This window comes from Chiloscyllium plagiosum, unplaced genomic scaffold, assembly GCF_037043375.1.
Source record: "Chiloscyllium plagiosum isolate Xiang-an unplaced genomic scaffold, Cpla_swu_hap1 HiC_scaffold_30, whole genome shotgun sequence".
NCBI lineage: Eukaryota > Metazoa > Chordata > Chondrichthyes > Orectolobiformes > Hemiscylliidae > Chiloscyllium > Chiloscyllium plagiosum.
In genome coordinates, this window is record NW_028270168.1 from 34,148,331 (window position 1) to 34,292,509 (window position 144,179).

The following is a 144,179-nucleotide window of genomic DNA, read 5'->3' on the forward strand; positions in this document are numbered from 1 at the left end:
CTTACTTTGACTGCGGGCCTAGTTGATGGATTGTATAGATGGGAGGTTTGCTTTTGTGATTGTCTGGGCCGAGTTCACCAGTCTCTGTAACCATCTCCAATCTTGAATGGTACAGTTGCCATACCAGGTAGTGGTACATCCAGACAGAATGCTCTTGATGGTGCACCTATAAAAATTGGCAAGGGCATTCACCATCATGCCAAATTTTCTCAGTTGCCTGAGGAAGAAGAGATGTTGTTGGGCTTTTATAACCAGTGCGTCCATGTGAAGAGTCCAGGAAAGTTTGTTTTGATGACCACTCCAAGGAGCTTGACACTCTTCACTCATTCCACCACTGTGCTGTTAATGTGGGCGGGGCATGCGTTACATCCCACCGAAAGTCAATAATGAGTTCCTTGGTCTTGCTGGCATTGAGAGCTAGGTAGTTCTCAGTGCACCATTTTTCCAGGTTTTCCACCTCTCATCGCCATCTGAGATTCAACCGACTACAGTGGTGTCATCAGCGAACTTGTAAATGGCAATATTCTGGTATTTGGTGATGCAATCATGGGTATACAGTGAGTACAGTAGGGGGCTGAGTACCCACCCCTGGCAGGTTCCAGTATTGAGTGTTAGTGAGGATGAAATATTGTCCCCACGTTTCACTGATTGTTGGATTCTCTGTCACCAGATAGGCTGATGCCTGTCCTCCAAAAATTCACAACCAATTAATATAAGGTGCACAATTTGAGTAAAAGAGACATAAAAGCGTTCTGTTTGTCAAAAAGAGTAAAATGGTCATCTAACATCCTTGGGAGAGAAAAAAAGAAAGAAAACAATTAAATAAAAAGGAGTTAAGGGACTCTTCTCAGTCTAGGAGCTGGCTTTGAGCTAGTTGGGCCAGTGTCATGTACTATGCACATGTAAATAATGAAGGGCTTATGCCCGAAATGTCGATTCTGCTGTTCCTTGGATGCTGCCTGACCTGCTGCGCTTTTCCAGCAACACAGGAGGGTCTTGACTCATGGAGCCAATCATTAGGAGTGGGATGAGATCTACATGTGCTAAGAAGGAAACATAGTACATATGAATAGTTGGGATACAATGAGGATGGATGGTGAGATGGATTCAGGAGCAGGTTTGGAGATCCAATGCACGCAAGTACTCGGGGTCACAGAACGCTGAAAAAAAGTATTAATGGAGCTGTGGTCAGATTGAGTGTGGGCAGTGAGATGAAAGTTCTTTAATAGGTAAAAAGACTCTATGTGCATCAAGGAAAGGCCTGAGGGCTTAGAGTGTAAGCCATCAAACTCGGAAGAGTGCAAATTAGAAAAACTAGTGAATGTCAAGATCTCAGAGTGGAATGAGTACACTTAGGAAACACAATGGGTGGCAGTGCCTGGACAAACCAAGAAATGTTTCGGAAAGTGGGTCAGAGAAGTACTTACTGGGGTGGAATACAGTCAGGATAGGCAGATAGTAAATGAGAGCTCGGAGTAGGCAAGTTGACAATTCACATGATTGTGCAACTTTTGGATGTATTTTTCAGTTTCAGGAAGCAGCTTAGAAATATTAAGTATTTAAGATTGCTTTGATTTGTAGCAACATGTGATGCCTGATGTGGGATTCATGGCTTGTGACAGAATTTCGAGCATATTGACCTATGAATTCAACTATATGATATCCATTTTCCAAGCTGTAACTAGCTTACTCAATCCCTAATTTGGCAGCTGGAAATGTGTGCACATTTCTGTTCCAGGCAGATTGGTGAAGGAAATGTGCCCATGGCTTATGCTTGAAGCAGACAATTGATTTCAAAGCAAGGTGGGTGGGTGATAATATCTGTTGGAAGTTTCCAGTACAGGATGCTTTGCCTCGTTCTGCCTATATGCAATACAATCAGCTCCAGGGACTGCGCAGAACCAAATTTATTTCTTCAAATTTATTTGCTCAAACATAGAGTCTACTTTTCCTTCTCCCCTAACCACTTCCCACCCGTCCCCTATTGAACAAAGACTTACACCTTTTCAGCTCTGCCTCTGAATGCCACCACTCTGAACACTGACCTCCAATACTAACCTCCTTGCCTCTAATCTTTGGCACTCTCCACCAATATGAAATCTAATCTCTTAGCAACTACTCGCTTCCCTCAAAACACATGTACTGGTCACAGAACCTGGCATTTCTTTCCCTCACTAATTCTGCCATCTTTTGCCTGAGGGTCACTGCAATTTTGGAGCACTGGCTTGATTTCATCTTCACTGGCTCCCTTAGACTGACGCCCAGGTTTTAAGTTGACACCATTCAGGCATGGGCCAATGCACCAAATATTGAATTCGCTGAATTTCTGTACCGCTATTTTAAATTAATGCAGTGGGGCTTGTTTTGGTTTGGAGTCCTTTTTTTTTGTCAGTTTCATCTCTGCATTTACGTTGCTTCATGAAAAGTATTTCAAATGTTAGTCAGCATCTGAAGAAATCGGATATGCTCGTGACAGATCAGGCAGGGGGTCCACACTGGATCTTGGTGGCGTGCACCCAGATGTTAGCATTGTTCAATCTTCCTGACCAACTTGGACATTTCTAACCATTCTCTATTTTAATCTCAGATTTCGCTCATCTTACTGTCTGAGTTTTGAAGCACGTTTACCTTTGGGAGTTAAGATAGTGTAAGTTAATGGTACCATTAGGGCTTAATTCATATTGAAATGGGCTATATGTGCCCTAAAATTCAGAGCTTCTGCATTTTGTGTTGAACAGGAATAAAGCAGCAGGGTTTCAGGGGATAAGACACATATTTTAATTCCCAGGAAGGTTGGCACGGGACCTTTCCAGCTGTGATTCTCTTCAGGAGGAAGTAGCATTCACTTTTTTTCGTTTATCTTGAACCAGCCTGCAGCGGTTGCTTCTTTGATCTGATCACATTGTTAAAGGGCGGACGGGGTAGGTGTTGATGGTGTTATCAGTGTGTCGTGATCAATAGCTCCAAGATTCCATTCGGTCACACCTCCCGGCGTTAGTCGGTAGAAGGAGCCCCCCTAGTCAGACTTGGTTAGTTGCTTGCTAATTACCTTTGGCTTGGATACAAGGGTATTCAGGGCGGGATCCCGTGAGTCACTTCCTGTGCTTGTTGGGCCCCTATTCTTCCCTCTGTTCTGCCAGAGCCGTCAGACTCAAGCCTGCCTCTCCTGCAGAGTGTATGTCAGAAGAACTCCAACCACTTCCCAAGCAGGGAAAAGCAAGATAAAGCTTTTCAGCACAGTGTGCCTTTGAAGTATTTATGTTAAAGCAGCGCTTTGATCAGTGACCTGAGTTCATTGAAAATACAGTTGGTAAGTGTCCATTTTTTAAAAACTCTCTTGATATCTGACAATCTACTGTTACTAGTGCCGCTGGTGCAGCCTGTGACAAGCTGTCTGGACACCATCTGGAGTTATGTGCTTCTGATCGTGTTTCTAAAGCTCTCTGAGTGTGCTTTGCCCTGCAGCTTATATCCTGGTACAGTGTGGCTCCTCTAGCTGTGCAAAGTCATTGAGGCCGTCGTTATGTGTAGATTAAAACGGGGAAGAAACTGTAGGTTTTACTGGCAGCTTCTCTTCAACTTTATGTGGAATGTACAGTTTGCAACTTCAATCAAAGGGCAGTCTGTCTCCTTGCTGTTCCTGACCACTGCAATTACCCTTTGGCGCTTCAGGGCAATTGGTAGTATTTTAAGCAAAATGCCATGAAACGTCTCAGGTTATCTGCACTACAGAACTGAACTGCTGCAGTTTAAGAGAAAAGCTGCAGTTTAACTCTTGATCAATGCACATGCTTGCACTGAGTGACCCATAGGGTGACAGTTAAAGGGAAAATGTGGACTGTGGGACTCTTGAGACAATTTCTAAAGGGAGGGGGGGGGGGGTCACGTTGGAAATTGCAGTCTTTCTTTGAAGCTCTCACATTGAAAGTGAAGCAACAAACATCGACTTTCAACAGCCTGACGATTCCTGAAATGCTTCCCTCCCTTACTCCCGTTATCTCACCACCCGTATTGCCTTACCAGCCCAGCATTCACGCTGGACATTGCCTAGTGTTCAGCGGTTTGGCAAGAGTTTGATAGAAAGCCATTGTCAGAAGCTGATCGCTCGAGCTCCAAAAGGAACTCTGCAATTTAGACATTTTGTAAATTTGTGGATTTTAATGAATGGTCAAGCCCTGCCCTGATGCAATCTAGAATTATCCATGCAATCTGAAACGTTTGCAACACAAAGGAGAAATTTCTCAATTTCGCTTGACATTTCAAGGTTTCAAATTGGAACGCAATTACTTCCAGTTTTAAGTGGAAACAGATCTGTTGAGTGGGTCGGGATGGCGAGAAGATGTGGGAGTTGAAGGAGTCATAATAAAAGCAAGACTGTAGTTTGAAAATAATTAACTCCTTAAAGCAGAGCTCCCTCTGAGCGTAGAACACACTTTAATCACCTTTCCACGGGAAAACTAGAGAGTACAAGCGAACTGTAACTACTTACAGAAGAGTGTGGAAAAATGGGGCAAATCTGGTAGAGCCTGGTTTAAATACAATTTCCACTAGCGCCAAGTTAACACATGTACTTATAATGAATGGGTGAAAAGATGCATTGAAAGATTGGCTTTTGATAGCATTCAATCGATATTCCACCAGAGAAAGAGACCCAACCCCTAAGTTTGTATTAAACTGCGTGAACGCCACTGTATTACAATTCGGGAATAAAAAATCCTAATCTCTAGATAATGATATTCACTGAACTTCCAAACAGGAGTTCATTATGTAAAATAGTTGGAGACGTTCGACACAGTCGGCATTATATAGATTTCAGTATACATTTAGAGTCTTCGAAAAGGAACACTTGGTAATTATTTTTGATAATCCCAGATTCTGATTGGAAATAGATACTTCGCTGTGTCACTTTTCAAACAAAAAGTGTCAGCTTCTCCTGCTTTTCCACAGAATACAGTTCACCTTTCTGCATTTCACCCAAGTGCCAATTACTATTGGTGCACGGCTAGAGAATGGTCACCCGGTATTTGATCATGGAGTGAATGGATATTAGAACCAAACTAGGACACGACCTTTGCTGATTATTTTTTCCTTTGACTACCGAGGTGAGCTACATTACTCTGCATTGCCACTCTTCCTTCGATGAATAATTCAGTATAGATTAGCTTTAGCTTGTTTTGCCCCTGAGTGATGAGGGAAAACTCAGGTGATCTACTGTTTTGCTAACCTGAATTCCAAACCCTACACCCAATAATTTGTTGACAACGGTTACGCCCGAAGTTACAGAAAACCCAATTAACTAAATCTGACACCTGTTAAACAGCTTTACAACTCAAGTACACGATGTGTTAAATGAGAAGCCACATATTTATATAGCGCCTTTTACTATCCCAGGGCATCCCAAAGTATTTTACAGACAGAAATACATAACAACTACACTTCAAATGTATTTACAAAACAGCCAATTTTCACTTGAAAGCACCACATTAACAGCAATATAATAAGACTCGATGATGTTTCTCTTGGGACGTGCCAAGGTTTGTGCCATAGAATCTTTTATGCCCACCTTAGAAAAGAAGCAGAGCCTTATTGTAACCCATGTTCTGTGAGATGACAGTGTGGCCTTCCTTAGTGTTATTCTCAACTGGTAACCAGGATTTCATACCCGAATCATTGGAGTAGCCCTTCACAAACTCTCCAAAGTGTCACTGCGCAGGAGGGCAGCCATTAAGCCCGTCATGGCTGTTCTGGCTATTCAAATGAGCATTATTGCCTCCTGCCAATTTTCTGCTTTTTTTACCCCCATACCCTTGCACATTATTTCTATCCAAATAATCATCCAAATACCCTTTAGATCTGCAACTTCTGTTTCTGTTTCAAATCATCCAATACTCTTTTGATTACTTCAATTGAACCTGTCTCCACTACTCTTCCAGAGGGTATATTCGATGCTAACTACTCACTGTGGGGAAAAGTGTTTTTTCTCATATGACAAAGTTACATAGCTAAAGATCACACAACACCAGGTTATAGTCCAACATGCTTATTTGGAAGCACTAGCTTTCAAAGCGCTGCTCCTTCATCAGGTGGTAAGAAGCAGCGCTCTGAAAGCTAGTGCTTCCGAATAAACCTGTTGGACTATAACCTGGTGTTGTGATTTTTAACATTATACATCCCAGTCCAACACTGGCACCCCCAAATCACTCTTTTTGCAATTCATTTTAAACCTGAGACCCGTGTTCTTCTTCCTTTTACAAGTAGAAACAGTTTCTTCCTATGTACTGTATCCAGTCCACTCATGATTTTGAAAACTTCAATTAGTGGCTGCTGCCTCACAGCGCCAGAGACCCAGGTTCAATTCCTGCCTCAGGTGACTGACTATGGAGTTTGCACATTCTCCCCGTGTCTGCGTGGGTTTCCTCCGGGTGCTCCGGTTTCCTCCCACAGTCCAAAAATGTGCAGGTCAGGTGAATTGGCCTTGCTAAATTGCCTGCTAGTGTTAGGTGCAGGGGTAAACGTAGGGGAATGGGTCTGGGTGGGTGCGCTTTGGCAGGTCGGTGTGGACTTGATGGGCCGAAGGGCCTGTTTCCACACTGTAAGTAATCTAAATCTAAATCTAGATCTCTTATCTATCTTCTCCCAAGGAGATCAGTCCCAACCGCTTCAACCTATACTCATAGTGAAAGTTTGTCAATCCTGAAACCATTCTTGTAAATCAGTTCTGCACTCTCCATTGCATTCACATCCTTTGTACAGTGTGATGCCCAGAACTATACCCAATACTGCAGCTGAGGTCGAACAAATGTCTTGTACAAGTTCAACATCACCTCCTTGCTTTTGTACTCTATATGCCACAACATTGTAATTCACAGATGAGAGTGTTTCCAATTGCACTACATTTCACATACACATAAGCGAATTATTCTTTGAAATTAAAACACTTTTTACCTTTTTACCAGTGCTATAAAATGCAAAATGCACAAAGTGGTTCCTGCCATTTTTCCTGGCCCTTTTTAATTATCTGGAAAAAAAAGCAAAGCCTGGCTCATGAAGGGTCAGTATTACAATGCAGAATAGAAGCTGCTCAGGGCCAAATTGGGGTGAACCCAAGGTAACAACAGCAAGGGGCCTACTGTAAGCTTTATAACAAGTTTGTGAACAGCAAGTTGTTGAACACCCTTGAATTGGCCCTGTGCAGTTTCTGTGCTGGAAGCCAATAACCTCTTAACTTCAAAATATTTAAGCTGATCTGGATAATCCTTTTTGTTTCAAGCTGCCTTGATGAAAGAATAAAAATTCTCAAGACAACACAACTCTTTCCAAAAAATATAAAATACTTGTCAATTTCAGAATATGTACTCTGTAATCTATTATGATTTTAATGGAGCTTAATTATTTAAAGGGTTTGTCAGAACATTTTGAAATGATCCTGGGCTGTTCATTTTAAGTTACTGTTTGTGCTGCCCCCTTAATAGGATGCTGTTCTCCTGGTGCAGTTGTGCTAGATTTGTCCATAATGACTGCCACAATAACACCCTTGCACAGTCAACAGTGTGTCACACTGAAAATATTCAACTTCACACACAATAGTTATGCAATGTTAATGGAAGCAAAGATTGTGTTGTAATCATTTGTTCTACTTTTGCATGAAACCTGGTGAGTAACAGTCCGCTTTGAAATGTTGTTTGAGAGCTAGCTATTTCAAATTCATTCAATGTTTCTTTAGTTCTTAAGAGGTTGTAGAGTGAAAATATTAATGTGTTTACTTGATTCTAGGATCTCTCACACTGTCGCTTCTGAAATGAGTTTTTTTTTAAATAAACATCAACATGGAAACAGGGTTAAGCCATTTAGCTTCCTCCAGCCTTTTCTGGTGGTCAATGAAATCATGTTGTGACTTAACTCCATATACTTGCATTTTCCAATCTTTCTTAGTTGTGTAATCTCCCTTTGTCATATAACCTTTGGGGACCAGGTGTCATTGTTTCAAACCGATGCGTCAGCACGACCACCTTCCAATTCATTCATTCCAGGATCTGGGATTTCCCACAGCACTGAAAACTGCCTGGACTGATGGGTGAAGACTATGTGGTGATTGTGATTGAACATCTAGGTTTTGAATTTCATCTTTAATATTTAGCCTGATGGTACTAACATTGGAAAATTTCAGTGCCAGTTTCTAGTATGTGAATGGGAGATGTAGCATTCCATAATCCCAAGAAGTTCAAGGGCCCCATTCACTGTCGTGAGTTGTTTACACATTCTGAGAAGGTAGAAAGTAAAATTTCATTGTTGGGAAGTGGCAGAAGGTGAACAAAGGCAATAGGTCAGTTTGAAAATGAGAGCAGGACCCTGGGAAAAGTGGACAATGAAAGCCTCGGGAGAAGCTCCAAGTTAACTCCATTCCAAGGCATAAATTCAAATTGAGTTCAGGGGCTTTCATTACAGAACAGGTGGAAGCTTATGGTGATGGTTACGTGTAAATCTTACTTTCTGCCTCTAGCCTTTAATGTACAAAGGAAAGCAGAGACTGATTTATTTTGTCAGAGGTGGAAGGTTGAGGAATGCTCCTGTTGAAACCTGACACACATACAGTAGATGTCTGTTTTGGCTGGCCTTGTGGACACTAATCCCTTCTCCCTCATTTACATTGAAATTCTAAAATGCGTTGGGGATAAAGTGTGCTGGGTAAGAACTCCAAATGCTGGCACAAATGACTGCTCCCCAGAGGTGGGCTTTGTGCCAAACTAACTTCAAAGTTTCTGCAGCATAATCTGCCACACAAGGTCATTGAATGTGGGATTTCTAAACGTTGGCACTTGTAGATGTCGGTGTGAGTTAATCGCTGCTTTTGTGACCTTGCCTGTAATGCCTTAATGCTGGATAGATGAGCTTTTTTGAATATCTCGTGAATTAAAGAATTTGAGTCAAACAGACGGAAATAACTCAGATTCAACTGTGTTAGCTCACAGATAGTATAATATTAGGGAGTTATGATTATTCTGACTACTTCTTTCTTAATGAATGGAAAAGCTGCCAAGGGTTCCCACTCCTTAGGAAGGGATATATGGTTTCCATCATGGTCATGTGGATCCACCTTCCACCTAGCCCACTTTGGAGAGATCCATTAAAAATGTGGCAATTGTTTAGTGATCCTCGTGGCAAGTTTGCGTGTATGACTGTGTGATTGAATGTGGTTGAGACGCAATGCCTGAGAGTCACACACGGGGTGGCATGGTGGCTCAGTGGTTAGCACTGCTGCCTCACAGCACCAGGGTCCCAGGTTCAATTCCAGCCTTGGGTGTCTGTGTGAAGTTTGCACGTTCTCCCCGTGTCTGCATGTGTTTCCTCTGTGTGCTTTGGCTTCCTCCCACAGACACAAAGATGTGCAGGTCAGGTGAATTGGCCATGCTAAATTGCGCATAATGTTAGATGCATTAGTCAAAGGGAAATGGGTCTGGGTGGGTTACTCTTTGGGGGTTTGGTGTGGACTTGTTGGGCCAAAGGGCTTATTTACACACTGTAGGGAATCTAATCTAATCTAACCTTGGTGTCTGGACTCACTTGTGAAGCAGACACTTGGAAAGATAAGTTATGTTCATTCTCTCTTGCTGTGTGGTATCGATTAGACAGGAAAGGAGAGAACATACAGGAGAAATCATCTACATGGGGACTTAAGTGCGATATATTAAAATAGGATTGTGCTTTGAGGGTCAAATTGTGAGGGTTGGGGACTGCATGTGGTCACTTGACGTTTCTTTGGACTGTTGTGTTCAGAAATATTCGTAACTGCACACCTTGAAATTATAGGACTATCACAGGTGACATGCTTTCAACATGTTGGTCATCACAGAGCTATCCTGATGTTGCCTTTGGGTTTTCTATAATAATCAATGTTTCCCTCACACTTTTTAAAAAATTCAACAGTAGAATATCTATTACAGATAGTGTCTGTCTTGCTTTCAAATGAACGTTCCTCGAGTTCTGATGAGGACATAAATATGTGCCCTGAGAGGCTGGTTTGAAGAAAGATACTTGGCAGGCTATCAACTGTTATTTGAGCGTTTGTTTATAATGGACACATTTTCTCTGGTAGCAGCTTGCGTAGAACAGTTAAATGTGGCTGTTAAGAAGCTCAAGTGGTAAGGCACTTGAGTCTCAACAGAAAGGTTGCACAAGGTCACTTGTTCAAACTTCCTCACTTTCAGCCAAGCAGATCGGTCAAGTGTGATTCTAGGGTGGAGACCTTCTGTGGAAGAATGACAAGGTGAAGTCAGTGGGGCAGCAGGGGGATGGTAGACCTGTGCGATGGAAGAGAGGAGGAGTGGACATGACGCTGGCAAAAATCAGACTTACTAATTCAACTTGCAAATCCTGTGAGTTGATCAGAGAATTGTTAATAGATGGTTCTCCTACATTCATAGCTTGTCATCTTGATTTAGCTGCTGGGTAGCAATATTGATGGGGACAGATTCTCAAAAATGGCTGTTATTGCCACATTCATTTTCATCACTCTTACTGCCAGATGAGGTACCTGGGTGCTGAGCGAATGTACAGCCAAAGATGCCCAAAGTAATCATACAAGGGAAAGCCCAGGTTCAAGTGCAGAGTGGTACAATGGCTACTCAGTTATTTGTGGTCTAGGTTTGGATATACCTCCCCATATTATAGCTGTTCTCGGCTATCCACTTTCATGGCATGAGGGAGGGAGGAGAACACTGTCATGGGTTGATCAGTGTCAGGGTTGTGGGAGAGGTGATTGTTATCAGGGTGGGGTGGGTGCTGACACTGAACATTGGACAGTAGTGGAATCATATATAAATTGTGTGCGCACACAGCCTTGTGGCATTTGAACTTCATAGAAAACAATCCACAGTCATGAAAATGGGGCTGTGGTTTGACTTCCTCTGACTATCCTGCACCACAAGAGCACTGCATTTCTGAAGGAGTCGGCTTTGGAATTGCTGGCGAGAAAAGTGGAGTTCATTCTTAAGGCAAAATAGTAGGATAGATTGGCACAAACTCTATTTTAAGAACGACTCGTATCGGACTCAAAACATTAACTCTTTTTTTCTCCAGAGATGGTTAGCAGGTCTGGCAGGATCTCCAGTACTCTCTGGGTTTGTTTCAAATATCAAGCATCTGCAGCATTTTGCTTCCATCAGGTTAGATTGGCAATCTGATTGCAATTGCCAACCCCCCCTGGAATATCCGAGTCGATATATTTTGTTGTTGCAAATGAAAATTTCTTGATGGGCGAGAACAATTTAAGAGCCCCAGGTAGATAGGATAGTGAAGAAGGCGTTTGGTATGCTTTCCTTTATTGGTCAGAGTATAGAGTACAGGAGTTGGGAGGTCATGTTGCGGCTGTACAGGACATTGGTTAGGCCACTGTTGGAATATTGCATGCAATTCTGGTCTCCTTCCTATCGGAAAGATGTTGTGAAACTTGAGAGGGTTCAGAAAATATTTACAAGGATGTTGCCAGGGTTGGAGGAGTTGAGCTATAGGGAGAGGCTGAACAGGCTGGGGCTGTTTTCCCTGGAGTGTCGGAGGCTGAGGGGTGACCTTATAGAGGTTTACAAAATCATGAGGGGCATGGATAGGGTAAATATGCAAAGTATTTTCCTTGGGGTCAGGGAGTCCAGAACTAGAGGGCATAGGTTTAGTGTGAGAGAGGAAAGATATAAAAGAGACCTAAGAGGCAACTTTTTCACGCTGAGGGTGGTACGTGTGTGGAATGAGCTGCCAGAGGAAGTGGTGGAGGCTGGTACCATTGCAACATTTAAGGGGCATTTGGATGGGTATGAATAGGAAGGGTTTGGAGTGATATGGGCTGCGTGCTGGCAGGTGGGACTAGATTGGGTTGGGATATCTGGTCGGCATGGACAAGTTGGACCGAAGGGTCTGTTTCCATGCTGTACATCTCTATGACTCTAAATGTAACTTACAAATATAAAAAAAACACAAATTGAAATTATGTTGCATGACATTAATAATGAGCATAATAAACTTGGCTATGAGGAATTCCTTTCCCTACATCTTGACAAAAGAATTAATGCTTTTAGTAAGTGAGAAACTTTGTTCATTATTTTAGATGAACATAATTACTGCATGAGGGATTTTACTGAAATCTGACATTTTCTTCATCAATAAAACCACCACACATTGAGCAAAGTCGAAATGCCTGAATGCATCACTCATCCAGAACTGAGACATCCTCCTAAAAAACACCGGTGTACTCTGGGAACTTTCACAGAACTGTTGATGTTAAAATTCCTCACGAAGCATGCATTTTGCAAAATGGAACAAGTTCAAAGGTGCTACTGTAATCCGGATGTTTGCGAACTGCTCAAAGGTTTTGTTTTCTGGATGTTACAGTGATCTGTGCTTTATTTTAATTTGGTGAGAGCTTTCATTTGCAAGTATCCATTATTACTCTTTGATTCGAGTGAAATGTTAAGATTTTCAGTAAGAGTTCAACACTTCAGTGAAAAATGACAAACCAGATATCCTGCCCAAGATTATACTTTGGCAGAATGTCAAATGATAAAACCTAGTATTGAAAATGCTGTACCTGTTCCACTGAATCCACAGGATGTTTGTGAAATATGTACTGCATGAGTGATAGGTGTTGTATGTGGTTTATGTAATATGTGCTATGTGTACTGCTTTAGATGTGGGTGCGGTATGTACTGTACTGTAATGAATGGCTTGTTAGGACTTGGTAGGTAGTACATCATTTGAGTCTTTTGAATTAATCTTTCAGTTGCCCTTGTCTATATATGGAATTATGTTCAGGCCAGCGTACTCTCCTAATGGCTCAGTTACTAATGATAGGTGTATTGCTAATCTGTAAAGACGGGAAGGTCACAGAGCCGAATTCTGAGTTGTGCTGATTTAGTAAGGTGGTAGCAAGAGGGTGCTACAATTAGCTTCAGTGTCACTGAGTTAAGGAAGAGTAAATCAGTCAGGTGATTGCTCTCCCCTTATTGCTATTCACTGTGAAGTGTAAATGTTGAATGTCAAATAGGACTTTGGACTCAGCTGTGACACCATGGCGGTTGAATGTCCTGTCAAGGTTGCAGGAATATTCCTCACTTTTACTGTTATCCTTTCCCAACAATATTGTGGTAGGGGAATCCTTAACACTGGAGTCATTGCTGTGGTTTCAGAAATCTGCCACCAATACTGTGAGCTTCTGCCCCAAGAGTGTACTGTATTCTAATAAGGCAGCCTCTTTGTACCATCCTCAGAGCTTGTATTTCTGCCAACCTTGAAATGAAGAAAACATGAATATATTTAACTTTTCATCAAAGTCATTAATATAAATTGTAAGTAGTTGAGATGCCAGCATTGATCGTTATAATTTTATGGTTATTGCAAAAATAGATTATGAATATCCAATTTTCATCATTTGACTTTAATGTCTGAGAATTTCATGGACTAAAAGCTATTTTAGAAAGTATATTACTAACCTAAAATAGCTGTAGCAATTGTCTATCAAGTCCAGGCAACTAACATGGAATACTTTAATCAGCTGCCTCAGAATTATCATTTTAATCAAAGGGCACTGAAACTCAGCAAGAAGTAAAATAATTTACATCTTTCTTATCTTATTCAAACTTGCATGAAAACTTCACTTTGAACCGTGAAAGATTGCCTATAATCCAACTTGGAAAGGAACAACAGAATCTGTAAAGTGATGGTATATCAGCAGCAGCCTTTAAATAACCAAGGAGAGAGAAAACAGTATGGACTGTTAACAGGAAGGATACTGGAAGTTTGTTCTCTCTCGCTCTCTCAATTTCAGAAACCAATGTTGAAAAGCTCCTGTTCATGGAGAAATCAAGGTTATCTGTAAGTTTTGAAAAAAAAAATCAAAAGCTCTGCAGCTATTAGAACACCAGGCTGTAGGCTACTTGGATTGAGGGGTTTGTTGGCTTTCAGGTCTTTAATCTTCTCCAAAACATTGATTCTGCTGCTTTTAATTGCTCCAGTATTCAACTGCTATTTCTTAGAAAAGTTCATTGTAGGTTCACATTGAGGCATAATGGAGTGGCTGTAACATATTCATAGTGCTAGGAATTTTCTTTTATTAAACTGTCCTACTTCTTGGGTTGACACCAGCATCGGCCACTGCTTGTGAGAAAGATCATTATGAACTAAATTGTGAACTTCCACTAGACTCCATGACCAACCTTTCTTTGAAGGCAGAATCCTATTTGGAGCTTGCCAAAATGGTTTCAATTGCAAGTGCTGCAAAGGATGGACAGAGAGTCTGATTTAGGTAAAAACAATGACTGCAGATGCTGGAAACCAGATTCTGGATTAGTGGTGTTGGAAGAGCACAGCAGTTCAGGCAGCATCCAAGGAGCAGCGAAATTGACGTTTCGGGCAAAAGCCCTTCATCAGGAAAAAGCCTCCCATTGAAGGGCTTTTCCCCGAAACGTCGATTTCGCTGCTCCATGGATGCTGCCTGAACCGCTGTGCTCTTCCAGCACCACTAATCCAGAAAAGAGAGTCTGATTTGCCAATCCTGACATATACTGGGCTGCATGTGTTGTGATCCCAGCTGATGCTTTTACTCGACAAAGTAAGCTTCTAGGCTGAAACCTGGCTTGAAATAACATATTTCGCTTTGGTTTGGTTTTAACAAAGTGATCTCTGCTGAAAAATAAGTAGGACTGCAGATGCTGGAGTTCAGAGTCGAAATGTGTGGTCCTGGAAAAGCACAGCAGGCCAGGCAGCATCCAAGGAGCAGGAGAATCGATGTTTCGGGCATAAGCAATTCATCAGGAATGTATGCAATTTTACAGATTTTGTTTATTCTTGAAAGAAGCAAAGATAATAAAGTATAAACCAAAGTATCTAAATATAACATTAATTCAAAGATTTGTAAACACATAGAAGTATAATCCCATTAATCCCCAAAAAACAACTTTATGAATTGAAAAGGAAAAAAAGCAGCTTCTAAATACTACCTAAATCACACCCCTGGTATAGCATTCAAAAACGCACCTTGTTTAATACTGCAAAACATCACTGTCACCGTCCTCACAACAGATTCTCTGTCTCTTGACACCTAAACTGGAACTGCAGACAGCTTCTTCCAGGAGCAATCGTACAATTGAACTTAAACATGCTCTTCGTTAAGTAACCTCTCCAGGGTTGTATTCTAACTCCTCTGGACTGGGACTAACACCAAATCTTCACTCTTAAGTAACATAGTTCACAATGTCCTTTCCTTTGAGCAATGGTCACTGCATCCATCTTCTCCAAGGATTTCACTAGGCAGCTGAAAACTCAAAGTAAAACTTAAAAAAAATTCCCTTCCAGCTATGTGTTTCCCTTGAGCTTAAGAAAAAGCAGTTCCAAAAATCTGTAACAAACTTTGAAGGCTTATTATTTATCTTACTGGATGATAAAACAAGCTCAGGTGAAAACAAATTCATTAGAGGTGCATCAAAGTCCATTAATTCTAGCACTAGGCCTCAAAAGCTGTTTTGACAGAAGTCACCAAGGCTACAGGTATACTTGCAAGTTAATTATTAATATCAGGCCCACACAAACTCCACATGTTGCTAACTCAACAACAAAACAAAAACCAAACTTACAATATTTGGTATTAAAACTATGTATAAATCACAGTTTGAATTATATTTTGAAGAATTGAGATTTGTGTCAGAGAAGGTTCACAAGAATGATTCCAGGAATTAAAGGCTTAAGATATGAAGAATGATTGAAGCCTCTGGGACTATACTCGGAGTTTAGAAGGATGGGGGTGGGGTGGATCTGATTGAAACTTTCAGAATACTGAACGGTCTGGACAGAGTGGACATGGCAGGGAACACAAGGATCCGAGGGCAAAGCCTTACAGTAAAGGGAAAACCTTTTAGAATGGAGATAAGAATAAAAGAGTTTGGTTAGAGAGTGGTGAATCTATGGAATTCATTGCCACCGAAGGCTGTGGAGGCCGGGTCATTGAGTATATTTAAAATTGAGATAAATAACTTCTTGATTGCCAAAGGGATCAAAGGTCACAGGGGAAAAGTGGGAAAATGGAATTGATAAACCTATCAGCCATGATTGGCAGAGCAGACTCAATGGGCCGAATGCCCTCATTTCTGCTCCTATGTCTTATGGTCTAAATTGAAGCTCAGATTATAGTGAAGGTTCTCACACAGGCTCACTTTAGAGTAACAATCCACAAATTGTGCTATTCTTGCTGGGCGGGGTGCATAAGTCTTCCCATGATTCTATTTGAATGTATGCATTAGAACCTACCTAGTATCCTGGCCAAATCCCAAACATAAAAAAACCCTGGTTATTGGGTTACTTATCTCATTGTTACTTGAGGGACCTTGCTGTGCACAGGTTGGCTGCTGAGTTTACCTACAATGACTACAGAACAGTCCAGAAGTATTTTTACAAGTTCTGTGGATTGAAAAGTGATATGAAAATGCATTTTTGCTCAATATTTATTCTTTAGCACGACCTAGAGCCCTCATAGGCAGGTTGGCCGCAACAAATATACAAGTATTTGGAATGTGTGCTGAAGATCCAGTTTCCTGGTTGATGGGTAGCATACTGACCCTAACTATCTTGATTGAGGAAAGGTTGTCCACTGTCACTCATTAACATTGATGAATTAATTCACTGATGAATTAATTCAATATTGGAAGGCAAGATGAGGGGCAGCCTATGTTCTGTATTAAATGAAAAGTCTACCTTGAGTTCTGTTACGGTAATATATTCCACATGACAAGACATCAAAATAACAAATATAGCACTTATTGTGCAAGCATAACATTTACAACCCATGTTCTGTTGTGAAGCCCTTAATGTACATTATAAATTCTGCTGAAAATATTCATTATATGTGAATGTATTAAGTTTAAAAAATGTTTCGAAAACCATCTTTGCTTGAGAAATGAGAAGAATTTGGCCAAACATTGTAATAATAAGCTGGCAAAATAAGAGTTGCACGTTTGCAAACAAACTTTAGATTTATTACATTTTCTGTTTTGTAATAATATGCAGCATTCAACTCCACTGTATAATTGACCACCAGAATCAAAATGTAAGTACATGAAGAGATTGTACCATCAGCTACAACAAGATGATTTATAAGTATGCAAGTTAGCTCGCTGTGATGGAGGATTTGTTTTTGGACATTTAGTCACTGTACTAGGTAACATCATCAGTGAGAGTCTCTGGTGAAGCGCTGATGATATGTCCCACCTCTCTATTTATAGGTCTTGGTTTCTTAAGGTGGGTGATGTCATTTCCGGTTCTCTTTTTTTTCATGGGAAGGTAGATAGGATCTAAATCAATGTGTTTATTGGTGGAGTCCTGGTGCCAGAATGCTATGCCTCTAAGAATTCTCATGCGTGTCTTTGTTTCGCCTGTCCTAGGATGTGTGTGTTTATATTTATAAATTGATTGAATGAAAAAGAATTTAAAGAATTTTTTTGTTAATAACTAGGTATGTAATCTTGAATTTTTGAAGCTAACCCTGTCTGATAACAAACTGTCATATATTTAAATGATTTAAAAATTCCTTTTATGCATTGCTGTTGTCTAGCAGAGTCTAACTTGTGTGGGCCTGGTTGCCATAAAAAAGTCGAAAGTTTAAAGTACCTGTGGTGTCCAAATTACAGTTTATCAAGCCCAGGAATGGAGATACAACAGCTTCTAAGGAGTCTGGTTATGTTGGTTCTCTCAAGGTCTGTTTGGCAGGGGGCCCTACACTGTCAAACCACTGGAACTATCAGGTTGCAGACATAATTTGAAGTTCGTTGTCAGTTAGAGGATCAGAGATCAGACACTTAGATTGGAGGCTGTGTTTGTCTTCAGAATGTAATTTTGAGATGCTAGAACAAGGGTTTTTTTTGGTTGGGAGGAGTGGGGATAAGGGTAGCCTGCAGGGTAAAGGTTTGATGATTTGTTGCCATCTGTTTTTATTCCTTAAAGCTGCTGCCTCTTAAAAGTTTGATTAGTAAGTTTGAACATGCAAGGACTATACTGCCTGGCACTGATATGCAAAGGGTAATTTTTGACTGTGCTGCGTAGGTGGTAACCTGACAGAGGAAAGCTCCCAACCTTTAATGAGCCTGGCCAATTTTCATTCCAGTCATTTCAAGGAAGTGACAATTAAATAGACTCTAAAGTAATGATTTCATGTGGACCGTCGTCATAATATATGATGCCTTTACCCAAGATTCCAGAGTAGATTCCTGGTCTGCATTGATCCTGGGCAGCAGCTGAGACAATACAATTCTGGTATTCTCCTAAAGAGAAAACCTTAGCTAGAATTCAGGCTTTTGGTTACTATCCATGGGTATCTGAGAGAGAGCAAGAACAGGATTGAGCTTGGCTGTGATACCTCCACTCGATATTTAGGCCTGTGTATGATTCTGTCAGGTAGCCTATCTTGCATGTCAAAAACCCAGATTTCATTTTCCACCACTGGGCAGGAAATTATGCCATGAAGTTTTGATTTGTTTTCTCAGTGGTCGAGTCATCATTTCCAAGCGAGGAATTGAAAAATTATTACTCTGAGTGGCTACGTGAGGAAGCACTGAAAGTATACTGTGGCAATGCACCTGGGATGCAGTCTCAGAATAATAGGATCATGGAGTAGGTTCAAGGGCCAGGGTGGCCTCCTACTTCTAGATTCCCACCTGATGACATTGGTGTCTTCAGGGCAGAAAGATGTCTTGTGAGAGTCTCACCTTAAACCTATGCCCTCTAGTTTTGGACCGCCAGGGTAGGGCACAACAAACTAGAGGTAATGGGTTTAAGGTGAGAGGGGAAAGATTCAGAAAGGATCTAAGGAGCAATTTTTTCACGCACAGGGTGTGCATGTATGGACTGAGTTGCCAGAGGAAGTAGTAGAGGTTGGTACATTTATAACAATTAAAAGACATCTGGATGTGTGTATGAATAGGAAAGGTTTAGAGGGATATGGGCCAAATGGAACTAGACTCATTTAAGATGTCTGGTCTGCGTAGATGAGTTCGACTGATGGGTCTATTTCAATGCTGTACATCTCTATGTTTCTTCTATCTCCATTAACTAAGATGGATGGAATTGTCTTCTCTGCTGACACAGATTATTTTAATGTTAGATTTCCATTTGAAAAATCAATCAATACGGATTCTGACGTTTGGGATAGGGCCTAAATTGCTGCAACTCAATCTCACTGCAGTCTTTGAAAAGTCATTGCAATAGCTGGGATCTACTGATGCCTCTTCCCGGATAATGGATTTAAGAGGAATATATACTTCTGAAGTGCTCACTCAGTGTGAAGCACTGACTCAAATTTATTGCGCAAAAAGAAATTTTTTTATTTTGACTGGTTTTCCCATACACATGCGGCAATGTTTTTTTTCAGTTTGCAGCTGATTTGCTAGTTTTGAGTTTATGTATCAATAGCTATGGTGGGAGAAGAGGTTTATTCACAGGGTGACTTAAAAGAACCCAGGGCATTACAAGCAGGAAAGTTGTAACCAATATTCTATCCAATATTTGATCCCATATTTCAACAGTAAATACTCTTCAGAAGTACTTCACTGCCTTTAAAGCCTTCTGAGATGTCCAGTGTTAATGAAAAGCCCTATATAAATGCAAGTCCTTTCCTAATGTAAAACTAGAACTTTCCTTGTCTTTCACAGATTATAGTGTGAGCTGAAGTGTGTTTTAACATTGTGCTTTTAATGAGGCCCATAAAAACTTGCCAGTCTGTTTGACATGGAACAGCTGCAGTATTTGGCTTGCAATGCTAGAGTGCTAAAGTGCTGGATAAATCCAATTAAACTGTTGAATCTCAATTTCAAAGAGTTGTGGGAACAGGAGCATGGGAAGTAAAACTGTTTTATAATTGTGATTAATCACAATGCTCGTGTGGAATTTGAGCACTTGCAACACCGTCCAGAATAACAACCTAGAAGTTTAAAGGAATGAACCATCATGAACTTCAGAAAGCAGGAATGGTCATCATATTACTAGCTGTCTGACCACAATACAGTGTTGCAGACTAACAAGAAGACAACCTGTCAGAATATAATTCAAGAAGGTTGTGCTTCATAGAAATGTTGTATCGAAGTGACACAATGAGTACATGGGTGCAGAAACTCTACCTAGCAGTAATATGCCGCAGCCAAGCAATGGATGTATCTGCCTTCCAACTTGAAGGATGACCTATTGTGTTAGCCCCTGGGCATTCAATGAACTGGAGTTAAAGTCTTCAGTATTGTCAGCTCTCTCCCCAAGTCCTTTCTGTCAGCCATCACAAGTAACTTCCCAGCTAAATAGCTTGTGCTGCTTTCGTGATTGTTGTCATTGCTACTGGCCTTTGCCCCTGCTCCTAGAATCTTAGTCCCTCATTCTTTAGATATGCAGATCTTTGTCCTCAGTAGAGCCATCTGAGCATGTGCAGCCAGTGTGATGTTATTATGCACAGACTATAGTGCATATAGTCAACCACATGTGTAAAGATTAACTTTTCCTTAGAGACATCTCTCATCAGTAACTAATATCACTATTTCCATTTGCATATGGACAAGTGGCCATTTTGACAACCACCATTACAATTGGTACTAAATGGTCCATTCAAGAAAATATTAGATTAGATTAGATTACCTACAGTATGAAAAATGGCCCTTCGGCCCAATAAGTCCACACCGACCCTCCAAAGAGTAATCCACCCAGACCCATTCCCCAACCCTATATTTACCCCTAACGCACCTAACACTATGGGCAATTTAGCATCGCCAATTCACCTGGCCTGCACATCTTTGGATTGTGGGAGGAAACCCACGCAGACAGGGGAAGAACGTGCAAACTCCACACACACAGGCGCCCGAGATGGGACTCGAATGTGGGTCCCTAGCACTGTGAGACAGCAGTGCTAACTACTGAGCCATTGTGCTGCCATGCCTTGCTGACCCTGCAATGATGCAGAATGGAAGAAGGACCAGGAAGCTACAGTGTTTAAAATATCAGAAATGCTATTCAGATGTTCCTTCTGCAAGGCAGCAAGCCAGGCTGTAATTTTTTCCCACAAAAATGACCAGTGACATCATTATGACATCATGTAAGCAGACTCTTAAAACAGACAGTCCACCATCCTTACACAAATGGGCAACATCCCTTTCCCTTTACATCAGAGATTCCTGCAATAAAAACATTTACAATATTTAAGATAAAATATATAAAACAGTTAGTAGGTAAGACCATTGATTCCTAGATGGCAGTTAGCACTCCTCAGGCATCTGTTTATTTTTCTTGTTGCTTTACTGGCCATTCCCTTTTCTCCAGACAATCATTCATTTGGCTGAGCTGAGTTTTTTTTAATTCATTCACAGTGTGTGGACTATTGCAGTAGTTATTGCATCTTATTTTGTTTGAAGGGCTTCAGATGGATTTCTACAGACTACTGCAGTTAATTCGAATAGAGGCTAATTCACAAAGTTCAATGTATATTTAGAAGCCTATTGCTGACCAATGAGCCAGGAAGCCTCATGTTTAGTACAGGATGAATAGAGAAGCTCTAAGCTTGGATACCTTGGACTGAACAGAGAAGGCTACTTCGATTCTTATAAAAGAGTGAAGGATTGTGATGAAAGCCCACAGGAAAATGTCAAGAGAATGAAATAATCACACCATGTTGTGACATCATTGAACTGATGATCCCAGATGATGGTAATACTGGACAAGTTAGATCATGGAATGAAGCTGACATCATCGATCTTTAAATATTACTTCTGCAGATTGGTTATCTGAATGTTAGTCACTGAACATGCCATGCCTCTAAGAACACCACTTGGTGTGGGACAATACACACCACCTAGGACAGGCAAAACAAAGACACGCATGAGAATTCTTAGAGACATGGCATCTAACCAGAACTCTTATTAATAAGCACACCGATTTAGATCCTATCTACCTTCTCTTGAAAAAAAGAACCGGAAATAACATCACCCACCTTAAGAACGCAAGACCTATAAATAGAGAGGGGGGACATACCACCAGCGCTTCACTGGAGACTCTCACTGATGTTACACAGTATGGTGACGAAACATCTGAAAACAAACCTTCAAGCTCAGCGAGCTACCTTACATACTTATGGTCTCAAAAATCACTAATGTAAAGACTTCTTTTCAGCTCTGAAAGTCTGGGCTACCACAAACTGAAGCAACCTTCTGCTGGTATAAAACTGTTTTCAACTGAAAACATATTGTGCAAAAAGTGAGGACTGTAGATACTAGCAATCAGAGTCGCGAGTGTGGTGCTGGAAAAGCACAGCCAGGCAGACAGCATCCGAGGGGAGGGGCTATCTTCCCCCCAACCCCACTTCCCCTCCCATTTATCTCTCAGCCCCCAGGGCCCACAAGCCTCATTCCTGATGAAGGACTTATGCCCAAATCATTGACTCTCCTGCTCCTCTGATGCTGCCTGCCTGGCTGTACTTTTCCAGCACCACAGTCTTGACTCTGAAAACTTATTGTAGCTTAACTTTCTGTATGGCATAAAAAAAAGTTCACTTTGTAAACGTTTCATCAAACAATTTCCTAAGTAGTTTATCTAGTCATTTAGTCTAAGGTACATGCTTTCTTAGAAATAATATTTGAACACACTATACAAAAATGACTTTCTGCCCTTTTCCTTTTTTTTTAAAAAAAGTCACCTTCACAGAATGAAAATCAAACCCCATTAACCTCTACTTTAAAATCCAAATTTCCAAATTCTAACAAACTGTATCACAAGTGGCCTTCGCATTTATTAAATTTGGAGCTAAGAAATATAGAGACTAGTAAGATCCCAAATTGGAACTTGGCTTGTTCTGGATTAGCTGACTTCAAGTCTGTACATAGCTCAGCCTATCCTACACCTGGTGTAGTCAGTTGGGGGAGGAGTGGGGTGAAAGGCTGAAATTTGATCAATTACCTTTAGATGAAGAAACTGAGAATCAAAAATCAATTGAGTTCCACTTGTCATTGGATATGGTCATGACCTGACATATTTGTGGTATGAGTAACTCATGTCAAATATTAGCCCAATTCTGAATACGTTCTAGGCCTTGTTGCTCTTGATCTTGCCCTTCTTTCAAAGCTTTTTTTTCCTAGCTCAGCTTCATAGATGCCATTGGACATCCCAACCCTACCTCCACTTGATGAACTATCTGTCAGTTGTGACTTAATGCCAGAAATTTTCTGATCAGATTAGTATTAAAAGCTGTCAGGAAAGTGGTTTGGTCTCCTGCATTGGCCATCAGGCATTCAAATCAGACTCCATTCAGTGCAGCTTCGTTTACCCAATTGCCACCTGGCTAAATATCCATTAAATCTGTGTATAGTATTCTTTCTGAACTGCAGTAATGAGTTAAAATGGTGCAATATAATGAATTCAGTAATTCATGCTTTCAAAATTGGCCTTGCCCTCTACCTACTTCTCCACATTTAACCTCCACCAGAGAGCTTTGGATGCTTCCAATTTTAGTCTCTTGTACATCCTTGATTTTAATCATTCCGGTTTGATGTCTCTGTCTCCAGCTATGAAACTTCTAAATTCTGTAATTGCTTTACTATACTTCTCTGCCTCTCTTTCCCTCATTTCCTCTTAAAGACGCTCTTTAAATCTGACCTCAAATCTCTTTATGTGGCTTTGAATCAAATATTTGCTGCTAAAACGCTTATGAAGTGCCCTGGGTTATTTTGGTGTGTTAAGTATATTGCAGAAATGCAAATTGTAATTTTTGTGTTGTTGTGCAATCCCAGCTGAATCTCTTATCTTGAGCCATAATTGCAATTAATTGAACAATGCCCGTTGCAAATCATAGTACCATGAATCTTTCTGACTCAGAAATAAGTCAGTATGTCCCCCGATATATTTAAACAACTACATTTATCCATGCTATTTCTGTTAGCAAATCAGCAAAAATGCTCAAGCTCTCATAAGGTTTCATAGCAAAGCCTCCTTCCTCCAAGACCCAGAGGAATTCAAATAAGTGCAGAGACAGCATGAGTTGTACATATTACCTCATTCCCAAAACATGCTTTGTTATTGAGAAAATGGAGACTGCGGTTTATGGTCTGAACAAAATCATTGCCTTATGCCGAGCCGTGACAACTTGCTCTCTAATGGATAAGGTGCTTCTCTCTATCAGGACTGAGGTCAGCACTGTGATATAATTAAAAGGACCATTGTTATTAATTTTCATTTTTATTAAATCAAAAACCATCTTTAAGGTGTCAGTGAAAAGTGGCAACCCTAGTTTTTCAGGGTAGATATCCCAATAATAAAGGAATGGAGTTAATTCAGTGTAATTTATGACCAGGCCTCAGGGAAGGTTCCTCAATTTATAATGATTCCAAACAGTGTACCACACATTGCCAAGCTCCTGGGTGGATAGAGTACAGGCTCCCCTTATTTATTCACCCATTCCCTGCAGTTGACTGCAGTAAGGTTAATCTATAAAGGATTTACCCATTGTAGCTAGCTTTCTAACAGGCCAGATGAATTCATGGTTTAAAGGGAGCCAATGTACTGACACTTTATTCAGTCAATACAAGAGTGAGTTTAATAGTTACTAAACAAAGCAAAATAAAATCATAATGCAAAACACATCCACACAGATTAAATAGTTAAACCAAAACAAAAGATGAAACTTAAATCAAGATATATGGGTCAGTCTGAGTTGTTGGTGAAGTATAGATGAAGGAAAGTTGTAGTTGTTACAGTCGGTGTTATAGCTACTGTTAATGTTAGTAGTTGAACAGTCAATTTTGAGAATCTCAGCTTTGCAGGTGAATTAAAACACTTCTTTCTTGTTTCCATTCAACTATAGCTACCTTGTAAAATGAAGGTGTTCAAATGACTGTTCTCAAAGCTGTGACTGTCACAGCATATGAATCCACACATGAGGACATAAGGCCACTAACACACACACACACAGACACACCACAATTTTAGCCTAGTACCCATGGAAACCTGAACGGAAAATGCAAATAGGTCTCTGCTGCAAACTGTTGTATTGTTTTACTATTGGGTTCAAGGCTGAGATACTAATAGGTGTTTACAGTTCGGCTTATAGTGCATTTCTCCCTTTTTGAAGCTTCTTAGATACCTGCAGGTGTGATATTCCATGATTCCTCTCCAGAAAGCTACTGGATTTATATCTACAGCCTTCCTGGTTGTATCAATTGTCTTTTAAATTCCAACATGTGATTTAAAAAAATTTGATATGTTCTTACATAATCTGGGATTACGATTAGATTAGATTCCCTACAGTGTGGAAACAGGCCTTTCAGCCCAAGTCCACACCGACCCTCCGAAGAGCAACCCACTGAGACCCATTCCCCTACATTTACCCCTGACTAATGTACCTAACACTATGGGCAATTTATTATGGCCAATTCACCTGACCTGCACATCTTTGGATTGTGGGAGGAAATCGGAGCACCCAGAGGAAACCCACGCAGATGCGGGGAGAATGTGCAAACTCCACACAGACAGTCACCCAAGGTGGGAATCAAACCTGGGTCCCTGGCGTTGTGAGGCAGCAGTGCTTACCACTGAGCCACCCTGACACTCTTTCATGGCCATAAGAATATGAATGGTCCCATTCACATGTATAAGAACATTTGCTATCCTTCAACTATCATCTCTTTGCCAATAATTGTATTCCACATTGATTCATTTCTTTCAGATCACATCTTCTCAGTGTTTGCCAATGTACTTTTCCCCTCATTTTTATTTCCTCTGCGTTCTTCAATATGGCAATGGTGTCCTTTTTTTTCAAGGCCATCAGAAAGACTTTCCTCAACTGCTCTTTAGAAACATTTGCCACCAATTTTCACATTTTGTCCTTTACCTACATTCACAACCTTGTTTCTTCTTCTGATCTTGCGTAGTTGCCATTAATAAAACAGACTTGCGGCAGCTCACTTTTATCTTTTATGTCAAATATTCCTGTCCATGTTTGAACGCTGCCTCTGTGTTGGGCAGATTTTCTAACATTTCACTTGTGAGTTGGTATGCTACAAGAAATCTGGGATTACGACCCATGGTCATGACAATACTGAATGGTCCCATTCACAAGAAATGGCTTGCCCTCTGATTAGTACCACCTTCTCCTTCCTCTAGCCTCCAACCAAATTTTCCATCAAAAGTTTCCTTTTCTTTCTCTATATGCTAAATACGATTTGTTTATTGCTTCTTTGAACGATCTCACTTTTTAAGCTGCAGGTTAAGTTTTTTTTTTGGTCATCCCACTTGCAGTCACATCATAAATGTGGGTTCCAATGGGGATTTTTATGCTAATGAAGGAGGAAAACAGGAGAGGGAGCAAAAGATATTGAGGAAGCTTTAAAAACACATGATCTACATATGATGATGTAAAGATCTCATGAAAGAATCATTGCCTCAGGTAATTTTGCATCACTAAGGAATTGTTGATTACAACACAATAAATAACCAATCCAATTCTGTCCATGTCCTTCCTTTTTTTTTGCCTGTCACTCCTTACCAAATGCAAGTAGTGTTTTGCATAACATTAGCCCAAAGTGCTGTATAATCCTGCATGCACTGGATCACTGAAACCACCTTCAAAAGACATTCATTCAATGTGGCAGGATTTCTCCTCTTAGAAATGTTTTCATAATGTGCCATGAGCATGACATGGAAGCCATGATGAAACCTCAGGAAAGCATGAGAAATCCTCTGGTTATAAATTATGGCAGTTGGATATTCACATGAGAGCTAGAGGAGAAAGTGCATCACATGCATTCAACTTATTGTATTTCCAGGGATTCACTACCCAATTAGGTTGGTTAACATCCCCCCCACCAAGTCCACCATAACTTATACAGATATTGCACATGTGGTTTCTAATGTCAATCCCATGCTCCTCGAATGCTGCCTGACCTGCTGTGCTTTTCCAGCGTCTTACATTTCGATTCTGACTCCCCAGCATCTATAGTCTTCACTTTGTCCTAATAACCAAGAGCCTGGCCCATAAGTTCCAGTAGGGCCAGCACTGTAATTCTTGTAGGACTGTAACTTGTGATGAACCGTGATAATTGGGAGTTCAAACCACCGTATAGATCTTTGGGCCTATTTTTATTTATCTTCTAGGCCATTAAGATAGTACCAGCATTTTGATTGATCTCCTATCACAGGACATTGTCAAGTCGAAGTAATTAGAATAAACATGTCTTGGAATATTGCGGTTTATTTCTTTTAATATAAGGGTAAAAATTAAAAATGAGTCCAGCAATTTTTGTATCAGTTCAAAACGCCATTTCAAATTCTAAATGTGTGGAAAATCTAGTGCAGAGTTATCAGAATTAATTTCTTACTTTCAAATGCTAGAAATTAGGAGAGTTGAGAGTGAATGGGTGATCTCAGTTAGAGGGCTTTAGCTGTTAGGGATTTCTTTGATAGATGTCTGTGCGGTTAACCACTTATGTTTGGTCAGTCTGTTTTATCCAGACCTTCAATTTTCAGCCAAAACACCTGCTCTGTGATTCAATCCAGCATGAGTCACTTCCAGCATTCAGACACAGGTTACAATATCAACCTCAAGATAAAAGCACAATGGAGGTGCACTTCATTAACCCTTTACCATTTTCCCTGTGGGTATTATGGCAAGAATGAATGAACCTTGGCCTTCATACAGTGAACTACCTTGATAGGTTGGCAGTTATCTCCTCAGCGTCCGGAGTGCTAACTGATTTTGTTAGATTACAGCTAGTTCTTATCAAACGAGGCTAGACGAAGACAAAAGTGGCTCAAATGAGATCAGAAATTCGGAGTGAAGAATAATTATGTTCTGCAGAAGGCAACTGAAAATAAGACACAGGAACACATCCAAATCTTTGACTAATTTTAGCAATATAGTCCTTGAATGTAGGTGTGGAATTCCATCTCTTCATAATTGTGACGTTTATTTACTACAATTAGCAGAATTCATCTCCTCAGCTCTGGGTTATGTTCCTTAAAATATCTGAATGAGATTTAGGCAGTCATCTATTATTGCTTAGATTAGAGGAATTGTAGTCTTTTCCAAAATTGGCTGCACTCTATTTGCAAGGCAGTTTCTTGCAAGGCTGTACCATCTTCTGGTTGATTGTGGAGTTTTATGCTCAAACCAGGAGGCAGCGATGAAATGATATTGTCAACTTTAATCCATAGATCCAAGGCATTGCTTTGGGAGTTGAGGGTTTGAATTGGACCGTGGCAGATGGTGCAATTTTAATTCAAATAATAAATCTGAAATTCAAAAGCTAGTTGAATGGAGACCATGAAATGGTAGCTCAGTAGTTAGCTCTGCTGCCACATAGCACCAAGGACCTGAGTTCAATTCCACTCTCCGGCATCTGTCTGTCTGTCTGTCTGTGTGGAGTTTGCACATTCTCCCCGTGTCTACGTGGGTTCTCTCCCAGCTGCTGTGGTTTCCTCCCACAGTCCAAAGATGTGCAGGTCAGGTGGATTGGCCATGGTTGGTTGCCCCTAGTGTCCAGGGATGTGCAGGCTAGATGGATTATCCATGGGAAATGCGGGGATAGAATAAGGGGAGTGGGTCTGGGTGCGATCCTCTCTGGAGAGTAGATGTGGGCTCAATGGGCCTAATGGCCTGCTTCTACACTGTAGAGATTCTATGATTCTGAAAATCCATCTAGTTCATGAATGCACTTTAGGATAATTAAATGCCCTTCGAAATGGCCTAGTTGTAACCCCTGTCTGGCAAAAGGAATGAAGTTGGATGGACTAGCTAGCATCGATCAAGGCACTGCAAGCCATGAAGGCATGCACCATCCAGAGTCAGACCTTTGTCGCAATTCCCTTCCGAATATCACTGTGAGTGTAACTCCACTACACCGGAACAACACATTCTCAATGGTAATTACAGTGGTCTATGAAAGTTCACCTACTGTGAATGAATTTGTAAAAAAACAAATTCTACAGCCTGTGGCCTAAGGAGGGTGCCTGATTGCAGATGACCAGAAAGCTGAGAAACTGGGAGTCAAGTGCAAAGAGTTCCATTGTCAGGACCGTTTCAGTGCTTCACTCTTTCTGCTGAGCTCGATGCAAGTTCACAGTTTGGAATTGATAAAAGCAAAGTATTTTCCATTCAAATCATCTGGTATCCAGAACAAATTCTTCTTTTGTACATGTACTCTGATTCTTTTCGATACAACAAGTCTTTATCGTGGAGAATGTTGAATTGATTGCAATTATGGGTTGATTAGGAAATTTCAAAAGTCTGCCTTTGTTCAGGAATGCTTCGAATCCCTGTAAAATATGGTGAGAGCTCAAACATCTGAGTGGAGGAAAAAGGATGCTTGAACATGTTTGAATTAGATCAAAAGAAACTTGAACTTGGCTCAGCTGATGAATCTGTTAGTAAGGTCTCTTGATTTTTGATCTGTGCTGAACTTAGGTAGAACTGAGTACAAAGCGCAGTTATTCCTGCAAATTAGTGGGATAAAGGCATATTGCTCTTGATCACTTTCTGACGATCTGTGCTGGAAGTTGTGCCAAACAGGAGAACATAAAGCTCAGCTATGATGCCTCCATGTTTAGAAAAACAAAACAATTCCAAATCCTGACCTTTCTGTCGTCCTACAAGATGTCATTTAAAACTTAACTCCTGAACTAAATGTTTCATAAGCGTGTCTGAATAGCTTCCTGTGTTACTTGGTGCCGATTTTTATTTGTTTGCATACCTGTAAATTTCTGTGGGAGAGGTTGTTGTCATTTTAAAGGTGCCACATCAATGCAAGTTCCTGTTGGTTGGAGCTTGCTATCTGAGATCACTAAAGATTGGTCCTTCAGAAATAGATGGTGTCAGTGGGACCAGTCCAAACATTAACACCTCCAGGAGGAAGGAGGGAGAGCAATTTACTGCAGACATTCTCTGTGCCTGAGTCAGACACTTAAAACTTTGACTCATCAAGCAGACTGATTGCTTTGGTTGTTTTTTTATATACAACACAGAGACCAGTTTTGGCTTTAGATCAGAAGCAGTTACAAAGCACTGGGAAAAATTAATCTCCCAGAGCTGACAAAGGAACAGCCATCACCAATGGTACAGGAAGTTTTAAAAAAGCTCGTTGGAATTTTAAAGATTTTGGAAAGCAATTGTCTGCACCTTAACAGTGCTAATGAAAGCAATAGATTGAACAAGTGTCAAAATAGATCTGCAGCAAGCTGATTGTTTAATGCTGAAAAAACACTAAACTTCAGTCTTCCAACTTCACTTGTTTCCATTACAACTTTGGCCCTATTGCGTTCCTGTTATGTGACATTGTTACAATGGAATTGGCTGTTTGCACAAAAAATGATGAGAATGCATAATGTGTTTTCTTTAAATGATAAAATCATGTTAAATTATACAGATGATCTAACCTCATTTGACTCGTTGCTTTCACAATAAATCCCTTGGCTTTAAACAAAATAAGCAGTTGGTAATGCTGCTTTTCACCAGTCTGTCTTTCCCTATCTCCTAACATCATTTTATCCAAGTGTGAATTCTAAATTGAGGAGAAAGGAAATCTCGTAAAATTGCAGAAACCTATTGTTTTTGTACCTTGGGCCCATTACTTTGATTCCCATGGCTGAACATTTCAACACTGCCCCCACCCAACCAAGGACATGCAAGTCATGGGCCTCCTCCATTGCCAAATCCTTACCACCTGATGCCTGGAGGAAAAATGCCTCCCCTTCCGCTTTCGGACCCTGCAACCACGCAGGATTAATATGATTGCAGCAGTTTCCTCGTTTTCCCCTCCCCTCACCTTATCCCAATCCCAAGTCTCCAACTTGGCACCGCATTCTTGACCTGTCCACCTTCCTTCCCACCTATCTGCTCCACCCTCTTCTCTGACCTATCACCTCCCCGCCCCCCCGCTACCACCTTCACCTATCATTTTATCATATTCCCAGCTACCTTCTCCAAACCCGCACCCCCACCCCCCCCCCTCCCATTTATTTCTCAGCACCCCCACACACCCCTCCCCAGCCCACATGCCTCATCCTTGATGAAGGGCTTATGGTTAAAAACGTCGATTTTCCTGCTCCTCGGATGCTGCCTGACCTGCTGTGCTTTTCCAGCACCACATTTTCCGACTCTGATCTCCAGCATCTGCAGTCCTCACTTTCTCTCATTTATGGCCGGATTTCTATCCTGAGTTTCTTAGTGAAAGAATGTAACCTCATTGTGTTTTTCAACCCACACCTTATCATAGAAATCAAGTTTAGAATCCATGTAAGCTGCTTCACTGTTGCCAGTTGTCTGACTTTGCCCTTCACAAGTGTGTCTATGTGGGGAAAATAAAAGATATAAATTTATCCAGTGCCTTCTATGTGCACGAGCCATCCCAAAACATGTTACCGCCATTAAAGTATTTTTTGCAGTGTCATCACTTGTTGAGATGCAGGGAATGCGGCTGCCAGTACATGCACTGCAAGTTCCCATAAACAGAAATGTGATCATCATCAGATAATCTATTTCTGTGGTGCTGTTTGAGGAATATATATTGGCCAGGAATCACTTCCCTCTCTTTAAAATTGTTCAATGACATTTTTGTAAATGCTTGCAAGTTCAGATAGGCTTACTGCAATATCTCACCTGGGGAAACACCAACTCTGACAATTAGCTGCTGGAACAAAAACCTAGATTTTCTTTGCAAATCCTGAATTTTGAACACTTGGAGACAAGAATGCTACCAACTGAGCCACAGTTGATGTTCCATAATGTACCAAAGCATTATGGCGTAGACTCAAGCCAAAATGATATGTGTGTTTTGAAACTTCTCTGAGCAACTTGATGTAAATTCTTGTCAATACAAATGTGTTTTGGATGTAGGTTTGCTCGCTGAGCTGGAAGGTTCATTTTCAGACATTTCATCACCATACAAGGTAACACCATCAGTGAGCCTCTGGATGAAGCTTCACCCATAGGCTCACTGAAGATGTTACCTAGTATGGTGATGAAACATCTGAAAATGAACCTTCCAGCTCAGCGAGCAAAGCTACATCCAGAACCTCAGCCTGAGCTACAAATCTTTTCAAAGCTCGCTAACAAAAGTGTTTATTTATATCATACCTGGATATGATGTACAGGCATACAAGCGTTGCCTACAAGTAAATTACAAGTGGAGTAGAATGATTGCTGTTGTGTAGGCAAATACAGCAGCCATCTGACATCAGCAACATCCTATAATCATGACACTAATTACTTGTTTTTTTCTGGTGTTGGCTGTGGGAGGAATGTTGGCCAGGACATTATGGGGAAAAAGTCACTCAAGCCTACTGCATGGTGCTGACTGATTGTTGCTGGTTAATGGTATAGTTGTAGTGATGGCTAGTTGTTAGGTTAACTATGATGATGGTTGATGGGGTCTTCATAATGGGGAGCCTGTGCTGTGCTATTAGTGGTGTGTGAATGATAGGTAGATGTTGTACTGTGACTGGTAGGTACAGGCTGACTCCCTGTCTCCCTTGTTGCAGGTTAACCACTTGGCATGAAGTTCCTGAGTTGGCAATGGCCACTCCAGTTCTGTCAGTTTTGAGCTGTTCTGGAGCATATGCTTAAGTTCCTGCTGTTTTAAGTATTGTAAATTTTATATTTTGACTGCTGTTCACTAAAACCTGCTCCTTTTAATGTAAAAATGTGCTGCTGTTATTTTCTTAAGACTTAAGTATCTGCAGACCATTTGGCAACGTGCCTCAAAATTCACTTTCTTGCCAGAGCTTGGTTGGACTTGTCTCAAAAAGGGTTTATGGTGTTGCAGATTTTTCAGGATTACAGGAGTGGAAGATTTATATTCAGTTTCTTGTGTGCTGTGTCAGCAATTGAAAACTTTCTTGCTTGACTGGAATAAAAGAAAAAGACTTGTACTCAAAAGTCATAGTGCCTTTCATAGCTTAGAACACCTCAAAGCATATTTTATAGTCAATAAATTATTTCTGAAGCATCATTACTGTTGTAGGAAACATTAGAGCTAAATTTCACACAACAGGCTCCTATGAAGAGCAATGTGATAATGCTCAGATAATTTTTTTTTAAGTGATGTTAATTGATGATACATATTGGCCAGAAAATTCTGGATGGTTGCTGGGGTATGGTGATAATATCCTGATCTGTAGGTTAGGAAGCCTGTGATCAAATCCCACTTGCTCCAGCTGGACCAGTTGATTAGAAAATAACAACAAGGGATAACTTCCCTCTTCTTTTGAAACCGTATTTGCAATCTATACTTTCGTCCATGAGAACGGTTTGAGTTTTTATCGACTAAAAGTCTAGCCTAAATGAGAGCCCCCTCAACAGTGTGGAACTCCCCTAGTACTGTACAGGGATGTCACCCTTGACTTTTGTGCTCATATTCCGGACTTGGACTTGAACCCACACCTTTTAACACAAAATTGTGTATGCTATTCACTGAACATGGACTAGAAGTCTGGGTTATATATTCAATTTGTTTTTCAACTAAATTCTTAACAAAATCAAATGCCCTAGATTGTAATGTATAGCAATTAATCTTTAAAGGTTAAAACAACCCTTCTAAAAATGGTCACCTTCTACGCTGAGTGTAAGATGTAACAAACAAAGCAACAGAAAGAAATGTAAAATGATAACGGCAAAGCAAAACACTTTGTGGAGGAGGAATATTTTGAATATTTGATAAATCCAGTTGTTTTGCTGCCTTACAATAAGCAATTGTGCTGCAGGAAAAAGGAACCAAACTATTTTCTGCCTGTCTAACTGCACCCAGCCAAGGAAATAAGGAAAGAAAACATATTAAAGTCCACATCAATAAGCATTCTCTCTTCTTTAATGTACTATATGAATAGGAAAAAAAAAGCACATGGGGACCGTTGATCCATATTTGATTAATTGATGCACATGTAGATTCATAAAAAATAATATTCCCCACTCTCAAATCAATTGAAACTGTGTATATTCAGTCATTGTAAAAACTATTAATTTATGAATATAACTCAAAGACTCTCTTTTTATAGAATCATATTGAAGCTCATTCTAATCACCTTAAATTCATTTTTACTGTCCACCAGTGGCCCTGCCTCGAGTTGCGCTGAAATAGCAGGAGCCTCACTAAACTATTATGACAATCCCCAGAACCAATGCAATAAAATGTACACATGCCACCCAGAGAGCTTTGTGCACTGGATAGATTTACAGTTCACATAAAAGTGGTAAGAAAATATGAACAACCAGGACTAAAAAAAACATAAAAGGTTTATTGTAAATTCTCAACGTGGTTTCAATAAATGATTTATTTTAAAGTAGCAAACCATCTCTTTACATGTGAGTGTGAAATAGAGTTTCCCTATGGGAATGATTCACTTCATGCCGTCACCTTGCAGCTCAACATTTTTTAAAATAGTGACGCTATTGAAACTGGTGGTGGACTAAGAAAATTTATTTGCAGAAAGCATGGAGAAGATCGATTTATAAACTGGGTACAAGCCTCAAAGCATAACTTGGAACCAAAAGTTTTGTACACCAGATCAACTTAGACAAGACATTTGACAGTAATCAAACGGGGAACAAAGAAATTCTATTGTTTTCAGTTCTAGCTCATATGTTACACTGTATTAAAAAAAATGCTTGAATGTGTAACAATCTATATCAACACTCATTGATACTGCTGAATGTTTACTGCAACCAATGATTTTAAGTGCATCCTCTGACAAACAGGATGTGTCTATTGTTTCAGGCACCCAATTTTCCTGTTCCATTCCTTCTCAAAATAGCTACAAAGTTAAGTGTAATTGTTCCTTATCTCTCCTTATTCCTTATTTTGTGGAAATGCTTGCTTTATCCACACAAAGCAAAAAATGAGATGATATGATGGGGAAAGACTTTGACGTGTGCCAGTTCACCAAATATTTAATCATTGAACACCGTTAACAATACCAATCATTAAGTCATTGGATATAGTGCAATAAACCATTACAGCAATCACGGTCACTTATGGCTTAGGCCATGCATGCTGTGTGAGTCTCATTTTGTTTCTATCACATTTCTCAGTCAATAAATGCCAATTACCTGGAGACCATCAGTCCATTTCAGTGCTATATCATCACAAGATGGTCAGCAGTATTGTGCAGAAGAGGATCTGGATGAGTAAATTTGAAGAATGTGCTACTCCGTAACACTGACAAGATAAATGATAGATCAGTTAATACATCGACATTACATTCTGTCTGCTAAATAGAAAATAATGGGTAGTTAGGCAATAGCTGCAGCTCCATGGCTGTAATCTTATAACACCCTAGATTGTAAAGGTGAACCATGAGGCCAGGCAATAACCCATGAATCCCAGGTTAAGATTGCAGCCATGAAGTGCTCCTGTGTATTTACCAATTTTTATGGAGTTATGTTATTTATGAAAATTTTTGTTTAGTTACATTGTTGCAGCACTGATGGACTATGGGTTCTATACAGTTCTATACAGTGACCCCCATGTATTTCTTTTGCTCGTAGGAGGTGGGTATTGCTGGCTCGACCAGCAGTTATTATACATTTCTTATTGCCCAGGAGGCAGTTAAAAGTCAATTTCCTTGCTGTGGATCTGAAATCACATATCTGCCAGACCCGTAACATTGGCTGATTTTCCTCCATAACAGGAACTAATGAACCAGATTAATTAAGACCATTAGATCATAAGACCGAGCAGAAATTAGGCCATTCAACGCATAGAATCTGCTCCACAATTCAATCATGGGTGATAAGTTTCTCAACCCTATTCTCCTGCTTCCATCCTGTAATCCTGAATTCCCTTGATACTCAAGAATCTATGTATCTCCGTCTTAAATATACTCAATGACCTGGCTTCCACAGCCTTCAGCGAATTCCATAGATTCATCACTCTCTGCCTGAAGAAGTTTCTCCTTATCTCCATTCTAAAAGGTCTTCCCTTTACTCTAAGGCTGTGCCCTCTAGTCTCTCTAGAAGAGACATTTAACATCATCAACAACACCCTCACTGGCATAAAATTCACCAAGGAGGAAGAAACCAACAACAAACTTGCATTCCTGGACGTCACAGTCGAAAGAAAGGACAACGGAGAACTACAAACCTGTGTATACAGAAAACCGACAAACACTGACCAAATACTCAACTACACCAGCAACCATCCCAACACACACAAACAAAGCTGTATCAGAACACTATTCCAATGAGCCACCACACACTGCAGCATAGACGAACTACGCAAAACAGGAGAACCACCTATACAACGTATTCAAGAAGAACGGATACTCAAAAAACACAGTGCACAGATTCCTCAAAAACAAACCATGACAAGCAGACCAAACACAGCCAGAAACCCTAACCACCTTACCATACATCAAAGAAGTTTCAGAAATGACAGCCAGACTACTAAGACCCCTCAGAATCCTAGTAGCACACAAACCCACCAACACTCTCAAACAAAAACTAACAAACTTAAAAGATGCAGTACATCCCATGGACAAAACCGACGTCATCTACAAAATTCCATGCAAGGACTGCCACAAACACTACATAGGACAAACAGGAAGAAAGTTAGCCACCATGATACACAAACACCAGCTAGCCACAAAAAGACATGACCCTCTCTCCCTCGTAGCCCTAAACACGGATGAAAAAAAACACCATTTTGACTGGGACAACACATCTATCCTGGGACATGCTAAGCAAAGACATGCCAGAGAATTCCTAGACGCCTGGCACTCCAACCACAACACCATAAACAAACACATAGATCTAGATGCCACCTATGAACCCCTCAGAAAACGAACAGGAAATGACATCACCACAAACCCCAGGAACCCCATTCAGGTGAAAGATATAAATAGAAAGCAGGAGACAACAGCTTCACTTCACTTGGAGGTCGCCACTGATGATGTTACCAAGTCAGGTAATAAAACGTCTGGATATCAAACCTACAGCTCAGTGAGCAAACCCTACACCCCTCTCCCTACCAATGGAAACATCTTCCCAACATCCACTCTGTCCAGGCCATTCAGTAAGTTTTTCTATTAGATCCCTCCTCATCCTTCTAAACTTCAGTGAGGATAGATCCAGAGTCCTCCAAATATTCCTCCTATGTTAGGCCTTTCATTCCTGGGGTTGTTCTCATTAACCTGCTCTGCACTTGCTTCAGGCCCAGTACATCCTTCCTGAAATATGGGGGGCCCATGATTTTATGATAATTGTAACAGAGTCTCCATGAAGATAGTTTTTATTTGAAGTTCATCGTATGCCATGGTGGCATTTGAATCTATGTCCCCAGAACATTAGTCTGGATTCTAGAATACATTTCCACTGTGCACCCTAATAACCCACAGGCTCCATGACCACATTTAAATGGGACTTTAACAGCACTTTATAACACTGACACATAACCAAGTATTTGAGGAAATTGGGGTCATGTGAAGAGGTAAACACTTATCCTCATTTTTATTTCCATTGAAGTGTTTAGAAGACAGCAAGTGTTATTGTGCGTTTCTCACTATTGTCAAAAAAGAATATATTCCAAATTTGCATCTTTGTTTTTAAAAAAATCACAATGTCTGTGTTATTCAATGCTAAAGATAATTTTTAGTTCTTAAAAGGTGAACCAAAACAAAAGCAAATGTCACAGATGCTGGTAATCCAAAAATAAGAACAGAAATTTCTGGAAACTTTTAGCTGCCAGATGGTGTTGTGGAGACTTAAAATCATGTGTGCATTAGAGACCATGAGATAGTTGAAGTTAGCTGATAACCAAAGCAAGCTTAATTTGTCAGTTAAATAAGTCAGTGTTTAATAAGAGAACTTTGACCTTGTACTGGAAATTTTCTATTGCATGTTCTGTGTACTCAGGGTATACTATGAAGGAGCAGAATGGATGTCTCCAGCTTTGCATCATTGTATTTGGTTGTCTCCAAAAAAGTTAAATTCTTCCAGCTGGTCCTATCATAGAGTCATAGAGATGTACAGCATGGAAACAGACCCTTCGGTGCAACCCGTCCATGCCGACCAGATATCCCAACCCAATCTAGTCCCACCCTCCAAACCCTTCGTATTCATATATCAGTCTGCGGATGGATCACTAACCCAGTCCAGATAATGCTGCTTGTAAAAATGTGCTGGAATCTTTATATACTGCCCACTATACACACAAATCTTCGAAACCCAAGACCTCTATCAACTAGAAAAACAAGGTAAATAAGTGCAGAAATTGCTACCGCCTCCGAATTTCCCAACAAATCACATATAATCTTGGTTTTGAAAAATATCACTGTTTCATCATGGTCATTGGATCAAAGTGCTGTAACTCTAAACCTAAGAGCACTTTGGGACTATCTTCATCACCAGAGGTTGCAGGGATACAAGAAAGATAGCCCATAGTCGCCTTCTGTAGGACAGCCAGGGATTGTGGTAAAAGCTGGCCTCACCAGCAATGCCCACGTACTGTGAATTTTTTAAAAAATTACTGGTTTGACATAGATCCTAACCTTAATTAAAGTGTGAAATTGTTGAAATCTACCATATGAAATTGCAGCTTTTGTATTGCTTCTCTATTAAACTCTATGTCAAGGACACATACTCTTGCAACTGCTCATAGTCAGAGTCTCCTGATAATAAAATTGTTCCATTAACTAAGCATTTAAGTATAGGATACAAAGGAGTGATCTCAAAGCTGTGATCTCATTTTGTGGTTCATTGGTTATTAATTATCCTCATAAAGCACTATTTAATCATGCCTATATCAAACTCAAATAAAAGTTAGCTGCAAATGCTGAAAAGGTGAAATATAAATAAGAAGATGGTCAATTGGCTTCTGTTATAACAAAAATGTTTGTTTTCTTTTGGATATGCAGACTTCAGCTGTACCAATCCATGGCATTAAATGTCAACGTGAGCTCAATGGTTTCATTCCAGCCTTTGTCTGGTGTCGTGAGCTCCATCTACACTCAATGATTTTAACTCCATAATCTAGACTGACACTTTAGTGCAGCTTTGGGGTGAGTGCTGCACTGTCAGAGGTACCATCTTTCTGATAATATTTAAACCCTGTCCTATTGGGATTCTTTTCAGTGTTTCCCTTGGTAATCTTGAACCAAGATAATTAAAACGTGTTGTCCAATTGTTTATTGTTTGTGTGACTTTATGCTTTACAATATGTTTTTTGTGCTTCCCTACATTACACAGTGGTCACCACATTAAAAACAAAAAGCTTGCTGGCTGTAAGCTGCTTATGGATTTGAAGGTTTGTTTGGGTGCGTCAGACATGACTTAAATGACCAGGAATTGAGGTGCTCTGTATATTTAGATATGGCCACTGATTTTGCACTATGCACAAAGGAGTGTATCATCAGTAAATTCAGGAGAAGCCTCACAACTACATGTCCTAGAAACCAAGATCTGTTTTTAAAAGTTGAATATAAGATTAGTCCAAAGGGTAAATGTCCATTAAGATCTCACTGGATGACTTAGAACTATTAGTTCTATGGTATGTAATCCATTTAAATTAGAAAGTGCTTAAATATTTACTGTTTTCACCTGGAATGTTTTCTTTGAAATAATTCATGTTATATTTTTCTACCAATATCTAGATGTGACAAAGATTGGAATCTTCTGTTATGCAATATAATTTGGGCGATGAGTATGGAAGTTAATTTTCTTTCTGCTCAGATAGGTCAGCTTTTCACACCATTTACCCAGTTCTTGGTTCATGACATATATGTGGATAAGGAATATGACAAATCCTGTTGTTATGATCCCTGCTGATGTTACTACTGAACAATTTAGATCTCAGAATGAAATCTGTCTTAACGGCTCGTAGTATCTTTATTTTAATCAATGTAGTGATCATTCACTGAGGCAGTTACATGAGGTTGCAGAGTTTCTTTAACACAATGAACGGAAATTTATTACAGAAAAGATGAAAACCAAACAAGCTATCTAAATGTAGAACACAGTTTGAAAGCCTGTAAAATACAACCAAACAATATCTCATCCCATTTTCTGACACTGTTAGGCTCCAATCCAAAGGAATTATTCTTCAATATCAAATCTTTAATCTTGACTTAACTTATTCATCACAGTTCTGTCCTCTAAACCGTGAAGTCGTCCTTCGTGAATGCTCATAAAACTGAGAGCTTAGACTTTCTAAGCTTCTAATGGCCTACAGATTTGTAACCAAACACTTCTAGTTTGAAAGTTTTACAACTTCTCTGAGCTAACTAAAGCAGCAGTGCTATTTTCTGTTCTAAGATAGAAACTGTATATGTTTCTTAGCAAGATCTCCTATAAATGCCAGAACTTGCAATCCTTAGATTTTCTAAGCCAATATTCCTTAATTTTTGAAGCAAAAACAAGCCAATAGTCTTCAATATTTATATGCCCTGTCATAAGGGAGCACAATGAAAACAATTTTCCATTAACACTCCAGGGGTTCCCTGCTTTTTGACACACATTGGATTAGGTCACTGTTCTGAAAGAACTTCTGATCTAGTTATTTATTTACAAAAGTAACCACTACAGACAACCACTATTTTGTAATCCAATGTGTAAAAATGATATTAATATATACAACTCAAACATCTTTCATTACAATGGGTAGTACTTTTGCCACTGCCATAAACCTAAGAGGTTGGAGGTACTACATTTAAAGGGCATTAATTCCCTGCAAGATAGGAATTAGACTCAGTTCTTGAAGTGGATAATTACTTCTAAATCCTCTGGTCCTTCCTTCCATTAATTCTCCAGACAGCAAATCTTTGTTAGTCCCATGACCTTATGACAAACTGTCTTGGTCATCATCTGTACACCATTCAGGTTAGTCTACACTGCATCTCAGCAGAAAGAGCATTTATTTTATAAATGCAGCCATCAACAATGCTCAGTGAATAGAATACTTTTACAGTTTGTCTTTTACAGTCTTTTGGTAAGATGGTCACCTCAGCATTAATCAGTACAGGAAATCCCATAATCCCCTGGGACAAGCCAGAGAGCAACAAATGTCCTTAAGGTCAAGCTCAAGATATCCTCTATCCAAACCAAAGGAAAGTAAAAAGGCCACAGACCCTGATCACTAAGTTCCTGTAGTCTGTGTTTAGTTTCAAACCAGGACTTAATCGAGACAGTGAATTCTCAATTATTATTTGTTTAATTTAAACTTAGGAAATGACTTGAATTAGCCCGAACATTTTTCTTAAAAATATACATTATTCTTAAAAGTTATTACATACTGTAGCATGATAGTTCAGCTTTAACATTGCAAAACAAACAGTTTGTGGCATTTTGAGGTGCCTCGCTAGGCATACAGATGTTATAGGTTATGTTTACATTATCCATTTCATGCCAAACACACTAGGTTTTACAGCATTTCCAGCTCCTCAGTTGAATATGGAAGCCTTAATATGGGACCTGTGTTGGTCCCCATTTTGTCTCTTCCACATGTATTTCAACATTGTGATAAATTGACAGAGCAGTATTGACCAAACACTTGCATGTGAAACTGCAGCTCCTTGCTTGAAGTGCTCATTCAACCCTTTGTCACCTGTTACTTGATCTAAAATCCTCTTCTATAATAAAATTTAATAAAATATGTCATAGAATGCTCTTATATTCTATTTTCTGTGCTGAAACTGAAAATGGCAACATTGGCAGAGAGGTGTAGGCAGTTGAGAGAATTGTCTCCTTGATGTTTTATACAGATGAAACCTCTCAGGATCTTGGGAGAGACATTAGTCTGAAGTGGGTCCTATTGACTCAGGTACTCGAGGCTGGCATGAGAGGTTAATAATAAAAGGAGCCTGTGTATTGGATAAATGCGGATGACTTTTGCTGCAATCAATGAGGTAAGGTCTACAGGAATAGTGACTCATACAACCTGTCTTCCTGGTTTCTTCACAAGCTGTCTGCAGTAACCGACAACAGGGAACAATTTTGTTTCCAGGTTAAAAATCACACAACACCAGGTTATAGTCAAACAGGTTTAATTAGAAGCATTAACTTTCAGAGCACCGCTCCTTCATCAAGTCATTATCCAGGTTTGATCTGGTCAAAGATGCCTTCAGTTACAAAGGTTGAAGTAATTGCTTGAAGGACAACCCATGATCTGGGAGCATGAAAAAAATGATAAGTGGAGCTTCTCTGTCCTTTTGACACAACAAGTAGAGGAAAATAATATCTAAGAATCCAAAAAGAACTCAAAAAATTTTATTTTCAGGGAATTGTATGAAAAGTTAGAAAGAAATGATGCAAAGTCATGGGAAAAGGCAGGGCGGAAAAATGAATTGGGTAACCTCCAAAGGGTCAGTATGGGCACAATGGGCTGAATGGTTGCCACCTTTGATGTAGGATTCTGTGAATGAGGAAAGATTTGGTGACAAAGAATAGGGTTTTGTTTTAAGAAAAAACTAAGCTTCCTTTAATTATGGAATATGGGACTGCAGAGTTAGCTCGGGCCAGTTGAACAGGGTCGGACCAGTTAATGTCATAGGCACTTACATATCGACATGTGGCATTTCTAAAGCAAGTTAACAAAACAGCAGGAAACACTGAAACAATGAATCTGTTCATTCCCCCATTGATTTTAATACTGCAGGTTTTTCCCCTTGTATTTTCAATGTGTCAAGTTGCATAGTCTGTAGCTCTGTTCAATATCAGCGGGGATTGTGACTGACTGGTTGATAGCATTGAATAGCATATGGAAATAAAGAATAATCTCAGAGCTTCAAACCTCACACAAATAAGAACCATGTGTTAAGAAACCTATTCCTTAACAGGGAGAAAAACTAGTGTAGCATTATTTTCCCTGATATATTTGGCGGGTGCCCCAGCATTCAATTAGCTAAATGTTTTACAGCAGGAATAAGTAGACACAGCCTTTTGGGTTTTCCTCCTCATCCCAGTCCTGCAGTGTGGATAGGCTTGCATTTTGTCTGCAAGCAAAATGCACATCTGGGCTGACAGCAATAAGCTTTCTAGCTGCAGCACAAAGGGTTCAACCTCTACAATACAAATCTGGGGTGCCAAGACTTCCGAAAGGTTGGTATCAGGTTTGGTGTTGTATAAGTGAAGGATAGACTACCCATCCACAGCTTTGTAAAACTAGCTGTTTGCACTGCACCTTATTTATCCTGTAAAAAGTGAATTGAGGTTGAATTACCAAGGAACGCATGCTCATATGGACAGATCTTTGGCTTTCCCACCTTCTCCCTGAGGGAAAGCTTCTTTTGAAGTCTTTGATTATTCTCATCGCATTTTTTTTTACTTACTGAAAAGGTATCACTTTCTCCTTTTTAAATCCATGTTATAATGCAAACCTTCAACAGTTTGAGCAATTCCTCTTTCGGAAACAAAATTAATGAGTTGCCCTCAGCGTTTGAAGAACTCGATTGAAACTGTGAAATGAGAAACATCAAAGAAACATCAAATAGAAAACACTTCCATTTTTTGCCCCTCCCACCTCTCCTAAAAGATCTAAACATTCTACAGCTGGTAGCCAAGCCTTGCTATTCTTTATAAAATCGTGATGTTAAAACATTAATTTGACTTTACTTGTTTAACTACAGTTCTGTCACTAAAGGGTGACAATTCCAAAGCATCTGTTTGTGCTGTTCTGTGGGAGAGCTGAACACAAAATTGCACATTCTCAATATGTGACTTTTCCAATATTTGTTGTATATGCAACCATAGAGAAGATTGTATTGTTCCTGTATAATCTCAGTAAAATGTAATAGTGGGTGTGATAAAAGCAAAATGATGCAGATGCTGGAAATCTGAAACCGCTTCAAGGCCAACATGACCTTTCTTCAGAACTACATATGAGACTTGAAAAGTTAGCACTTTTCTCCCACCACAGATGCTGCCAGAGTTTCTCCATCATTCTCTGCGTTAGTCGCTGTGATATTTTTGTCCAATGTTCACTTGAACTATGGAAAACACTCAGCAGTGCAGTTGCAGAATTTGAGCTTGCAGTCTTAGGTTGTGTATATTTTGAGCTGTGCTCAATATTAGAAACAGTATTAGAAGTGATGACTACATCATCAGTGGTAGTTACTTTAATCTGAGTGGAATCACAGGTAGGTTAATCCAAATTTAAAATAACATGATTCGTATTTCCTCCTTTTTTTAATTTAGTGAAGATGCCTAGTGATAACACTGAAGAAGCTCTAGGAATAACACCATAGCATGCACTTTGTAAATGGCTAAAAACAGTTGGAGCAGTTCGGTGTTAACTTTGACCTGCACCTCTTGGGCAATGTCCTGGCAAAGCGATCACCATTCCAATGAGTGGTCACCTCAACCTGAAACATCATTTATGTTTTTATTCATTAAATAAAAGATCTCCTTTCCATTATAGAAACAGTAGATACTGAAACCAGGCAGGGTCAGTAACAAGAGGCTGAGCAAGTCTTCCCAATTGACCTCGAAATATGATGACAAAAATTATCTCTTTTAGACATTTGCGCTTTAAGATCCAGTGGTCTGGTGCAGTCTGGGTATTGCCTAAGCATATTTACTCTTCCTGTTTGAAAGTTGCTTAATTCAAATTATCTGATTTCTTAAATATTTGCACTACTGTTATTTTTGTTACTTTCAAATCTGGGGGAGATTCCTTTTCCTTAATAGAACAAACATGACCTTTGAGTGATGAGAAAATTGAGTTCATTTTGTACTGAGCTCTGCACACACTGCTGCTTGTCATTTTTAGTGGCATTTGAAGAGTAGTTTCAGTAGATTGAGAGACAGCAGTTGTTCTGCCATTTCATGGGGACATTTGAAACTTACTATAAAGGGAGACTTGTTGCATTATCGGAAAGCTGTCTGCTATGTCAGATAAAGTACTGGAACTGGTTAGCAGAAACAGCTGTCTTGTCTGTCAATGACTAGATGCATGTGATCCATCACAGCTGAGATTTTGAGGTTTGCTGCTGGTCATATGCTCCTCATGCGAGCTTAAAAAAATATATGTTTTGGATTTTCCTTTGAACTGCTTATAATGGTCTCTTTTCACCATTGTTCCACCTCTGGCCAGTAGCCCAGTCACTTCAGAACTTTAGTTGCATTGGTGACCTTCAGCTGAACTCATGAATGGCCGCTTGGAAATGGGGATGATCACCCTCCATAACCAAATGATTATTCACAGATGCTTCTGCTGAGTTTTTGGCAAGAGTAATGAGAGGTGAAAAGTTTAAGACTGAGGCAGTAGGAGGTACCTACAACAATGGCAGCTAGTGATTTGGGCACTAAGTTGGACCTGAATCCATTCCCTATTGATGCCCTGAGCAAATAAGGTAGGTTTCCTTTACAAAGCTGTCTGCAGGCTAGCTTTAGATGGGTTTAATTCTGGTAAGCTTTTTTAGGAAAGAGGTGTTGGAACTGCTTTCGTTCTTATAACGTTGTCACCCACTGACATAACTTTACATACAATAGCTGATTCTAAAAATTGAAAAGACTTGCCTGCATGCTGCATTCTTTGTGCATGTTGTCATTTCGCAGATATACTTTTGGCTTAAAATTCATGAAGGTTAGTTTTAAAAAGTGACCAGTTTTACCAAAAAATGCATCATTGAGCCAACAGACTGGAGAGACTGTGATTAAGAGGATTAGAAGCATTTTTGCTGAATGAGTCTTTATTAAAATAAGAAACTGAAGAGTTGATTGTCTAGTAAACCATCTCAATAAAGCAAATAGTACTACAGAACTTTGTTTTGTGACAAAACCACATGGTCACATGTACAGTCTCTAGTCAAGAGCTAGCATCCTAAAAGTAATGCGTGAGTGATATGATGCCAACTCAGTCTTGCATCATGTTACACCATTTCGGAAAGCATGTTCAGAGTTGTCATGATTCAAAGGTGCCACTAGACATCTTCCTTACTTCTGTATTTGAATAATGATGTCTCAATTCTTAAATTGAAGAGAGCTTGATGCACTTGTGTAATAGGCGAGGCAAGGTTGGCAGAGAGGTCCTCCCAATTCTCAGCAGAAATTCTGAGTTAATTTCCCCAAGATTTCTGTGAATCTTTATCATAGCAGGTGTTCAAGGGAAACTCTAGAGAATTTCAACAATATACTGGAAAGGGAGCTCTGACGATGGAAACTCTAACTAAAGGTGAGTATTACTGATATTGCAACAAATTAGTGGCATTATTGAATTTCAGAAAAGAAAAAGGCAAGGGATGTATTTGTAATTGTTTGCCAAGCATTGGAAAAAACATAGGAATGGTGTATGTTGCTTCTTGTAATTAGCTACTTACCAATGAAACATTTCAGCAGCTACACGTTTTTCCAGGTGAGATTGAACTGATGTTTTTCTGCTAAGCTGCATGTTCAAAAAAATTGCATCTTAACCACAGAAAAATAGCATCACTGTCTCATTTTTGATTCAAAGGAGAAATTTTGCCCATTCTGATGGAGACAAATGGTAATTCCTTGTGGTGGTGGAAAGCTGGAGTCATTCTTCCTCTAAATTAATCATTTCATCAATATCATCATTCTCTGCTAAATATGCCCACATTTCCTCTGGTGTAGCTGATGTCATGAACACACACATCCATGTGGTGTTAAGCAAAACGATTAGTCTCTAGCAAGGGCTCTGACCAATTTCTGAGATCAAGCAAATCAATCCACGCTACAGATTAAGATACCTAAGACAGCAGGAGATACTGAGTGCATGTAACAAAGGTAGTTAATTAATCATGAGTGACTTTAGCATTCATGTACACACACTCTGAATTCTATGTGATAGATCCAACCAGGGATCAGACTATTTTGGATCTGGTCATTTGTAATGAGGCAGGTTTTTTGAAGGATATCAGAGTAAAACATTACTGAGGAAACAGTGACCATAATATGGTAGAATTTAGCATTCACTTCAACAGGGAGGAACTTGGGTCGGAAATAACTGTTCTAAGCTTGAAGAAGGGTAATTACAAAGGAATGAGGGCAGAGCTAACTGAAGTTGACTGGGATAGGAGTTTGGCAGTGAAAATATTTGAGGAACAATGACAGATATATGAGAAAATAGATCATGGCTCACAGCAAAGACATTTTCCAGTGAGGAAGAAGGATTCTAGGAAGGGGATAAGCCAACAGTTGTTAACTAGAAAAGTTAATCAAATTCAAAAAATAAAACAAAAAATAATGCTAAGATTGAAGATTGGAAAAGTTTCAAAAGCTAACAAATGACTTAAAAAAAAAAGAAACAGCAAGAGTCTTTTTTTTTAATATGTGAAAGAAAGAAGAGCCAAAGTGAACGTAGGCCCATTAGACAATAAGACCAGAACAATACTAATGGAGAACCAGGAATGGGCAGAGGAATTGCAACAGATTCACAGTAGAAAACACTAATAGCATTCCAAAATGACTAATTAATAAAGGGGAAAAAGGAAGAGGGAAAATAAAAACAATTATCACGAGAGAAAATGTGCTTGGGAAAATGCTGTGGATAAAGACCTGATGGGATGTAGCCTTTGGAATATAAAGGAAGTAACTGCAAAGATAATGGATGAGCTGATAGTAATCCTCCAAGAATTCTTAGATTCTGGAAAAGTCTCAGAGTATAGAAACTGTCAATATAACAACTTTACTTTAAAAAAAAAAGGAAGGAGACAAAAATGTTACTTTTTTCCAGTCAGCTTAATATCTATTATTGGGAGAATGTTGGAGTTGCTTATAAAGGATGTAATAGCAGAGGATTTGGAAATAAATAATTTGAACAAGCAGCGTCAGCATGGCTTTGTGAAGGAGAAATCATGCCTGAAAAATTCACTGGAATTCTTTGGAAGCGGTAACAGGTGGGATAGATAAAAGGGAATCAGCGGATGTAATATATTTGGATTTTCAGAAGGCATTTGATAAAATACCACAAATTTGGATACTTAGTAAGAGCCATGGTGTTTGAGGGAGTATATCAGCATGGAGAGAGGATTAGCTATCTAATAGAAGACAGAGTTGGGATAATTTGGCTTTTTTCAGCATGGCAACCTGTAATTAGTGGAATGTCATAGGGATCAGTGTTGGTCACATTTATTTACAATATATATTAATGATTTGGATGAAGAAAATAGCCAAGTTTGGGGATAATACAAAAATAGGTGGGAAGGCAAGTGGTGAGAATGATGTTGCTTGCAAAACAATATAAACAGGTTAGACAAGTGGGCAACACCTTTCAGATGAGAAATTGGGAAGTTATGCACTTTGGCAGGAAGAACGGAGGAGTTGAATATCACTGAAATGATGAAAGCATGCAGAAAGCTATAGAACAGAGGGATTTAGGAGTCCTTGAGCATGAATCACATAAAGCTAACATCCAAGTTCAGCAAGTACAAGGAAGGCAAATGGAATGTTGGCCTTTATTTCAAATAAAATGAAATATAAAAATAGGGAGGTTTTGCTAAAACCTTACAAGGTCAGACCGCGATTATGAAACAGCTGAACCAAATCAGCGTTTTTACATCTGTACTTGCAACACAGTGAAATTAAACTGTTGAGGACCCCCAGTAATTACTCCAATGGTTCCTAACCAGACTTTTGAATAACCAATCCCAGACTTTGTGAATAATCAATTCCAGATACAGGAATTGTATCTCAAACAAAATACTTAAAACTTTATTAATTTTTTTTAGCAGAGGAACAATTAAGCGTGGTAAGCTGAGGTCTATGCGTGAAACCCAAAACATTTGTTTTCAGCACCTAGTCACATAAGATAGACAAACGGACACATAGACACAGTTAAGGGATTAAAAGAAAAGAAGATACCAAAACTGGTCAGATGAGTTAGATGGCTTCACAGGTATAAATATAGACTCCTTGGCTGCTTTTCAGAAATGTTGATCATGATCACCTTCTCAGTTCACTTAGACAAAGGCAGCAATACTTGTGGATCAGTTTTCTCTTCTTTGGGGTTCTGGAAACTGTTGTAGCAGATTAGGTAGGGGAACTTTCAAATTTTCATGCTGTCCCAGCAGTAATCAAAAGCTATCTCTCAGAAAACATTGTTCAAAGAAATAACTTCAAATCTGGTTCCACCCTGGTAGAATAACCAATTCCTCCAAGGTGTCCATTACCATTCAACAACTATCATCTGCTTGAGCAGAGGGTCTCTTCAAGACTTGTTGGAACCAATGCCCAGGTACTGATCATCTTAATAGCCAACTTCTGTTATCTGTTTAAATACAATGCTTTTTCCAGAATCTCTGTGTCTGTTGGAATTCTTTTAGTTAAAGAATCAGTCTGCAATTAGCCTTCAGACCTGTCCTCACAAACAAACGAAGCTTGTTTGGTCTGTTCTTTTCCTTTCACCATAAGCTGTTCCAAAGTCCTCAAGTCATTTCTGGCTCACAATTCAAAACTGATAAAAGAACAATAATAATGAATGATCAATAGGGGTTCTAACATCACATGTGGAGTACTGTGGACAGTGTTTGATCCCTTTTCGAAGGAGAGGTATACTGCCTTTTGAGGCAGTTCAAAGGTTGTTCACTTGTCCCATACCAGGTATCAGACTGTCTTATAAGAAGATGTTGAGTAGGTTGGGCTGTACTCACTGGAGATAAGATTCCTGGAGAACTTGACAAGATAGATGCAGAGAGTTTTTTTCTCTTGTAGGAGAGTCCAGAATCAGATGACACAGTCTCAGACTAGGGGTCACCCACTGAAGACAAATGATGAGAATCTCTTCTGAAGATAATGAATCTGTGGAATTCTTTACCAGAGAAGGCTGTCAAGACTGAGTTGTTAAATCTATTCAACGTTGAGACATTTTTAATCAGTAAGGAATCAAGAGCAAAGAGGAAAATTCAAGAAAGTGGAGTTGAGTTATCAGATCAGCAGTGATCTCATTAAATGGTAGAGCAGACTCAATGGGCTGAATGGCCTACTTCTGTTTCATCGTCCTACAGTCTCTGGGTCTATCGCCATTTTTCATTCTGATTCTGCACCTTACGTCTTCCACCATGGACCTTCTTTTAAACCACAACTTTACTGCTCACCCATCTCCACAAAGGCAGTGTTGCTGAAGTCTCAAGTGAAAAATTGAACTGGCAGCTAGAAGAGTCAGGTAGGTTTCAATCAGCTGGAAGTGTCTGGCTTTCTTTCCACTCGCTGCTTTTCCGACAGCTCATGATGACATGAGGCAGCTGTGTGTTTAAGAGCTCTCAGACAGGTCAGCTCTGGCAGACAGCAGGCTTCACGTGAGGAACAACAACCTCATTTTTCCCAAGAGTCTGTATTTCCCCAGTTTCAAGTATCTCTGTAGGTGGTCTCTCAGTTAAAAGAAAACAAACAAATTGTAAAAATGCTGCATTACCTCACTTGGTTTTGGTCGTGAATACTTCTCTTGAGAGTTTCGTTCCAGCTTGTTCCCAGTTCTGCACAGTCTCCCTTTCAGTCCAATCTCCCCTCCTTGTCTTTGCCGCAATATTAACTCAAACCCATTATTTTAAATAACAAAACAGGGCCTCAACACTTGAAGATATAAAATAAAAATTGATTACTTTATTGTGTAAGGAAACAGAGTAAGTCAATAGATTTCTGTCAGTATTTGCATTCGGCATCCATATAAAATATTCTAGAATTGAGGCAGTTGACATAAACGTCCAGGACTGAAACAGATCATTTAGCTGAATAGGTACAATTTGATATGTAAGGTCCACACCAATGTTCCTCTATATCTTCATTTATCCTATCAAAATATCCTTACATTGCTTTATGGTTTCACTTTTTCTCCTCGAATGCATCTGTGTTCATCATCTTGCTCACTTTATGGTTTTTCAGTCACTATATTTAAAAACTAGACACAAACAGACAGTTAAATAAGAGAAAGTGAGGACTGCAGATGCTGGAGATCAGAGTTGAGAGTGTGGTGCTGGAAAAGCACAGCAGGTCAGGCAGTATCCGAGGAGCAGGAAAATTGATATTTCCAGCAAAAGCCCTTCATCAGGAATGAGCATAAAACACACTCCGGTGATTATTGAATGTTCCCATTTAAAGCTGATGTAGCTAATGGCTTGCTGGAATGTGTCCACAATGGCCACAAAATCATAACATTATTTGCATCAGAACCTGACACTAAGATAGACCATAGACATAGGAGCAGAAATTAGACCATTCAATGCTCCACATTCAATCATGGCTGATAAGTTTCTCAACCCCATTCTCCTGCTTTCTCCCCATAACCCTTGATCCCTTTGATACCCAAGAACCCATGCACATATTAAAACTGCAGATGAATGAGGTAGGCTGTATATAGCAGCCAAATGCTGTAACTTGGGCTCTTGTACCTAAAGGAAGGATTTCTGAATGGAGGTTAGATACAGGAACTGAATTAATTGAATGGGGGAATCAGAAATGCTATGATTGCCACTTCCTGGACCCAACTACCAGGAATCGATTTTAAAAAAAGATCACTTGGGATTCAGGTCCTGTCAGCTTTATTGCTACTTGCATACAATGGGTGGAGACTAAGAAGCTAACAACAGACCTGGTGCAGCAGAGAAAGGCTAGCTTCCCTCTAAGCCATGCAAGTGTGCAGCCATTCTGAGGGTCTGCACATGCCCATTGGCTGTCTGCAGTATTAACTTCCAGTGCCAGAAGTCACTGCCATGCACAGACCTCTTGAGTCCACACAGAAGAAGAAAGTAATGGTGGAAACATTGAAGAGAGTCTGACTGAGGTGATCGGAGGGCTAGTATTTTTATTCTTGTAATAGGTCAGGAATTAGGAAGTCTCTTGGTTTACCGTGATACTTTTGTGAAAAAAAAAAGGTTTGTGTGATTAAATCACATAATGATGACAGATCTGCAGACCTTATCTGCCCTTAATCTGAAAGGTAAGGCTGCCATAGTCTGACAGACCGTAGGGCTGCTGTCTCATTATAGAGATGGCTGGCAGTGGTTTAACATGACGTTCGCTCCACCTCAAAGGAGGTGAGAGGTTATGAGGAAGAGTCTTTTGTTGTACCCTCAGCCAGTGTGGGAATGAAACCAACATTATTGCAATTACTCTACATTGCAGACCTGATGTCAAGCCAGCTGAGCTTACTGACCCCCTACACTTATCTAAGAGTTTCCAAAATCCCAAATTGCAGTTTAAGGGCCACAGCAAAAATGTCAAGATTTTGTAGATTCTGAATTTATATTCCCCACATGCCATGGAGGAAGCTGAATCTATTTTTCTAGATTATCGGTCCAGCAAACCACCCAATATGCTGCGCTCCCCTCACAATACATTATAATATGACCTACTGTGCACAAAACCTTGTTATTAAACTGCCTTTATGATACCTCCTGGTGTCATTCTGAAACAACCACATCCCTTCACACTGTTAGTACTGGTAAAGTTTCATACATGATATTGTGTTTCTTAAAGATCAGATGTATATGTATTAGTTTTCCTAAAAATCATATCATGCCAGTGACATGACTGTATGTGAACTGAAGCAGGAGATGAGCACAGCAGATCAAAATCGTTGGCCCATAGCATTTCATTTAACCAGACTGCCCTCCGTCTGCCCCATTTCACAAGTTTCTGTGAAGCAAATTTCTTACAATGAATCTTCCTGGAATCCTGGCTCTGTCCCTACACTTCCATTTATATTATTCAGAAATGGGATTTAGCCAGAATTATAATTGACAGTCTGTTGTGGTCCTTAGCTGTATCTGACTGGAGAGTATCTCTGAGGCACTCACCATTGACTAAACTAGTGTTGGCCAGTATCCTCACCGAGGGACCCTCTTCATTCAGACTGCCTTTCATTGACGAGTTAATAATTGAAAACAGAATGAGATGCTTAATGATTAGGATTTCCTTGATTATGATATTGGACATTTTTACATTTTTAAACATTCTTCCCATGTCCACTTTCTAAACCTCTCCTATCATTCACCAGAGGCACCAGCTGACAGAAGGCAGGTAGGAAATCTGCATCTGAAAGCCAATTCTTGATCTTTCTGCAGAGAAGAATTTGGTCTCCATGATAACCACCTGCTCCCAACAAAGAGGAGGAACTCACCTTGTGACAATTCGAAAGTGCAAATTGATGTGCAACTGAGTTCCTCTTCTGTCACAGTGAGTGAAGATTTGATAGATTGTTCCACTCTGCCAGCTACTGATTTGAATTTTAAACAAATGTTCTGTTAAATATATAAACTCCAGTTTCCCCATCCTTCTTCATATGTCATGCTAAATCGTTAAGTTTGTTGTGTCACAGTAGTTTATTCTCAGGAAATTGCTTCACTGCCAATTTCTTTTGAAGTGTAATTATTGTTATGCAGACAAAACCAGCAGTCAGTCTGCATACACCAAAATAGAGACACACAAAGAAAATGACAAAAATCTATTTTCTTTTGATTGAAGGAAGAATGTCAGTCACTGCACAGGGAGTACATCTTGTCCTTTCAGCAGTGCTATGGCAACTTTTCCATTCACTTGAACTTGGCTTTGGGTCAATGTCTCATCAGACTGATATTCCCTCTGACAATGCAGCAGTCACTGAAGTGTCAAGCTATATTAGATGCTCAAGAACTGTGTGCAGCATAAGCTTGTGACCATCACACTTTGTGCAAAGATGCTATCAACTAAGAAAATTTGACATTTAATATTAAGCCCTGTTTGTGGACAACAATAATGCCTTCCAAAAAATAGCGTATTTCAACTTTGTGTCATGGGCATACAAGAGCTTTGTGTGTTGAGAAGGTGTTCAATGGAAAAACTGATGGCTGAGCTGCAATTAAGAATTTTTCAGTACGCTGTGCTCTAGAGTGCAGGATGCAGAGATAAGGAGAAAGTAATGATGGCTTCCAGGGCTCCTGCTGTTCAAGCTACAGGGGAATTCTAGAAAGTTCCTTCAGGTTTGGGACTGTATATATTATTTTCAGCGTCACTGTGTGTTAAAAAGATCAAAGTTAAAACCTAAATGAGTGCTCAATTTACATTGCACAGATAGATCTGACAGGAACGCCACAGCATTTACATTTTTATGACGTAAGTGGTTTCCAGGGCCAGCGTGGCCTTCCAAGACAGGATGCATATCTTCAAAATGCAAAGCAGATGTTACATTTTACCAACATCTTGTTTTCTCTTCTATTTCATTTGACTGCATTTTGCAATATGCTGACATCATTCCCTGTGATGTACAAGCAGTTCTTCTGTGTCGTATCATTGTTTCTACCTGTTTTGTCATCCCATTCTCCATTGCAGACATTGACTCATACTGCAGGATGGTTCTAATGCTATCAGGTGCCCCACTTTCTTGTACCTGTGGAATCCTAAACGGCCAGTGTTGTGTATGATTAAGCTTGTCTGATCACGAATCCTCGAACTCTACTTAATTGCTTCAATCTTTGGGTGGAGCTAGTGAATCCAGTGACTGGCTCCTGACTTTCAGAAAGAGAATTCTGAAGAGACATTGTATGTAGCCATTCCTAACTTTGACTACAGGTATACTGAAATTTTTTTTAAAGTAATAAAGACATGTAAATGCACAATTTTAATTTAGAATTATTGACCCATTTCTTGAAGGTAAATTATATAGACCACCACTCAATCGAAACATAAGCTGTGTTTGTGTAAGGGAATGGGGGCTGTGATTTAACCTGCCCTGCTCTGACTGGCACACTCCAGACTTCTGTCTCACCACCATGACTTTCCTTTTTACACCAGCTATTCTCAAGATCCATTGTACTGAAGCAGTTAGATGTTTATAATTTCACAAAACTGATAAATAAAGTGAGTTCAGATTATCTGAGCTATCTGATTTGGGAAGTCAAAAAGGAATGAGGCAACTTGGTCTTTGAAGTTTTTTATAGAATCGCTACAGTGTGGAAACAGGCCCTTCGGTCCAACAAGTCCACACTGAGCCTCTGAAGAGTAAGACCCTTCCCAGACCCATTGCCCCTCCCCTATATATTTACCCTGCTGACTAATGGGCCTAACCTACACATCCCTGAACACTATGGGCAATTTTAGTACAGCAAATCCACCTAACCTGCACATCTTTGGACTGTGGGAGGAAACCAGAGAACCCAGAGGAAACCCACACAGACACTGGGAGAATGTGCAAAATCCACACAGACAGTGGCCCGAGGCTGGAATTGGATCTGGGACCTGGCACTGTGAGGCAGCAGTGCGAACCAGAGAGCCACCATGCCACACCTCCTAGGTTCTCCCAGATTCCTTTTCAAATTCTTTCTCCAGCTCTGTTCTCCTGTGCCTCCCACTTCTTATCCCAGGATTAGTGGTCTCTTATTCCGATCCTTAGGAATTTATTCTTTAAACTTTTCCCCTCCTTCACCTCCTTTTTAAGGATAAAGCCCCACTGCAGAACTTGAGCATGAACCAGAATATCTGCCACTCTTATGCAGTACTGAAGGTATGCTGCGCTGTCAGAGATGCTGGAAATGTTAATAATGGAGAACCCGACTGCCTGTTCCGCTGAATATAAAAGATTTTGTGGCACAATTTTGAAGAAGAGCAAGCAATATTTGTCCTACAATCAACATCACAAAAACACACGATCTAGTCATTATCCCAATTGCCGTTTGTTGTGAACAAAATTTATTGGGTGGATTTCTGATACCACAATCAGGTATGAAGTGCATTGAGACATCTGGTGGTTATGAAAAGTGCTTCACAAATACACACCTTCCTTTTTTTTAAAGAAAAGCTGTCAAATACTCATTTACTTGACCATGCTTTTTGTCAGCCCAAGCTGTTTTTTGTTGTCGATGAAGCTGTTCAGCCATGTCCAGCACCAATCACCTTTTGTAAAATTGAAACAAGGGCCAGGGTTACTTCTTAATCAACCTGCTCAGATGTGTTATGGCATATCTCTGGAGTAGGTGGGATTTGAACCTCCTGCCTCAGAGGTAGGGACACTACCACACTGTGATATGAGCCCCTATAGTGGTGAAAACTGTGATGATGCTGGAGGGAATAAAAAGGAAATAGTTATTATTGCAGCAGCCCTTTGGAGGAGGTGGGACCTGAACCTAGGCCTACTGGCTCAGAGGGAGGGATACTACCTCTGCGTCACAAGGTCTCCTCAACCAAACTTAACAAAATGGCTTCGTTGTCACAGTAGCCCCTGTACATCAGGCTTCTGGGAAGAAGTTTGACTTAGCCCCATTTTTTTAAATAAAAAAGCGTCGTCTGGATCTGAACAGCTAATTGCAGCGGTTTACTGCCACTTCAGCAGTGATTGATACTGAACGTAGCACCAATCTTTGGAAGTATCGAGAATGAGGTTGTAGCTGTGAGATTAAAAACAGCTGTTCAGTGATCTTTACGTGTGTGGCAAAAAGAAGGATACAAATCAATCCCTTGTAGTCAGTTCCTATTAAGAGCAATGTCTATTTGCCAAGAGAATCTTGCTCTTTGCAGAAATTTCCTGTATTCCACTGTCACTGATTTGATTCCAGAGCCAATAAACTGATCCTTAAACCACATGCATTTAAGTAGGAGGAACTTAAAAGTTCAGCACAGTAATTTTTAAAATCTGTTAGAAAATGTTTCACTTCACAGTCCGTCTCTTGCTCACAGTCCTTCTGTGGTACAGTCTGTACCAGTGCAACAGAAGTCATTTGCTTATAACAGAAGGTAGCCAGCGGGTGAAATCTGAACGTTTAGCAAATGTGGTCTCATGGAAACCATATAGGAAGGAAATGTAACATGCTCTTGCGGCATTTATCTGAAAGGCCACCCCTGTGTTTGTTCAGTGTTTGCCTCAACAAGCCATTCTCAGCACTGGGATTCATTTCTGATTATTAATCACACCCAAGGGCAATGTCTGACTTGGTTAATCTCTCATCTGCCTTGAAAAATAAGGTCAGATAGTTCCATTCCCAGTTCGGCAGTTCAGAGGGTAACAAAACAGCATTGACTACACCACCAGATTCAGCATCAGAGCTTCAAGCAACTTGCTTAGTGGTGTACTTCGATTTTAAATAATGACCAATCCTGATTAAAGTAATAGAACCCATTGACCGATCGTCCATTCTCGAAAGTACCCCACCCTTTTCTCAACACCACCACCTCTGAGAAATGAACCTTCCAGCTCAGCGAGCAAACTTACATCCAGAACCCCAACCTGAGCTACAAATCTTCTCAAAATTTCCTACCACCACCTCTTCTCAATTTTGGGTCTTTGCTTCTGTTGTTCTTTTATAAAATAGATATAGTGCACCCACTTTGCAAAGCCTTGCCTTTGGAAACAATACAGAATGTATATTATAATAAAGCCATTGTTACAGGTTCTGTTATTTCTCTGTATTGGCAGCAACTTGTAGGTCCCTTAATTAAAAAGGCTGTGATACAACTAAGTGTTCAAGAAAGACCCTAAGAGTGTCAAATTTCTTTGACCCTGAACAGAACCATAAGCAGTGTGTTGAAGACTACCAGTAGTTAGTCCTTGTATTCAAGAAAGGAACCTTTTTTCTCATTCATTCATTGCATGTGGCCAGAGGCCAGCATTTATTGTTCCTGGTCAACCATAATGCTGTGGTTCTGGAGTCACGTGTTGGCCAGACCAGGTAAGAATAGCAGCTTCCTTCTCTATAGGACATTAGTGGAGCAGATTGAGCTTTTCCTCAACAAATTGACAATGGTTTATTGTTCATCGTGAGACTTTTAATTCCAGACATTTATTGAATTCAAATTCCACCATCCTCTATGGTGGGATTCAAACCCAGGTCTCCAGAACATTATTTGGGTTTCTGGATTAACACTCCAGTGGTAATACCACCAGGCTGTTGCCTGCCCAGTCACAACGAAATGGCCACGAAATACAACTCCTTGAAGCCAGTGTTCTCGGGGAATAGCTCCCAAGTGTGCGCAACATAAGCAATTGGTGGTGGCAATCCCCTTTACTTTTTAAATCACTCATGGGAAGTGTGGGCATTGTTGTCTGGGCCAGCATTTGTTGCCCATGCCTGTGATAAGGTAATGGTGAGGTGCTGCCTTGAACTGCTATAATCTACTTGGTGTAGCCAGACCCACAATGTTGTTAGGGAGGGAGTTTCAGGATTTTCATCTGGTGATACTGAAGAAACAGCAATTATATTCTCATGTTAGAATGGTGAGAGGGTGAACTTGCAGTGTTCCCAAGAATCTGAAACTTTTGTCCTTCTGTATGGTAGTGGTCCTGGATTTGTTGGCTAAGGAGCTTGGTGAATTTCTACAGTGCATCTTGTTAATGGTGCGCACTGTTGCAACTGAGCACTGGTGATGGAGGGAGTGAATGGCACCACATCCACAAACAATCAATCAAACATCAATCAAGTGTGCTTCTTTGTCCTTATTGGTGTCTAGCTTCTTGTTGCAATGATTTAATGCAAGCAAAACCATTGTGGAGATTTAAACTGCAGCAAACCATCTCTGAACCTCTCCATTGAACATCTGTTCAACAGCACCAAGGCATTATTTAGCAAGATCATCTCTCTGGCTCTTGACTGTAGATATGTTTTAGTGGTTTGTGAAGTTGTAGGGAGTGTCAGCACATTTTAGAGGACTCTGGAAATTACTTGTGCCTTTCTTGCATAGAGAATGAACAGAGGTCTGACAAATTAGGAAAAACTGCTGGAAGAGAGAGGAGGAGGATGGAGGAGGAGAGCTATCAATGGGAGGCTGCATTCACATAGGGTGTTGAGGAAGTCATTCTCCTCCCTGAATCTCAGTGAGGAACAGTGGGTATGACAATGAAACTTCATAAAGGACATCCTTACTGGAATCTGCCAGTTGCTGCAGCATAAGAGCAGAGCATGAATGATATTGCCATTGACTGTGGCTATGAGCAATTGTGTGCCTGGCTCCTTCCAGCCTAAACCTGAAAATAATGGCACCATTTCTCAGTTCACCATCCGCTGCTCCATCAGGAAAATCATTGAGTTCCAAAAGAGGTGATTGAGCAGAGTGAGTGGATGGTTTTGTGAGGATTGTAGGATGTCATTGTGCAGTGTCCAGTGACTCTGCACATGGATTTGTGGGTGCTGCAAGTCAACTGAGATGTCTCACAATCAGAAGGGACTGCACTCCTGAATATCTAACTCATGTGTGGTCGTACATAGTGCATTGCCAGTGTCCCGAGAGCAAGCATGTTACCTTTATTAAGCAGCAGTTAGCTGTACCATGTGCATTTGGATATTAAAGACCATCAGCCAGGAGAGAGCAAAACATGCAAATTATTGTGGGCCATGTAATCATACAGACACGTTGCCACAAGTGAGCAGACAGATTTAGATTAGATTCCCTACAGTGTGGAAACAGGCCCTTCGGCCCAACACGTCCACACCGAACCTCTGAAGAGTAAATCACCTAGTCCCATTTACCTCTGACTAATGCAGCTAACACTATGGGCAATTTAGCATAGCCAATTCACCTGACCTGCACATTTTTGGACTGTGGGAGGAAACTGGAGCACCCAGAGGAAACCCACACAGACACTGGGAGAATGTGCAAGCTCCACAGTCACCCAAGGTTGGAATTGAACCTGGGACCCTGGTGTAGTGAGGCAGCAGTGCTAACCACTAACCCACCATGCTCAGTGGTGAACGTGTTAAATGTCTTGATGAGATGGTATCGACCAATGTAGTTTCTGACTTTAGATCATTCAACGATAGAAAAGAAGTAAGCTTCCAAATTCAGACGTGAACTGCTTTGCTAGCAGTGTGCACGTAAATAGTAAATAAATCAATGATATCATTTTTGTTCAGAAAATAATTGGTCTCTTGGAAACGGTAAACTGAGGTCCTGATCCTTCTCAGTGATGCAAGAGATGCCATGCAACCATTTTCAAAATGACCTGGAGAGTTATTTCTGGTGTCCTGGCCAATATTTCTGGTGTCCTGGCCAATATTTCTCCCTCTGTCTCAACTTGCATTGTTGATTTGAACCTATTTGCAACTTGATAGTTGTTTTCACCCCCAGTTACAAAAGTGACTACAGTTCAGACATGTTTTATGGCTGAAAGGCACATCAGGACTTCCTGAGGTCGTAAGTGGTGCTACATAAATGCAAGTTCTTCTTCCAAAACCCTGTAGCCTTTGACTGTGAATAATAAAAATGCCTGATTTTGGGTGAAAAATACACTTATGACATCCACCATTGGTTAATGCAGGACTTATAGACAGCTGCTTTCCGTTTGTGGTTTGAAATATGATTCTCTTGAAATCTGATTTGTCTAAACACACAGCACAGTTGACACCAGGCACTTGTACCAAATTTGATGATGTGTTTGAAGTATTTCTGTGATCCTCCTCATCCTGTCTCTTTGTGCAAATCTAAAGATGCCCAAAATGAAGAAAAACACATCTGTATTGGGATGGTTCAGTTTCAATGGATTCCGATTTTATTTGATACCCTTGGCACTGACAGTGCTATAACTGATGGAGTGCCTCTGTAAATTGATGCTTCATGTTTTGAATTCCTTCAGACCAGTTTTACTGCAACACTTTATGTTCAGTATATCAAACTGAGGAGCACTCTCTTTCGGGCTAAACTGGAATGAGAATTGGCATAATGCAGTCAAGAACTGGATATGGGCTTTTAACCCTCAAACAGGGAAAGTGATGAAAAATCTAACCTGCTTAAATTCAGACTTTCCTACATTCACCGATCTTAAATCACACTGATTATCCTACTTTATGTCTCCGTTTAAGTGTCAATCTCTTGCGGGTTGCCACTCAGCTCTTTATAAAGAAAGAAAGGAGCTCCCCATTTCTGAGACGATTCTGCTCAAGAAATTGAATGCAACACTATCATTCGAATGTTTCCCTCATTAGCACCGATACACGGCTGTCAAGTCAAAGTCTGGGAGTTGTGTGGAGGTCTAGTTGCTCAAGAGTTACACAACACATTTAATAGTCTAACATCTCCTGAGTAACTATTTAATTTAATTTCATCAGAATCATCTGAAGCTTTTGATTTTTATGGACATCTTTGTAGGGTTCCTGGCAGAAATCTGTCTTCAAGCAATTACTTTGAACAGTGTTACAATATGGATTTCTCAGAGTCCCCACACATGCATCCCACCAACACTGTAATAACAGCTGTCTAGCCATTGAAAATTCTTAGTGTAGTATTGAAATAAATACTAAATGAGGGATTAGTATGATTATTTGTGCCTGTGATCTGAGTATGGTTAAAAAGTGTTATTACAAATTGTGTGAAGTATCTGTCCTTTTGTACAGCTGCTTCTATTTTGACAGTATTCTTGATTCCCAAGGACTGCAGTATTATGGGAAAAGGGTGCCAATCTATTTATAATCTATGGATGACCTGTAATGATTTATCTGACTTCTGGGAGGAAACTTAATGACGGGATGTGACCTTTGTCTGTATGGGACCATGAGCATTCCCATCATTATCAGTCTGGTTTGGTGTGTGTTCTCACACCAGCATGTGGCAACATATGGATGAGATAAACAGCCTGTAAACAGTGCCATAAAAACGATGAGAGCAGCTTGTGTCATCAAGTGAGCAAACTCGTGCATTGTTTTAACTTTCAGCTATTCCTTCTGCAAACAGGTGAGGTATGTATAAACAATCATTGGATGTGTTCCTTTAAAAGTTAGAGTTGACCGTCTATAATAAAATGCATGGAATACCTTAATAAAGGAAGTCAAACTGACAAACACAGTCGGGGACGGAATTGCTACTGTAAGTCATGGAATATTTGAATCAATTCACGGACTGACTTTGGGGCAAATGTAATATGTGAATGCAAAGTAAACATGAAAGAAAAAAGATCCTGCCAATGACTCACGTCAAACAATATTATCATCACTGTTTTCAACTTCTGGCAGAGGAACATAGGAAGTAAGACCGGGGTAAGGCATTTGGCCCATCAAGTGTGCTCCACCATTCAACAGAATCATGACTGATCCTCAAACTCAGTAACATGATCCCACACTCTCTTCAGAACTTAGAACATCAAGAAAAGATTATTTTTTCAGAGAAAGTGAATGTTATCTACAAGATCGCAATTTCCATTTATCTAGTGACACACCAGATAAGCATTTCACAGTAAGACAAATTTTGTCCCACTCTCCCACTGTTGTAGGTTGGATTAAATTTGAAACTTTGGGTGGAATCTTTCTCCACTGAGGTGGTGAGAAGAGGAAATAATTGGATGAGTTTGTCCTGGAAAGGAATTCATCCCCTTCTCGCTTCGTCTCCAATTGAATGCTAAGCAAGAAGATCGGTGGGTATCTTTCTTAACTCACTAGCAATTAAGTTCCTTAAGTAGTCAATTCTTGTTCATTTAAGAGCCTTAACTCAGCACCTCCCTGATCACCTACCTCCCTGGCTGATGCAAAAGGTGGTCGTTTCTCAAATGACAAGTATGGTGACCTGCCAATCAAGTCCAGCGTTGCTTTCAACTGTCCCTGTCTGGGCCAATGACAAAAGGGTGGTCTCGGAAACCACAGCCCAGATCAGGCCAACGTTCCTCCTGACCTCCCTCTACCTTAATCCAGAAGCTGCGACAATTTTTAAATAAAAGCTCACTCTGTTGCCACAGGATTACCTCTGAAGTCATCCTCAAGCAGCAGACTTGAGGACCCAGAAATTGCCAGATCCTGATTGGGTTGAGACAAAAAAAAACTGCGGATGTTGGAATCCAAAGTAGTCAGACAGGAGGCTGGAAGGACACAGCAAGCTAGGCAGCATCAGGAGGTGGAGAAGTCCGACGTTTCGGGTGTAACCCTTCTTCAGAACTGGGAGTAGTCGTAGAGGGAGCTGCAGGTAGCGAGGGAAGGGTGATGAAGTGGGGATAGGTTGGTCAATGGGAGGAATGAGTCTGGTAGGTGGTTGGGAGGAGTCGAAGGGATGGGGAGAGGCTGCAAAGGAAGGTTATTTGAAATTGGAGAATTGAGTATTGAGTCCTCCGGGCTGTAGGCTGCCCAGGTGGAAGATGAGATGTTGTTCCTTCAATTTGCGGTTTTGCTTGCTGTGGCAATGGAGGAGGCCAAAATATGGTCATGTCGGGAAGGAGAATTAAAATAGGTGGCGACTGGGAAGTGCAATCTCTGATTGGGTAGCAGTTTCTGGTGTCCCAGGTCGCTCGAAGGTATCTGATAGGTCAGTGTGTGCAGGTACCCTACCGATCAGCTGCAGGTATTCCAGGAAGTGTTCTCCTATTGATGGGGCTGACATGTTAGTTGCCATCTAACACACTGTCACCTACACACTTAAGTGGGCCATGGGAAAATCCCTACTGAATTCTTTGTAGCATGTCTGTCTAAAGACTGCACTGGTTAGACTTCCAGAGTGACAGTATTTCAAAAGAAGCAACAGGCAGGCAAAGTACTCCTTCTTTTGGGTGGAAGGGTATTTTGTGATGGTCAGTTTTTGCTGAATTGTAGCTAAAGTTTACAATATGTTACCCCCACTGTAAATGAATTTGAATTACTTATACAGGTCCTGTCTGAGGAGTTTCTTGGCAAGCCTGACATGGATCATTTTGTTTCAGAAAGAAGCTTTTGATAAACTTACTTTTCTCACATTTAAGACTTTTTTATATAGTCAAGTACTTCTAGTTTGAGAGAGCAGCTCAATTTTCCCTGCCATTTTTATGATCTGTCTGAACAGGACAGTCTCGGAGAGAATCCTTTCAACTCGCACAGTGGAAACTTGCAGCCTCATGGCCTTAACTAAATCCACACACTGGTCAGAAAGGTGAAAGGTCAATATGCCAATCTGCATGGGGTGGAATATGTCTCCACAAACTAGGCATTATGGAAATGATTGTTGCTGGTAACAATATCAAAAATAACTGAATTTCTACAAAAATATTTCTTGCAACTTTCAAGTTTATTTTCCCTTGAAACAAGGGGATTGCAGTACAATTGCCTCCATTACATTTTCATAGATCAGACAATTTTATGAAGAATGTATCATTATTCTGAAGATCACAGCGCTTACTCTAGATGGACACACACAAATGTGACTCACGTTGAGGATCACTTGTGCCATTATGTTAATGGATGGTGTTACGACGCAGAGGTCAAACCTCTGCTAATTAAAATCAAACACCCAAAAATGCTCGCCTTAACTCATAATCTGCTAAAAGTGAGTGAGTGTAAGAGAACTCCTAATTTCCACTATTTATTCCACTAATAGCAACTTATGTTCGTCCCTCTGCTAAACAAAACCCACTAACAAATTTCTTAACTGATTACTATCTGACCCCAGCTCTACACAAATGCTGTTCCAATAATCTAGAGTCATAGAGATGTACAGCATGGAAACAGACCTTTCGGTCCAACCCATCCATGCCAACCAGATATCCAAACCCAATCTAGTCCCACCTACCAGCACCCGGCCCATATCACTCCAAACCCTTCCTATTCAAATGCCTCTTAAATGTTGCAACTGTACCAGCCTCCACCACATCCTCTGGCAGCTCATTCCATACACGTACCACACTCTGCGTGAAAAAGTTGCCCCTTAGGTCTCTTTTATATCTTTCCCATCTCACCCTAAACCTATGCCCTCTAGTTCTGGACTCCCCCACCCCAGGGAAAAGACTGTCTATTTATCCTGTCCATGCCCCTCATAATTTTGTAAACCTCTATAAGGTCACCCCTCAGCCTCTGACGCTCCAGGGAAAACAGCCCCAGTCGGTTCAGCCTCTCCCTGTAGTTCAAATCCTCCAACCCTGGCAACATCCTTGTAAATGTTTTCTGAAACCTCTCAAGTTTCACAACATCTTTCCGATAGGAAGGAGACCAGAATTGTACGCAATATTCCAACAGTGGCCTAACCAATGTCCTGTACAGCCGCAACATGACCTCCCAACTCTTGTACTCAATACTCTGACCAATAAAGGAAAGCATACCAAACGCCTTCTTCCTATCTTCCTGCGACTCCACTTTCAAGGGGCTATGGACCTGCACTCCAAGGTCTCTTTGTGCAGCAACACTCCCTAGGACCTTACCATTAAGTGTATAAGTCCTGCTAAGATTTGCTTTCCCAAAATGCAGCACCTGGCATTTATCTCAATTAAACTCCATCTGCCACTTCTCAGCCCATTGGTCCATCTGGTCCAGGTCCTGTTGTAATCCGAGGTAACCCTCTTCGCTGTCCACTACACCTCCAATTTTGGTGTCATCTGCAAACTTACTAACTGTACCTCTTATGCTCACATCCAAATCATTTATGTAAATGACAAAAAGTAGAGGGCCCAGCACCGATCCTTGTGGCACTCCACTGGTCACAGGCCTCCAGTCTGAAAAACAACCCTCCATCACCACCCTCTGTCTTCTGCCTTTGAGCCAGTTCTGTTTCCAAATGGCTAGTTCTCCCTGTATTCCATGAGATCTAACCTTGCTAATCAGTCTCCCATGGGGAACCTTGTCGAACGCCTTACTGAAATCCATATAGATCACATCTACTGTTCTGCCCTCATCAATCTTCTTTGTTACTTCTTCAAAAAACTTAATCAAGTTTGTGAAACATGATTTCCCACGCACAAAGCCAAGTTGATTATCCCGAATCAGTCTTTGCCTTTCCAAATACATGTACATCCTGTCCCTCAGGATTCCCTCCTACAACTTGCCCACCACCGACATCAGGCTAACCGGTCTATAGTTCCCTGGCTTGTCTTTACCGCCCTTCTTAAACAGTGGCACCACGTTTGCCAACCTCCAGTCTTCCGGCACCTCACCTGTGACTATCAATGATACAAATATCTCAGCAAGAGGCCCAGCAATCACTTCTCTAGCTTCCCACAGAGTTCTCAGGTACACCTGATCAGGTCCTGGGGATTTATCCACTTTTAACTGTTTCAAGACATCCAGGAATTCCTCCTCTGTAATCTGGATATTTTGCAAGATGTCACCATCCATTTCCCTACAGTCTGTACCTTCCATATCCTTTACCACAGTAAATAATGATGCAAAATATTCATTTAGTATCTCCCCCATTTTCTGTGGCTCCACACAAAGGCTACCTTGCTGATCTTTGAGGGGCCCTATTCTCTCCCTAGTTACCCTTTTGTCCTTAATATATTTGTAATAACCCTTTGGATTCTCCTTAATTCTATTTGCCAAAGCTATCTCATGTCCCTGTTTTGCCCTCCTGTTTTCCCTCTTAAGTATACTCCTACTGCCTTTATACTCTTCTAAGGATTCATTCGATCTATCCTGTCAATACCTGACATATGCTTCCTTCTTTTTCTTAACCAAACCCTCAATTTCTTTAGTCATCCAACATTCCCTATACCTACCAGCCTTCCCTTTCACCCTGACAGGAATATACTTTCTCTGGATTCCTGTTATCTCATTTCTGAAGGCTTCCCATTTTCCAGCCATCCCTTTACCTGTAAACATCTGCCTCCAATCAGCTTTCGAAAGTTCTTGCCTCATACCGTCAAAATTGACCTTTCTCCAATTGAGAACTTCAACTTTTAAATCTGGTCTATCCTTTTCCATCACTATTTTAAAACGAGTAGAATTATGGTTGCTGGCCCCAAAGTGCTTCCCCACTGACACTTCAGTCACCTGCCCTGCCTTATTTCCCAAGAATAGGTCAAGTTTTGCACCTTCTCTAGTAGGTACATCCACATACTGAATCAGAAAATTGTTTTGTACACACTTAAGAAATTCCTCTCCATCTAAACCTCTAACACTATGACAGTCCCAGTCGATGTTTGGAAAGTTAAAATCCCCTACCATAACTCCCCTATTATTCTTACAGATAGCTGAGATCTTCTTACAAGTTTGTTTCTCAATCTCCCTCTGACTATTGGGGGAATTATTAAACATTATGTTAATTTAATTTCTCAAAGTCCACATAGCGTCTTCTACTGTCTTCCTTCTGGTTTTCCGATTCTGCTGTCTTACCCCGGGTGGTCTTGCTACTACCTTTACTGCTATTACAGGAAAAGGTACCTTTTGATAGATAGTGCCTTCTGAAATTTCTTTGAGAGCAAGATGTGTATTTCTTCAGATAGCAGCTGCTCTGACCAATTTTCAAACTGCCCTCGTATTTTATATCCCCCAACACCGTACCCTCTCATTGGTCCAGTGTTGTCAATATAATAAATTCAAACTCAATTGAAATTTAAATTAATTTAAATTAATTGGTTAAATTTGAATTGTTGTCAAAACAGTATCCAAAACAGGATCCAACAGTATCTGTTTAACAATCAATTGTCAAATGTATCTATTTTGGAACAGCCTGTCTCTTAGCTGCTCTGTACACTGGCAGCTGTGGCTATACTTTAAATTCAGAAAACACTTTCCATCTTAGTGACCATACACTATTTCTACATCGTAACAATGGATAATATTTGCATTAATGGATCATATACAATGATTTCACAAATTGTCATGAATAAAAGTTCAGATTTGCTTTCTTTTTTGTAAGTGATATTAATTGAAGAAAAAGTTCTGGTCAGATGAGAAGAACACTCGACTTTTAATAGTGAGTACAATTCAATGTAAGGTAACATTTCTGATTTTTATCAGCTGTACTTCTGTTGATGGCATTTTGCTTGTATCAGAAAGTTTGATTTCAAGTCCCATTCTGAGTCAATCTGAGTGCAAAAATCTAGACTGACATTCACATGCATTATCAAAGAAATGCTGAACCATTGAAGTCATGATTCGGAGATGCCGGTGTTAGACTGGGGTGTACAAAGTTAAAAATCACACAACACCAGGTTATAGTCCAACAGGTTTAATTGGAAGCACACTAGCTTTGGGAGCGACGCTCCTTAATCACCTGATGAAGGAGCATCGCTCCGAAAGCTAGTGTGCTTCCAATTAAACCTGTTGGACTATAACCTGGTTTGTGCGAAGATTTGTAGCTCGGGTGCTCGTTGCTGTGGTTCTGTTCGCCGAGCTGGAAGTTTTTGTTGCAAACGTTTCGTCCCCTGGCTAGGCGACATCATCAGTGCTTGGGAGCCTCCTGCGAAGCGCTTCTTTGATGTTTCCTCCAGTAGCGGCAGGGACAGACCACTATAAACACCGGAGGAAACATCAAAGAAGCGCTTCGCAGGAGGCTCCCAAGCACTGATGATGTCGCCTAGCCAGGGGACGAAACGTTTGCAACAAAAACTTCCAGCTCGGCGAACAGAACCACAGCAACTATAACCTGGTGTTGTGTGATTTTTAACTTTGAACCATTGAAGATTCTGTGTTTCAGAAGAGACATAGAATCAGCCCTGTTTGCTGATTCAGGTGGACTTAAAAATCTTGTAGCACTACAGGGTGAATAGTCAAGATCTTTTCCCCAGGGATGGGGGAGTCCAAAACTAGAGGGCATGGGATTAAGGTGAGAGGGGAAAGATTTAAAAGGGACCTAAGGGGCAATTTTTTCACGCAGAAGCGGATGCGTGTATGGAATGAGCTGCCAGAGGAGATGCTGAAGGATGGTACTATTACAACATTTAAAAGGCATCTGGATGGTTATATAAATAGGAAGGCTTTAAGAGGGATATGAGCCAAATGCTGGCAAGTGGGACTAAATTAATTCGGGATATCTGGTCGACATGATGACTTGGACCGAAGGATCTGTTTATGTGATGTACTTCTTGATGACTCCATGACTAGTTCGAGGACCAGCAAGGGAGTTATGCTTGGTGTCTTTGCCTATATTTACATCACAAAAATAGCTTAACTGGTCATCATATTGCTGTTCATGGGATCTTACTGTGCACAGATTGACTGACAAGTTTCTGACATTACAACTCTGAAGTGCCTCATTGGCTGTAAAGCAGTTTGAGATATCTTGTGGTTGGAAAGGTTACTATATATTAATGCAAGGCTTTCTTTTCATCCGTCAGTGGAGAGCTGCCCAAAGGAAAATTGTTCAATCACCATTCCCTGAGAGAACATGTGATCCATGAATTTATTAATTACCATGAAGCACTTTGGGCAGGCCTCAAATATCCTCAGGCAATATCTAAATACTACTAAAGAAACAAATAAATAGGGTCTCCTTTTGATATTTCATCTGAAGTCAGCATATCATCCAGCAGAAGGTGCACAAAAACAACAGGAAATGATAATACAAGACATTTACATACCTTTTGATTTATTTAACTTAGATTCTCATGCCAAAATTGGATGCCACAAACCATCAAATGGGAGCAATTTGAGAATGTATTTATTCTGATTTTATTTTGGATTAGACAATGTGTTTCCTTTTCCTGCTACTTTCCTGTTTTTCTGTTTTGAAGTCCACTTCCAAAATGTACAAAGCTAACCTGAAAGCAGGCAGCTGGATTCTATAGATTCTATAGAGCTCCTTGATTTATTTTGAATCACAAGAACAAACAATTTTGATTTGTACAATATATGTATAAAAATACATAATATCCCCATATATACAGATACAACCCACACTTAGTCCATTCGATATATGTAGTCATAGATACACACTATATATGCTCATATAAACCATACCCTTGGTTACCAAATGTATATATTTATAAATATATGCAGAATTTCATGGGGGAAATAATCATACTCAATAGCGAATGATTGTCCCTGACAACTGAGATAAATATACAGATCTTATACATGCAAACATGTATATAGAATTTTCTGTACATGCCTCTACGCATAATTCGGAAGAAACTACCATATTTTAATTTTCTTATTGCATGATTGACTAAACTTAAGTTGAAATAGGTAAGTATTGATATAACTTACCCGTGTGCCAACTTATTGACTGCAAAATAAAGCAACTTATTGATTAACTCAAAGTTTTCAGTTGAGGACCAACATGCTGTTTAATACAGAAAGGAAAAGGAAACATTGAGAACAAAAGCCCTGAGGAACAGATCGTTCACATATCCACAATGCCACATGCCTGGCATTTGCATTGTTTTTAAAAAGTCATCAGACGTTCTCTGAGAGTCACATATTCATAGACACAATTGTCATAGTAGCCTGCTGCTTTAATATCTATATACAAATTCTAAATATTGCAGCTTGTAATATTTTACTCTGCTGTGACTTAATGGCAGAATATGTTTCTCCTTAGTGTGCATTTATAAACTGCAAACAGAAACTTGCTTTCCTTTAAGTGATAAATAGAAAGCAGGGGGCAATTTACATATATCTGACAGTGTTGGCAAATGAACGGAGTACCCCTTAAGGGAAGAATGAACAATAGTTTCTAACATTTCTTAAAAATACAAGCTCCATGCAGTTTAATCATTTCCCCAGCAATAATTATTCTTCTATTAAGTCATAATACGTAACAGCATTAACTTTATTAGAAATCAAGATGGTGTAATTTATGTACCTATTTTTTCCTGTGCTGTTACAAATGTTTTTGTTCTATTAAATCTTTATCTTCCATGTTACAATATTCTTTGTTTTGTTTTTCTCTTGTACATGTACATTCATCAAAATCAATGTCGAGAATTAGAGAGTCATTGGGAACAGTACATAGATTATTATCCTAACCAGTGTCCAGAGTGTAGTGCTGGAAAAGCACAGCAGGTCAGGCAGCATCCGAGGAGCAGGAGAATTGATGTTTCGGGCATAAGCCCTTCACTCTCGACTCTGAGCTCCAGCACCTGCAGTCCTCACTTTCTGCTATTGTCCTCACCAGTTTTTCAGGAAGATACTAAGATCAGCTTCAGCAAACTTTTCTCTTGCAGATACTCAGTTTCTAACACTGACTTATGCTGGGAACAGTTACTTATTTAACTTTCTGTGAAGAGTTATTTCACAACCAAAATGAAATCAGTGTTTTTAGGAATCAAAGTAATGTCACTATAGTGATGATGCTATGTTAATGAAGAAACATTTGATGTTTATCAAATTTATTCAAAAGATAATGTATAAAGATTAACTATGTTCTGTTTACATCATTCAATGTTATTTAAAAGACAAAAGCAATCTCACAGTTTCCTACTTGTTCTGAAGAAAGGTACGAGTTCTTTGCATCATGGCAAACTGGTCAGTTTGATTTTCCAAAAAATGTTGTAAAGAATGAAGTAGTTTGTGAAACATTGGAGGTTTGTTAATTAGTGCTTTGTTAAATGAGGAAATGTGGTTCTCTTCAGGACCATGTCGGGAAACATTCAAAAAAAAAGTTACGTTTTTCTATCATTGGGTTTAGAATTGAATAATATTAAAAGGGACTACTCCTCTGACATGTTGTGTATTCCCAAAATTTTCAGTAATTGCAAATTGACCTCCTAATGTACCATATTTAGATGAGTACATGTGTGAATACTTTAAATTAAGGCACAGGCCAGATTAGCACACCTGTACACAATGCCAGTTCAAACAAGACGTTATTGTGTATTTATCAGAATCACAGACTCTGAACTGGATTTTATTCAGTGTATCAGTTTATTACATCCTAGTATAGATTTGAAAACTACCTTACCACAAACTAGACAACCTGTTGATATGAGCAAGAGTATCATGTGGCAATAACCAACAATACGGGGAAATTGAAACTAAAGGGTGTTTTTTAAAATTCCTCAAAAGCCCCTTTCCATCTACAGAATGGGTTAAGATTCTGTCCTAATGTCATGCCTACAAAAGATACTCTGTTGTGTTAACATGACCATAAAGTAGAAATGAGTGATTCAGCGTTAGATGCATTTGCCATTTCAGAGATGACTTTAACTTGCTGCACTGAGCTAAAACAAAGTGGTAGCAAAGTCAAAATCACTACAGTGAAATGGCTCACTATTTCTGAGTCAAGAGTTCAAAGGCTGGGGCAGAACATTCCTGGAGCTCTGGTTGTATGGCAGTGAGGAATGTCAGCAAAATGAATCACTCCATCCACTGTAAAGATCAGGCACCTAGCTCACAGGCTCCAAGTGTTCAAATGTAGCTCTTTTATGTCCAGTAGATAGTGAAAATCTCTAAACACCAGCAACTAATCATTGGTTTCCTTAAACTGCAACCCAATCATTCCACCAAACTTTACCACATCTGTGCACATAATTAGCCTAGAAATGACAGTTAATAACAGCAAGCTGAAAAATTGGTCCACTTCTCTGGTATCACTTCTTGTTGTCCTCGATAATCAGGTTTCAGAAATCTATTCTGTGATTAAACTTAAACTGCTTTATTTTATCAGCAAGCATATAAGAGTGGAATACATTTCATAAGACACTAGTTTTATCCGAAGCATGTTTGCAGTGAATTATTGTGTCTCTTGTTGCCTTCTGCTCCAAGCAGAGTATTTCGATAGGAGCTTGCATTCCATCAAACTGAGTTTCCTTTTGACACTTTATGATGTCACGTGGCAAAAATCAGTTTGGGTACCTTTGAGCAATGGCTGGAAGCCACAAGGATGTGGGTTTTATCTGGACTTCATGAGCAATTACTTTCCATTTCCTCAGTCAGATCCCAGTGGTTATAATTTTGCAACAATACCCATAGTCTTTTAATACCAGTTACAATAGTCAAATCTCCAACTTTCCAAGTAATTTTTTTCACCATCTGTATTTTTTAACCAAGATATTCTGGATTGAAGTGGTCAAGTGCTGAAATATTGAACTGGTCTAAGAAGCTGCAAGTGTATAATTTAAAAACCTTTTTCTAACTTCTGCTCATTTGCTTTGTCTCTTTTCTCTTCCTCTTTTTCGAACTCGCTTTTCTCTCTTTCATTCTGTTGTATATTTTACTGCTCTTAAAGCTTTGCAGCAATTGTACCAGATTCTGAGTGTAGGAACTTACTTCTACATTACAAACTGAAGCATTATGTAAGGCAACATCTGTCAACAGAGGATGGTAAGAGAGGACATCTTATCCAGTTCCATGTGATCTGATATGTTACTCTGACACTCTTAGGATAAATATATTATCGACTTTATTCTACAAAATGTCTGCTGCATGCTTCCCCAACTAGTTTCCTCTTTCTGCAGATTTCTCCTGAGTCAGCCAGGCTTAACCAAACAGGCACAGTAAGCATCAATTGTAAACAGTCTCTCCCCTAAATGATCACGGAACAATTAAATGCAATGTCTCACTATATATTATTCCTTCCTTTTCATTTTCTACCCTTTCTTCCATGTCTCCATCTCTGTCCCCCTCCCTTTTTGTCTTTACTCTTCTTTATTCTCTGCTTAATGTCTCCTTTGCCTGAAGGATATTGCTGCTTAAAATGCTGAGTATCCACAGCAAAGCAAGAGTTTGAATTGGCCAAAAAAGGGGGAACTCGTTCTCTGTTTGCTGCATTTGTTCAAATGCTTCAACCTCAGCCACAAAATGCCCATCATTTCGATATTAATCAAAGCCTTTTTCTACAGGAAAAGTCCTTGCAGCAATGGGATCAGAATTTCAGCGCCTTAAGTGTTTTTTTTTCTGCTGTTATGCACTACGTTGATGTGTGGTGTTGCAATAATGGAGACATTTTTTAAAAGGCTTTAACTTATTAAAGGGCACTTTAAAAGATCACTTTTTTAAGGAAAACCTTGTTTTATTTGTGAAAACTATACATTTCTTATGTTCTAAGTCTAGTAAAACAAGGTAAAAGGATATGCTGCAGCTGGTTAGAAGTATATTGCAAAGTGTTTCACATGATTTGTCAAGTAAATCTTTAACTATCCACATTCCTCAAAGGAGGTGGTTTCTTGTGCAGACTGTCATCTGTATCTTTTATATGTAGAGTAATCATCCAGAGAGCTATCTGTTTTGTGACATAGAGTACACTCTTTTTTTAAAAAAAATCTTGATAGCGGCCACATGGCTCAGAAGGAACTAGCATAGTTTATTTGAGTTTAAATAGCTCCTCATGAATGACCCTAATATGTAAAGTGATATTTGTCCACAGCTAGTGCGACAGTTAGATGTGGTTCAGGGAGGGGAAAATTGGATAGATTTCATACTCTTGAATGCTATTCCTGACATAAGTGCAGACTTGTCCATTTAAGAGAGGATCAGGATTGGCTGTGCTACTCTTAGCCATGTATGAGTATTGTTATTTGAGTGAGACAGGGACCAATCAACTTTTTGAAACCCATAGCTGTTGAAGGACTCCATGCATTTAGGTGGTGGTAAAACATTAGAAATAATGAAAATTGCAGTATGTCTGATAAAAAGGTTATAATTATTGAGTGGAAAATAATTCCTGACTGAACCAAATGAGTTGTTCTCTGTTAGAAAGAAGGTTACACTCTGACAGCAAAGAAAAAAAATAAGTGTTGCACAACTTGGAATTTTGAGAAGATATTGGCCAGCTACCACATGAGCAGGAAGTATATGCTGGATAGTGATGCGATAGCAACTGTAAAGGAACAATCAAGATCTGAAGCCAAGTTTGATGAAATGCAATGTGTTATTAACATCTAAAGTGGCGTCGCTATGTATTTCAAGGGTTTCAGTTCCAATTTATTAAAGTCAGATAAGACTTTTCTGTCTTTTGACAATTTTATGAGGTGGTATCAAATTTGTCTCCAGGACAGTGATTGGAAGCCCTGATAATAAGAAAAGCCCCTTTTTTTTGTTAAAATAGAGTAAAAAATATAATGCCTAATGAGCTGAACTGCTGTTACTCAAATGCCAAAATTAATGAAAAACAGAACAGAAACACATTTTAACAGTATTTTACAGGTTTCTTTACAAAAACAAGTTAACACTTTCACGTAAGTACACAATGAATGAAATTTTAAAAATGAAATGGGTTTGATTGATCAAGGATGGAAAACACTTTCACATCTTAATGATTTTCTATCCAGTTCCTGAGCTACAGGATAATGACCTGTGCTTCTACGTTAAGCTGGTCTTTTGCAAAGAAATAGCCAGGATTAAGCTATGACTGCAGCTTCACTCCTATTGGCTACATGTGATACCAATAGATCTGTCAAGTTTTAAAAGGTGTAATGGTCTAAGAAAAGCTCATTCCTCTTTTGCATGTAAGGAAAGAAATATAGAACTCCATGTTTTAAGCAGGAGTAGATCATACAGCTGCAGAGTCTGCTCCACCTTTCAACATGATCGTGGCTGATCTACTCCAATTTCCCACCTGTGCCCAAAATCTCTTGATTTCCTGAGAGACCAAACACCTGTCTCTTGCAGCCTTAAATCTATTCCATCCATTTTAGTCCTTTTGAAGTGAAAATTCTTTTGTAACCTAGGGAAAAAAAACAGCAGGCAATTTCCACATATTTAAGTCTCTCACAGCAGAGACCAGAAAGTCTCTCTTACAGATGTTGATTGAGATATCAGTATTGACAAGACATTGGGAATAACTTTCCTGCTCTTTTTAGTTCTGTCAGTTCATTCTACATCCATCGGAGCAGCTAGATGGGACTTTGGTTTAAACACTCATCTGAAAGACAGCACTCCTTCACATCGCTCTTTAATGTCAACCTTGGCATCATGTTCAAGTCCTGGAGTGGAGCTTGAACCTCTCTAATTCTGACACTGACAAAAAATACAACTACTGAGCTAAGTTGGCAATGCAATGCCAAAATATGACAGTGTCTGTACTTCAACATTATTTCATTGGATTTAAGGAGCTATGGGACTTCTTGAGGTTGTGAAAGAAGCTCCATAAATGCAAATCCTTTTTTTAACATGTGCTGGAGGCACAGTTACAACAGGCTGGTTTATGGAACAGCCCAGCCTCTGTGGCATAATCAAAGAAAAATCACAACTAATTCATCTAAAAGATTATAGATGAGACAGTCCAACATAACAGCTTAAATGGAAACAGTGGTAACACCAAGAATAGATCCAGTGTATACATGTAATTAGCTTGTGGTCTCACAGTTTGGCCACTAAGTATAGAAAAAAAACTACTAGAGTATTTAGGAGTACATTTTGTTCACTGATCTGTTACAAAAGTAGGAGGAGGAAAAAGCACTGTGTGTGAAAATTTAGGGATATGTTTTTTCAAGAATTTAGCAACAATACTTTAGTAGTTTAAAGGCCTTGAGTTGGCATGTTCCATTTTTACACAGCAATATCTCAGAGCTATTTTAAAGCAGCTTTCATCCAATGATCTGCACTTGATCATAGCAGAGATCAATAATCTTAAATACGTCAGAATTGAGGGCAGTTCTGCAGATGTTGAAATCTCACATTTCAGGCTGTCAGTTTCTGTCACTGCAACATGCAGATATTTCCTAAACTGGACCCACTTCAGAAATGCTGTTTTTATCTTTTCTGCGTGAGCTGAACAATCAACAGTGGCAGAGACTGTAGCTCTAAGATTACAGTGAACCCAAATATTCACATTTGTACAGAGAAAAACTGGGAAAATTCAGGTCTGATACAAGAGCATCGATTCTCTGTTTCTCAGATGCTGCATGACCTGGTGAGTTTTACAGCCCTTTTTCTTTGTCCTTATTTCCAGCATTTGCAATGTTTCAGGTTAGTATTAATGTCACAGACTGAGTAAGATGATCATTCAAAAGCAGTAACCAGTGGAGCTGCAGAATTTCCTGAAGTCCCTCCAAATTGCCACGCTGTTCACCCTTAGTAATTAAGCAAAATCTGTGGAATTTCTTTCTTTAGCACGGCAAAACTTACTTTCTTCTTCTGGTCGTAATAACTAGAGGGAATTTTCTTCAATCTCTCATTTACACTGAGTAAAGAGAAAAGTCTCTTCCAACTATATGGTAAATGATAACCACAGCTGGTGTAAGTTAGCATGACGCTGTCTTGTGGGTTACAGTTGCAAGGAGAGAAACTGGCGCAGCATTGATAGGTGGTATTGGGAGAGTTCTTGCATACTGTAGAGTGGATAGAGAAGATTCTGGAGCTCCCTGTTGAACGCCAATTTTCATGATGTATGGTATTGAAATCTAGAAGGTCTGCTGAGTAATAAAATACATACATACATTAAGAAGAAGAATACTTTGGGGGAAAACTGTCTTCATTTTGTATCTGTTTCTGCCATGAAGCTGAAGGGTTGATGGAGGAAAGAAATATCACAGGAGATACTGGGAATGAGCCAACACTGCAAAGTATAAGAATAATTTGGCAACTCTTAACCGAACAGCACTTAGCCTTCTTTTGGATGACCAAACTGATCAGTTTTGCTGACGGCTTACTGACTTCTAACCTTGCAAAGCCCAGCCTGCTACATGAATAATTTCAGCAAATTGCATCATATCCAAAATAGTTGAAAAGAATGCCTTGTTTGTGTAATTAAGGCTCCCCACCTTCTGGGGTTTTTGAGCCTGAATCAACAGTATTAGGGCCTGCAAAATAGAAAAAAAAACTTACACTTCGCCTTTCCTGGCAAAGTATTTTACAACCAATGAGTTACTTAAAATGTGCAGTCACTGTTGTAAAGTAGGAAACACACCAGTCAATTTCCACACAGCAAGCCTCCCTAAACGGCCTTCAGATAATGGTCATAACATTGACTGACTTATTTAGGTGCAGATTGAGGAATAAGTATCAGCCAGGACACCATGGAGAATGCATGCCCCTGTTCTTCAAAATGGAATTTTTTTATGTTCACCTTTTAGTGCAGATTTGGGCTTGTATTTAAAGTCTCTTCTGAAATATAGCACCTCTGGTGCTCACTCGCTTGAATTAAGATGAAAAGAGAATTAAAAAATCAATAAGTAAAATTCAAAAAGAAGAACAGTGATTATTGCACAGAAAAATGTAAGATGTGCCCCTCAATGGATAGTTTTCTGTGTTTGCCCATGGAATTTCAATATACCAGCCTCTTTATCAGCATTGCACAGAATTGGTGAAATTTGAATCACACCCAAATATAACTCTCTCTCAGTTAAAGAACATTGATTCCATTCCTCACACAGTCAAAGGATACCAAGACATTGTCATACTTTTAAAATTAATGTTTTACTTTGGGTTGTAATTTGTTTTAATTGTATCAAATTACTGAAATATGAATCTGAAAGTGATGATTTTACAAATTGCCTGTCCTAATCCCTGGCTAACCGAAACCCAATGGAATTTGAGAAATCCTTGACAAGTTAATGTTGCAGTTGAGTTTTCAGTGCTTTGATTATAATAAGAACAGGTTCCTGCTTCTCAATAGGAATTGAGCAGCTACAACCCAAGTTGCTGCAAAATTCTTCTTTACTGTTTCTTTAATCTTGTTTTGTTCCTTTGTATAATTGCATGGAATTGTGCTTATCTATCATTGATACAGATGACTGAGATTCCCGACCTCTATCTCCTTGTTCATCGCAATCCCAAAAAGACCCAGAACCAGCATTAACCTCACTGACCTGGTATGCATTGATCTGAAAAAGAACATACGATTTTTCAGATGTCAGCATTAGCCAAGGACAGTCTGTTTCAACTTTTAGAAAGCTACAAGTATGAGTATACACAGTTGACTTTCAATTCATGCACTATGATTCACTCAGTAACTCTGTACTCATAATTGTATTATCTGCATCTCTCTCTCTCACTGGAGACAAGAATGCAATGTGTATAGACCTCCTATAATTACTTCATAGCATCAGCTTCAGGCACTTTGTGATATAGTATTTATTCTCTTGAGAGACAAATAACTATTATTGAATGAATCATTGCAATACACACACACACACACACACACACACACACACAACCTTATCATGCCAACCTCGGTTGGAGGCTAAAACCAGTCGAGGTTCTACAAGAGTCATAGCACCACTTAAGGAACGTGTCCCCTAGCCCCCATTGAAACATGGAGATTCCTCCCTGACAAACACAGCTATTCTAACATTGTGTTTGAACGCAAAACAGCAATTAGAAGTCAGAAAGAAGCCTGCTGCCAGTGTACATTCTACACTAGAAAAGCAATCTATCCAAAAGAGCATTGTTATTTTAAAATAGGCAGATGCGTGAGAAGAGATCTCTGTTTAAGAATGGCAAATGTCATGCAAAGTTGTGTTCAAAATATAGTCAAGTGATGGAAGTGCCTTCGTGTGAGTAAATGCCAGTTGGAGGACTTGTGAACCTCTTGTGCTCCCTTTCTCAGTTATTCCTGTCAGAATTACAAGCAACTCGTACAAACTTACCCCCGTTTCTGCCAATGCTGCGTCTCTTAGCCTGGATGGTAACTGCAGTATTATCACAGCTACAACACTCTATCAGATCATAACAACCCAAGGACCAGTCAAAATGTCTTATTCTTAGTGTCATTCTTTTAAAAATGCATGAATTGGAGCTGCAAGCAACTGGGAGCAAAGCAGGATGCTATTGGATTGCGAGCACCTCTTTCTAGTCAGATATGTAAGTATTTGGGACAAGCACTGTGCAATGCTTTAAAAAGATGTTTTATCACCCGACGCATTAAATCACTGCAGCAAAGTTCTATCTTACATGTCAAGTGAGCTTGTGAGTTTACTCACTACTTCCTATAACACTGTCTGTAGCTTTATCAAAATATGTCTGTGAATTGGAGTCCTTTCATAAGAAATTTTGCTATGACAGTTTCTGACTAATAGTTTATTTTAAGGATGGAACATATGTCAAACCTTTGGATGACAACCTCACACCCAAGACATTGCTGAGTTTAGCCTGTCCTAACTCAATAAAGCTGGAGCTAATTCCATCATTCCAAGCCCTCTGACAGCTGAGATCAGTGAACAAGGCACAGATCAGGATCTAAAGCTCCAGTCACCCAGTCCCAGCATTTCACTGGGTGATACCTTTACCCATGAGTGACAGGCAGCTGTGTTAAAATGTCAGTTCTCCTCCTCATCCTGTCAAAATACAGAGATCCTTGCTTGCACTGATTCTGGTTCCAGTGCCCTGGTGAAGCATTCCAATTAATACTGAATGTCAGTGTTGAAATTTAGTCTTCACAGGATATATTCCTGAATGTTGCAATTTGGCCTTCCCCTGTAATATCTAAGAACATTAACTACTGAGAAGCCTGCCTGTTGTTGTAGGGAATGTACAAATGAAAGAAAAGGTATTCTGTACTACAAGCACATTGAGTAAAATGTTCTGTTTAAAAAGAAATTGAGCTCTCAAAGTGTTGGAAATTTACCTGGATTCATGGCTGTGTCCCTTTGGGTGGCCACTGAGACTTAGCAGAGACACAAGTCCTTCCCTTGGAGTTGCAATGCTTCTTGTTGACCCTTCTTTCTTGGATGCAATCCAGATTTGCAACTGAGTGGCCTCGGTAGACTGAATATGACTGCTCCCACTCTCTAGCCAGTACAAATACTTCAAAGACATTGCTTTTCTGAGCCCATGCACTGTTGTGGTCAATAGATCAATAAACTTTGATAAAGATACCCTCGTCAGAAGACTGAAACATATTTTCCCAGTTACAGCCTCGGGATAGAATGTCTGCAGCAAGTAGCAATGAAATGAAGACCAAATGCAGCAATGTTAAATGCTGATATATCCTGCTGCCGTAAAGATGTCCCATCTAGACTGTCAGAGAGCGTCTCAATGACAAAGGAAGTCTTGCAATATTTCTCAAGCTATGTAAGACTATTCTGCCCAAGATCCGAGCTGTACGAAAGTTGGAATGTTACAACGTAAAGGATTAAAATTACAAGTTTCGCAAATTACAAGTTTCACCCCAAAATGTTTAAGTTTACAATCAACAGTAACACAAAAGCCCCAGTGTATCACCAAAATCTTGGTACCTTTTATGGAGGAGAGGTTAAGGAGAGAAAGATACGTTCTGAAAAATGTTAGTAGTAGAATACTTTTCAAACTGGCAATGTATGGTGCCTGCAATTCGGCATGGCAGTGTAGACTTCCTGTTTCCCAACAGTGCAGAATCTGAAGCTAAGCATCTAAAGGACAAGAACATGAAGCCCAACCTTTGACAGGCAGCAGAAAAGAGACATTTTCATCCTATCAATTTAAGTTCTGATGTGAATGCTTTTCTAAACCTGTGCCACCTAGATATTCATCTACTTATTGAAGTGAATGAAGTTTTTTTTAATTTGATACAAAATAGAAGATGGAGCTTTCCCTGTGCTGGGGTGGCACGGTGGCTCAGTGGTTAGCACTGCTGCCTCACATTCCCCGGGTCCCAGGTTTGATTCCAGCCTTGGGTGACTGTCTGTGTGGAGTTTGCACATTCTCCCCGTGTCTGCGTGGGTTTCCTCTGGGTGCTCCGGTTTCCTCCCACAGTCCAAAGATGTGTAGGTCAGGTGAATTGGCCCTGCTAAATTGCCCATAGTGTTAGGTGCATTAGTCAGAGGGAAACAGACTGGGTGGGTTCCTCTTTGGAGGGTCAATGTGGACTTGTTGGGCTGAATGGCCTGTTTCCACACTGTTGGGAATGTTAAAAAAAAACTTCAGAGCCTCAGGGGAGAAGGAAGAAGGATAATCACATAGCAGGTCATCAGATGTTAATGGCCAAGGAGTCCATCCCTAAAGAAAATTATTTACTTCAGGTATTCATTCATCTGGTTGGGGTCATGGAACAGGTTCTGCATCCTTAGTATTATGAGGGAAACATGGTAAATCTGATACTCTTTGTAAGTTCCAAAAGTTATGGCTGTTGTGTCGCCTCTGTTGGCAATGCTGTCAAATGATAGGATAATTGGCGTGGGACTGGTTTACTGCTACCTAAGTCTCCTCTTTCCAAAAACTGCATTGTAGCTCACAACATGTGCCACTTTTGAATTATGTAAATTGGAATTCCCAACTGGTTTGTTCTTACTGATACTAATAAAGGTAAACTCAAATTGTAATCAAGCGACAAAATACTCTTCCAATTTTCTCTGGTTCTGTTTCAATACTGGGATTAGATTGCAATAAGTCATTGAAATGACACAGATTATCCTACTTTATTAATTGTTGTCATTCAAAATGTTTTTCTTGAGATGAGTCATTAGTTACATGTGGAGCTGATTTACATTTTAGACAGGACAGAAGCTTTGCCATCTGTAAATCCAAACTTCCTTCTGCTTGCAGTTTGCAAATAATGGTATCTTTCTTCCAAAGGTTTGGTCTTTTAAAACAACAGCTGGAAGATTTAACAGCAATAAAGCAGTTGTCTGTCACATAACAAATACAAACATTTTGTTAGCTAAAGCTGTCTACTGGAATCAGCCGTGACTCTTAGACTAAGCTTTCAGAATAACATTTGGTTATTGTAAGTTGATAAGTCGGGAAGAATATAACTTTGGGTTTGTGAAGGCTGTAGTGTGTGACAGAAACACTTTGGTCGCCTTATGGGGTAATCATATTTGAGCCAAGATGGTGATCTTGGCGAAAGTCACAGACGATGTTTGTACTATTTCAGCTTGGCTTTCAACAGGGGTCATTGGATGATGGTCAGAAGGGGACAGGTTGGCTGCTTTTTGGTCTCACTCCCAAACTCCGAGTTACTGAGGCAATTGTAATAGTCCATCTGTGTTGTGTCTGACTAGATCAATGCAGGCAAATCAAAACTTGACATTGAATCGAAATGTGTTCACTTTTCTTTTTGCTTAGTATATGCTTCTCTGTAGCATTGCTATGACCTTTAAAGTTGAGGTGTAAATCTGGAGTCCGTAAGATCTTAGAGAGTAAATAAGAGGGAAAATATTTCTACTAGCCGGAGAGCCAGTAACCAGAGGACATAAATTTAGGTTAACTAGCAAACTACCAGAGGGGAGATGTGAAAAGATGTCTTCCTATGAATTGTTACAATTTGGAATGCAGAGTTTCAAGGATAATAGCTAACTTTCAAAAGAACCAAATTTTGAAGGGGCAGTGCAGGGTTATGGGGAAAGTACAGGGGAATGGAACCATTTGATAGGAACATTCAAAGAGCCATTAACAGTACAATCATTCACACCCACAATGTGTATTATTATTATCCGGCAATGACTCACAGCCTTCCTTACTGGGAAAGGTCTTTGGGGTCAAGGTCTCTCCAAGTAGAATGCCTGGCAATTAGAATTTGGAACAAAGGAGTTTTTTTGTTATACCAGTAAATGTTTACCTGAGCTGAGAAGGTCTATAATATCTTTGGTAAACACATCTGGGCTTACACTATGATCTTTTGAACAGGAACAGTAATAGGCAATAAAACATGGTGAATTTGTAACTTAACTCCACATACCTAATTGTGCTTCAACAAATAAATACTTTTGGTCAACAAAAATCTACCAACCTCAGATTGAAATTAGCAGTGGATTTAGTAGCAAACGCTGCTGGAGAAGAGAGCTTTAAATTTCTACCACACTTTTTTTTTGTGTAGAAATAATGCTGAATTTTACTCTTATTTCCAGATTGTATCTCCTGTTTCAAGACTGTCCAAAGAGCAGAAATATTTTCTCTCTATCTAGTCCATGAAATCCTATTTGTAAAATATCAGCCAAATTAACCCTTAATCTTCTCAATTGCAGGGAATACCAATCTAGTTGGCATAAATTTCACAAATTTAACTCTTGAAGTGCAGGCTGACATTTCACCAGGAACTGGAAATCTCACCAAGTTCCAGATAGCACTGCATAGAAGTAGGGTAGTCATGGCAAGTTTGTTAGTGTTTTGAAATGGTATGCCTCAAGCTTTCAGCTGGTTAAATTCCAACAATACCAGCATACAGACTTGGCAATTACTAGGCTTTCTCTTTGCCAACTTGCGCCCAAGACTTACAGGCTGCTGAACAATTGGAAAAGCCGAATTATGAATGATTCTATTGTGGATAAAATTACCTGTATACTTAAAAAATGAGGCAGCTAGCCCAAAAAGCAGGAGTATTCTTCAGACTCCTGAAGACTAAAGAGGTAAGTTTCTCACTGACTGAATGTTAACACAAAAGTTCAGAAGTTCCAGAACTAGTGTTAGCTGCCAGACCCACATAATCCAAGTCAGAGGTGGTGACAATAGTCTAACATTTTTCCCATCTTTGTTTCTGAATGTTGGGGCTTGGGCTTCTGTTGAATTGGTCCCTGCTGTGGGGTAAAATATAGCAATGGTTTGTCATTGCTGCCTTCAGGATGGCTGACCCGGAAACTCTCCCACTCTTTTAACACCTGGCATCAGACATAAAGGAAGAATTTACAAGCTAGCAATTAATCTCTAGGCCACATATAAATACATCTTTCTGAATCAACAAGTCCTGACATGGGTTAAACCAGAAGCTTCTATCTCAAGAGATATGGATGCTACCATTGTGCCAATATCTAACTGCAGCCTGTTGATATAGCAACAGTATAAAGCTCAGTAAAAATGAGTAAACAGCTGAAATTAAGCACTTGCATGTTTCATTAACTAGATGTACTCAATTAAGTAAGTAATTGGTTTCAGCCACCATGTGGTGAATGGAATGAAACATATTCAAAGTGACAAGTTAATGCAGGTTTAATTCTTTCAGTGAACCAAACCTCCGATGTTACACTCAAGGAACAGTTACGCAACATGTGTACATGTGGGAACATACTACTTTACTACACTATTATGGCTGTAGCTAGTACACAATGTAATAAGAATGTAATGTGTTTCTTGCTTTTTGTGATGTGTTTGTTGGGTTGATGCTTTCTTCATTAGTAAAAGGTCCACAAATAATACATCTTGCATTCAAGATCAGAACAGGACAGGGATTGTCAGTTCTGTTAATGACACCTGATGGATCTTTTCACCAGTTAAATGCTGTCACTTCTGGCTTTCAGCTGTTTTCATATTTTTACTTAACTGACAGTTTAATACAGGCAGCTTTTGCTTTTTCTCCAGTTTTTAATCTATCTGTCAGTACTAATAGACATTTCTTTTTTTCCCCATCATTGAGCTGCAGGGGTTTGCGTAGATGTGGTGAGATGGAGATTCAAATTAACAGCATGCTGCCTTAATAGCCCATGTGTTACATATTCTTGTGATAAGTCATCTTCCTGCCTAAACGAGTTTGTTAAGTGTGGCATTTGGTGTGAGAGTAATGGAGAGTGCTGTGTACCTTTAGCCTGTCAGTACTAATCCTGCTGGTAGCTGTGGATACTTATTGGAATCGTTACTAGTGAGTCTTAATTTGTTTTTCTTTTCATTTTCTCATGCAGATTTTTAGGGATCTGGAAACCATATAAGTTAACTTAATCGCAACTTATTTTTCTTAAGAATGCTACAGTTCAGAATGTGGTGTTTGTAATAGTTTGTATCTTGCATGCTTTTTCAACAGTAAAAACTTGAAGTAGTGCTTACATACACCGAAAGTTTCAAAAATAAATTAAAGTAAAGAAATTATATGGCGCACAGCAATTTTACACTTCATTATTAAAATGTGTTTTTTTTTTGGTGTGTTTTTTCAAGATTAACTTTAATTGGCTAAGTTGTATTTGACTCCACTATAATCTATTTGTTGGAGTTTGTAAGGAACTAGGAACTAATTTCTATGTGAATGTACATCCCAGAATACCATGTATTACAGCTAACACTATCAATCTATTTGTCCATCAACTACATGGACAGTAGTAAGAATGTGGTTCCAATATTTTAAGTCTAAAGTGTGAATATTTCCAAATTGTGAGAACAGAAGACATGATACTATTAATGATATAGTAAATGAGGTCTTAAAATATACAGTAACAGTGATGGAATTCCTTTACAGGTTGTTCCAATTCATTAGGAAGCCCTTTAATAGATTTTCAGAATCCCTTTGTACTTTTGACTATTTATTATAACTTCATATTTGGAGAAATGTCAGCAGAATACTCCCTCGGGGACTAGGTTGTTTTTAACAGTAATGATCAGCACTATTGTAATGAGATTTAAAGTTATGTTTGACTGAATTGCCAGATAGTCTCAGCAATCTTATTCACACCTTTAACTTTCTCAACTTTTTATTTGAATCAACACCTCAATATTGAGTGAGGTAGCCACTTCAATTGGATGTTGCCAACTTTATCATTCCATTGCTCACTGAAACTTGACTTCTGGTTAGTTATCTAGAAACCAGAGAGGAAAAGGTAAGATTCTCAAAAAGTTAAAATGGTCTCCAGACTGGGGAAATGAGGAACAAAACCATATCTATTTTTTTAAAAAGTGCCGCTTATGCTAAGCTGTCTCAGTAACAGTTGGCATCTGCCCAGATGGTTGTTGTAAAATACTGAGCAGTGCAGAACCAGTATGGCCCAAGGTTTGATCCCTATTTCAGTTGAATTGGTAGATGTTGGCTGCAATAACTCTACACTCCAATAGGTTCCATTGATGCTGTATCAAGTAGGGAGAAAAGCCAAAGTTTCTGCCCCTTTGTTCTTATGCAGTGATTCTTGTGGAAAGATGAAGGCATGGGCATCAGTGTAGTACAGAACCAGACTCCTTGCTGCGATCCTTCACGGGTGAATAGGCTGTCAAGACTCCGTCTGGATTCACCCATGATGAATGAGCACTTTGGCAAGCTGCCTGCTGAATGATACACCAGCATTAGTTAGAAAGAGGAGGAGGAAATGGGACCAATAAATAGCAGCTGCTCCATAGCTTCCCTCAGAACTCCCAATTCATGAAGGGGCTGAGGGAGGAGGGGGCCTCATACATTAGTGTCCCATTGCTCTTCCATAATTTTTGCCAGTTTGAAACAGAGCAACATGATTTCTACCAACAGTGATATATTTGAAATCAACAAATGTGAGTTATTACACTTGACAATTATGTTGAGTTAAAAATTTTCCTTCGTTTCTATTCACAGCAACAGCTGTCCATAGAAGATGAGTGAGCGCTTTGACTGCGACAACTGCAAAGAATCTCTATACGGCAGGAAATACATCCTCTCTGAAGACAGCCCTTACTGTATCCCTTGCTATGACACCCTGTTTGCAAATACATGTGATGAATGCAAAGAGCTGATTGGACATGAAGCTCGGGTAAATACAGTGATTTGAATGTACCGAAATGTTTGACTTCCTCTTTTGTTGTTCTACTGATCTCCCTCCAATGGCGATTGTGATGTGAGAAGTGCAATAAGTAATTTTTTAAAACCAAAGCCACAAATATATTTCATGTCTGTAATCAATTTTGAGTTTAAAATGGTTCCCCAATTCTTATAATAGACTTTTGCCATGTTACTGAGCAGTGGGTGTGTGTCTACTGTTGATCAAGTGCCAGTTCTTCAACTTTCAGAAGTTTCTGCTGAATGTCATACAGAATTTCTGATCATGTCTAAAACTTTTTTCTTTTAATTAGCTCAAATTCCATTGACTTTTCATCTATCTTCAAGATTAGAGTCCTGCTGGAAAAGCACAGCAGGTCAGGCAACATCCAAGGAGCAAAAAAATCGACGTTTTGGGCAAAAGCCCTTCATCAGGAAAGCCCTTTCCTGATGAAGGGCTTTTGCATAAATGATTTTCCTGCTCCTCAGATGCTGCCTGACCTGTTGTCTTTTCCAGCAGGACTCTAATCTCCAGCATCTGTAGTACCCACTTTCGCCTTTTCATCTAACTTGGCAAGTCAGGTTCTGCGGTAACATCTAGTCTTTAGAAAATGGTGATAGCTCTCCTTTGTGCCATTGAGATTCATTCAGAAATAGTACTTAATGACTCTGTTTTTGGGAAGGCTGCAATCTGCTGCAATGAGGACAGGGGGACAAGAATTTGGGAAAGAATCTATTTGCGCTCTGTTCGCTTGACCATGTTGTGCATCTGAAGGGAAACAAAATCACTGATGAGCGAGATCAAATGCACTTAAATCTTTTCATATTGCACACATCTGGATAATTTATAAGAAAGACTAAAGGAAAGCCACATTTATACTGTATGAGAAGAGAGTGCTGATTAGTTGGCAGTGGACTCCAGTGCAACCAAAAACAGGTTGGGTAACCGTTTTTGCAGAACACTTCTGCATTCAATTCAATTGAATTTATTGTCATGTGTACCGAGGCACAGTGAAAAGCTTTGTCTTGCAAGCAATACAGGCAGATCAGCGTTAAGTAGCATGGATAAGTAAATAATAGGTAAACAGCGGCAAAAACTAAAACACAGGTACAGGTGAATGCTAAGAGTTTTTGAGAGTCCATTCAGTATTCTAACAGTAGGATAGAAACTGTTGTGAAACCGGCTGGTGTGTGTTCAGGCTTCTCTACCTTCTCCCCGATGATAGAGATCGTCAAAAAACATTGCCAGAGTAGGATGGATCTTTCAGAATGCTGGCGGCCTTTCCTTAACAGTGGGCCTGGTAGATGGATTCTATAGATGGGAGGTTGGCCTTTGTGATTGTCTGGGCCAAGCTCACCACTCTCTGTAACCGTCTCTGAGCTTGAATGATACAGTTGCCAAACCAGGTAGTGATACATCCAGACAGAATGCTCTTGATGGTGCACCTATAAATGTTGGCAAGGGTATGCGCCATTATGCAAAATTTCCTGAGCTGCCCGAGGAAGAAGAGACGTTGTTGGGCTTTGTAACCAATACATCCATATGAAGAGTCCAAGAAAGCTTGTTCTGGATGACTAGTCCCAGGAGCTTGACACTCTCCACTTGTTCCACCTCTGTGCTGTTAATGTGTAGGGGGCATGAGTAACATCCCGCCGAAAGTCAATACTATTCTCTTTTGTAGGGAATCTAATCTATGTTCCTTGGTTTTGCCGACATTGAGAGATAGGTTGTTCTCAGTGCACCATTTTTCCAGGTCTTCCACCTCCCGTCTGTAGTCTGTTTCGTTGCCATCTGAGATTTGACCAACTATGGTGGTGTCATCTGCAAACTTGTTAATGGCATTAGTCTGGTAATTGGCAACGCAGTCATGGGTGTACAATAGAGGGCTGAGTACACAGCCCTGAGGGCTCCAGTGTTGAGAGCTGGTGAGGATGAAAAATTGTCCCCAATCTTCACTGATTTTGGCCTGTGGTTCAAGTAACTAAGGATCCAGTTGCAGAGAGTGGGGCTTAGTCAGAGATCACTAAGTTTAGTAATCAGTTTCGAGGGGATAATAGTGTTGAAGGCTGAACTGTAGTCAATGAGTAGGATTCTTACATAGCTGTTCTTTGTGTCAAGATGTTCTCAGGAGAAGTGAAGGTCAAGTGATGTGACATCTGACATGGACCTGTTGGTCCGATAGGCAAATTGGAGTGGGTCAGGAGTAGTGGGGAGGCTGGAATTGATTAATGCCATGACCAGCCTTTCAAAGCACTTCATGACCACTGGGTGGTAGACATTGATACATGCTGTGTGAGCCTTGTTAGGCACAGGGATGATGTTGGCCCTCTTGAAACAGGCAGGGAGAGATTGAAGATGTCAGAGAAGACCTCTGCCAGTTGATCTGCACATGCTCTGAGTGGATGGCCTGGTACTCCGTCTGGTCCCTTTGCTTTCCTTGAATTCACACGAAAGAAAACTGATCTGACCTCTGATGCAGTGACTATTGGAATAGGTTCGTCAGGACTTGTCGGAATAGGTGTTACCTCTCTGCCAAAATTCTGCTCAAAGCGAGTATAGAAGGCGTTGAGATGATCTGGGAGGGAATTGTCATCATCTGCTATCTTGCACTGTCTCTTTTTAGAACATGTGATGTCTTTCAGTCCTTGCCATAGTCCCCGGGTGTCTGTCTGGGTCTCTAGTTTGGATCGGTATTTGTCATTGGCTGTCTTAATGGATCTGCGAAGGTCATACTTAGATTCCTTATATTTGAGTGGGTCTCCTGATCTGAAGGCCTCGCATCTGGTTTTTAGCAGGTTCTGTATGTCCTGATTCATCCAGGGTTTCCTGTTGGGCAACACCCCAGATTGACTTCCTCAGTATGCAGTCTTCCACAAACTTGCTGATAAAGTCTGTGACGTTGATGGCGTACTCTTCCAAGGTACATGTGGACTGTTTGAACATGGCCCCATCAGCTGATTCCAGACAGCACCGGAGTTGATCCTCTGCCTCCTCCGACCATCACTGGACCTGTATCCGCGAGGAGATCTCCTGCTTGAGCTTTTGCCTGTTAGCAGGGCAAAGAAACTCTGCATTGTGGTTGGAGTTCCGAAATGAGGGCGGGGATGGAGTGATATGCATCATTCACAGTGGTGAAGCAGTGCTCTAAAATGTTCGGGCCCCTGGGAGGGCAGTTAATGTTCTGCTGGTACTTGGGCAACACCTTCCTTAGATTGGATTGATTGAAGTCATCAGTTACAATAAACAGGTTCTCAGGGTGTTCTGTCTCCAGGGTGTTAGTGGTGAAGTACAGCACATCCAGAGCTTTCTGAACCTTTGCTTGTGACTGTATGTACGCAGCAGCTAGTATAGCAGAGTTAGTATACCTGTTGTAGATAGAAGGGGCAGCATTTGATGGTGAAGAATTCAAGGTTTGGAGAGCAATGACTGTCCAGGGTGGCACTGTCCATGCACCACAAGTTCGTGATTTAAAAACAAATCCCTCCACCCTTTGCCTTACCTGAGGACGCTGTCCGGTCCATACGATGGATAGAAAAACCATCAGCCTGAAGTGCGCATTCGGAAATGGATGGGTTGAGCCAGGTTTCTGTGAAGCAGAGTGCACAGCAGACCCGCAGTTCACGCTGGAAGCTGAGCTGTAATCTGAGTTTGTCCATCTTGTTCCCCAGAGATTGTACATTTACTAGGAGTAAGCTAGGAAGGGGAGGGGGGGGGGGGGGGGGTGGGATCTTGAAACTGCATAGTTTCACTCTTACTAGCAGGCTGGCACACTTACCCCGCTTCCTCACAGCTTTCTTACATTTGAGTGGCCCAGTAGTCTGGTTGAGTGGATTCTAACTGCTTCCAGTTAAGTAATCCTTCCTAGGATCCTGTGGAGCAGGTAGTTTGCAGTTTAGTGTATTTTTGCAGAGGGTCTGCTTAGGACCCAGTGTAGCAGGTAATTTACTGTGTCGTTTTGTACCAGAGGGAGTTTACTTAGGACCCTCTGGAGAAGTACTTGGTTTCACTTGCTGCCGATTTGCTGCTCCACATCCAGCCACGTTTTTGCAGAAGTGTTTGGGCTGCTGTCCTGGTACGTTATGGGCGGCACGGTGGCACAGTGGTTAGCACTGCTGCCTCGCAGCGCCAGAGACCCGGGTTCAATTCCCGCCTCAGGCGACTGACTGTGTGGAGTTTGCACGTTCTCCCCGTGTCTGCGTGGGTTTCCTCCGGGTGCTCCGGTTTCCTCCCACAGTCCAAAGATGTGCAGGTCAGGTGAATTGGCCATGCTAAATTGCCCGTAGTGTTAGGTAAGGGGTAAATGTAGGGGTATGGGTGGGTTGCGCTTCGGCGGGGCGGTGTGGACTTGTTGGGCCGAAGGGCCTGTTTCCACACTGTAAGTAATCTAATCTAATCTAATCTAATCAGTTATGATAAATTTCATGTTAGGCAGGCGTCTTATAGAGTCGCGAACATTTCGTGTCAGTTCTCCTTCCTGGGGCAGGTCTCTCAGGTCCCTCCATTTTCCGGCAGGCCCCAAGCCTGGGGCTCATGTAGGCTGCCTCCGGCTGGCCTGGCCTTTTTCTGGGGTGGTCAGATGGATCGTGGACACCATGTGGTCTGCTGCCTTCATCCACTAAGCTGGCTTTGAGGATCGGAGGAGCTTCAAACCTGTGAGTCTAGATATAACATACTTTTTAAAAATGACTAATAACTATGCTATTAAGTTTAGAGTGTAGAACAATTATAGGAATAGGAAACTTAGATCTGCATGCAGGAGCTCGCAAGGAGTTGATAATATCTGGCACCATCTTGCATGTAAGTTGTCCATTAGAGTAATTACAACCTGTATGCCATTTTGATACACCATCTTGCTCCCATACTTACGTTTTCATCCTTGAGCCCACTAAAGGCTTCCAATGAAGCTTAACTCCAATTGGAGTTATTTTCCCTTTTTCTGCTTAGGCATTCTACAGCCTTTAGAACTCAACATCAAGTTCCATGGATTGAGTTCGTGATCTGTCTTCCAAGTATCTTCTGAAACACCCACGCCCCACACTGGCTGGGTCTTGTTTGTCTCTTGTCTTTGCTCTCAGCAGAGTGGATCCATTTACTCTTTTTTTTTCCCTTAATCATTTGAACTTAATTTACACCGCTATCACTCCTTTACCACCATTAGTTGTCCCTTTATCTTTTACAACAGAAGCAGAAATTCTGCAAGTCTGGCAGCATCTGTGAGGTCACTGGCCCCAAAATGCCGACTGTGCTTTCTCATCACTGATGCTGCCAGAACGGCTAAATTTCCCCCAGCTATTTCTGTTTTTGTTTCAGATTTCTAGCATTTTGCAGCTCTTTTATTTTCCCTTTTTTACTTTTGCTGTGAGTATCTTTGTCAGCTGTTCCACTTGCTGCTCCTCCCTCATTGTCAACACTGTAAACACCACCGTGTTCCAGCCTCTCTCAGCTTTGAAGAAGAGACGTCTCAGATGTGAAATCATAATGTTGTTTTTCTCTCTCCACAGTGCTGCTAGATCCACTGAGTTTCTCCAGCTATTTCTGTTTTAATTAATGCTTTCAGACCTTTAAACGGCACCATCATTATTGACATTACTTTCCAATCTGAGGTGGCTGCAGTTCCAGTTATTATACAGTTCTGGTCTGCGCAGGATTTTTCATTAGTTGTCAACCAAAGCCAAGTTTTACAAGAACCTTCACATTCTCCTTTGACTCTGAAGTTGCTAACGAGTGTCACATTCCATACCCTGCCCTGAGGTTTTCACCTTTGGGCCACGGTTGGTGAGAGAAGTAGCCCAATATTTGTGCCGTTCAGTTACGCAGGCTTCCTGAGGAGGTGCAATGAATGACTAAAGCTTGTGTGTAAAATGTTGATGAGGCTTAAAGCTGCCTTTCAGACCAGCCTCCGTGCTCTAGGTTGGAGTATGTAGAGACTCCAACCTGGGACCAATATCGGAGTTCTCCAGCCTAATGGTGCTTTTGCTCAATGGACTTCAAGGGCTAAGCTGTAATCCTAACAAAAGTTTACTTCATGGGGTACTCTGTCTCCATTGTAAATCCAAAATGATATTCTCATGGATCATTTGTAATAGCATTTTTTTTTCTGAAATCAATAGCTTTAATATGAGTTTCCTGAAAAATTAATAAATTATTTCCTGTAATAGGAATTGGGTTCCTATACAAAATGAGCAAGACGAGAGCACTGTCCACTCTGTGAATGTTAACATTTCTCCTCAGTAAATAATGTTTTATTGACTTCCCCAGATCTGCATTCTGTGATCACACTACCACAGCACAGTAACCTATTGTGTGTGTGTCGAGATCCGAGTTTTATTCAGTCAGGTAGTTAATCATTTTGAGATTTACATATTTGTTACATTAACACAACCTGCACTGCCCCAAGCTTCCCATAAACAAATGGCTTTGTGTTTACATTGGCAGCATCTGCCTGTATGTTCAGTTTCTTCTCTTGAAATGTTGCTCTTCAAATGCTTTCTCAAACATTTAGCAACATCATTTGTTCATGAGAGGATTTTGGGAGCGTGGCTCATTTTCCCTGTCTCCCTTGAGTATTTCATTTTGTTGGTATGATGCCAGGCAACCTTTTTAGAGTATTTATTTTAAAGTGAAAGTCAAGACTTCGAAGGCTGCACGTATTTAATGGAGGAATATCCAGTGTATTACTGAATTGTTAGCATCAATTTGTTTCATATCTGTTGCAGTGAAAACCAGTCTAAAAGGGAGTATTTTTCCACTTATCTGACTACGACCATTAATTATTTCAGAGCGGTCATCAGGAGTACTTTATCGCTGTGCGGTGCTCTCAGATTGGATTCCACTGCGTGAAATCTGTGGGAAATAAGCAATGTCAACATGAGCGGACCTTTCTTTATTTGGAAATTTCCAAATGAGCATTTCTCTGTGCTCATGTGTTTAAAAGGAAGTGATTTCTAATGTGATTCCCACCCATGTACCGGGTATACTCTGCGCTCCTGGAGGGACTGGTTCACTCGCCTTCTGGTCGTCGTCGTGTCCAAATCATGCCATTTCTCCACGAGTGATCCTAGTTGAAAGTGATCAGGCAATTTGACCATACGAAGTTTCAGAGACCAACCCAAAGTCCATAGGGACATTCAATCAATAGAACTGGAATCCTAGCTCCTTTTTCCTTTCCAGCCCTTTCTCCTTCTCCGTTAACACAGTGAAGGCCAGGGACCCTCCCCTCCAGCACAAATGTGATTACAGGAGACAAAAGAAAAACCGAGAATGCTGGAGAAACTCTGTGTTTGGCAGCATCTGTGAAGACAAACAAGAGTTAACATTTCCAGTTGCCTTCAAAACTGAAAGGAGATAGAAAGTTGTTTTTTGTCTGTGACATTTTCCAGACCTTTTCAGTTCTGAAGAAGAAATGAAATGTGAACTCTCTCCACAAATTATGCCAAACCTGCAGAGTTTCTTCTGCATTCTGTTTTCTTTTTATTTTAATTTCCATCATCCGCAGTACTTTTTGCCTTAATTGAAATAAAAATGTTGCATCGTCTATTGAAACTTATCTTTTATTATTGTTTCAGCAGTACATCCAACTAATTTATGTTTCGACCACAAAGATTGTAAAAGACATTTTATCGTGATTTCAATCATGCAATGCATGCTGTATTTTTTAAGTGTATAAATAAATTGTGAAACCAACTTGGATATTTTTGGATTGCAGCTGAAACTTATCTGTTTTACTTGAGAGCTTGGTATCAAATCTGGTCAATGGGAGCTAAAATGCTTCTTCAGGGGGGATCAAATTTGCAGAGAGCTGGTTCATGCTTGATGCCTGAAAGGCCTTCCTTTTGTTCTGAGTGAATTTCTACATTGGTTTTTCCACTTCTGAAACAAGTGATTACAGCTTCTGTTCAAGCGGTTCAGCCTCTGTCCACACCACTAATGATGACTCACTTTTGAATCCTTTTTAGCTTCTCACAAGCAGTAGCACTGTATTCATTCAAAAAAATGCTATTCTCTTCTTTGTTTCAGATCATGCACATTCAATGCATTAAAGCTACCACCTACCCACCTTCTGATAGTGATTCAATTTCCACTGAAATTAAAATATTAGGCAGTAGTTTATAAGATTCTTCATGGAATAATCAAATGTTTTGCAGAATCTTGCTTCTTAATGAAAGTAACCTACATGGATCAACGAGTAGTCTATAGCAATATCTTCATATTAATGACTCTCAGATGTCAGTTTCACACATTCTTCTATAAAATTGCCAATAGTAAACGAGCTCAGGTTTGGAATTATGCAGAGGTTTATTTTCAATTCACACTGAATTAAAACAGTCCTTTTAAACTCCTTTCCCACTTCTGCATATGCACATAACATGACTTATGGGTGCACCGAGCAGTTTACCTACTACAGCAAATCGTAATAACAGACTACTTGAGATCAAAGGCAGATTGAACTTTTCCAAATGAGCAGAGCAAAATTCAACTGGGCTCCATTGGAATTACATCTTGTCAGAACTAGATGTATATGAATTCAACAGAAATGTTGTAAAATAATTTCATTTTGAACCTTTCTCATTAAACCCACGATTGCCGACTATTTTCTGAAAGAGAGAGTTTTCAGTTTGCTCCTGCGCCCAATACAAACACTGAAAGGGTGCGGAGGTGGGGTGGGGCGGGGTTGCAATCAACACAGGAAATGAAATTTCTACTCTCTTACGCTGAAGTAAGTTTCAATGGAAGTGAGTAGATGTGTTTCAAAAGAATTTGGATACATGGGAATGTTCTGGTGCATGCCAACTTTCAAAATCCAAGCGTGGAGCTTTTTGATGTTTAGTTATAGGTTATTGTGAATATGTTTTGGCATGTTGTCATGTAATACTTGAGATTGTCTTTGATGTCAGTATCCAGTAGATAGGGGTCACTAAGCCAAGAATGCCAGGTTATGGAAAGCAGCAGGAACTCCTCTGGTCAGGTAGTTGGTAAATTTTCTTTCTGCTCAGTGTGGAACGGAGACTGAGCCATCAGAAAATTCTCAGGCTCAATATTTCATCTTTGTTGAATTAATGGATCCCTGTCAAGATAGTAGTACACGTACAATGTAACCACTTGGCTAAGGCACCAGATAGGACCACATTCCAACATGTCATCACCTCAAGGAGATGTGGTGAGAAAACAGGAGCAAAACTTGAATGCATTGGTGATGGACAGTGACTTGTAATGTAATCATCATGAATATGCATATGTGCTTACACCTACCTTACAATCACTTTGCTGTCCATTTGGGGCTCACCACTGACAGATTTAGTGTCTCTCTGTGATTAATATCTTTATATCTGTGTTTTTGTCCGAGAATTTTAATTTAAGATTCATCACTTGACCAACACCACAAAACCAGTTAATTGCTCAATCATTTCACTATTGTTTGTGGCATCTTGTGCACAAATTAGTTACTTTTTCCCTACATTTACCAAACATACGAGTAATTCGTTAGCTGTGAAACATTTGGGGTTAGTCAAAGGACACGAAAAACAAATTCTTTCTTAACATGAGTCATTCACTAGGGTTTCAGAGTCAGCAGTGAACCCTCTGAATCATTCAGATAATTGAGCGATGTTCTTAAAAAGCTGCAGAGTATCATCTCTCTCTGCTTTTTTTTTCTGATTCTCGATCAGGAGCTGTTCTACGAAGACCGCCACTACCATGAGCATTGCTTCAGGTGTTATCGCTGTGACAGATCTCTGGCAGATGAGCCTTTTACATGTCAGGAAGAAGAGCTGTTGTGCAATGATTGCTACTGCAGTGAATTCTCCTCAAAATGTATTGCTTGTGACAAGGTCGTCATGCCTGGTATGTGGCCTTTAATCTCATTTGTCAAATGCTTTATTGACCTAGCCCCCACGTCCACCCCATCTCTTGCTGGAGTAGTTTGTCAAAACACTTTCTCACATATCAACAAAATCTATAATGCCATTTTTCATCTTATTTATGAAATGTTCAAAATTACGATTTTAAGGAAGAATCAGAAATCTGACCTATAAATGGACCAGAAATCCTGAATTGTTTTCAGCCTGGACTTATTCACTCAGCCTGTTGAATTATTTTAGCTCTTTATTGCTGAGCTCAAGATTTGTACATTTACATGTGTCTACAAGCCAAATTGTACACATTCACCAGCTGCATGATATAGAGCCATTCCAACATTCTCCTTACGTTATAGCCAGTTAAGCATAACCAACACTGGAAACATTTCATTTTGCAATGAGCAGCCAGAAAGATATTAGGTAACAGAAAATTCTTATTTGCACGGAATCCTGACTGACTCATTCTGATCCATTGGCAGTAAGTTGCAGAACCCAAATCCTTCTCTGCTTAACAACAACAACTGGTAATAATACAGCACCTTTAATGTAATGAAGATCCTAAGGCAATTCAGAGAACATTCAAAATAATATTGATTTAGCTACATAACATGATGTTAGATCAGGTATCCAAAGGTTTAGCCAAAAGGCAGGTTTTAAAGGAACATCTTAAACAAGGAAAGAGGTGCAGGAAGAGTATTCTGGAACTTGGGTACAAATCTGCTGAATGCACAGGCACCAATAATGGAGTGTTTAAATTAGGGATGCATTGGGAGTCCAGAGTTTGAAAAGCAAAGATATCGTGGAAGATTCCAAACTGGGAGAAAGGGAGGACTGCAGATGCTGGAGATCAGAGTCAAGAGTGTGTTGCTGGAAAAGCACGGCAGGTCAGGCAGCATCCAAGGAACAGAAAAATCAATGTTTCAGGCATAAGCTCTTCATCAGGAATGATTTCAAACTGGACAAGATTATAGAGATAGGGAGAGGCAAGACCATAGCTAGATTGGAAAACAAATTGATATATTACTGAACTTGAAGCCAGTGCAGGTGATGGTGAATGAGACCTGAATGTCGATTAGACCAAAGTAGCAGAATATTGGACATTGTCAAGTTTACTGAGGTTAGAATGTGGGAAGCTGGCCAGGAGTATGCTGGAATAGTCAAGTCAAATGGAGCAAGAGCCATGCATCAAATCAGCTGCTGATGAGCTAACATAGGAACGGATGATACGAAAGTCGGAGGAGTTGTTGACAGTGAGGAAGGATGTGGCAGGTTACAGCGGGATATAGATAAGCTGCAGAACTGAGCAGAAAGTTGGCAAATGGAGTTCAATGTAGCTAAGTGTGAGGTGATTCACTTTGGTAAGAGAAACAAAAAGATGGGGTACTGGGCTAATGGTCAGATACTTGGTAGTGTGGATGAGCAGAGGGATCTTGGTGTCCATGTACACAGATCTTTGAAAGTTGCCACCCAGGTAAATAGTGCGGTGAAGAAGGCATATGGCATACTGGCTTTTATTGGTAGAGGAATTGAGTTCTGGAGTCCTGAGGTCATGTTGCAGTTGTATAAGACTCTGGTGCGGCCGCATCTGGAGTATTGTGTGCAGTTTTGGTCGCCATACTATAGGAAGGATGTGGAGGCACTGGAACGGGTGCAGAGGAGGTTTACCAGGATGTTGCCTGGTATGGTAGGAAGATCGTATGAGGAAAGGCTGAGGCACTTGGGGTTGTTTTCATTGGAGAAAAGAAGGTTTAGGGGTGACTTGATAGTGGTGTACAAGATGATTAGGGGTTTAGAAAAGGTTGACCGTGAGAACCTTTTTCCACGTATGGAGTCAGCTATTACGAGGGGGCATAGCTTTAAATTAAGTGGTGGTAGGTATAGGACAGATGTTAGGGGTAGGTTCTTTACTCAGCGAGTCGTGAGTTCATGGAATGCCTGCCAGTAGCAGTGGTGGACTCTCCCTCTTTATGGGCATTTAAGCGGGCATTGGATAGGCATATGGAGGATAGTGGGCTAGTGTAGGTTAGGTGGGCTTGGATCGGCGCAACATCGAGGGCCAAAGGGCCTGTACTGTGCTGTATTCTTCTATGTTCTATGTTCATGGAGGTGGAAATAGGTGGTCCTAGTGATGACAAATGCAGTGGTGGGAAACCTTTTGATGCACTTGTGGACAGTCTGATTCAACCTCCCTGTTTGCCAGGGAGAAGGATGGAGTTGGTGACAAGTGATCATAGCCACTGGCTTTGATCTTCCTGATACTTAAGTGGAGAAATTTTCTCCTAATCAGATTTCAGAAAAGCAGTCTGACCATTTAAAGACAGAGGAGGTTTGAGAGTTGGCAGTGGGGTAGAACTGGAGCTCCTCAGCGAACATTGATGTGATTTGGTGGATATACCAAGGGTAGGGATGTCAAGTTGCAGGTGTCCAAGGAAAGTTTCTTGGGGGTCACCACAGATAATTGTACAAGATCAGAAAGAGGTCTCATTGTAGGTGATGCTCTGGCTCTATTTCAATACTTGGGAATCAATCTCTAGCTGGGTAAAGTACTGCTGCTCTGGTTGATGATGGACAGGCTTTAGTGGATGGTGTGGTTAACCCATGTTAAAAGGTACAGATGAATGGAGGCTTTCAGTGGCCTCTGGCTAGTATCATGCATTCTGCCCTGGAACTTTTTATGGAGGACCCAGCATATTATAATACAGGGAGAATAGGCATTGGAACTGTCGCTTACTGGTCATCCACCATAACTTTGGCAGAAGATTATCAGGTATCTAAGTGAAACTCAGTAAATGCTCAGTTACAGCAGGAGACGTTCCATGGAAATTCCATTCAGTGCTCTCTGTTGATCAAATTTCCAAGAGAATTCGAAGTCCGGTATCAGGGCCTTGAATTTTAGCAAAATTACATATAAACATTGAACTTGTATAGTTCCCCGTGCTGGTAATGATTGGGTCCATAGCATGAAAGATTTGTAAGCTATGAACGATGAGGCTTCACATGGGTGAGCTTACAGCTGAAATTTGTTCCCAATCCTGAAACGAATTCTTTCCTACAATGGATAATCCCACATGTTTCTGCTCTTTGGTTAGTTGGAAGATAAAGAAATTGAAAAGTCAGCCAGCTTTTATTGATTTCAATCCTGTCCTTCACCACTCCTTGAAGTTCTGGATGAAAATAGTAGTCAAATACAATTAACTCTGGGATCAGTTGTTAAATAATTTGCCAGTACAGTAAAAGAAGAACTCAACTTTAATGCTAGGTACATTTTTGCTGAGTTCTGTGATCTCTGGAAACATGGTGACAATAGAAGTATCTTGAGATGTGTTTCTTGACTAGGAAGGGTAGTAGCAGCCAAAGTATGGCACTGGAAAAGCACAGCAGGTCAAGCAGCATCTGAGGAGCAGGAGAGTCGATGTTTCGGGCATAAGCACTTCATCAGGAATGTGAAGGGGGAAGCACGCTGAGAGATAAATAGGGAGGGTGGGGATGGGGCTGCGGGGAAGATTAGCTGACAAAGCGATTGGTGGATGTGGGGTCGGGGGGGGGTGGTAATTCCCTCTCAACCTATCACGATTTCCCCCCCCCACCACCTGTATCTGAGTATTGCCTTCCCCGCAGCACCCCCTGCCCCCACCCTGGTTTATCTCTCAGTCCCCTTCCCCCTCCACATTCCTGATGAAGGGCTTATGCCCGAAACGTAGACTCTTCTGCTCCTCAGATGTTGCCTGACCTGCTGTGCTTTTCCAATGCCACACTTTTCAATTCAGACTCTCCAGCATCTGCAGCCCTCACTTTCTCCTAGGAAGGGTAGTAGGGTTCAGTGATGCTCTTGCTTGCTGGTGCGTACATGAACTTCCACCACCGTCTGAATATTTTGCCAGTGTTCATGTTTCGAGGGTCTTGATACAGTCTTTTGTTTGGGTGAAGGAGTAAGGGATATTCATTGTCCAATCCAGCAGCACCTTAAGATGAGCATGGAAAATCAATGAGGGTGACGTCAGGGTACACAGTGAAAGAATGACCTGTGCACTAATATTAAGAGCACGGACACATACCTCCACAGTCTAACCCAGTTCATCAAACTGTATATTACACCTCTCCAGCATCTGCACTTGAAGGTAGGTATTAATATACAAGAAATCAGTTGCAGCCTGTACATACATTTATGATAACCATTTCCACTCTTAGTTTTGACCCCAAGAAGCTGAAGAAGAAATCTGCCCAACTGAGTTATGATTCTGATTCCATGCTACCACTGAGTGGAGTCGAAAGTGTGGTGCTGGAAAAGCACAGCAGGTCAGGCAGCATCCAAGGAGCAGGAGAATCGACATTTCAGGCCCGAAATGGTGTTTCCAGCACCACACTCTCGACTCTGATCTCCAGTATCTGCAGTCTTCACTTTCTCCTACCATTTGAGAGGATCTTGGTCCAGACACCATGAAATTCAGCTAGCCCAGGGGTGTTCCACTGTTATCTGTGATTGTTGTGTGATGATAATTAACTTTTCTGTGTCAGGTACCCGTAAGCTTGAATACAATGGCAGCACTTGGCATGAAGGATGCTTTATTTGTCACACCTGCGAGCAGCCAATTGGATCCAAGGCCTTTGTTCCTGATAAGAGTGAGATTTACTGTGTGCCTTGCTATGAGAACCACTTTGCTCCACGCTGTTTCCGCTGCAAGAAGGTAGTGCCTGACACTTAATTTGACAAGACTCTCTAAAGCATTGTTTACCTTTGGGATGCTGAATGTTCTTTTACTTTGGATACTCATTCTACAGTACATGTCCTTTTAAGAGATCTTTATGAAAACGGAAGAAAATATAACTGTGTGGCTACATGTGCTACAATTTAAGCCATGTATAAACCATCTTACCAAGAGAATTCTGGCAGTTGAAAATTTGATTGACCAGTTCAGATCTCTTAATAAGGACTCTATTTATTCAGCAGTAAAACTAATGCAAATGAGGAGATCATTAAATCTCCCAATAACTGATTATTCTGCATCTTTCATGATAAAGTGGTACTACCAACACTTCCACTGGTAATCATATTACTTTGCTCAAGTTTTTAAAATGACCCTTATTTGGTGAGTGAGTATGCAAAGAGGATGCCATTCAGTTCATCATCGTCACCTGTGTCAGCATGTAGATGTCCAATTAGTTTGACCCACATCCCGTTACTCTTAGCCCAACATATTGTATCCTTCTCCATTATTTATCAAGTTTCTTTTTGAAGAGTACTTTTGATCCTTTCAGCCAATCCATGCCAGACCATGAAAATACTAATTTTAAAACTTCCCATCTCCCAATTTTTGTTTTGCCATTACCTGCCTGTTTTTTGCAAAAGTTTTTGAATCCACATTCTCTGGTTACTGTCCCTCTTATCATTCAAAATAGTTTCTTCTTATTTACTACTCCACTTACATGCCATTGTTTTTAATACCTTCATTAAATCTTAAGTTAAATATCTTCATCTTCGCATCCCCAAAGAGAAAATCTCAGCTTCTCTGGTTTCACTTGTCATTAATCTGGTGTACCTCCTCTGCACCATCTCCAAGTGCATGATATTCTTCCTTAAGTGTGACATCCATAATTGGACAGAATATTTCAGCTAAGGCCTAAATAGTGATTTGTAGAAAGTTCGACCATCTCTTATTTTTCACTACTGGTACAGTAGAATGATCACACAGTGATTAGGCCTGTGTAATGTTTTCTAGCTTCTGGATTAGTGGTGCTGGAAAAGCACAGCAGTTCAGGCAGCATCCGAGGAGCAGGAAAATCGACATTTCGGGTAAAAGCCGTTCATCAGGAATATGATGGGCTTTTGCCCAAAACGTCGATTTTCCTGCTCCTCGGATGCTGCCTGAATTGCTGTGCTTTTCCATCACCACTCTAATCCAGAATCTGGTTTCCAGCATCTGCAGTCATTGTTTTTACCTCTATAATGTTACATAGCTGCGTGTTTTGAGATCCTGCAGTTTTAGTGTTAGGAAGTGTACGTTGACCGAACTCAACCTCCAATTCAGCAGCTAAGTCAGTAGCTTATGTCAGAGGATTTTCTTAGGTCCATTGTTTGTTTGCCTAGGGTTCGTCCCTACCCAGCACAGTTACAACAGCAATCTCTGTGTGACTCATATGATGGGAAGAACAAACTTGGCTTGATGGAGAATAAAAATGTTCTTCTCTCTTAATCATATGACTGTGTTTGGACATCCAAATAATTGACAGTAAGCTGTCATGAAAGCAAGCTACTGCATTTACCATGTATTGTTCTCTTGCTACTGTGCAGAGTTAGCTGGCATGGATCAGCATCCAGGTTAGTGTTCAGCCTGATAGCCCTTTGGTTTACGAGCATTACTTTCGCATTCCAGTTCTATTCCTTAAAAGCATGAAGATGTTTTTTTTAATCCATGAATAGGATGAGGGCATTATTAGCCAGGCCAGCATTTATTGCCCAGAGAGTAGTTAAGAGTCAGCCATATTGCTATGGGTCTGGATTCATATGTAGGCCACTATGGCAGTTTCCTTCCATAAAGGATATTAGTGAATTTGATGTGTTTTTCCTGATAATCGACAATATTTTGATCATTACTATAATTCCAGATTTTTTTTTAAATTCAAATCTCACCATCTGCTATGACTGGATTCGCACCCAGGTCCCCAAAACATTCCCTGAGTCTCTTGGTTAACAGTCCAGCCATAAAACCACGAGGCCATCAGCTCCCAAAACTCAATCTACTCAGTTTCTTCTATTACTTCAATTGTTCTTGTCTCTGAAAAATGTTCTTCAAGTCTACAATCTGCTGAATATCCTTCTTTAGAAAGCTAGTGTCAATTTAATCTGATACGGGGATGATTCTAATTATTTCTTCTGAATGTGCAGGCTTTGACCAAAGGAGGTGTTACTTATCATGATGAACCTTACCACAAAGAATGCTTTGTCTGCAATGGGTGCAAGACTCAGCTGGCTGGCCAGCAATTCACCTCCCGGGAGGACTCTCCGTACTGCCTCAAGTGTTTTGGAAACCTGTATGCCAAGAAGTGTGCAGCCTGTGCCAAGCCCATCACAGGTAAACAGCTGTGTACCCTCAACATTTTGCAACAGTACTCTGCTGGGTCTTTGCCAATTTGACTGAAATGTTGAATGATCCGATTATCTTGCAACAGTGCTAGAATTTCTACAATGTTTCTCATGAAACTGGTGTCCAGTGCCACATGATAGACTGCTTAAATTCTACTTTCATTTATTGAGAAGTAAGATTAAAAGTGGCTGTCTTCATCGGGAGATCTCGGTGAATCTCACTTAAACTTTGTCTACCAGAGATGTTGACAGAAACATCATTAAAATTTGACAATCCAAGTTGCTTATAATTTTTAGTTAACTATTTCCTTCTCCAGCTTGAAGGACTATGGACCATGGTTTGTTTTGGCACAATAGTTTGTACAAGACAAAAGAATGTGTCCATCTGCTCACCTCTGAAAAGAGGGTCACAGATTTAAGTCCTACTCCGTAAATCTGAGCATGCTATCTAGGTTGACACTGTTGAGGTTCAGTAATACGGACGCAGTGCTGTACTATCAGAGGTGTGTTGTCTTTCCAATATCTTTCTAAATTAAAGCCTCATCCGCCTTCCTAGGCAGATTTTAAAGATCTTGTGGTATATTATAGAAAAACCAGTGCAAATTGTCTACTGAATTTCTTACATTAAATACTTTTAAAGTCTGATCACTTTTTAAAGTTATCTGTAAACTAGTTTAAAGTGTTCTGAGTTCAGGAAAGTTGCTAGGTGGATGCAAATCCAGAAAGAGAGAAAACAGTAAAGCTGGTGAATGACACCTATTGGTCCAACATATCTCGTATATTTCAAAATGGACCTCCAGTACGTTCATTTCCAGGTTTAATGACTATATTCCCTGTGGGAAATTGACTTACATTTATACAGTGCCTTTTATATCAACAGATTGGATTTGTATGGCACCTTTACCATATTACAAAATCCATAGACATTCTTTGCAAGAACATTATGAAATAAAATTTTACTGAGCCATTTGAGATATCAGAGAAGATGACAAAAAGAAAGAAATAGGTTTGACGGAGAGTTCCAATCTACTTGCCAATTCTGCTCGTTTGAAGTGCAGGCAATGCTGTAATAATGAAGGGTAATCTAATACTGTCTTGAACTGTGTTGCTAATTCCACAGTCCCCCTGGGAAGCTGTGCTCATGGATCTCTGGCTGAAGAATTGTGGTTACAGCTTTGGAGCCCATCTCTTGCACAAGCTCCTTTTATATCTAACTTTGCTGCTGGAAGCGTGGGATCATACAGTTAACCCTTATGGGATTTCTGCTCATTAACAAGTACTGACTCTCATAGCTCTGTAATGAACGAGAGGTGGCTTTATAATTAATTAACAGCCTATGATCATAACTTAATTTTCATTAAGCAATGTTAAGATTCTCAGTATACCACAGCTTCTTGTGATTAAGATTTCTGACAGTTGGTTATGTCAGACATGTGGATTTATAGTTACATTATCCTCATAAAGGCCAGTTACTCATTTGATTTAGAGTCTGGATGCAAAACCAAAAGTACGAATTTAACAGCAGAATGGTCCCAGAAAAGGGAACCCAGGGCATGCTTTAGATGATCAATTTAATGTTGCTTGTTCCCTTGAAGATGTGCGGTTGCATACGCAAAGCCACTGTTAAGATCTGTGCATGGCAATCAGTATTGATGCATTGACTGCGGCACTGCTGTCTGGTACTAGACCCTCAGAGACTTGCACAGTCAGAATGAAAATCAGAGAGAATGCTGATTGCATGTCATAAAGCCACAGAGTCTTTTATGCAAAGCAGCAGATATAATTTATTCAGATCAATCCAAGGTTACTGTGAACTTGACCCCAAACTGAAGTTGATTTTACTTTAAGAAAAATCTTTACACCATTTATTTTAAAATAAGGGAAAGTAAGGCCAAATGTTAAAAAAGATCTGTAAAGCCAGGAAGGAGTATAAGGTAACCTCAATCATATTTACAAAGAAACAATAATGCATTCTGCAAAATAAGTGTCAAACTTTGAGGGTCTTGAGATGTGAGGATTGAGAGAGTTTGGAAAGGATGAGCCAGAGTTGGCAGAAAATTAATGAGCAATTTACTGTTTATGAAAAAGACTAACATTTGAGAAAAAGCTGAAATGAAAGGGAAGGTTTGGAGGATTAGTTACACTAAAGGACAACAAAGGTACAAGGATCAGAGTGTATACATCTGAGGATCCTGTATGTAAAATGCGGAATAAGTGGTCAAAGTTCAAAATGCTGTCTGGAACAGTTGAGAGAGGCTTGCCCTGGACATCTGGAGAGCTGCCACTGTAATACAGTTTCACAATGAGCAGCAGAGAAATCCAAAGTAAGAGCAGGCAAGTTAGTTTAACATCTTTTGCAATCTTTGAGTAAAGGTGAAGTTACTAAATATCTAGATGGAGAAGTAATTAAAACAATGTGGGTTTTTGATCAGAATTGGTAGCGTTTTCTGAAGTGACTAATTTGGTGGATTGGGACACTGCAATAAACATGCTACATTTGGGCTTTTCAGAAAACTTTTGGTGAACCATCCAAAAACAATTGGAAGAGATTAAATAGCATGCAATCGGGAAGGAGAGCAAACTAGATTAGTGAAGGGCGAGATATGAGGAGGCTGACTAGAAGTTAAGAAAATTGTGGATGGAAGTGTCCCAAAGGTGCTACTGAGGGAACCCTTCATTTCACATTCCACCATTTAGAAATACAGGTACTTGCTGATCCCTTTCGTACACAATTCAAACATAGGATACAAAGTAAATGGACTCTAAAGAAAAACAAAAACTATGAAGGGTTGTTCAAGATGGTGCATTAGAAATGTGAAGTGGTGCATTTTGTTTAAAAATCATAAGATTGAAGGAAAAAAGGGGGATGACATAAAAGAAGAGGTAGTTCATGTTCAAAACTGCTTGGATAAGGCCATTTTTCTAAAAGCAAGCTAAAGAAATGTGCTTAATTGCAAAGAGTAGATGAAAATATTCAGATGTAATTATGATATAAAAAAATTAATACAACCACAGTTGTGGTATTGTGCACAATCTTCAGTTTCATACAACACGAAGAATATCAAGGCTTTCTAGAAGGTTCCATGCAGATTTTCTAGAAGACTGCCTGGGATGAGTAATTATCATTTATGAAGTATGTATTGAAAGTTGGGGTTATTTTCCTTAAAACAAACAATTATGGTTCGATTTGTAAACATCAGGTGATGAAGGCTGAACCTCCTTGCTTGGCTGAAGAAAAGGTTTAAGATTCTTTTCGAGCAGAAGTGCAGACCTCTAATAAGAATATAGTTACCTAATATCAATTATATCCATAAGGAGCCAATTACAAGGTTTTTTTGAGTGTAAGCAAAAACAATTTTATTATCTGATAATGCCAAGAAAAATAAGATGTCAAGTATACATGCACACTGGTTCAAAGTTTAAAACACGTTCAGTACTAAAGGAAAGGAAAGAAATATATGGATTAAAGTCATTAGGATATCCTTAGAAGGTAAGGTTTTATCCTGATACCATAATTGTTAATTGGTGTCTTGAGTCATCAGCCGTAGCAAATACATCAGCTAGCCTTTATGCTTTTGGTATTCTGATATTACCGTTTGATCAGTTCCATCGTCAGGCACTTTACCCCGTTAAAAGGCCAAGAGAGTACTTACTCCAGCTGGTCAGTGTTGCTTTTGCTTGACCAAGAGCAGTTCCTTGAAATGTAATAAGAACAGAAAATGTTGGAGAAATTCAGCAGATCTGAAAACATCTGTGAAGAAAGAATCTTCTTAAATCCAACAAAGAATCTGATCAGACTTGAAATGTTAACTCTGTTTTCTGTCTCCATAGGTGCTGTCAGATCTGCTGAGATTTCCAGCACTTAGTCTTTTTTAAAATTTAGATCCCCAGCATCTGCAGTATTTTGCCTTTTTTTCCTTGAAATACAAGTTTGTATTGTACATTTCTATTATTAGAAGGAATGTGTTTCTTTAGGTTTTTGACTAAGTGAAGTTTCATCCCCATTCTTGAAAACTTGAATTACGGTGTAAAGGAATGGAGGATTCTTGCCTGATGGGGTTACTGTTCCAGTGCCTTCTGACAACATGTTAATTTGGTTCAGACTATCTTTGTTTATCTTCCTTTGTTCTCTCAACTTGGCCAAGTTGTGATCAGATGACTGTTGTGGCTGTTTCGAGTCAGTGTTTTTTCTTTGTAATACCATTTCTGTCCATGGAAGCCCTGGGCATGAAGATCCAATTATGGAATTTGGAAACCAATAGCACGTACTTCTATTACTATTGTGACAGTGCTTAAGATTTTGCAACAAAGTTGAAAGAAACTTTAAACTGAATTTTAACAGAAGTTGGCTAAGTGTCAATTTTGTCGAGTTTCATGGAGGATTTCTGTTCATGATTTCTCACATGCTTCCCTGAAACTTACCTCATTACCCATGCATAATGTCTTTACAGTGTCTCACTCAGTATATCCACCTTCTCGCCACTCTCACAGTGCCAGGACATCCTGGGATTTTTCCATTTCTAAAGCCCAGCTATGCACCAGTCAAGTTCTGCCAGCTGAGAGCTGCCGTTTACCATGCAAATAGCGAGGGAACAAAAATAATTGCTTCTCAGACAAATAGGGCACCCGCGTTCCCCTTAACCCAGGCTCTCCATTGTAATATTGTCTTTCTCCTTTATATCTTGAATTTATCCCCACTGCATTCCAGCATGCTGCCGTCAATCCTTACAATTGATTCCCCCCTCAACTTCCCCACTAGAGCAGTAACCACCTGGTGTCGCAAGGTACTCTCATTGACTTTCATGTTAGGAGTTATCGCCATCTTATTTCTATCCAGTTGATGGGAGATTGCATATCAATGAGATGAAATTCTGTAATAATGGACATGCTAATACATGCAATTACGCCCCTCACTGTCCATTAGCACAATGCACATCTCACTTCAAAGCTTTGTTGGAAAATTGAACGTTTTTCCCTCAACACTGAGAATCTCATTTCTGCCAACTGTAACCTATTTTCCCAACTAACTAGCCAGCAGCTGGGAAGATTCTGCCCATTATTTCCAAAGACTTTGGAATCTAGAACGCAGGAACATAAATATAAAATACAGTTTTGAAAGGTGTAAGATCTAGAGAAAGGTCTTTACATAGAGGATTGTGAAGTTGCAAAATACACCATTAGAGTTAATGATTGCGGTAGAGATCACACCAACATTTAAGAATAGGTTAAATAGCTGGTTGAAGGATAGGACAATGAAATGATGTGAAAACTGAGCAGATACATAAGATTAGGGTGCCTGTTCCTGTGAAGAATGAATAACCCAACAGGAAATGGCTGGCTGTTTCAATGTGGTGATTCTTTTGTGTAAATCCCACGAGTGTCATTGAATATCAATACAATGAGATTGCGCAGGCTGTTGACATATTCTGGTCTGATATAAAACAAGCTCCCTTGTGCTTTTATAATGAGGATTGTGCTGTTTGAAGTGATCCAGTCTCCAACAAAACCCAGTAAGACATTGCATCATCCTTTTTACTCTGCTTTTGCTCAATTTGAGATTAATATTTTGCACGTCAGGCACTGGACGTCAGCCAACTGTGAAGCACGTTCACCTCCCACCTCTGCCTTGTAACCGTATAATTCATTTCTGTGGAGGGCCCAGCTATTATGGATTTGGCCAGTAACCCATCTCCATGACAGCTTGTGCACAAAACATTTTATTTTAACATACCAACATAACTAAAGTCTGCAGAAAGTAATTAAAATGTCATATTCTGACAGCAGTCCAATGTATTTTAACTGTAAAGTGCTGCATTTGCAATCTGGAGAGACTAGTTTTCTTAATCATTTTCCTGCTTACTTAAGTTAGCTATTGTCAGTCTTGGGGAAATGGTGCGGTTTGCTCACTCTGTTGCATTGTATCCTAACCATAATCACAAACTGCCGTCTACAATCGTAGAATCCCTATAGTGCAGAAAGAGGCTAATAGGTCCATCAAGTCTGCACTGACCCTCCGAAGAGCATCTCACCCAGACTCACCACCACTCTCCCATCCCAATAACCCCGCATGGGGTTTTTACCATGGCTACCCACTGAACCTGCCCATCCCTTGATGCTACAGGGAAATTTTTAACATTTTTACCAATCTATCTTTGGATGCTGGGAGAAAACTGGAGCACCCGGAGGAAACCAACACAGATATGGGGAGAACGTGCAAACTCCACACAGACAGTCACCCGAGGCTGGGATCAAATGCAGGTCTCTAGTACTGTGAGGCAGCAGTGCTGACCACTGAGCCACGTGCTGCCTTACTGTCTGCCGTCTTAGGGTTAGACATGGAAATGTCACACTCAGACTGACCAGCTTCCCCAGGCCACCATTTTCTTTAGCGTCCTTTGTAAACCATGGGACTGAAGACTTTCAGTACTCTAGAGTTAGAAATACTTCATCATCCAATTTGAAATTTCAATGCAGGTACATGGACGTTAGAAATCAGCCATACACACGAACTCTGTTTGAACTCTGTGCTCATAGCTTTTCTTATTTGTGATTCTGATGTGGGTTTGTAAACTCAATTAGCGACATTTCACCCATGTCTAGGCTGAATAAAAAAAGCTGCGCTTCTTCGCTTGGTCAATGAATATTCTTCAATCAGTTAGAGGGAGGCCTGTGGTAAGTGGCTGAAAGAGGAAAACAGGTAGCAGGAATTTGTTTTGCAAAAGAAAACCTCTGTAATCAGGTGCCAGTAGTCGACACAATCATATTTGTTGCTTTAATGTTTTGTCAGTCATTTCTTGTAATCTCTGGCCCTCCTGTGAGTTCCAAATCTTTACTGATTCCGCTAATCCTTTTGTTTTTACTAGAAAGCTATGATTCTGATATCTGATTCTTTTTTAGTTGAGACTCCCAGCTGAGAGAAAATGTTCACAACTGTAACAAACTGCACCTCCAGGCATATTCTACCATAGTCACAGAAATATCAGAAACCCTTCTGTCACACTTGAAAGGATGTCATTTGACAGAAGTCAGAAAGATAAATTCCCCAATGTTTTTTCTTAGTGAAATGCCAAACACTGGAGTTAAAACTTTGATTAAAAAAACCTTTTGGAGATCAAATATTTTGTGATAATATTGTAAGGTACACACAGCAGTATCTCTTAAATTAAACAATAATACAAGGCTCTTAACAGTAATAGCATCAGCAGTGAACATTGAAATGCTGATGAGCAGCTCTTCAAGGCCTTTTGATCTGCAAACACAAAGCTTTATAAATTAGGATGTCAATGTGTTATGACTCTTTGATTAATAACAACAGTGCTAATGTGTATAGAATGATTGTTTGGGTTACTAAGAGGGCCGTTAATGGATTACCTAGGTAACTCTGATTTGCAGTTATGTAAAATACATGAATTATAGTTTAAGCAAGCTATCCAAATACTTGTAACAATAAGTTTTGTCCTCCATTTACTGGATTTTAACTACTCGGTGTGTTTTATAGTTAAATGTGGTCAATGCTGAGAATATCATGCGGTTGAAAAACGTTTTAAGAGGTCAAGTGTTAAAATGTAGGAATGAGCACTCATCAAAATTAAAACTTCAACAGAGGATGAATGGAACAATTTCTTAAATGTCTAGTATTTGGACGCTGAACTTTTCAAAATAGCTGATTTTATTCTCCCCTTCAACTGAAGCTTTAGTTTTTCTGACAAAAAACCCAAGTTCAGTAAATATAGGAGTTGGTGTCACCAGGATTGCCACAAGCTTGACTGACAGTCTTGGAGCAATGGGCGGGGTAGTTGAAAGGACACCATAATTAACGTCAATCCTCTTGGGCAAAGGCAAATAATCCACCACAGTTGTTCCATTTTAGATAATCTTTATTGATCTGGCTGATGATGATACACTTTTTCATGATTGCTCCTTCACCTCTGTTCCACAGCTGTCTGGGTAGAGTTCTACTCTAGCCAGGCTCACATGAGGAATGGCTGTTTGGACAAGGTAATTGGCAGCCAAGTATGTTCAGCTTAGACCTTAAGAGAATATGGGGTCAGGGGTCAGGAGAAAACAGCTCTGAAAGTCAAATTGTGAATGTTCAAGTCTATGTGGCTTGATAATCTCTATGAATTGGCTCAACAGATTTACTAAAATATGGTCATTCAATTGAGAATCCATTGAATTTTTCTGAAAAGGAAGAAAAGTTAAATATGGTATTGTATTTGCAAGAATCCTACAGAACTAGAGGCGATTGAGACCCTCAATTCTTTGAAAACAATGATTTAACATGCCACAATTTTTCTACAGAATGGCCAATATGGGTCAAAGTAGTTCACATGCACCATATCATTAATAATAATTGAAGTTGTAGTCACAGGAAGCAATTGTGCAATTGCATTTACCCTTCTCAATCTCTCCCATAAAAAATGTTCTCAGATGTGGAAAGGTTTTCTGGTCGCACAAACTGGAGGTGCTGTGTCTGTGGTGCTGTTATTGGAGAGAGTTCACTTTCACTCTGTCTAAATTTGGACTACTCAGTACAATTGAGTAACAATGTTCAAAAATGTCTCTTCTTTCTCTGAAGGTTTCGGAGGTGGCAAATACATTTCCTTTGAAGATCGCCAGTGGCATCAGAGTTGCTTCACCTGCTCGCGATGTTCAGCTTCGCTGGTGGGGAAAGGATTTTTCCCCGAGAAGGATGACATTCTTTGTCGTGAATGTAACAGTGACTTATGAATTGACCACTGACACCAGTTCCACTCTTCATGTATTTTTCTACTCTCAAATTGCACCAGTGCAGCTTTAAGCCATTTAAAGCACAATTTGTGTCTCTGAAAAAGCCTGTCCTCTCACACTTTTCTAATGACATTTTGTACATGTCTCAACTTGTACAATAAAGATTTAATAGATTACTTCCTCTCCCTAATGCCTTTCTCCCTTATCAGTGAAGCTCAGAAACTCTCTAGGGAGGATGAACAAGAGCAAAGTTATTCTTTCAGTCATCAAGTAGGGCATCAAAATGGGCACTTATTTATTCCATAGAATTAACTATCATATTCATATCACATGTCTAAAATACTCAGCAGTGTAGCTTTCCAAACAGTTCAGTAATTAAAGGCATAGGGACTAAAATACAAATTGGGTGACGTATAGCCAATCCGACATCATGCATGTTACCATTAGTGTTAAATAAACTGTGGCGATTTTTATACGTGTCTGCAGCAGGTGGAATATGAACTCAGATTTTCTGGCTTTGAGGTAGGGATGCTACCACTGCACCACAAGAACCCCTTACCTTTGCAAATGAAATTCTTGCAAATTGGACACTCTACTTGATTTGTTTTTGCTTTCTATTAGCTTCCCTGAAAAGATAAATTAGGCTGGTGTATAATAAGCAGTCAATCCAATTCCACTTATTTTGTACCCTTGCCCAAGTTGGGATGTTACTGAACCATTGAGACATGAAGGACTTCGGTTTGATCCTTGCACTGTGTTGAATTTGCTGATCTCAATCATGCTGGGGTAGCACAATGATTGGACAAGCAAGTTTGAAGATGATCCAAGACCCTTGCTATTGATCACTTTTGGGAGATTCCTTGTGGAAGTATATGTTTGTGGATATCAATGGACAGAATTTGACTTGGACTTCATACCCACAACCAGCCCCTGAAATTCACAGCCTAGAATCACATGTGAAGAATGGTAACTTAATCAGATATTCAAAAGTCCCAACAAAACCAATTGCAGAATGAAGCATAATCTTCAAAAGGGTAAGGATGAGGCAGAGTGATTCAGATTTATTGTGAGGAATTTTCACTTTGGAGATGAGTGGAGAGTGGGTAAATTTTGAACAGACTGTCGTACTGGCTCCTCGATGTTCACTTTCCTCCAGCTGGTTTTCCCAGGTTTTGGCTGCATTCCTAGATGCAACCCACCCAGCAGCAAGAAACCAGTTGACACCAATATAATACCAATGAACTAGCATTTTCCAAGGGCAGTGGTGGTTTCCCAGAGGTACACGAGATCCCTACTACAATGGTAATTCATTTCCTCATAAGAGGCAAAAGGACTTCAGGAGGTCAAAGATCTCTAAGTACGTAGATTCCATTCAGCACATCCATAGGTAAATGCTGTCATGTGGATGAGATTGCCCAGCTAGTGCATCCATTTGATCATTCAGGGAGTTGGGTTTGGGCTGCTGCTTCCAGCATTAACAATGCATCTCCATCTTGTCGCGTCCTATTCCATTTACCTGAGCCACACGCTCATTCTGAGTGGGGCTGTCAAATGGCGTTTCCTTCAATCACTTTGATGGCCCTTCCCATCTGCCTTCCCTCTCCCTAATTGGATAACACTCTGGGAGGATGCTTCTCAGTTGGCAACTGACCACATTAGAAGATTTGCTGTTGAAACAAGTGGGGCCAGATCCCAAAAACAGGCCTGACTTATGCACATTATTTCCTGTAGAGAACATTTTGTCCTTTTTGTAATGCCCCTTTTCCAGCCCGCCGTGTCAGGATGTTGCAGGTTTTTTTTGTAATATCTCTCATTGGGTAAATGACTTTTCAGTTGGTTCTGACTTTCATTCAACCACATGGCTCTGAACTTAGCAGGCAGCTTTTTCCCATTTGGTGAAAATGAACAGAATAATAGGAGTGAAGTACTCTGAACATTATGTCAGACATCAAGGGTTTGCGTGTGGATCTCTAAGGATACTTGTGAGACCAAAGATGTCTAGCAGAGAAAGAGAACATTTTTGTTTTGTGCAGTGCAGGGGAAATTTAGGACAGATATCTGGAACTATTTCTCTGAAAGATGATAATTGTTTGGAATGGATTGTCAGGGGTGTGGTTAAAACGCAACAACAGATTGATTTACAAGAAACAATTAGATGATGTAACAGAAATGCAGGAGGATAAAACAAAAGAGCTGAAGATCTGAAACAAATTATTAGAGAAATTCAGCGGGTCTGGCAGCATTTGTGGAGAGAAAACAGACTTAAATAGTTGAATAGAATTAAAGCAGAGAAAAATAGTCGGGTTGATTTTCTGAAATGATGACAGCAAATGACTGAAAAGGTCTTGTTTATTGAAATTTTCTGAGAAGAATCGCCTCAATTGGTCTTCTATTGTACAACAGAATATGGGATTGCATCTGTATTACCAACACTGAGCTCCTCCTTACCTTAACAGAGCCATTGCATCCCAGATATCAGAGGTATCTATTAAGTAGATTTTCAGAATTAGGTACATTATTAATTTACACAGATCAACCAGAATTGACATCAACTCATTCACTAATAAAGCACCTTATGTTACTTTCTCTGGGTGCTTATTAGAAATGCACAAAATATATTGGAACTGCCATGAAAAACGGAAGGAAATTGATATGTGGTGGATGACCATGATCCTTTGTCTACAAGCAGCCCGGTTTAGTTGTCCATTTTCCCTGCTCCAAGAATCAGTTCTCAAGTCACTTGATCACTTCCTAATTCCAGTTGTGAGATTCAAATGGCTGTTCAGGTGGAACAATCTCAGCTATTATGCAGAACTTGTGCAGACAATGAGCTGACTAATTTGGGCTATTTGTTAAAACTGAAATGGAAAGTTGAGCCTGTCATATCTGTCAGTATTTACAGAAAATGGATCTGATCTCAGACTGGGTTAGCACTCATTTGACTGAGGGACACGAAATGGCTTGATGGCTTCAAAATAAGCTCAGAAATGCCTGGTTGGACTTGGCACTGCATTGATTGGATAAATAAACCAAGTAACAAGAAAAAGAGACAGACTGTTTTACACCTTATATGGAAAGTCTCAGTCTGTTTGGACAAGATTTAAGGCTGAGACGACAAACTGTGTTTGGAATTTGCATCACATAATATTGAAATAGAAGCAGTTGTGGTTTCCCATATATGTCTTGACTATTATCAGAGAGAGAGATGGTGCACCTTTGGTGGGGGGGGGGGGGGGGGGGGTGACAATACCTTTGATTAACTTTTGAGTTAATCAAAGGTATTGCTATTAATCAGTCTCATTAAGACTGTACCTCTGACTGAGTTAAATGGGACATATTTGGAAATTATTATAAGCAGAACTGCAATATAAGCAGAGTTGTGGGATGCAAATTTTGGTTCAGCTGTGTTTAGTCAGCAATTCTAAAGATACCATTTGAAGACAAAAGCTAAAGTTTATATTATTGTCCCCCTGCCCATATTGAGCATCCTATTTACTGAACGCTGTACAAGATAACCTATTACATTTTGGTGAAATTTCATGATTATGTTACATTTCAATTGTTGAAAAGTGGGTAGATCAAAGGATTGTAAATACAAACATTCCTGCAGTGTTACTGGCTTCAATCTGAAGCCTTACTGTAAATATGAAGCCCTGTTTATACCAAATGGATTAAAGCTAATAGATTTTCAAATGCACCTGATCTTTGATTCCAGGTTGTGTCTCTTGGTGTTCACATGTACAGTTTGAATATATCATGTCCATTATAATATTAATCATTATCTTTGAAGAAAATCACAAATGATCCCAACCTGACATTATGTATAATGGTTAAGCACCTTGCAACAAAAAGGATTGGGCTACAAGTCATAAGAGATTCTAGTATTGTGGACTTAATTTTGAAGTTAATGACTAATTTGTGAATCTTATTTGGAGGGTACATTTATGTGATGCTTTATCTGTGAGATAGGGATTAGCAGGTGGTAGCATGTGGTTGAACTTGCTTAACATTAGTCTATTGGTATGGTGCTACTGATGCTTGTAGAATGGTAGTCAGTGTGGGTATTCTATTCATGGTGTTGAAAGAAGAGGTTGTGTCGTGAATTGTTGCAAGAAACATAATAGTTGTTAGTCCAGTATCTTTAATTTCATAGAGTGTAGGAGTGATTACTCAAATAGTGCAGAGGTCGTCTTGTTATACGATCCTGGTGGCTAAGCTCAAGTGCCCTCAGCAAACACACTCGAGGGAATAATTGGCCTGTGACCCCATTTCTAATTACTGTGGATGAGTGTTATTGGAAGTAGCAAATGAGGACAGGATTGGGTATGACAATCAGATGAGCATTATTAATATGCAAAGTTATTTTAGATAAGCTGATTGTATCACTGTTTTGTGGAGGTGCGTCGTCTGAAGGAGCCTGATCAATAAACTGCATTCATGTTCAACATACCACAGATGTAAGGTTAGCCCCTTTAATTTGGAAAGCCTGTTTGCATTATCTGTCTGTGGGTGACCAATCTCCAATGGGTATCTTCCTCCCTAACTCCTTTCAGCACTGCAGGGTATTCAATTTGATTGTCCACCTAAACGACAGGCTAGCTCTGCCAACACAGTTCACTCCTGTTAGTATTGTTAACAGAGACTGAGAATGATTAAAAAGGGAGATGGCAAGATCCGAAATCATGCTATTTAAAGGGTGTCTAATGCCTTGCCTGTGGAATATCTGCCAGCAATGCTGCCATATTGATGGTTGCCTTGCAATGATTCATACATTCCAGTTTGTTGTACCCATCAAAGTTCCCTTTATGTTACCACTAAAAATGTGTAAAATTGCCAAACATTGTTGGCGTGTGCATTTTTTTTTATTTGTTTCTCTTCCAAAAGTGTTTTCTTGTTTTTAATACGTGATTTGTAACCTAATGCTTTTGAGAGTGGTGGGCCAGTCCCATATGTCACAAGAGAGTTTACATATAACAGAATGTTATGCATGTTTCTTTTATTAATCACCAAAGCAAAGTTCATATATAACACTATTGTAAAAGCTTTGATGCTGGTAAGTCAGAGTATACTGTGTATTGTTTAACAAGAGAGCTGTGATCAGCAGCATGCAATGTCTGCTTTGTAGTGTAGTTGTCCTGTCTGACTTACATTTTCATTTATGTGTTTCTAAATGCTTACACAATAAAAAAAATAAACAGCAGCTTCTGTTGGCTTTGATTTTGCTCTTTTATGCATTACACTGTCCAATATTGTGCATTTGACACTCCAGTATCTCAGTAGATGTATCCACCGCTGTGATAGACCCAGGTTTGATCTTTGATCTGTATTGGGTACATCACTAGCATTAATGAATATGGTCTCCATGCCACTGGATTGCTAAGAAAGATCAGGAAAGGTCCCAATGCCTCAGCAATGGAAAATGCATATGAGAATGTCGAAAATGAGGACTGATTGTCTCTTCCAAGTCTGGATGATTATGCATTCCTAATTTGCATTGGCAGCTGCCAGTTCAGCCCGATAATGTCCTAAGCTCTGGAATTCCACCCCTAAATTTCGCTTCAAGACCCATCTTAAGTTTTATCTCTTATCAAAGATTTTGATTAATCACTCCAATACTCCTTTTACGGCTCAATGTGAAAACTTGGTCTATAACACTCTTTAAAATTGTCATCTCAGCTGAAGTGTTAGCAATCATTGGCTGGAGTTAAATTAGAATGTCAATTTTAAAAGAAATACTGCAAGATTTTGCCTAAAGCACTTCTACTTAGCAAGATGAACAAACGAGAACTGAGAATTTGACAGTTGTTTCACTTTTTTATTAGGTACTTGATGTCAAACATTGACATCAATGGTATCTTTTAGAACCTTATGTTGTTGGCTTTGATATTCATGCATTTATCAGTCATTGTGCAGCTGGAGTCTATACATTTACAGCAAGTTGCTTTGACTTAGTAGAAATTCAACATTTTCTGTAGTTTCCATGTTAAAAAAAAGGACGTCGAATGTTCACAATTTGTGTATGTTTGGAGTTTAATTGTGTAATTTAAATGATTGACTCTGAATCTTACTACAATAAGAAAAATTGAGATTTTGAGCCCATTCCTTACTTTCTTTCCTAATTGTTTGACCAGTAAAGTAATGCCTGTCAGCATCCTTTGCTATAATCATCAGGAGATCTTTGGTTCTGTCCTAGCACTTGTTTTTTCGTTGCTAGCCCAGGGGAGTGATTCCAGCTGTAGGTTAAGAACAATCAGCTGGTTGAAATCAGGGGGTGAAATCAATTGGGATTTTGCAGTCTTCCCCTTTGGAAAGTTGATGCATTTGGATGGAAGGAGCAAATTACTGCAGATGCTGGAATCTGTACTGAAAACAAAAATGCTAGAGATCAAAACAGGACAGGCAGCATCCATAGAGAATGAGCAAGCTCATGTTTTGAGTCTACTTGACTCTTCATCAGAGCTGAAGGCAAGTGTGGAGAGGGGGAGCTGGAGTGCTGGGGGAGAAAGAATATTGATAGTTCAGATTAATTGATTGGAATGTGAGAATGGAAGAACAATAGTGTGTCTAATGACCAGATTGGAAAGAGCTGATAGCTTTTTGAGAAGATTTGTAGCTCAGGTTGATGAACAGATAGTCTCACTGAGGTGGGGGAGGAGAGAAGACATGGTGACAGAGAATGTGTCAAGGAGGGGTCATAATCCAAACATGTGATGCTGGAAATGCACAGCAGGTCAGGCACATTCGAGGAGCAGGAGAGTCAACATTTCCAACATAAGGCCTTCATCAGGAATGTGGAGGGGGGGGGGAGTGGGGCTGAGATAAATGTGGGGGTGGGATGGGGGGGGAAAGGTAGGTTGGATGGTGATAGGTGGACGCAGGTGGGAGGTAATTATCAAAGCTTGGTGGGGAGGTGGAACGGATATGTGGTCAGGAAAATGGACGGGTAGGACAGCTCAAGAGAGCAGTGCCGAGTTGGAGGGCTGAATCCAGGATGAGGTGGGGGGAGGAGATCACCTGGGGTGTGCATTGGGAGAGATACTTGCTGAGATCCTTGTGGAGTGAGGAGAGAATGTGACAAGCAAAGCAAAAAGGAAGAGAAGGAATGGGTTCACAATTTGAAGAAGTTGAACTCAATGTTAAGCTCAGAGGTTGTAAGGTGCCTAGTTTAAAGATGAGATGTTACTTCTCCAGTTTTCGCTGGAGCACGCCGAGGAGAGACAAGTGTGGATGGAAGGTTGGGTAGGATGAGATGATAGACTTCTGACCTCTTCAAGATCAACCAGGATTTAAGAGTTGTCTTCACTTTTAAAAAGTGGAGTCGAAAACAGATTCAGAAACCGAAATAAAATGCAAAATTATGAATCTTGGCAAACTGAATCATTAAAAGTTGAGGTCTTTTAAAACAAGGGCTGTCATGAGCCAGTTTTGAAGTGAAAGTTTAGATAATAGATAAATGGTTGCAAATTGTATATAGCTTATGTTTGAATGAATCTATTCTTATGAAAATTACTCAAGTCCTTTTGGGCTGTGGTAGTTTATCTGTGGTGGAAACAAAGCCTGGCAAAAGCAGATTTCTGCAGATGCTAGAAACAGGATCTTAATTATGTGACAAAAAGCAACCAAAAAAAAATTCAAGGTGCTGGAAGTCTGAAACATTAAGTAGAGGACTGGAAGCTGCACAACAGTGATGTTGGTTAGGGTTTGAAAGGCAATAGCCCAGGTGTAACCAGCACCCTTAGGGCAGTGTTATAATCTTAGTGTTACAAAAAAGCATTTCATTAGAACGTCAAACTATTACAGATCAACAACACTTCAAAACAACAAAAGAGGTAAAGAATCTGAGGACCGGGGAACAAGAATGAGGAATACCTGCAAGAGAAGAAACTAAGGAATTTTCCAATTAATTCTCTTCCTTCTCTCCAGGGTGTGCTTTCTCATTTCCACTTCCCTTCGTAAAGGAGTCCACCTGAAATTTATTTCAGGTCTCAGGGAAACATCCACATCTGTAACATGAAGACATCTGTTCTTACCACAAAAGCACGACTAACTTCACAGCACGAGCTTATGCTAATTATCGGAATTTGTTCAGAAGGCAGGATGACTCCGTTTCCTGGACAGCACAGTTGAAGAAGTTTAGCAAGTAAAGAGCAAAATTCACTTCCAATGTAGCCTTTCTTGGTACTATCCCAATAATTTCCGGGGGTCTTTTTACAGGCAAATGGGATAAGGTAAAGATACACTTGCACCTCCTGAACTGTCCTGGTCTTCACATTCCAAACAAGCATTCACCCTCCGAGCCAATGACAGTGGAGTCCGTGCTTCCTTCACATACTTCAAGGGAGTTCAGAATGTGGTTGGAGATTAGTGCCTCAATTACTGGGATTTGTGATGGGGGTTAGTCGTGGAGTAAGTGGCATTAAACTGTTAACTGATCATGGCTAAATGCTAAATACTTATGGATAAAGGTTAATGGTTGAACTGTGCATAGAAAGATTTTGGGGAGATTTAGAATGAGAGTCCAAGAAAAGTCCAGGGGTGTGCAAGCTGGGTGGATTAGCCATGGGATATGTAGGGGGGATATGTAGGGTTACAGGGATAGAGTAGAGGGGTGGAGTTGGTTGGGAGGTTTGGTGTGGACTCGATAAGCCAAATAGCTGACTTCTACACTGTAGGGTTTCTACGAATAACTCCATGCACAAGTGAAAAGAGCCACATCACAATGATTTCAGATCACATGAAACTATAGCCTACGGCTATAAGGTTGCAGACGCGTGTCCTCTCTTACTGCACCTTTAGCAAATTTTATTAACCTAAATATTTACAAGTTCACACATCCTACATTGGATGGCAGGAACCTGACAGAATGGTAGAAGGTCACCTGGGTGGTCTGAAGTGAATGGTGAAAGGGGTAAGTGTAGGTTTGGTCTGGGAATTATTTGAAGGGCCTAAAGGACCCATCCTCCTCAACAGGCTCAGAAGAAAACCCCTTTCCCTTTAAGCTACTTCTCCTGACCTCTTTATAACCATGCCGCCACACGATTGACATTTCCATGCAGGCCTGGGGTTAAGGTTGGATATGGATCCTGATTACATACATTTAAAAAGGAACAAGGCTAGGCCACTTGGCTCTTCAGGCCAGTTGTGAAATTTAATATGATCATAGCTGATCTGGTTTAACCTCAATTCTACATTCCTACATATCTCTCATAATCTTTCGTCCCCGGTCATTAAGAATCTATTTACCTCTGCTTTAAAAATATTTAACAATTCTGTACCACTTCCTTTTCATGAAGGGAATTCCAAAGACTCTTAAGTCTCTAAGAGGTAAAATGTTTCCTCGTATCCCCTTACTTTTAAACTATGATCCCTAGATTTTCCCACAAGAGGAAACTCCTTTCAACATCCCCTGGTCAAGTCCCCTCAGGATCTTATATGTTTCAATTATGTCCGTCTGACTCTTCTAAACTCCAGGCCTAATCTGTCCAACCTTTACTCATAATGCTCATTCCAGGTATTAGTCTGGCAAACCTCTGAACTGCTTCTGACATTAACACCCTTCTGTAAGTACAGTGACCAATATTGCACTCAGTACTCCAGTCTCACGAGTACTCTGCTGAACTGAAGCACAAGCTCCCTACTCTTGCATTCAATTCCCTTCTCAATAAAACATCATATTCTATTAGATTTCCTGATTACTTGCTGTACCTGCGTTCTCACCTGTGGTTCATGCACGAGGATATCCAGATCTTACTGCATCTCAGATGTTGCTGTGGTTCTGTTCGCCGAGCTGGAAGTTTTTGTTGCAAACGTTTCGTCCCTGGCTAGGCGACATCATCAATGCTTGGGAGCCTCCTGCGAAGCGCTTCTTTGATGTTTCCTCCGGTGTTTATAGTGGTCTGTCCCTGCCGCTTCTGGTTGTCAGTTTCAGCTGTCCGCTGTAGTGGTTGGTATATTGGGTCCAAGTCGATGTGTTTGTTGATGGAGTTTGTGGATGAATGCCATGCCTCTAGGAATTCCCTGGCTGTTCTCTGTCTGGCTTGCCTATGATAGTAGTGTTGTCCCAGTCGAATTCATGTTGCTTGTTGTCTGCGTGTGTGGCTACTAAGGATAGCTGGTCGTGTCGTTTTGTGGCTAGTTGATGTTCATGTATGCGGATTGTTAGCTGTCTTCCTGTTTGTCCTATATAGTGTTTTGTGCAGTCCTTGCATGGTATTTTGTACACTACATTAGTTTTGCTCATGTTGGGTATCGGGTCCTTCGTTCTGGTGAGTTGTTGTCTGAGCGTGGCTGTTGGTTTGTGTGCCGTTATGAGTCCTAGGGGTCGCATAAAAAAAACCACACCGGATCATCAACGCCACACTCACAGGAATCCGATTCACGAGAGAAGAAGAAAAGGACAACCAACTCCCATTCCTAGACGTGATGGTACAGAGAACACCAAACGGAAAATTCACTACAAGGGTATACAGGAAAGCCACACACACAGACCAAGTCCTAAACTATGAAAGTAACCACCCCAACACACACAAACGAAGCTGAATCAGGACACTATTCAAAAGGGCCACAACACACTGCAGTACACCAGAACTGCAAAAAGAAGAAGAGGAACACCTATACAAGGTATTCGCCAAAAACGGATACCCGCGCAACTTCATCAACAGATGCCTAAGAGAAAGACCACGGAACGAGGACATACCACAACCAAAAGGACTAGCCACACTACCATACATCAGGAGCATCTCGGAACTGACAGCCAGACTACTGCGACCCCTAGGACTCATAACGGCACACAAACCAACAGCCACGCTCAGACAACAACTCACCAGAACGAAGGACCCGATACCCAACATGAGCAAAACTAATGTAGTGTACAAAATACCATGCAAGGACTGCACAAAACACTATATAGGACAAACAGGAAGACAGCTAACAATCCGCATACATGAACATCAACTAGCCACAAAACGACACGACCAGCTATCCTTAGTAGCCACACACGCAGACAACAAGCAACATGAATTCAACTGGGACAACACTACTATCATAGGGCAAGCCAGACAGAGAACAGCCAGGGAATTCCGAGAGGCATGGCATTCATCCACAAACACATCGACCTGGACCCAATATACCAACCACTACAGCGGACAGCTGAAACTGACAACCGGAAGTGGCAGGGATAGACCACTATAAACACCGGAGGAAACATCAAAGAAGCGCTTCGCAGGAGGCTCCCAAGCACTGATGATGTCGCCGAGCCAGGGGACGAAACGTTTGCAACAAAAACTTCCAGCTCGGCGAACAGAACCACTGCAACGAGCACCCGAGCTACAAATCTTCGCACAAACTTTGAATATCAGATGTCTGCAAACCTTCATCATTTATATATTGTGCTTCATGTTTTTTGTTAGGATTGGAATGACAGGTCAAAAGTCACCAATTCTTGATTTCCACAGAAGTTTAAAAATCCCCTCTCCATCTCTCATAACATCTCTCCTTCTGTCTTATCCTGCTGGGTGGATGTGAACTGTTCTCATCGTTTCTGATCAAATATTTTGAACAGGCGGCTATTTCGAAGTCAGCCGTGCAACCTCCCTCAGTAATTCTCAGCTTTCACATGAGAAATTCCCATCTGCTTCAGATAAACACCTGATTGAAATTATCTTCAATTTTCACCTGTCAATCAAACTCATGTCTTGGGTATGTAATTTAATGCTTTCACACTGACGCTATCAATCAAACCTTGTGCATGCATTGCGCTGGTAATGTGATGCTGCACAAAGGCTGGTTGATTTAGAGCAGGTCTTCTTTACCAGGAGGTGTTTACACTTAGTTCCAGTCAGAATGGGATAAATTTGATCTGAAATAAAAATGGAGATTGTGAGTCCAGAAACAAATGGAGGAATTGGAAAATAAAAAGAGATATGTTTAGGAGGTTGATTTTGTGTTGTTTTTTTTGTAATACCTAAAAATAAACTCATAAGGAGACAGGATATAGAACTACCTTGAGGAATTACTGTTATGCAGATATGTCATTGTCAGTTTAAAACAAACATTTGCGTTTATTTGGTGCTTCTCATGGTCACCAAACATCTTTAAGTGCCTTCTGGCCAATGAAGTACTTTAGAAGTATGGTCATTGGTGTAATATGGCAGCCAAGTTACACTCAGCAATGTGCAGGAGACCCTCCTCAGGCACTAGCCTGTAGGCCTCAGACCATCAGAGGAAAGAGAACAATGTTATCTCAGTCAACAGAACATAGCAATAAGCCGCCAGCTTCCACCTTAGCTGCAAATGTCAGGATAAAAACCTAGGTGTAGTGGAAGAGAAAGATACATAAAGACATTTTGAATTCACTTGGATGGCAAAGGTGTTAATAGACTATGGGTATAGCCCATGCAAATGTAACTATGATTGCATTTCAGTAATAGATGCCACCTTTTTAATAATGTTCCTAGTTCTGCAATGGGCGCACCTATGCAAAAGGTTTTGAGATGCACCAATTTATGATCCACCTTTTACATCACTTTCTCAACAATGTCATCTCTAAATATCGTATCATGTGTCAGATTAAACCTTGAGCATCCTTTGTGAATTTGGGGTTTGATAACAAATCTGCCAACTCACCAGGTAGTGTTCATCCCCTTCTCATTCTTTCAAGGCTGCCCTTGGCTGTATCTGAGTCTCCTGGGTCCTCCTTAGTTTAGATTAGATTAGATTACTTAGATTAGATTAGATTAGATTACTTACAGTGTGGAAACAGGCCCTTCGGCCCAACAAGTCCACACCGACCCGCCGAAGCGTATACCACCCAGACCCATACTCCTACATTTACCCCTTCACCTAACACTACAGGCAATTTAGCATGGTCAATTCACCTAACCTGCACATTTTTGGATTGGATTAGTTGTACTATAGCTGGTCAAAGCACACAGTTTACTTGTTCCAGCCTCATTTATGCATGAACTGATTGATGAACAAATGGCATGGATTAATCTGTTCAGCATCTTTTAACAGCTTTCTGTTTGTATCTGCTTCAGACTACAGCAAATTCCCTTCATCTCAGACTTCCCTGTGACTCCTGATCTTGCTGGGACCTTAATGTCATAAAATCCTGAGCCATGGAGAAAATGTATTGCCTGGAACTTTACCACAGAGAGGAGAAAACACCTGAGTTGACGTATTACTGCAAGAGTTAACTCATTATAGCTTTAGTTGGCCCATAGAGAACTACAGTAACCACTCCCACCTGCAAAGACCCTCCTCTCAATTTGGCTTCATTATTAGTGAACAACTGTAATCTGAGCTGGAGAAGAGTCAAATGGTATGCATCACTTTCAAAAGAAAACTAATCACCTTTTACCCTTCCCCTGTCACCACTGAACCCACTAATCCTTGACCATCCACATGTTAGGACCACCCTGCCCTCTGACGCCTTAGGCCTCCTCTATTAAACTGGATCCCACAATAATACTCATCTGTGTGCCTGAACTCTGCCTTGAGCCCAAGTCTATCACTATTTCCATATCAACCATAAACCTTAGCCTTCCCATTTTTGGAGTCAGTGCTACTTCATTTGGTGATGCTGACTTTTAATGAGAATTTCTGAGATGCATGTGCATACAAAAATAATTCCCAACATTTGTCATCAGGAAAATGTGTCTGCCTTTAAAGTTCTGAGAACTTAACTGCACAAGTTTGTCCTACTGTTGTTATAGGAGTGATGCAAATAGATTATCAAGTTTTTGTTTCCATCATTTGATTTTTATACCAAGGACTAATTTCTGTTTTCAGAAAAGTGTAAATACTAACCTAAAATAACTGAAGAAGGTTCTGAGAAAGGGTCACTCAACCCGAAACATTAACTCTGATTTCTTTCCAAAGATGCTGCTAGAACCTGCTGAGCTTTTTCAGCAATTTCTGACTTACAGCATCTGCAGTTCTTTCAGTTTTTATCTAAAATACTATTGTGATCACGTGACCACAGATTGAATTTGCGTTGTATGATAATTACACATTGTAGATACTAAAGGTTGTGTGCAAATGTCCAGCTTTTAAAGACAATGGAGTCACATTTGAGAATATATAAATGAATTATATTTCATCAGCTGGTTTTGAACAGCAGAGAGGAGAAAAGGAAAAATGAGTTTGAAACAATGAGAGCTGGAAGTCTTTTGCTCGTTTTTCCTCATATCAGAAGACAATGTGAATGTACTGGCAAATTAGCGAAGCAAACATCCACCATGACTGCAAACACATCTAAAACCTCACCACCAGTGAGGATCTCAGTCAACAGTTAAATCAATTCTGGTCTCAGGTTCAAAATCCAGCACTTTAAAGGCTCTAAAGACTTTTGAACTGTGCGCACTGCTGTCTCACAGCACCATGGACTAGGTTTGATTCCACTCTCGGATGACTTTCTGTGTGGAGTTTGCATATTCTCCCCTCTGTCTTTGAAAGTTTCCTTCAGGTGCTCCAGTTTCTTCTCACAGTCCAACGTTGTGCAGGTTATGTAGATTGGCTGTACTAAATTGCCCAGGAATGTGGATTAGTCATGCGAAGTGCAGGGTTATCGGAATGGAAGGTGGGTCTGGGTGGGATGCTGTTTGGATGGTCAGTGTGGGACTCGATGGGCCAAATGGCCCGCTTCCACACTGTTGGGATTCTGTGATTCCTGTCTTCACGAAACCCTCTTTCCATTTTATACGCATTACTGTGTTTGGTGTGTTTTATTATTTTTCTTGAAAGAAACCCCTCTTTCCTTTACAAGTAAAGGAAACGGTGGCACAGTGGTTAGCACTGCTGCCTCACAGCACCAGAGACCCGGGTTCAATTCCCGACTCAGGCGACTGACTGTGTGGAGTTTGCACGTTCTCCCCGTGTCTGCGTGGGTTTCCTCTGGGTGCTCCGGTTTCCTCCCACAATCCAAAAATGTACGGGTCAGGTGAATTGGCCATGCTAAATTGCCAGTAGTGTTAGGTTAAAGGGGTAAATGTAGGGGTATGGGTGTGTTGCGCTTCGGCGGGTCGGTGTGGACTTGTTGGGCCGAAGGGCCTGTTTCCACACTGTAAGTAATCTAATCTAATCTAAATCTTGTAATTGGTCCTTCGTTTTGACTAGTACTCCATTTTAATTGAAGTGTGATAGCTGCATGCTAAACAGATCTGAAAATATATGTTGCAACCAACCAAGAGACTGCCTAAAAACAGGAGAGGCAAATTACTCCATCGTACCTAGCCGTGACCCAGCTAGGAATATGGCTTTTGGCCTCCTGTGCTAGGTTGCCCAGTTCTTTTGCCTTTCCACTCCCGGCTGTGGAAGATTCTGCCTCTAATGTTGAAATGTTTTCCCAGTGTTTGTGGAGAATATGAAGGAATAAACATCTTTTAACATTAATCTTAAACAGACGTGTGTGCGTGCACTACAAACTTTACTTTCAGCCTCAGGTTAACTTTACAAAAGGAGCAAGCTTCTTTTTGCCAAAAAAGGGAATGAACAGCTTAATGTTTTCTTGGAAAAGCTAAGCACTTAAACATCTGGATTTTATCCTTGTCTTGATGTTGGTCATGGATAAACACAGGCTAACTTCTGATTTATGTAAAAAAGCAGTGATGTAATGGATATCCCAATAGACAGCGCACACTCTGAACTAGGCTGTGTTTCAACGGAGAGAGCATAAATTGTGCCCAAGGGCATTGGTGCATATGTTCCTTCTTGCTGCTGTGCTTTCAATGAATATTAGGATGAAAGATAGTACAGGAATGCTGCACTGATAATCCCAGCAGTTATTTAGTTAGGATCTAACTTGATTCCCTCTATTCTCAGTGGAGGAGTAGCAGGATGTGAAAAATAGCTGCAGGATGACGTGGGGCCTAATGGCTCTCATGCAAGGAGACATGAAGTAAGTTATTGACCTCAGCGTCATGAGTACACATCTGAAGCTGGTTATTTTTTAGGAGGGAGAACTTGTGCACATGAAGGACACGACTTTACGTGTTGTTGAGGGAAATCTTTCTCACTTTAACCCAAGGTCAGCACCAAGCATTTCAAAGTATGTTGTCATGTTCTTTGACATGAAGAGAGAAATATCCCTGTTCTGAAAATATTGATAAATCTGATGGATTTCATATTCGTGTGAACTGCACATGGCTGTTGAAAGGCCTATGACAAAGTGCGGAAAGATAGTTAGTCTTTTTATGATTTCTTACATTCATTTGATGCAGGATAGACCAATAGCTGAAAATAATTCCTTCCTATAATCACAACTAGCAAAACGGTTTAGGTCTGTAAAGATCATTGATGTATGTTTCCTCTAAGCTATACGATAACACAAAAGATTCCATGCATGCTGCTCACAGGTTGGCTCCTTTAAGTTACAGCACTTGCACAAATAAATCATTCACTAAACAAAAATGCCCCGCTAAAAAGCAGTTAAGGACATATTACACTTGATCCATCTGGTTCCTTACATTAATTCTAGAACAAATAAGTGTGTTATAGAAAGAGTTTCGACTTATGTTTGGTCTTTCATTTCTTCTGGGGATCCAAAGCACTTCACAATCAATGTATTATTTTAAAAGTACAGTCACAGTGGTTAGCTGGGCAAACTTTCTACATGGTCAAGTGCCAGAAAAAGGCATTTGAAGTAGCAGAATGTCTGGTCATTTTTCAGTGGCGGGGGGGGGGGGGGGGGGAGGAGGCTGTGCATGTGCCAGAGTATAAGAGCTCCCTTACTCTTTTTCGAATAGTACCGTATGCTATTTTACAGGTTTCCTGGGAGTGGCATAGGGCAATATGGTGGTTCAGTGGTTAGCACTGCTGCCTCACAGTGCCAGTGACACGGGTTTGATCCCACATTTGGGCAATTGTTTGCAAATTCTCCCCATGTCTGCGTGGGTTTCTTCCAGGTGCCCCAGTTTCCTCTCACAGTCCAAAGGTGTGTAACGTGGGTGGATTGGCCAAGTTAAATTGCCCACAGTGTCCAGGGGCGTGCAGGCTAGATTAGATTCCCTACAGTGTGGAAACAGGCCCTTTGGCCCAACAAGTCTACACCGACCCTGTGAAGAGTAACCCACCCAGCCCATTTCCCTCTGACTAATGCACCTAACACTATGGGTAATTTAACATAGCCAATTCACCTGACCTGCACATCCTTAGAGTGTGGGAGGAAATCAGAGCACCCGGAGGAAACCCACACAGACACGGGGGGAGTGTGCAAACTCCACACAGACACCCGAGACTGGAATTGAACCTGGTTCCCTGGTGCTGTGAGGCAGCAGTGCTAACCATTGAAATACCGTGCCGCCCCTGGGTGGATTAGCCATGGGAAATGCAGGGATACAGGGATAGGGTAGGGGGCTTGGCTTGGGCAGCTCTTTGGGCTGAATGGCCTGCTTTAACACAGTGGGGATTCTATGGTTCTATGAGGTTTCTGAAAAGCATCTGATTGAATGGACTTTCTGTGTGGGGCCTGGATGAAAGTGCATGGACCTCCTGCCACTGCTAAAAGGAGGCTTACCTGTAATGGTAGCCATGATGGGTATCCTGTTCAGGAGTGGATTAAAGTGCTATCAGGTGCCCAAGTGCCACATGGAGCTCTGAATTGCCTTTAGCAGACAGAATCCTGCTAGAGTCTGTGCAAAAGCTTTATCTGCCAGCAAATCTAACAGAACCAATTGGGATTGAGTGGGAGCTGCAGGCATTTTTATTTTGTCAGTTTGTCATCTACCGAAACCTCCAAAATATTTCACCCATTGGCCACTTTCTGGTGACTTGATCTTAAGTCATTTTCTAAATTTTGACACAAACGAATATTCATTATTTTGTGGACAAAAGTACATCAATTCAGAAGATGGTGAAGTCCTTATAAAAGCATTGTACTGAAATGGTTCTGTAAAAATAAACAGGAAAAGTTGCAGAGGAGTCCTGGATGTGGTGGTCCTGAAAAAGGGCTTATGCCCGAAACGTCGATTCTCCTGTTCCTTGGATGCTGCCTGACCTGCTGCACTTTTCCAGCAACACATTTTCAGCTCTGGATGTGGTGGTACTCTTGATTAGCAAAACCATTCAAACTAGGTTCTTGGAGGGGAAAAAAATCCAGAATTTGTACTGATATCGACTTAGTTTTGCACAAAATCTAAGGTTAAATCAAGCCCCGGTAGAAATTACAGGTGAGATGAAACTAAGATGGACAAAAGCAAAATATTGTGGTTGTTTGAAATGCTCAGCAGGTTGGGCTACAACTGTGGAGAGAAATAGAATACAATAGAAATTTATTGTCAGAGGTACTTTCACATGAAAAATACAGTAAAAAGTTTCATAAGTCACCTCATGCAGCGCCTACTTCAATGATAGATCAATATTAATAACAAAAAATAAAATTAAGACAAAGTTCAGTTAAAGGCTCCGGGGCTTGAGGAAACCCAGTTTAGGAACAATGAAAAATCGGGAAGATGCAACTGGCATGAGACTGCCATTCCAGGATGAGACTGCCATTCCAGGATGAGATTGCCATTCCAGGATGAGACTGCCATTCCGAGAAAAGACTGCCCTTCCTGGATGAGATTGCCATTCTGGGCCAAAGAAAACCGTCACGCTGGGCAGAGATGCTACTCCTGGATGAGATCAATTGCCAGGCCACTGGGATACTTGGAAGCTGAAAACAAAGAGCACCTCTGCACGGAGAAGAGACCTCCACACCGGGACAAGACTGCCACACTGGGAGGTCACTACGCTGGCCTGAGACTAGCACCTCTCCTGCTTTGGGCACCTGGGCCTAGCCATGGACCTAAAGCCTCCGCATAGCCTGCCAGTCCGGGCCGGGGGGAGTCTGCCCGGGGCCTGCTCCTTGCTCACTGGGAGACCCTCGGCTGGGGAGGAGAGACGTTCGGCTCATCCAGTATTGCCACTACGGGATGCCTTCTCCCACCATTCTCCAGACCCAAAGGAAAGGAAAACAAAGAAAAAAGGAAAAGAAAGGAATGAGAGCCGAAGAAAAAAGAGCAAGCGGACGAGCTCCGGAATCAAACCACCTCCATCTTGGTCATGGCAAAACAGAGTTAATGTTTCAGGCTGATGAGCTTCTCTAAATATTATAAGGACATGCTGCTGAAAGTTGACTCCTTTTCCCTTGAAATTGAAGGATGATCTCATCCAGATATTGAGAATTGATAAAGAATTGATAATATGGACACTGAAATAATGGCCTGAACGTTATTAGTTGGGCATTTGGCCCAACACTGGAAGGAAATGTGTGTTGCCAGCACACCCAGGAGGGCAGCAGCCTCACCACCTGAGTTTGATGGGTCACACCTAGTTACGTGGCAGGTGCTGGGGCTATTGTCCTATTCAGGATGGCAAACATTTGCCTCAGAGGGCTGGCAGCTCAATAGTGCCAAGAGCTTATAACAGGTTGGTTGTCTCCATGGACTGTATGATAGTCACTCCTATTGATACTGTCATGGATGAATACATCTACAACATGTATGCTAGTGAGATTAAGTCAAGTAACTCTTCCCTCTTGTTGGTATCCTCACCATCTGTTACAGACTCTGTCGAGTAGTTCTGTCCTTTAAGATTTGACCAGCTTGGTCAGTAGTGCTGTCTCCTCTGTAAAATGCTTTCTTCACCCTTGCCAACCTTGGTGCATCTTCTCAGTGCAGTTAGTATGGTGCAGGACTGACCCATCAGCCAAGGAAGGGTTGGTCAGTGGTAATCAACTGGAAGTTTCCTTGCACATGTTTGAGCTGATTCCTTGAGACTTCATGGAACCCAGAGCCAATGTTGAGGATGCTTAGGGCAACTCCTGCCATACTGAATACTACCATGCCACCACCTCTGTGGGGTCTGTCCTGCTGGTGGGACAGAGCATACCTAAGGATGGTGTGTGGGACATTACCTGCACGGAATGACTCCATGAGTTGTTGCTTGACTGGTCTATCGAGGGCAGCTTTCCAATTTCAGCACCATCCCCGGGATGTTAGGGTGCAGGATTCTGTAAGTTTGGTGTCTAGAAACTCTTTCCAAACAAATATTGGAGGAATCTCCCTAAAAACTGTGGCTCTGTCCCAGTTTTAGAGCTTTCAAGACTGTGCTCAGCAGATTTTTGTTGAGTAAACCTATCAAGGGATTTGGAGCAAAGGTTGGGTGATGAATACAGAGCCACCATGATCAAATTGAAAATAGTCCATGCTCGAGAGATTTAAGGCCTATTCACCTTTCTTTCCTCCTAGGGGTTTCTCAAATTGATGCTGGAAACATTTTCCAGATGGAAATTTATTCAGGATTGTATTTTACACACCCCTGCCATTAGGTTTGAAGATGCAAGACACACATCCAAATTTGTCTAGAATAACCACGTGTGGAAGAAGGCACTGATAGTCAAATCCAACCACTCCGCAAATCATTACAAATGTAAACATTTGATTAAACTATCAGAAACTCAGGTTTTGACGCCAGGTTTTTGTCATTAACAAGAAAATAGCTATTGATTTAACCAAACTGATTTCCTTAGCCAAAGGCCAAAAAAATTGAAAAAATAAACTTATGGCAACATAAAACGGCAATCCTATCAGATTCCACATGCATACAAATTGACAAATAAAGACAAACAGACAAGACACAAATAATTTGAGTGGAAAAAAATGTCAGGGGAAAAAGAATTCTATATCAAATAAAAAAAAACTGGATGTGATGATCTCAGAATCCTTTTGATTTTTGTCTTAATGGTCAATCTTTAGTTCACTGGTTGATTGGTTGGACTTGTGGTTTTTTGATTTCTTTTAGGTTTTCAAATTATTTCTTTCAATAGCTCTAATTGTAGTTTTCCTGCTGTTTTGACAGAATTAGAGAAAGCAGCTTTACGGAGAAAAGGGACCAAAAGAGAAGTTGTTGCAGCTAGACTGTGGAGGTTTTTAACTTCTCAATCCACCTCACTGGTATTTTAACCAGGGCATAAGGGGCACAAGGCATTCTGACAGTCTGGCAACTTTAGCTGCACAGGCTAGGGTTGGGAAAGGGGGGGAGATGCTACTTTTGGGAGATCCCTGGTGCCTATTGTTGACAGCCTTGCCTCCCTCCACAAGATCATTCCACTATCTTCTTTAACCCTCTCCTTGATCTCTCAAACCCAGTCCTCCACCTTCTCACACCCCTCAGTCCCCCTCTTTCTTGCGTTTAAACATATCTAAGCTTTTCAACATAAACAAAGGGGAACGATCTAACATCCCACCATTGGCCACCACTCCTCACTGGCATTGTTACTGAGTTGCTACCCATAATAATTGGAAGGAGGTCAGCAGGTGGATTTCATAGAATATGAGTTTCTTGATTAGGGCTGTTAATCTGGTCCAATCAGGGAGCCTTGGCAGACAGATATAAACAGGAGATTCAGAGTCTTCTCAGTTTAGGAACTGACTCTGTGCTGGCTGGTGTTACAGTCAGTATGTTACTGTTAACCTGGTCCAATCAGGAAAGCCCTGGCTGACTGATATAAACAGGAGATTCAGAGTCTTCTCAGTTTAGGAACTGACTCTGTGCTGGCTGGTGTTACAGTCAGTATGTTACTGTTAGTTTCTGCTTCCCTTCTTTTTTTTGGAGGGGGAAACCTGATTCCTGAACTGGCTGAATTATTTAGCCAGTTTGTTAACTGGCATTCCTTTTAGTGAGGACTGATTGTTAAACTCCTGATGCACATAATGTGTTTCAGGTGTAACTCAGTTCTCATTATAGGATTGTTGTTTCACTGGTTGGTTGCAGCCTGTGTGTTACGCTCTCCTCTTTCTGAGAAAAGGACAATGTTAATTTATGGTAGGGCTTAGCCCTTGGACTGTAGTTTTCTTTGTTTTTTTTTTGTATGTGTCTTCACTTTCTATTGGTGTTTTGGACTGAGTCCTGTGGAAGACATGCATTTTACCAGAGGAGCTGTTCCTGTGGGGAGGCCTAGGCCTGGACTGGGCCTCTGAAGATTGAACACCTGTATGTGTGCTGGGAGGTGAGCAGTTGCTGTATCCTGGAGTTTGGGAGAAGACCTTTCCTTCAGGAGTGGACCAAACCCCTGTGAGTTAACTGCACCTGTACTATGTACTGTGTTCTTGTGAGTGGGCCTGGCTCTCCAAGGCTGGACCAGGACTCTGTTGAGACTGAACATCTGTGCTATGGGGTGTGCATTTGCTGCCTCCAGGAGTGGACTCTGCCCTTGATTGTGGACTGTTCTTTAACAACGGATTCTGCAGTTTGGAGCGGCCTCTAATTCTGACATTGCACATTGTATACTGGAGTGGACTCTTCCTGGAAATGGATTCCATATCTTGAAGACTGTATAAATTTGGACTGTGTACCAGAAGGGAGTTTTTTTTTTGGGTAACTAACTGTATTGTGGTGTTTCCTGGGTCTATCACCCGCACTGTCTTGCGTGTCCCTGGGTCTGGCAGGCCTTGCTGTGAGCTGGGAGGCTCATGGGTCGTCCTGAAAGCTGTCACCCTGAGAGCCGGAGGGTGGGTAGGCCATGCTGTGAATCTGAAGGTTGGTAGGCTGTCCTAAAAGCCGGAGGGTGGGTAGGCCACCCTGATGCCAGTCACCCCGAGAGCTAGATGGTGGGTAGGCTGTTCTGAGCACTGTCGTCCCGATAAGGGGTAATCGGGACGGGCTGTCCTAGAGGTGGTCGAAAGGTGTCAGAGCAGCCGAGAGCCAGAAGGCACGTAGGGGCGAGCTGAGATCCGGAAGGCTTGTGGGCTACCCTACACGCTGTCGTCCCAGGGAAGGGGACGGGCTGTCCTAGAGGTGGCCGAAAGGTGTGCCAGGATAGCCCACTGGTCGGAGGTGCAACGGGGTGGGTGAGAGCCCAATGGTACCTAGGGGCAGACCGAGAGCCAGAAGGCGGGTAGCCGTCCTCGGCGCTGTCACCCCGGGCAGGTACCGGGGCGGGCTGCCCCAGAGGTGGTCGAAAGGTGCTGAGGGTGGTCAGTGAAGCCGGAAGGTGGGTAGGCTGTCCTGACTGCTGTCACCCTGGGCGGGTACCAGGGCGGGCTGTCCTAGAGGTGGTCGAAAGGTGTGTCAGGGCGGACCGAGAACTGGAAGGGGCATGGGGTGGACCGAGAACCGGAAGGTGGGTAGGGGCGGGCTGCCTTAGTGGTCGGAAGGTGGGAGGGGCGGGGGCTTGCTGGGTCTGTATTGTCTGCACTTTTGTATGTAACGGTATTGTCTAATGTACAAATGTCATTGTCACTGTCTTTTATGTGGAACTGGGATTTGAGGTTTGTCCTCCTCTCCCTGTAAAATGGTTGAACGGTAGGGTTTGGGGCCTAGCTTTGCTGCTCCCCTCCCTTGTAAAGCTGTTGTCTTTTGTGTACAGCTGTCAATGTTTTTTGTAAACCGTTTTGTAATTTGTTTAATAAAATAAAAAAAAATAAAAATAAACAGGAGTGGGGCAGGTCTGAAGACCTCCTCGTGGGTCTGCTCCTGGGCCTGGCCAAACTGGCCATTAACAGGTCCAGGCAGCGGGCCGTGGAGGGGGTCGTTAGGGCCGACTGCCTGCCCCTCTTCCGTGGTTACGTTAGGGCCCGGGTGTCCCTGGAGAAGGAGCACGCGGTGTCCACCAACACCCTGGAGTTGTTCAGGGAGAGGTGGGCGCCGCAGGGAGTGGAGTGCATCATTTCTCCCTCCAACTCTATTTTGATTTAGTCCCTACCCTCCCCTTCACTGTTTTGATCACACAGCATTGCCCTTTGATGTGAAGGGCAGTGTTTGTCACTGGCCACCCGGGTGTTTTCCTATCTTCCTGGTGGTGGAATTTGAATAAAGATTGGTGCACTTTGTGTCTTTCACTGTGTCTCACACCTGCACACACACACCATGGGTGCTGGGGATAAAATAAGCACTACCGCACTTAGGTGGTAGTGTGGGGGTTAAAATAAAAAAAAATAAATAAAAAAAATAAACAGTAGGAAAAAAAAGAAAAAAAAGTAAGAAAAAAAGAAAAAAAAAATAAACAGGAGTGTGGCAGGTCTGAAGACCTCCTCGTGGGTCTGCTCCTGGGCCTGGCCAAACTGGCCATCAACAGGTCCAGGCAGCGGGCCGTGGAGGGGGTCGTTAGGGCCGACTGCCTGCCCCTCTTCTGCGGTTACGTTGGAGCCCGGGTGTCCTTGGCGAAGGAGCACGCGGTGTCCACCAACACCCTGGAGTTGTTCAGGGAGAGGTGGGCGCCGCAGGGAGTGGAGTGCATCATTTCTCCCTCTAATTCTATTTTGATTTAGTCCCTACCCTCCCCTTCACTGTTTTGATCACACAGCACTGCCCCTTGATGTGAAGGGCAGTGTTTGTCACTGGCCACCTGGGTGTTTTCCTATCTTCCTGGTGGTGGAATTTGAATAAAGATTGGTGCACTTTGTGTCTTTCACTGTGTCTCCCACCTGCACACACACACACACCATGGGTGCTGGGGAAAAAATAGAGAAAAAAATAAAATAAACAGGAGTGGTTGCCTTAGAGTGGTCGGAAGGTGGGAGGGATGGGGGCTTGCTGGGTCTGTATTGTCTGCACTTTTGTATGTAACAGTACTGTCTAATGTACAGCTGTCATTGCTGTTGTCTCTTTATATCTTTGTGAAACTGGGATTTGAGGTTTGTCCTCATGTCCCTGTAAACTGTTTGAATGGTAGGGTTTGGGGCCTGGCTTTGCTGCTCCTCTCCCTTGTAAAATTGCTGTCTCTTGTATGCAGCTGTAAATGTAACTGTTTGTTGTAAACTGTTTTTGTAAGTTGTTTAATAAAATAATATAAACAGGAGTGATTCAGGGAGAGGTGGGCGCCGTGGGGAGTGGAGTGCATTATTTCCCCCTCCAACTCTATTTTGATTTAGTTCCTACCCTCCTCTTCACTGTTTTGATCACACAGCACTGCCCTTTGATAAGGGGAAAAAATAAGCACGACCGCACTTAGGTGGTAGTGTGGGGGTTAATAAGAAAAAAAATAGGAATCTGGTTTTAAAAAAAAACAGAAAAAAAAGAAAAAATAAATAAATAAGAGTGCACTTTGTGTCTTTCACTGTGTGTCACACCTGGACACACACAACATGGGTGCTGGGTAAAAATAAGCACTACCGCACTTAGGTGGTAGTGTGGGGGTTAATAAGAAAAAAAAAGGAATCTGGTTTTAAAAAAAACAGGAGTGTGTAAAAAAAATAAACAGGAGTGGTTCAGGGAGAGGTGGGCGCCGCGGGGAGTGGAGTGTATTATGTCCCCCTCCAACTCTATTTTGATTTAGTCCCTACCCTCCCCTTAAGAAAAAAAAGAACAGGAGTGCGGGGCCCGGGTGTCCTTGGAGAAGGAGCACGCGGTGTCGACCAACACCCTGGAGTTGTTCAGGGAGAGGTGGGCGCCGCAGGGAGTGGAGTGCATTATTTCTCCCTCTAACTCTATTTTGATTTAGTCCCTACCCTCCCCTTCATTGTTTTGATCACACAGCACTGCCCTTTGATGTGAAGGGCAGTGTTTGTCACTGGCCACTCAGGTGTTTTCCTATCTTCCTGGTGGTGGAAATTGAATAAAGATTCGTGCACTTTGTGTTTTTCACTGTGTCTCACACGTATACACACACACCATGGGTGCTGGGGAAAAAATAAGCACTACCGCAGTTAGGCGGTAGTGTGGGGGTTAAATAAAAAAGAGGAAAAAAGAAAAAAAAAACAGGAGTGTCTTTTTTTTCACATTAAATTAGATTCCCTACAGTATGGAAACAGGCCCTTCGGCCCAACAAGTCCACACTGACCCTCTGAAGAATAACCCACCCAAACCCATTCCCCTACTCTATATTTAACCCTGACAATTGCACCTAACACAATGGGAAACTTAACATGGCCAATTCACCAAACCTTTTGATTGTGGCAGGAAACTGGAGCACCCGGAGGAAACCCATGCAGACACAGGGAGAACGTGCAAACTCCACACAGACATTTGCGTGAGGTTGAAATTGAACCCTGGTCCCTGGCACTGTGAGGCAGCAGTGCTAATCACTGAGTCACCGTGCTGTCATGTTGGAGTTTCTCAACAGGCTTTTAAGGGGAACCCACCGGGGTAAATCGAGAATATAAATATTTCATTTTGTGGTAAAACGCATCTATCAGATTGCTCCTTGCTTACAGTAGGGTTTGGGGCCTAGCTTTGCTGCTCCTGTCCCTTGTAAAATTGCTGTTTCTCTGCATACAGCTGTTCGTGTTAACTGTTTTGTAAACTATGTGTTGCTTAATAAGATAAACAGGAGTGTCCAGTCCCATGCCCATGATCTTTGGGCATCCGGTGTGGAGGGGTATGGACAGATCAGAGTACCTCCTTGTGGACCTGCTCTTGAGTCTGGCCAGGGCTGGAAATAAACAGGTCCAGACAGCGGGCCATGGGAGGGATTGTCTCTGCCAACTGCCGACCTCGCTTCCGTGGTTATGTTCATGTCTATGTGTCCTTGGAGAGGGAGCGTGTGCCGTGCCACCAATGCTCTTGGTGCTTTCAGGGAGAGGTGGGCAGCACAGTGGTTAGAATGCTTGATTTCTCCCGCCATATTATTTTGACTTAATCCCTATCCTCCCCCTTCATGTAAGCATTGGCCTTATCAGGCCTTGTTTGTTATTGTTTCACTAGCCACGTGGGTGCTTTCCAAATGGTGGGAAATATGAAATAAAATTCTTGCACAATGGTGTCATGTTACTGAGTCCCTACACATACACACACACACAGTCACGGGCAATGTGGGGAAAAGTAAGCACTACTGCTGAGTCCCCTTTGGGTACTCTGTTAGTTTGGGAGACTCGGGAAAAACAAGACATTCTGAGTCTCAAAAATAAGCAGGAGATTCAGAAGGTCTCTTCAGTCTAGGGACCAGCTTAAAAAAGAAGATAAACAGAAGTGTCAGATATTCTGTTCACTCTGAGAGCTGGCTCTGAGGAAGCCAGTGTCAAGTACTATACACACATAAATAAAGGGTGACTCAGTGATGGGATATCAACTGTTGTAGAGTTATTTCACTACCCATCTGATGAACAGCTCTCTGAGATAGGACTTCAGCTCTTGTTTTAGAAGGAAGTCACATCTTAAAGCAATTAATGAAGGTCAATGTGTTACATGGATGGGAAGCAGGCTGCTAGGATTGAGGGTGAGTTCCCCTGACTTTCTCGATGAGAGAATGGAGATGGCAGCGCTCTGTAAAATGCAGCCCATAATTCTGGAATTGTGGGGCAAACAGATCGCGAAAGGCCACCTGGCTCCAATTTGCCAACCCAACTCTCCTTGTCATCATGGATGCTGAGCATTCTGTCTGGATGTATGACAACTGTACCATTCAAGATTGGAGACAGTTACAGTGAGTGGTGAGCTCGGCCCGGACAATCACAAAGGCCAACCTCCCATCAATAGAATCCATCTACCAGGCCCACTGATAAGGAAAGGCCGCCAGCATTCTCAAAGGTCCATCCAACCCTGGGAATGCTTTTCTACAACCTCTACCATCAGAGAGAAGGTACAGGAGCCTGAACACATGCACCAGCTGGTTTCAAAACAGTTTCTACCCTACTGTTGTTAGAATACTGAATGGACTCACAAACTCTGAACATTCGCCTGTACCTGTGTTTTGGTTTTTGCTGCTGTTTACCTATTATTTACTTATCTCTGCTACTTAACACTGTGATCTGCCTGTATTGCTTGCAAGACAAAGCTTTTCACTGTGCCTCAATACACATGACAATAAATTCAATTCAATTCAATTCAATTCAAATCTTCCATGAACTCCCTTGTGATGTTGCATAGCAGATGGCATTGAATAGTCTCTGCCTGGTAGGCTTCCTGCTTCCTCGAGCAGTTGTATCTGCGAGTTGATTAACTGTAGCACATATGTACACCTTGGATTGAGCAAGCCCGTGTCCATACACTTATCCGGCATAGCTTGGTTTTGAACTGGTATATTTGGGTTAATAAATAAAACACAAAGTTTTTCACTTAATCAGCAGTAATTATTGGAAGTATCTGATTTCTAGAAACATTAGTGAACTACACTCCTGGAATTTTAGTCAAAAATTAAAGTCAACGCAGAACCTTACTGCTAAAGATTCAGGCATTAGTCATTAATGTTAGAGTTGGATAGCTTCAGTGTTAGTGCACTGGGGAGTCTGAACTCAAATCCATGACCTGACAGAAAGTGGAATTTCTCACATCGAAGGTGTTGTGTGATTGGAGGGGAATTTGAAGATGACAATCTTTCAATGATTTTCCCCCTAGTGGGAGGGGCTGGCAGTACCTGTTGAGATCAGTTTGGGGAATGCTGTGAACCACTTATCTACTAAAGCAAATTGCGCATCCCGTGATGATGGGGATGAATGCAGCAATCCTAATCGTTCAGGCCACCGGGTCCTGGAGTGATGTCAAATTCCTGACAGACTGTTGCAGCAACATCAATCCATTGTATCACGTTCCTGACATGATCCCCCTGGTAGGGAGAGTCTTCGATGGTTCAGAAGATGGGTCTCTGCTGGCTGTTGTAATCGTGGTATTGATGTGGTTAAACTAATTACATTTCTGGTCAATAGTAATCATAAAAATACTCATTGTGGATATCCAACCAGCATTGACCATAAGACAAAATAAAAGGAGTTAGGCCACTCAGCCCATTAAGGCTACTCCACCATTCAATGTGGCTGAAATGTTTCTCAACCCCATTCTCCTGCCTTCTCCCTTTAATCTTTGATCCCTTTACCAGTCAAGAACTATCTATCTCTGGCTGAAAACAAAAGATGCTGGAAATCACAGTGGGTCAGGCAGCATCCGTGGAGAGAGAGCAAGCTAACGTTTTGAGTCTACATGACTCTTCATCTATCGCTGTCTTAAATACACTCGGTGACTTGGTCTCCACAGCCTTCAGCAGCAATGAAAGCTACAGATTAGTAACTCTCTGGCTGAAGAAATTCCTCCTCATCTCTGTTCTAAAGGGTCCCTTCCCTCTAGTCACAGTCCTTTACTAGTGAAAACACTGTCTCCACGTGCACTCTATCCAAGCCTCTCAGGTATTCTGTATATTTCAATGTGGTTCCCCTCTCATCCTTCTAAACTCTATCAAATACAAACCCTCAACTGCCCTTCATATGACAAACTCTTCATTCCTGGGATCATTCTTGTGAACCTCCTCTTGGACTCCTCCAAAGCCAGACTTAGATACGGGACCCAAAACTACTTACCATATTCCAAATGTAATCCAACCAGAGCCTTATACAGCCTCAGCAGTATATTTCTTCTCATGTATTCTACCATGTCTTGAAATGAATGCTAACACTGCATTTGACTTCCAAACTGCCAACTGAACCTGCATGTTAACCATAAAGAATCCTCAACTCGGAATCTGTGCTTCAGATTTCTGAAATGTAGAAAATAGTCTACATCTCTATTCTTCTTACCAAAGTGTATAATCTCATATTTTCCCAAATGTATTCCAAATGCCACTTCTTTGCCCACTCCCCTAGCCTGTCCAAGTTCTTCTCCAGCCTGCCCAGTTCCTCAACAGTACCTGTCCCTTCACATATCTTTGTGTCATCTACAACCTTAGCAGCAATGCCCTCAGTTCTTTCATCCAGATCATTAATGTATGATGTGAATAGTTGTGTTCCCAATATAATTCCCTGCCGAACTCCACTAGTTACCGACTGCTATCTTGAGAAAGCCCCCAATATTCCTACTCTTTGCCTTTTGCCAGTCAGCCAATCCTCTATCCTGAAGAAGGGATTATGCCCGAAACGTCGATTCTCCTGCTCCTTGGATGCTACCTGACCTGCTGCGCTCTTCCAGCAACACATTTTTCAGCTCGAATCCTCTATCCTTGCCAGTACCTTGTCCCTAACACCATGGGCTCTTATCTTATTGAACAGCTTCCTTTGTGGCACCTTTACAAAGGCCTTTTGGAAATCCAAATACTGTAGATCACATCTCTGGATCTCCTTTGTCTAGCTTGTTCGTTACTTCCTTAAAAGAATTTGAACAGATTTGTCAGGCATAACCCCCCCTCAATGAAGCCGTGAGACTCAACCTTATTTTACCATGCGCTTCCAAGTGCCCCTTAATAATGGACTCTAAAATCTTACCAATGGCTGAGGTCAGGCTAAACAGCCTATAATTTCCCAATTTCTGCCTCCCTCCCTCCCTTCTTAAATAGGCATATAATATTAGCCTCTGAGATCCTCCCTGACTACAGTGATTCCTGAAAGATGATCACCAATGCCTCTACAATCTCCTCAGCTGTTGCCCTCAGAACTCTGGGGCATATTCTGTTTGGTCCAGGTGATTAATCCACCTTCAGGCTTTTCAACCCATGACCTTCTCCTTAGTAATGACCACTATACTCACTTCTGCCTCCTGACTTTCTTGAAGTTCTACTAAGCTTACTGGTGTTTTCCAGTGTGAAGGCAGATGCAAAGTACCTATGCTGTTTCACCATTTTTTCTTTGTTCCGCATAACTATTTCTCCAGTCTCCTCTACCAGCAGTCCAATCTTGCCTCTGTCTTACTTTCTTTATATATCTTAAAAAGCTCTTACAATCTTCCTTCAAACTACTCTCTAAATTACCCTCACATTTTATCTTTCCCCCCCCCTTATTGCTTCTTTGGTCATCCTCTACTTTTTAAAAAATGTTTCCTAATCCTCTGGCTTCCCACTAATCTTCACCACATCATATGTGTTTTTTTTTCGCTTTTATGTTGTCCCTGACTTCCCTCATCAGCCATAGTTACCTTGTATTGATGTTATTAAAGATCAAAGGAGGTGGTTTCTGGTCGGACTTGATCATTATCTGTATTAGTGGTGCTGGAAGAGCACACCAGTTCAGGCAGCATCCGAGGAGCATTATCTGGCAATGAATAGAACAACTTATTGACTGTCACTTAGTTGTGCAAAACAAATCATTTGATAACACAACATCTGGTTTTATGCCACCCATGAATAGTAACATTCTAATAAAAAAAGCTTCTGATAATCGTTGTCTTGATGAGCCAGAATTGCAAAATGGTTAAACCAATTAACTGTTCTGTACCCTGTCTCAAGACGTTCTTGTATATTCAGATATGTTCTTAAAGCATTGCTTTCTCCTTTAAAATCACCATTATCCTATTATTGCCCAATCATGGATTTGTGCCAAAAATGTTAGAACTTTGTGCATGAAAGTTAAATGAACCATTTCTACACCACATGCCTGTGGAAAACAGTCACATAAATATAATTAAAATGGCACCAACACCAGAGAAAGCTGCCAATCTTTGACACATTTTTCCAATTCTTTTTCTCCTTACAAGAATTACAGCATTACATATTTTTGCACCACTTTCAGATTACAAGATTTGCCACACAGGCTGAAATACAAAGTGCTGTGATGGTACTTTTTGTTCCAGATACCCAAAGCTGTCTTTTACACTTCACAAGAGACAGTTTCAAAACAGCATTGAATAAAATTCAAGAAAGAGTATTGGAAGAAAGTATGCTGAAAGAAGTGACATGGCTGTCTTGACATGCTAGCTCATAAATACCCTCCTGAACAACTAGAACAACAGACTTTGTATCTGAAGAAAAGGATGTATTGTTACTAATGCAAATACAATGCCATAGGACTTTGTAAGCATGCCTCAACTTCTGTGTCCACACTGCAGCCTTTGCACAATTGTTACTTTTGGTAGCACAGATCTTGAAATAGCAGAAAAAAAGACACATTTAAAAACATTTTTCTTTGTCTTGAACTGAAGTGGACATTTGCAAGAACACCCATAGAAAGGAGAACAAGTTTTTATATTGTTTGAAAAGAATGTGCTGATTGACCAGCAAGCAGA

The 144,179-nt window shown here is 40.7% G+C and overlaps 1 protein-coding gene across 2 annotated transcripts; it reads left to right on the plus strand.

The window, feature by feature from the left end:
• The first annotated feature begins 3,049 nt into the window (after positions 1 to 3,049).
• fhl3a (four and a half LIM domains 3a) lies at positions 3,050 to 117,546 on the plus strand. 2 transcript variants are annotated; one of them, XM_043717823.2, is made up of 7 exons: positions 3,050 to 3,310; positions 4,948 to 5,102; positions 86,501 to 86,675; positions 96,347 to 96,521; positions 101,051 to 101,220; positions 103,419 to 103,605; positions 112,195 to 117,546. In XM_043717823.2, exons 3-7 carry the CDS (start codon positions 86,520 to 86,522, stop codon positions 112,344 to 112,346), a joined length of 840 nt encoding a protein of 279 aa, XP_043573758.1. In that variant the 5' UTR covers positions 3,050 to 3,310; positions 4,948 to 5,102; positions 86,501 to 86,519; the 3' UTR covers positions 112,347 to 117,546. The 2 variants fall into 2 exon arrangements, with proteins under 2 accessions (XP_043573758.1, XP_087832999.1); XM_087976873.1 differs by lacking the exon at positions 4,948 to 5,102 and having other exon boundaries at positions 3,052 to 3,310.
• The last annotated feature ends 26,633 nt before the right edge of the window (positions 117,547 to 144,179 follow it).

Bases quoted from the DNA above. Each gene is read 5' to 3' on its own strand.
- fhl3a (XM_043717823.2), top strand. From the start codon at position 86,520: ATGAGTGAGCGCTTTGACTGCGACAACTGCAAAGAATCTCTATACGGC. The intron at 96,522-101,050 runs GTATGTGGCCTT...TTTCTGTGTCAG, and splicing joins TGACAAGGTCGTCATGCCTG to GTACCCGTAAGCTTGAATAC. The intron at 103,606-112,194 runs GTAAACAGCTGT...CTTTCTCTGAAG, and splicing joins CTGTGCCAAGCCCATCACAG to GTTTCGGAGGTGGCAAATAC.